At 44.5% G+C, this 144,179-nt stretch overlaps 2 protein-coding genes across 2 annotated transcripts; both read left to right on the forward strand.

Annotated features, from left to right (window-relative positions):
- Window positions 1-18,666: 18,666 nt before the first annotated feature.
- On the forward strand, window positions 18,667-60,188 carry LOC142775960 (uncharacterized). The gene is made up of 4 exons (XM_075878577.1): window positions 18,667-18,801; window positions 28,165-28,392; window positions 31,600-31,807; window positions 60,053-60,188. Exons 2-4 carry the CDS (start codon window positions 28,225-28,227, stop codon window positions 60,178-60,180), a joined length of 504 nt encoding a protein of 167 aa, XP_075734692.1. The 5' UTR covers window positions 18,667-18,801; window positions 28,165-28,224; the 3' UTR covers window positions 60,181-60,188.
- Window positions 60,189-62,625: 2,437 nt separating this feature from the next.
- On the forward strand, window positions 62,626-100,781 carry LOC119187897 (luciferin 4-monooxygenase-like). The gene is made up of 7 exons (XM_037436003.2): window positions 62,626-62,756; window positions 66,032-66,203; window positions 67,981-68,152; window positions 69,762-69,862; window positions 73,086-73,230; window positions 99,360-99,623; window positions 100,625-100,781. Exons 1-7 carry the CDS (start codon window positions 62,665-62,667, stop codon window positions 100,747-100,749), a joined length of 1,071 nt encoding a protein of 356 aa, XP_037291900.2. The 5' UTR covers window positions 62,626-62,664; the 3' UTR covers window positions 100,750-100,781.
- Window positions 100,782-144,179: the final 43,398 nt, after the last annotated feature.

Genomic DNA, 144,179 nt, shown 5'->3' on the forward strand with positions numbered 1-144,179 from the left:
ACCACCACCACCACCACCACCACCACCACCACCATCATCATCATCATCATCATCATCATCATCATCACGGTGTCAGGCTGCGGTTTATTTGTTGAAAATAAATCTATTTTTCTACGCAACGGGAGGCTTGGTTTTCTTCAGACAGGTACCGCATATATCTATGCCTCGGCAGCACTCCCAATCACCACAGATACTATCAGCACATGGAGGAAGGCGACGGCGCGCATTTATGAAGCGCCGGAATCGATGCTTCAGTTCAGGAAGTTCGAATACCAGCAGGCTGCGGTCAAAAACTCGCAGCGTTTCTTATGCGTTCAAGACGACGCGAAGGTGAATGCCAGCTTTATTAGGAGCTTACTCCTAAAACTCGCGCCATGTCAGGCGGCCACTGGCGTGTACAGTTAGTGCTGCTGTCTGCATTTCTCGGGTGGCCGCTCAAAGTCGCCGCTTCTGTCGCCTGACTCACCTCCATAGCCTTCGAGATGGTGGGCGTGCTGTCGCACCCACCCTCTCGGACGTCATGTCGCCTCTCCGGTGATTCGAACAATGCTCACTAGATAGCTTGCCACCACCCAAGGCTTCTAGAGTGTCTTGAAGCCCGCATCGAGGCACCTTACAAGGAGTATGCTTTCGATGGCCAGCGAGCTCGCCTCCTCGCGGCTATATATCCGTCCACTTCTTTCTCATGGCTTCGTAGACACGGTAGCACGTGGCAAGTTCCATATGATGAGTGTTACGCAAGGGTACCGATATCCTGCAAAGCCCCCTCAGCCTGCTCTCAACGCCGTTGAAAAATGCCTGATAGCTCCACGTCTGCCATTTATGAACGTTAGGCGTTTGACTCACGGCAGCGGCCAGTATGGCATAAAGGAGCAGGTGGTTCTTGTGCCGGCTTGTTAACAAGGCTTCCTACTGAAATGGTCTCGCCAAGAAACACCCCGTGTACTTTCGAGCAAGCTCCTATAACATGATTCCCTTTGAGGACAAGGCGGTGATATTTTTTTGTTTTCTTCTCAGTCGATGTATTTGAAGTTACTGTATATGTTACCTTTAGCAGTGTTTCGCCTCTGATAAAACTCACCTCTCGCCCCCCCCCCCCCCCCCTCCTTTCGCCAAGCGCGCTCACATGCGCAAAAAAGGATCCTTTTGAAAGAAAGCCAACTTCACGGCCGCGCTGGTGCTGGCAACCTCCTAGCCACCACCCCTGCTCAACCACGGTGCCGCCGCTGTCCCTAGCAGTACGGCGTGGCGATCCGGCTGAGTGCTGAATGTTTTTCGTTAGTGTTATGGTGGTCGTTGTATCGTCCGTTTCAAGTGTAGGTGATGTTTTGATCGTGGTCAGTATGTATATTCATGAGTAGTGTGGACTGGAACACTAGAGTTACAATGATGAGTCCTTGCGGCTAAACTTAATTGGTAAAATAAAGAAATGTTCATAACGCTAAATGTTCAAGCGTAAAAGTATTTGTTGAAATTATGTACGCCAAATTCATATCAGTACATCGCAAGTGATTATAATCCAATAGACGTGGATTCGGCATGTGAGCTCATGTATTGCTCGCGCAAGTACATTACTCAGACATCCAAATCATTCGTCACCGCAGGTAGAATGTGCCTGCAGTTCAGTACGATTCGTGATTTATTCCAGAGTAATAGTACGTTCCACAATGCACATCCTCACACATGTCGATCTCAAAATATCCGTCTCTCAGTATACAGGGTGTTTCAAAAAATGTGTCCAATATTGTTTAAAATTCACCATATGATGCTATTAGTTCGCTGTCTTCACAGTTGGTTTTTCTGTGGCGGCAGGTTGAAGACATCATTTGTAACGGTAATTCGGAAAGTTAGATTATTTACTTTTAAATTAGTAAAGTTTGGTAGAGACGTCAAACGGGAGAATTGAAGTCTTTGGTGCAAAAAGCCCATTACTACTATGAGATTTCAGAGAAGCGGCCTTTAGTAATAACTACGAATTAATGAAGTTCTCCTAAATTCTACGGTGAAACCGAAACTGACGGACCGAAGAGTGCAACAAGCAAACGACTACAAAGGCGTCACTGTTCAAAACAGTGGTTGCAGGGGTGCATTTTTTCCCCGTTCGATAACGTATGTGCATCATGTGTGCTGTAATTGTCAGAGCCGCCCACTCACCCACACAACGAAGTCGGTTGATGGTTGATACAACACGGCTCCCTCGTTTCAGTTGCGCTCTTTCGCATTTTGGTTTTGGTTTCGCCTCAGACTTGAGAAATTTATTAATTCATAGTTATTACTATAGGTTGCTTTTCCAAAATCTCAAAGTGGCAATGGGTTTTTCGCGTGGTGGACTTGAATTCTCCCATTGGCTTAACTAACTCTACTAATTAAAAAGGTATTTATCTTAACTTTCCTAATTACTATTCCAAATGTTGTCTGGAACCATATTTAACATACCAGCCGCTGCAGAAAAACGATTTGTGAGAACAGCGAGCAAATAGCGCCTTTCCCTGATTTGTAAAGATTATTGGACATATCTCTTGAAACACCCTGTTTAGTGTAGTTCACGGCAATATATTTTTGCTACTCCCAAGGCGGTGGTATAGTGGCTAAGGTACTCTGCTGCTGACCCGATGATCTTGGGATCGAAACCAGGCTTTGGCAGCTGTATTTTCAATGGAGGCGAAAATGCTGTAGGCCCATGTGTTCAGATTTGGGCACACCTTAAAGAACAATAGGTGGCCGAAATTTCCGGAACCCTCCACTACGGTGCCTCTCATAATCATATGGTGGTTTTGGGACGTTAAACCCAACCTATCATCTATATAACTTTGCGACTAGAGTATGCGACAACAAACAGTTTGTGTATTAATCTCGCCCAGTCGTCAGCGGCTAGTTACAGGCTGTGACAAAAATTGAACTGGACAGAACGATTAATAAGGGCGTGAGTGAATGGGCTAGTATTAAACTTACAGGTTTATCAAAACAACGTAATTCAGTCCAACTACTGGGTGGCATAAAGCTTGAAGTCTTACCGAGTCTACCCAGATATGCGTAAGAGCTACGGTAGCTTGGGTTATTTGTGAACCAAAGAGTGATAATTTTAGCACTTGTTTTCTTGAGCCCCACACTAAATTTGTAAAGCTTTGTGTCTAAAACTATGTGAAACGTGCAACTTGCGTAACTTGATTTGTTCGGTATGGTGTTCAAGCTTTCCTGTTTTTTTTCTTCGAAGCAAACGTCATTGCGCAAACGACTCATTTTGAACGAGAGAGGAAGCACACGAAGTCACCGGGCCACGTCGACTTCTACATTCGAAAGCTGTGGCTTTCCTGCTTAACGCGGATGCCACGGCAGGCAAGACGGTAGGTGTATGCACGACTATGCCCCCACAGGGAGCATATACAGTGACTCTAGATGTACTTATCCTGCCCTGCCTTCAGCCGAAAGCTTTCAGTAGCTAAGGACATTTTACACAGCATCCAGGATCGGAGCCCCTGCAAGCTTGCTGCACTTCACCTGGTCTTTCGCAGCCTCCGTGATCGGCCAACATTTGACCGAGCGACAAGTCTATGGGACTACGTCATCATGCGACGTTACATTATTTGACGTCACGAATATTTGGAAATTTGTGACATCACGATGACGTCATATAGTGACATGTAAAGATAATAATTTGCATATTTGTGTTGACGCCTACACCGACGGTGACGTTTCGCGTTTTGTGAGGCATCTAAGGCTTCTTTCTGCCTTAATAAGTCGTATTTTCTCACTGTGCATAGCATGGAAATACGCAATGGGTGCATTTCTCATACGAATGACGACGCCATCAGTTCGAAGTGCATGGTAAGTTCTGGATAGCTTGGAGCTAGTCCTGAAGCACTCATTAACATTATGAGTTATCTACAATTGCATCAACACTTTCTTTGGTTAGAGCCGAGAATCCATTCTGAAGCGAGACTCTTAATACCCATACTTTTTATTTCCGCTCTAGCTAAAACTAGCTTCTTGCGTATCAGCTGCTGTTGCCCTTTCCTCAAGTCTAGGTGAACTCGAGGCTTTACCATCTTATAATCACTGCATTGGATCTTACCGACCACTTCCACATCCTGTACAATGTATGCCCTGATGTGCACACTCTATGAAGTCCATTTCATTCTATAGTTTCTCTACTTTAGGGTTATTCTATTTCCACGTATGGTTTCTCCCATTTTGAGTAGAAGGTATTCAAGGACCGTAACTTGTTGCGTTCTGCGAACTCTAATGTTAACTCCCCTTTGGCATTTATAGAACCGATGTCATACTCCCCGGCTGGATGGTCTCGAGCCTGCTTTTTGCTTGGCATCAAAGTCACCCATCAATACAATATACTGTATCTTTACGCTAGTCATTGCTGATTCTGCGTCATCCTGGAAGGGTTGAACAGGCATGAAGTAGACGACATGAGAAGGTACAGCATAGAAAAAATTGAATATACTTTGAAGAACGGACGAAGCGTCAAAGTTGTGAAGAGTAAACTAGGCATAGACAAAAACCAGATGTATGCACTAAGGGCCATGAAAAGCAATATCGCTATCAACATGAATAGGATAGTCGAAGTTGCGGAGGATATCTACAGAAATCTTTACACTAGCAGGGGCAACCAGCACGACAATATAAGAAGTAGTTGTAGCCCGTAGGAAGTGGACATCTCACCAGTAACGATAGGGGAAGTAAGAAAAGCCTTGGAGGGAGAGCAAAAAGGCAAAAAAAAAACACTGGTGACGATCGGGTCACATCAGATCTGTTTGAAAGACGGTGAACAAATTGTGTTATAAACACTGGCCATCCTGTATCAAAGTATCTCTTGACGGTGAGGGCACCAGAATCTCGAAAGAAGGCTAACATCATCGAAATCTATAAAAAGGGGGTGGTAACGGAGCAGCTTACTGTTCGTTGTCGACAGGTTATTTACAAATAGGTTCCGCAGAGTCTACGTACCGGGAAAATCAATGAAATGTGAAGCATACATCAAGAAGTTTGCAATGGGGCACTTTTATTATGAGCATAACGTTACGAGGTAAATGAAGGTAATACACAGAAAACATATGTAGAAATTTGAAATGAGTTCACGTATTTGGAAAACCTGAAAAAATGAGAACTGGTTTTTTTATAGTTGCGTAATGACGCCACCACTAACGTGTGAAGATGCACCAGCAGTGAGGCTGAAACGTCGTTCTTGTATTAGTCCGTGACATTGGTAACGTGGTGCGTAATGCTGCCAATGTTGCCATGTTGCCAATGTGTGTCCATGTTGCCAATGTGTTGCCATGTTGCCAATGTTGCCACGTTACCAATGTGTGTTGCCAATGTTGCGTAATGCTGCCATGTTGCCAATGTGTGTCCTCGTAGTTTTAGATGAATATTAACTATCACTCAACCTTGGCGCATACCCTTCTACCACGGCCCGTGCATGATACACGGGTATGTGCCACACGTGTATGCAAAAAAGGATTTCACGACGTACGCAACAGGATTTTCACGTTATTCATGTCGTGACCAGGTTGTTATATTTCTGATACCCTCTTAGCTTCCTATACATAGTTCGGCCTACACCAAGTAAAAGGGTGATGTCGAGTGCCCAGACGTAGGTGGATAGATAGATAGATAGATAGATAGATAGATAGATAGATAAATAGATAGATAGATAGATAGATAGATAGATAAATAGATAGGTAGATAGATAGATAGATAGAAATGCTCAAAGTACTTGTTATTTTTAGGAAGAGCTTCGCATTTCATAATAGTCTATAGAATTATGACAAGTTATAGTTACACCAACCAAAGGACGAGACAGGAGTTCGTCCAGGGTACTCTACAATAGACCATATTAGTACTATTAATCAGGTCACAGAGAAATGCGCGGAATGCAACCAACCCCTGCACGATGTCGTTAGAAAAGTATCCGATCTTTGGTGGAAGAAAAAAAAACTGGCATAATTGGAGCGTTGGAAACCTTATCCCCCTCAAAGTAGTCCTCTTGGGAATTCACAGGCTCCTTCCAGCGGTGCTGTCATTGTTGGAAACATTCTGAGAATGCCTCTTTTAGAATGAAGTTTAGCTCAGCTGTCGTTGCTGCCATATTGTCCTCCCTTGTCTGAAATCACTCTTTTTTCAATGTCCTGTTTAGTTTGGCAAACAGCCTAAAGTCGCAGGGGGCCATATCAGGAGGGTAAGAAGCCTGTTGAACTACAGGAGTCTGACTTTTTGTCAAAAGAAGTCTGAGCTAAATGTCAGGAATGTGCGGGAAGGAGCATTGTCGTGATAGATGCGGCAGTTTCCCGTGGACCACAACTCAAACCTGTTGCGCCCCACAGCATCACGTAGCTGACGGAGGACATTCCTGTAGTAATCTTTGGTGATTGTTTGAACCTTTGATGTGTTCTTGTGGTGTACCACACTGCGGCAGTCAAAGAAATGACTCAGCAACACTTTGACGTTGCCGCGCACTTGGCGGGCCTTTTTTTGGTCTTAGTGGCGTAGAATGCTTCCACTGTGGCATCTGGGATTCAGCTTTCGGTTCGTATTCGTACACCCAAGACTCGTCACCAGTGATAATATTGGTGTTCATTAAGTTAGGGTCACTGCTTGTGAAGTCCAGCCTGTCCTGCGAGACTTCAACACGAAGTTGCTTTTGCTCCACTGTGAGCAGTTTCGGCACAAATTTTGCCGCAACTACCTGCATTGCTAAATCTTCGGTCGTTCAGCGTTCACTTCGGCGATGACCTGGTCATTTCGTCGTGTTGATGGCCGACCAAAGCGTGGCTCGCTCTCCATCGAAGTGTAGCCATCTTCAAACCCGTTGTACCACTCCTTAATCTGTGTGCGACTCATAGCGTTACCCCCAAAAGTCGTCTTGATCTCCCCAATAAATTTCACTTGATTGCCACCCAGTTACTGGCAAAACTTGATGCGGTAGCAAGGCTCTAGTCGCTCCGTCATTTTTCTTAAAATGAAAAACTGTCACACATGCCCCGTTTATTAGGGAGGCGATCGCCGGGCTAATTCCAAGAGCCGAAGTATCGGCCCCCCGAACCGCACCACGAAAGCGTGGACAATTTAGAAGTGGTCCTTATTGGTGCGCCAGCGGACGCCGGCTGTGGCCCAAAGAACAAGACAGAGCCGAGAGTTGATAAACAAACAAATTATATTCTCAATAATGGCAGATCGAAAATAATACACAAAAATACACACTCCACACTAGTTACATACAATATGTCACCAATCAAACCAATCAATCAACGTACTACACAATACAATCAGCCACACTTGAAACAACGGACACGGACAACAATACGCACTACAATGCAGTCGCATGCATTGAACAACCAAGACACCTAAAGACTAAAGAGATAGAAAACCTATTCAGTCCAAAGTTCTTGGAACCAAAGTCGAGATGATACTCTTCCGAGAATCACTCACTCAAAGTCCAGCGTTGTTGTCGTTCCGCAGCCCTCGAAGTTTCTCTTCCAGGAAACCTCCCGTCTTCAATTGGCCACTCTTCAAACTTCAACTTCTTCGCCGGAACACGTCGGCTTCACACACGCAGCTGTTGCCCCGCGTCTTCGCTCGATAGCGGTAAACACACACTCTTGCCGGTAGCTCGAGTCGTCACCCCTCAGGTGTAAATCCTCTTCATCTCCGGCCTCGTCCCTACGGACCAAAAACCTTCGCCGACTACACGGCGGAATCCCTACGCGCTCTGGCGCTCACTTCCGTCTCCTCCTGCTTTCTCGTCTCGGCTGCTCGATTAAATACGTTCCGCGCCACCTTCCAGAACGTTCTCCTCATTTCGTCGGCGCGACGCGCAGCGAAGGCTGGGGAGAGGCACGAGACGGTTCGACTGCCCTCTCCGGAGGATGATTCACTCGGTCTGACCCCGCCTCCTTCGTTCTAGAAAACTCGCGGCCTTGCTGGGCCGCCGATGTGGGGTGAGGAGGATCGTCTGCGAAGCCGTGCTTCTGCGGGGAGTGCGCGCGCCCGGGAGCCTTGGATGTTTGCTTTCTTTTTTTTTCTTTTTACCTCGCGGCGTCTCTGCCGCCCGTTGTCGCAAGGATTTGGCGGCGCGCTCTTTTTTAGCGCTCGTTCTGTGACAAAAACCAACGACACCACTGCGCACTACCTCACTCAGATGTGGCTTCCCAGCAACTAGCGCTACTGACAGGCGGAAAAAAGTTCATGCATTCGCATGAAAGTTCAAGGTCAGCTGATGCAAACGTGCTTGTTTGAAATCCATCAGGTGCCCCCCAAAAATAAGGTTGAATACTTTTCTAACAGACCTTGTACACAACCTTCATAAATTACGAGAAGGCATTTGATTTGGTCGAGATATCAGCAGTCATGCAGGCACTGCGGAATCGGGGCATCCATTAAGCCTATATCAACATACTGCAATAAATTGACAGCGGATCCAGAGCCACCACAGTCCTCCACAAAGAAAGCAACATAATACCAATAAAAAAGGGTGTAAGGCTAGGAGACACCATCTCTCGAATGCTAATAACGTCGTGTTTACAGGAGTTTTTCATGGCCCTTGTTTGGAAGAGTAAGGAATGAGGATTAATGAAGAGTATCTTAGTAAACTGTGATTCGCTGATGACGTTGTCTTGATGATTGATTTAAGGGACAAGTTACCACTCATGATTACTGAGCTAGACTCGGAAAGCAGGAGAGAAAGTCTGATAATGAATATGCCTAACACTAAAGCAGTGTGTACCAGTCTCGGCAGAAAACAGCGCTTTGCAATAGGGGGCGAGACAATGGAAGTTGTAAAGGAATATATCTATTTAGGACAGGCAGTAACCATGGAGCCGAATTATCAGAGTGAAGCAACTAGAATAATAAGGATATGGCGGAGCACATGGGCAAGCATTCTGAAATAATGAATGGCACTTTACCACTATCTCAAGAGGAAGGTATATATAAAAGCTGCATCTTAACTATATTTACCTGCGGAGCAGAAACCTGAAAGCTTACAAAGGAGGGTAAACGCAAATTGAGAATGATGCAGCGAGAATTATAAGAAAAATTATGGGCATAACCTTAAGAGAGGGGTGGAGAGCAGAATGAATAGGGGCACAACTGGGTGCTAAGGATAATACAGTTGAAATCAAGAAGAAATGGACATAGACAGGACACGCAGCGCGTAGGGAGGATAACCGCAGGGCAGTACAGAACAGGACAGTTACTCCTAATGATGGTGATTAGGAGTAACTGAGTGGATTTGAAGGCGCGAGCTGAAGACAGGAAATTAGGTGGGTAGATGAGATTAAAAAGTTTGCGGGAATACCACGGCAGCCGAAAGTACAGAACTGGGTTGATTGGCGGAACATGACAAATACATTTGCCTTGCAGTGGGCGTAGTGAAGCTGATGATGAACATCATGGATTGCAGTCTACTTTACGTAAGACAGTTGAAGTCGAGCTGTAATCTGTGGCTGTTCGCAGTTTGAAACCTCCTAGGTATGTGCGAGTAACGCTGCTACGCATGCAAGTGTATTAGTTGTCATCGCTTTTCTCCTGCTCTTCTATCTATTCTTCTCATTTCATCCTCTCCCGTGTAGTGTAACAAACTGGTGCACTCTGGTTAACTTCATTTCCTTTCCTTTACCCTCCTTCCATCTCCCTGCGTGTACAGTTGCGTGTCTCTTTTCTTCTCCATTAGAGTTTGAAAATACTACATTAATCACCCGATGCCGATTGGAGAATCACAGAAGCTTCGTGCTTTTTTACAACAACAACAACAACAACAACAACAACAACAACAACAACAACAACAACAACAACAACAACAACAACAACAACAACAACAACAACAACAACAACAACTATTACTATTACTACTACTACTACTACTACTACTAACACTACTACTACTACTAACACTACTACTACTACTACTAATACTACTACTACTACTACTACTACTAAAACTGCTCCTACTACTGCTGCTGCTATTGCTACTAGATTTACTTTCGGATAGTAGCAGTAGTATTATTATCTTTACTAGCATGGGCATCTGGAATAGTGGAGACGAATGGTGGTGGTGATGGTGGTGGTGGCAGTAGTAGTAGTAGTAGTAGTAGTAGTAGTAGTAGTAGTAGTAGTAGTAGTAGTAGTAGTAGTAGTAGTAGTAGTAGTAGCACTATTAACTTTGACCCATTAAAAGGGGTTGCGTAACGTCTTCACGTGAACCTGGGCGGCAAGTGCCCTCGACATGTTTTTTTTTCCTTCGAAGGAGGCTTTTTTGTTATGTTGCATACAATAAGGCAAAGCACGCTTTAAAGGCACAAATCTGCACGGGGACGAATAGACCCTTTCAATGTTTACAAACACAGACCCTGGATGACATCAAGTTTCATCGACCGATGTGCCTTAATAGCACCGGTGAGGAAGAAGAGCTTCAGAAAGTAGTCCGCTCATTTTCTACGCTTTCCTTCTCTTATATTGCAAAATACATTGAAATAAGTGTTCTTTTGAGCTACATAAAAACTATAGAGCCCTAACCACATGCACGCGATTTCCTCGCGACAGCGACAAACGATAGCGACGAGCTACAAGATTTGCCGTCATGGAAGCCCACCCGTTGCCGCCGCTTTTCAAGTCGCGTGTTTCTGGAAAAACTAGAAAAAATTGCTTGTCTCCTGGAAGCCAGCGTGGCGATTTCCGGCAACATGGCTGCCTGCGCCTTTGGTCTTCGCTTCGTTTGCAATTAGCTCTCCATGTTGTTACCCGGGGATACTTAGAGGAATGCAAGATATCGGCTACCTTTTTTACATTTCCATCTCATGCGGAGAGTCAGAGAGTGGCCATATTTTTCTCTTAAATTTTGTTATCGAAGGTTTGTTTTGGTGTCTCGATGCTTTGTAGCAAGCGGCAATTTGGTCGCCTGCTACAATGTGAAATCATCTGAAGAACAGCGTCGTAGCCGTTATTGCGTATGCTTCTGGGCAGCATGTCGTGGTTAAACCAAGGATTGCGAAAAAAGAGGGTCGTGAAAAGCTTTTGTGGCTTCCTGATGTCACACAACACAATAATAAATTTGGCATGTTGTCATCGATCAACTTTTAAATGTCTATTCGCAATTTATAGGTGCGCACACGATAGTTTTCGTTCAAGCAACAATGACACTGCGGCTCCGACACACGGTTGCAGCCTTTGCGACGCGACGGCGCGAAGGAGTAAGTCTGTCGCTGCCGCTTGTCTCTGTCGTGAGGAAATCCCGCGCATGCGGTTAGGGCTTCAGAGATTCCCTTCAACTGTGTGTACGTTCCTTTTATCTGAAAAACTAAAGACAGACTTTCCTTGCCATAAAAACACTTTAAAACGTGCTTTCAGTTTCGACGTTAGGAGCTGGAAAGTGAGGTGACCGGAAGTTTTGGAGTACAAAGTTTGTAACTTTGAAACCGTCTATATTGATCGATTCCGCGAACCATCGCAATAATTCGCAGAAATGGAATAACAAATCTGTCGAGAAAATGTCTATTGATTTATAAGCACGGTGTCCTCGTGCGATTGAGGTAGAGCAAAGGTCTCGGGTACTTACGTCAAAACACGAGGCTATGGACAGTACCATAATGGGGTAGAGAGGTGGGTTCTTCTGAATGTACAGAACGCATACAACCTGGGTGAAAGGACAAGGCCAGAAAATAATACAAACATAAAAGAAAATAAAAAGAAAGAAAGGAGAAATTTACTGTGCGAGCAGACCATTTATTTATTATTCCCGGTTAGTGTACTTGTGATGAATGCACGTGTTTATTTATGGCGGTATTGTGGTCAATCACTCGCGCCACGCAATGTGGTTCCGTTAGGTAGTTCAATAAAATCAATTTATTATACAAATCTACTCCATGTATTTTCTTGTTTATTTGTATCAGTACTGTAGTGGCATGGAACCACACCGTGACAGCTTAGCTTGACCCAGGCGAGCCTTGCTGGTTGAAAGGCCTAGCAGGTACAGCAATATGAAGCGTCTTTTATGCTACCACTCCGGTAAAGTGAGTTGCCTATGCTTGCGCTGTGTCTATAGCTGCAAAACGTGGCTCTGATGTTTAGGGCACTTCATAAGATTCATTCATGGGATAAATGACAGATGTATGCCTCCCTAGCTTATGCTCGCCATTAGTAATAAAAAAACAATATCTGTTTCTTACGTGGACGAAGTGTTGATATAAGGGTCACTTATTGTTGTAGCATTATTGTGAAAGTAACGTAAATAACATGGCAAAAGTAAGCATTCGATCTCATCCCATTGTCACTTATATAATTTCTGCAATTTTTACACATGCAAAAAAGCTACAAAGGAAAATAAGTTTGCCGGCTGGCTAACTCGAAACACGCAGGTTCGATCCCAGCCATGGTGGTTGCATTTCAATGGAGCTGATATGCTGGTGACCCCTGTGCTTAGAATAAGGCCCCGTTAAAGAACCGCATATAGTCGAAATTATCCAGAACCCTCCACAATGGCGTCTCCAATAGCCTCAGGCACTTGTAAATCAACCTACATCAACGTGATTTGGTTTGAGTTATGTGGCACGGACATCGTGTATTATTCCTGTGATAAGTTGCCAAACTCTCGTCACAGTATCGAGCTATAGCGAGTTGTGTTGCTTATCTGGCACATCGCTGCTGTCTCGTATCATTTCTGCCATTTTTGTCCGGGTGTACCTGAAACGTAACCAAGGTCGGATAATGTCTGAGTGCGTTTTGCAATAGGGCGCATGCACTATTTGTGCACACATTTTTTCGCATCCGTTATTTTACGTGTCTTTTGATCACGAAGTCATGATTTATTTTCACAGGCCTTATAGCCCTGTCGAAATAAACCACGGTAAATCATGCCAATCGACCTCGACCTCGTGATGGTAGTCGTGCTAAGCATTGCCACCGCGTACTCATACAAGGGGCCTAATAAATCACCTGCTATTTGCGACCATCCGCTTCCAAGCACAACCATGTTTGAGCGCTGCGTACTTACAATCACAGCTATCAATCAGGGACAATAAAAATAGTTGCGTTTAGATAAAAATAACAGTCGATATTCACCAATGAGAGCGCTGTGGATGGTGTGAATGGTGACTACGAAGTCATGAGTACTTCTTTCATTTATGAAAGTAAAATGCGCTATAGTGTAGGTGCATTGCTTGCTTTCTTGAGCATACTGCTGTATCCTTGCATCCCTGAACAGCCTCTGTTGACTAGGCTTGCTGTTGGGGGATTTGAAAAGGAGCTAGAACTAAAGCTAAATGTAGCCAAAGTAGCCATGCCATTTAATTTTATCACCAGAATTGTGACCAAAAGTCACGGAGTTATACGTAGAGTTCAATTATTTAACAACAAATAGTACAAATTTGAATAAGTACGAATATAAAAACTTTTTTTCCTTTAATCTTCAAGGCCCAAATAAGTTTCAAATATATAAATTACGATAAATTCGAAACACCTGCATATAGCTTGTGTATATTACAGTTATTATTATATGCAGATTAATTTTCGAACATTCCAGCCAACAAGTCCATTGGAACATTAAACTCTGGTGTAGTTTTTTCGTCATGCCACAGACCATGTTTGATTAGTAGGGCTTACATTAAATGTAAGCTCAGCGAGAGATTGTGAAAGCTGGTAAAAGATGAACAGCGCAGCTTCATTTTGTTGCGCATCTTCTTTCTTTTAAAAAAAACGTAACAGAAAATCAGTGTGTATCTTCAGAACGGCGATTCATTTTATATTTTTTAAAACAATATCTGTTTCTTACATGGACGAAGTGTTGATATAAAGGTGGCTTATTGTTGTAGCGTTATTGTGAAAGTAACGTAAATAGTGTGGCAAAAGTAAGCATGCTAGCCATGCGTTTGACACGTTCACGTGATTTCGTCATTCCGTCTTCGTAGCGGCGCAGCGCCTCGTTTTAGTGCCTCGGTGCACGACAGCCTGCTTGTTGGGTGAAGACGCGCGTGGGCAACGGCTGACACGACAGTAAAGCTTGGTAACGGTGCATTTTTCACTGCAAATAATATAAAGATGACCTACATAATGCGTTCAAGCAGGAGTTCAAAAGCAGCCAGAAAACAGCTATGAGGTCTACCCGAAATTTTTGTCGCCAGACTGAGCCGTAAAATAGTGAATATTGCACAGAGTAGCCACAGACAGCATCATGCTGCTGACCAGCAATGTTCGCTAAACCATGTCACACACGCCAGTGCTTGAACAAATATAACATGTGAGGTTTTACGTCCCAAAACCCAGATGTGATTATTAGATACGCCGTTGTGGAGGTTTCAGTAAGTTTCGACCATCTGGTTGGTGTTCTTGAACGTGCACTGACATCGCAGAGTACCCGGGCGTTTACCATTTAGCTTCCATCTAAAGGCGACCGCCAGGACTGGGATCACATTCGCGGCCTTCGGGTCTACAGCCGAGCACCGTAGCAAAGCACTCAGTAATGTAGTCGTTACGCAAAGTTTTCTGTGCTCTAGTTCAACTCGGCTTCTTGACGTTGCTCGGGCTGCATCACTGCTTGATGTCACGCGCCAGCTTTGCACGTGTTATGTTTTTTATCTGACACGTCACACAATGGAACGGCGTGGCGTGGCTTTGCTTACGCACGCAATCTTGTTAAGGGCAACGGCAGTACTGGGGGAGCAAATTTGAAAACAAATTTAAAAAATCTCACAGTTCGTGACGCATTTCACCAGGCATGCGGGGCCTCTTACTTACTGTTCCTGTGTACAAACTGCGCAGTTTTCAAACTGCACCGCTAGACAAACAGCGGTACGACGACAAAACAGTCGCAGCATACGAAGGAGAATTGCTTGATATGTTCATGAATTTCCGCAAACGAAATGTAGGCCAGCTGCCACCTGGTTCTGTCAGCAGTGTAAAAGTATCACCCCGCCGAAGTGGTCTAGTGGCTAAGGTACTCGGCTGCTGAGGTTGCGGATCACAGGATCGAATCCCGGCTGCGTCGGCTGCATTTCCGATGGAGGCGGAAATGTTGTAGGCCCGTGTGCTCAGATTTTGGTGGACGTTAAAGAAGCCCAGGTGGTCGAAATTTCCGGATGCCTCCACTACGGCGTCTCTCATAATCAAATGGTGGTTTTGGGACGTTAAACCCCACATATCAATCAATCGCAGGATCGAATACCGGCTGCGGCTGCGGCGTTTTCAGTTGAGGCGAAAAAGTTGTAGGCCCTTGTGCTCAGATTTGGGTGCACGTTAAAGAACCCCAGCTGGTTGAAATTTCCGGAGCCCTTCACTACGGCGTCTCTCATAATCATATGGTGGTTTTACGTGAAACCCCACATAATAATGAATGAATCAATAAATCAATAAATCAATCAGTATTTTCTTCATAGACGTGCCCTGGGTCACTTGCTTTACGTAGCGTTAGGTAATCTAGTGTTTCCGCTGGTTTCTGAAGCATTGTCACGACGGAAAACTGAGAAATAAACTTTGTTCTAGGTGGTTAGTTTTTTAGTTATTGACACAATTTACGACGCAGCAATTCATACGTGGCATTAGGAATCACCATGACCTGACACGACTACTGCCATGGGTGGGCTCCTGCCCGGAACATGACAGTCGCTTTCGTTCCGCCCCGCGGCGCCACTTCAACTTTTTTAATGCCTGTTTATTTTGTCGTGTGTACACGTGCATATTTACCTGAATGTGTAAGACTATTTAAATCACAACCGTCGCTCGACCGGATTCAGGGAAGACTGAACCAACCACTGCAATTACCGGAGCTGGGAAGAACTACTTGCTTGTCTTACAGTGAAACTGCGTATCTCTCGGTGATCTGACACCTTCGTGGCGGAAACAAAAAAACGCAAGCTTAACTGTTGGAGGCAAATGGCTTATTTCCACGAGAAGCGCTGGCTAGCAACTTATTCAGTTCATTCTAAGACTGCCATGGGTAAACCAGGGAAATCAGACACCAGAAGAACAGCCTGAAAAAAAAAATGCTCGACGAAAGGAACGAATTCGGCATTGCTAAACAGCCTTATAGGCAAAACCTAGAAGCGCCGCGCAAGTGACAAGGATTAATGAATGATTGATATGTGGGGCTGAACGTCCCAAAACCACCATATGATTATGAGAGATGCAGTAGTGAAGGACTCTGGAAATTTCCACTACCTGGGGTTCTTTAACGTGCACCCAAATCTGAGCACACGGGCCTACAGAATTTTCGCCGCCATTGAAAATGCGGCAGCCGCAGCCGGGATTCAATCCCGCGACCTGCGGGTCAGCAGCCGAGTACCTCAGCCACTAGACCACCGGGGCGAGGCCAGCGCCAAGGCCGCCGAGTCGATAAGAAGTGCCGTGAAGGATAAATTGCTGCGAAAAGACGCACGTATCACGCTGATTAGTTGGGGAGGTTTCAAAAGCGCTAATTGAGAATTTAAACGGAAGTTTTTTGATGATGAATTTGGCGTATCGTGCAATCTGTGTGATTGCCTATAGTATGGCATTGACTTATCAAAAAATGAGAAATGAGTGTGTGAAGAAATTTCAGAAAAAAAAAACAACTTGGTTTTTTCGTGCTAAGCGATGCTTTTTCCCAGACGAGAACATTACAAACTTCAGTGTGTGCAGTGCTAGAAAAGCACTGTTATCCTGCAACATGATGTAATGTACCTCAACTTAATGCAGTTCAAGAGCGGCTCATTGTGCCGCGACTCCCTTTCATAAGCATGGTGTTGGAAAGTTTGGTGCTTTTATTTATTTATTTATTTATTTATTTATTTATTTATTTATTTATTTGCCCATTTATTTACAGGTTCTACAGGCCTTTACTTAGGCCCAAGCAGGCGGGGCAACCAAAAACTGAAATGTGTAAAATGTCACAACATTTATTCACACAAGTTATGAAACACTTCAAGTGTTGTTTTATGGCACACAAACAGTGAGAAAAGCACTCATACGCAGCATAAGTTTACAAATTATTCACTCAGGCACTGCCAACACACGCCATATTAATACATCATCCAGAACTAAGCTAAGAGAAAAAATTCAAGCTGTTTTTCAATAACTTCGAACTGAAAAGCAATTCTTGCCAATAAGGTCCAGTCAGCAATCGTCCTGTGGGAAAAAAAGTATGTTTGAAGCCAGTGGTACGACCAAAACCAGGCGCCAATAAATATTTGTACTTATGTCTTCTTCTTCTAGAAGATACAGGTTTTACACAGTTGGGCAGACTTGTAACTTTACCAGAAATAACTTTGTGTAGGAAAGTTAACCGATTAATTTTCCTTCCAGGTTCTAACGTTAGGGTGCCTTTAAGTTGCATAAGCCGTGTTTGTGAATCGTCTCTTTTATGCTGGCTGAAAATAAATATGGCAGCCTGCCATTGAACTTTGTCGAACAAGGCAATATTTTTTTTTACATTGAGGATTTCAAACAACCGAGGCATACTGTGGTTTTGTTATAATACAGACGTTGTATGCCAGTAACCTGGTCTCATTCATAGATGAATAAAGTTTCCTCTTAAGAAACCACAGTTTCCTAAGTCCAGCCGTGCATATGCTTGTAATATAGTCTGACCACGTGTTTTTTGTCAAAATGTCTGCTACATATTTGTACATTTTTATGTATTAAAGTAAGAGTCGTTAATGTACCAAAAAATGTCGAAATCATGGTAATGAGTCTACCTAGACATATCAATGATGATACCGCCTTTAACGTACACATCAAGCGTCGTCGTATGGCTAAACCCACATACATGCATGGGTTAAAAAAGCAAATGTGAAAGCCTGCTGGGACGTTTACTTTCACAGAGACCGCTGTACAAGTACCATAGGATCACAGTGAACCCATTGAAACCTAGTACATTGGCAAGTATCTCCGAAGATGCCGAACGCCCACGGCACTTCTCAGATTCTCGGCAACGAAACTCTACCGGGATCGCTTGATCACACTACTTGAACTATTAAGGGTGCAGTGCAACGCAGAGTTGCAAAGATCGCTAGAAGACTTTCGGTGCTTCGATAGGGCGGAGCTCGTGAACGATGACCCTGTGGTGTGTGCCATGTACGCCTAACTTGGTCTTGGCCAAAAATGCAGCGAAAATGGTTGCAGAAACGATCACGGTTTACCACATTGCCAACAATTTGATTCTCACAACCATTACTACTTTAAAGCAACAATTAAACATATCCCCCCTTCTTCCCCATCCGCATGTAATGTTTGATACTTTTTTTCTCTGAATACAGCTTCTTTGGAGATCCACGATGGCATGGCGACCTATTTTTAAACTTTTATTTCGAAGCATTATTTTAATTTTTGTATATTTAAATGATAAAACCTACATTTATATAAATAAAATGGCTACCATGCAAAAATGGGGGTCTCCCTTGTGATTTTTCTGGATTTACGCCTCCGCATGAGAGCTACAACACGTGGCTGGCGGAATGTCGTTGCACGACCTGCCCATGGACGCTGGTGACATGAAGCGAGCGTCTGCCTGGACGTTGGCCGCGATGTCCAAGCGGCCCTCCCTCCTCTCCCCGCCCCTGCCTGTCTGATGAACAGGCGAAACGATTAATCGAGTTTCCAAATAGCAGCTGCGGTCGATAGCCTTTCGGTCGGCGGGAGGACTTAAAATGGGCTTCACTGCCGCTCCGCGGTCAGTGGGCCAGAAACCAGGCAGTGACAAGCTTCGGCATGTTCGATAATGCTTCCGGAGCGCGTCGCTTTGCCCGTCGCTGTCGTCGTCAGGCAAGGCACTAGCTTCCGAAGCTCCAGGCGCTTCTCTCTTGACGCTCGTCCTTTGTTTCCGGCGAGGTACGTGCTTTGGGTGAATACCGTAGGAATGGGAAGCCCCGTTCGATGACTCATCATAGAGCACGCATGCAGCAATATAGCGAGCACATGCCTCCTCTCCGTTTAGGTGCATGATTCGCCACCTTTCAAGCGGTTTCCCACCTCCTTGCTGGCGCACGATTTCTGGTGCCACAGAGGTTTTCTTACTGTACACTCCGTATTCTCGTGCAGAAAAAAACGGCCTTGAAATTCAGAGATCGGTAGTAAAAAAATACCGCCACGTACTCAATATGACAGCAATAATAATAATAACAAAAATAATAATAAAAATACTAAGAATACTACTACTACTACTACTACTACTACTACTACTACTACTACTACTACTACTAATAATAATAATAATAATAATAATAATAATAATAATAATAATAATAATAATAATAATAATAATAATAATAATAATAATAAAGTTTCATCGACTATATTTTAGCATAAAGTGTGCAGTGTGTGCTGTAAGGCATCTTGTGCGTATTCTTGGGTATATATTTGGCCTGCATGGAATGTGAGATACCGTTGATGCAGGAGTTATAACTTGCCCGCAGTCCTAGTATGTAGCCACATATTTCATATAACAATAAAAAATACGTTTACAGATGGGCCGCGATTGAGGGGTGGGTGCCAATGTAACGTGCCTACCCCCACCTCTGATTTCATTGGCGTTTGCGTAACTGTCTGTCTTTATAGGCTACACCATCATGTGTCTAAGCTATTGCGCGAATGATCTACTGTTGGCCCACCGGAGTCGGCGGAAGTCATTACATGCCTGTTGTACAGTCTTTATTCGTTCTAAAAGTGACAGAGCCTGCAAACACAGACCCAAAAAGAAAGTCAGGACACCACAAGCGCCGACCAGCAGCTTTGTGGTGTTCCGACTTCCTTGTGGCCGTGTTTGCAGGACCTGTTTTTTAAAATGAATAGTTCCACTCCCTGTTATTCTAAGAATACTTATAAAAAACTTCAAGTAGATACTCAGTCGTAAGGTCCACAAAAAAATAAGTAAATAAATAAGTAAATAAAAAAATAAATAAATATGATTATCAGGTATTACGTGGCGGAAACACGACATGGTTTAGGCAGGCCATGTTGCGGGCCTCATAATTAATATTGACCACCCGTGTCTCTTTAGCGTGCCCGTAAATCCAAGCGCACGGCTGTTCTTGCGTTGCGCGCGCCCATGGAAATGCGGCAGCCGTGGCCGGAAATAGAGCCCGTGCACTCACGCAGTGCAACGCGTCTTCTGTTCATCCACTACGACGGGTGGGATGTGCATACAGTCGAGACTGGGGAAGTGCAAGTAATATGTGTAAAGGATGCACTGGAGCAACACTAATACAGAGTACACAAAACTTCGAGTGTTTGGGAATATATCCCTGCCACACAACTATAATCATTTACCTTGCCTTACTTTCCTTGCGTTGTTACCGCAGACCCCGAACTTTCCGGTCATGAATGGCGTGCGCGCTGTGAGCGCGACTATAGCCATATTGATAGCAAAAATGCGAGAGCTGAGTTTTCGAGAAAGGAAGCGCGAGCAAGTCAGACGACGAATATAGTTTTGCGACACATATGCTCCCTATAATACTCGACATTTTCTTAGTCTACACAACTCGTCCTTTTACAGCGAAACCTGTTATGAGACCACGACACGGGTCACGTGCACACCATAGCTGTCTGCCGCCGACGCCGGTATCTATACCCACTATCGCACGAAACAAAAAAAAGTCAGTAAATAAAAACACTAAGGACGCAATAGCATTCGAATTTTGGTCCCCAGAGAGCCAGCCCAGCATTCTACCACTGAGCAAGTTGGTGCTTGGAACACACTTTCAAATTGGCCCTAGCCAGGCTTGATGTCGGGAAAGGAATCGCGTTAATATGAGTAATAAAGCATTAAAAAGCAGCAAAGGAACAACCAGGTGTCAGATAATGCGAATTGCGCAACGAGTGGGTCATCGAATGCTCCAATCCTTTACAAAAGCTTGATCTTGTGCACCTGTTAACTGTGGCGCATACTCACTGGGGGATGGGGGGATGGTGGGAATTACAAAAGTTTCTGGCATAATTATTCATTGTCGTCAGTCACATCACACAAACATTGCACAAAGTCTTTTGCAAGTGTGCAGCAGGTGCACGCTTCTCCGAAGAATGACGAAGGATGGCATAGTGAATGCCTGTCTACTACACAATATCAATGGCATAGTGGGTACCCTGCATTTTTTGCTTGCAGCAGCTACCCAAAGGGTGTTGAGAAAAACAGAATAAACATCTTTATTTCGTTACTCTTTAAGTGTCGAGTTCGAGGTGGCCTCCCTCTTCCAGGACACCATAGGTTTCCGCCGCGTCGACAGCCCTGTCCACCAGCTGACGCTGATCGTCTAAGTTTCACTCCCAAATCTCAGGTGTGTGGTATGGGTTGAATGCCCTAAGAGGTGACTGTGTACAATCCCCTACTATGTGGTAAAGCATGCCCTGTGCTCTACAAAAGTGGCACTGTGGGGAGGGAGTAAAGTGGTAATATCTAGATGGATGGGGAAAGCTGCTCCATAAAGGCTCCTAAAGGCCACTCTTTTAGCGTTTCGTGTGTCATTTTTTCTCACAGATAATGCAAATACTTTAGAATGTGAAAATACGTGATGATTTGAGAAGCTATCGCATGTAATAATGACTTGGTGATATGTTATACATAGATCTCAACACGTTCGAATATTTCATATGATTTTTTAGTAAAATGGAACCATTTCATGTACAATCACTGGGGAACCATACTCCGTTTCATACATCTGGAGAAAGGTCATAGAAGCTAGTGGTACTTCTACCTGTAAATGCGTTCGCACCAAAAAATAGTTCGATGATTTTACTACCCGTAATGCGATTTTTTTGCTTTTTATATTTGGTATTAAAAGAATATGCCTGGTGCATAAGACATAAACCAACCCAGTCATTTACACGGATATCAACTGTTCTATTTTTCGTTTTGATCGCTTAGCCTCTTTTTTGTTTTTGTGTCGTGACCTCCGTGATGAGCACCGGTAGTGCGCATCTAGTGCCGATCGTGGAGGCCACGTTTACAACGGTGAAATTTAACCACGAGACATGCGGACTTACACATTTTGCTACCCGAACTTCTTGCATAGCTTCCACGGCGTTGCACCTGATGCATGAAACGGAGGAAAGTTCGTGTGTGCAGATGAGTATGTATCTTTAGTAATTAGAGGCCCACGAAACAAAGACAATGTTACTTTCTCCTAGAGGCACGGAGCGCATGTATTTTAGATAAGAAAGCTTGGCAGGTTATATTGCGCGTACATTTATTATTGCGAAGCTGTATATGACTGGAATCCTGGGATTCTCTGACATGCGTGGACATCGACAAAAAACTATTCCACACGCTTAAAACAGGTAGTAACCGCAGCATTTATTACCCCCTTCGTACGTTCGCTATTTTTGCTGACGTTTTGTCCTTTAGAGGTAGCAAAAAATATTGTTAATGCTTAGCGTGTAAAGAGTAGTACAGGTTAATACTTCCATACGTGACGGGTTAGTAAACGTTACTACCTCTATCGGCTACAGTATGTCGCAAAAGAAACTCGTAATGTGATTGCGAAGGTTTTATGAAATATTTACCCAGACTATGATTTTACAAATTTTACTGGAATAACAGTTTTGTGCGACGTCATGACCGTAGGTCGGAAAACCTTGTGGACTCATGAAATTGCGCCTGCAGGGCTCACTCTCACCAAACATTTTCTCACCCGGACAAACTCGGACTCAAACTCAGGGCTCGATTGGAGACTGAGCAAGTCCGAGTAAGTCGACTCATGAGTCCGTTAGCCTAGAAGCAGCAGCTTTTACGTCTTTAGTGTTAATGTTGTTTAAAACCAAAATGTTGTTTAATGTTCTTTAACACCAAAATGTACCAAGCCTATATTGCGGCTGAAATATATCTGAACAACTACCGTCTGTATACAGCAATCAAATTTAAATTTGGCTCTCATAGAGTTAGACATTCCGTTTGGGCATGAATTTGTTACGAAAAGGCAGTGTAAACAGCAGCCAATGAACGATGTGGCAATTTTTCCGACAAAATCGACATCATCCTTTTCACAGTGCAACAATATTCTGCGACAAAATCGACATAATTCTTGTGATTTCGTCGGTGCCGTTCTTTGTTGCATGGTCGTGATGGCGACGGCTGTATACGTGGAGCGAGGAGTCCTTTCAGGCACCAGACACATCATTCGGGACTGTGGGCAGTGTCTGCTAGTTCTTGGCATCCATAAAAGGCCTTCAATTCATTATTATTATTATTATTATTATTATTATTATTATTATTTGTAACTAGCAAGGACGACGATACAGCATGATGGCCAGAACAAGAAGTGGTATCGGTTTATTCAGTCACTGATTATATAGGCGCACGATAGCGCACCGTGAGTATCTGCGCATGTCCGATGCGCAGTCGGGATTCAATAGCCTTGCCGGATACATTATTATTATTATTATTATTGCCTATTTGCATGGCTCACACCCACTCTTGGGAATGGCCAAGAAATGAATTAGTAGATAGAAAGAATCATGTAATATTGTATATCAATTATATCTAATGTGTTATAAAATGGTTAGAAGAAATCTCGGGCCAAACAACGAAGCGTTCCTTTTCTTTGACGCCGGTACTTGGCTGTAAGATGGCCTCACTTACAGCCAAGTACCGATGGAGGAAACAAGCGTACTCTGAAATCTCCCTTCACCCATCCTTGCGGGAGGAATGGTGGCCGCGCTCCTCCGTTCGAGATTATCGAATATAAACTATGCTCACAAGCGTTTACTCCGTAAAAGAGTTGGCTCAACACATCACTTTCAAATCAAAGTGTTAATATAGAGATGCGTGTACGCTTTCTTCCAAATGCGATTACTACATGTGAAAAGCCACCGTAGTCGAGCACAAAATGTAGTGTGGTCTAGCAACACTGAAACGCCGGCCTCTTAGGGCGGCCAAACAGCGAAACGTTGCTATTTTTCAACCGCGTCCTCACCTTACGTGAGGCTAGCTCATGATGTGGGCTAGCGGTGAGTTGAAGTGCTCATTCAGGGCTAGGAGTGGACCTAAGGGCGTGCGAAAGTATCCCAAAAGCAACCGTATACGCTGAGGAAGCACCAAGGATGCCTTCAGTGAGAACTATTCAAGGAGGAAGCTTTCAGAATGACATAAGGCGGCCTCACCAAAATGGAGGCATTCTTGCTAAACAAGAATTATTTCGTCGTTTGGCCCAATTTTAAGTGTTTCAGCTTGTCTTCTTCTTAGCTTGTTAGCTAGTTCTATGCCACACCGTTCAGTTTTCCTTCTTCTTCAAAAATAAATTGGTGCCAAATGTATTGATTTCAGCTGTTTTTAATTTCATATATGCTTTACTGCATTGAAAGGAGGACGACTTGGTACCGTAGCGAAAAACTCGAACATAAACAGACAGAAAGGGGGAAAGTCGGCCTCTTACTTTTTACGGCCGTGTTTCACCCTATAGTCTCATGTCTTTTAGCCTGTACGAAGTGACCCCCCTCCCGCCCTAAAAAGCAATTGTGGAAGGAAAGCACCACATTGGAGCAACTAGGATACAAATGAGACACATTGGATGTGGCCATGTTGGCTTTTTTGGCCATGACTGTTGCTGCACTGTTGGTTTAATGGATATGGCTCAGTTGAATTGAAACAGGTGGATGATTTGGTCCATTTTTGATTCAGAACTGCTTTCTTAAGTTCACTTTACAGTCAAGGATTTTCCCAGTTTGAGTATAGATGTTTTAAAAGTGTAAGATACTTAGGCGTGCTCTATGATTCCCGTGAAGTGTAGCCCAGTTTCGGTTTCTAGGTTTGGCTTTTTTTGAAGCAAACAAACAAACAAACAAACATGCCACATAAGCATCCATGTTCTCTTTTATGGTTCGTTTATGCCTCTACAATTTAAATGGTATCTGAGCACGTCATTTTGCTGCGTATTTACCAAGTTACACGAATAGGCAACACCATGCTGTCTTAGTTTTTTACTTTGTACTTGGCAGGATTGTCAAATCAATAACATTGTATTGCTTCTTTGTAGGTAGTGACTGTAAATAGTAAGCGTCATAGTATTCGATTATGAACTTGACAGTTAATACCTCCAGTTACTGCGTGAGTAGTAAATATTGTGATAAACGCTTATTACCCAGTGAGAAGCATGCTAATTTAAGAGTGCATAGAATAAGGCTTTATTGAAATTAGGCATGCAAGATTCAATAATTTTGCTCAGTACGTTTACAACAATGGCTAGTTTCAAAATAAAAACTACATATTTGCGACTAAAAGTTGGTTTAGTGTTTCTGACGTCATCTCCACGAGCGTCTCTTGTATTTCTTCAATGCCAGCCGGATGCGCTTGATCCAGCCGTTCACAATTCTTCAGCCCGTTCCTACTCTGTCCCATCAGCTACCCTTCGAGTCTCCTTTGCATTCATGGGGAAGTGTACTGTTTAGGTGGTGCCTCACGACGGAGGTCAGATGAGCTATTTCTTTGTTCACTTGAGCTCAGATCCGTGAGGCGGCGTCTTGCACGCCTCATGAACACAATTTTGGCTATCAAGCTGGCTCTCTATGAGAGGTATGGTGTTTTAAAATGGCGCGTTTCTATTCGTGACGCTATGGGGGATACCAGCGTGGATGTGTCACTTCAAAGCTTCTCCATGCACTGCCTTTAAGATGCGCCTCACGAGCTTTCTAAAGCGGTGGTGGCATTGGTTTTGGCCACAAAGGAAGGAACCTGAAGCAGAAAATCTGACAGAGGAACAGCGAGTGTATCGCATCTACTAGGGAACGCGTTTAGACGCAAGTGTGATGTAGGCAGTCGCACCTTAGCGTCGCACAACGACCACTCCCTGAACTAAGGTGGGCCAACGGTTCTCATTGAGAAGATAGTGTTTGCACTGGCATCGAAAAAAAGAATATAGGAGGCGTTGTCCCCCGAGAAATAAGCCATGACATGACACGCAAGGTTTCAGACAAAAACAAGGAGCACAAATAAGTGCATCTAACAGTACCTCTGTGCTCAATGTACCCAACGTATGCTGCGAAGGACGCGTGCTTTTTCTATGCGGACATGAATTCGCCCACTATCTGATTTTATTTGTGTTGTGATAGTGCTATGAAAAGTCCATGCATAGTTAAGAAGCGAAGCGTGAACACGATGACATATTGAGTTGAAATGTCTCACTGTCAGCTATAAAATAGGAAGCTTTTTTTTTTGCGTATTGCCGACAAATTGAGTGTTTATATCTATCTATCTATCTATCTATCTATCTATCTATCTATCTATCTATCTATCTATCTATCTATCTATCTATCTATCTATCTATCTATCTATCTATCTATCTATCTATCTATCTATCTATCTATCTATCTATCTATCTATCTATCTATCTATCTATCTATCTATCTATCTATCTATCTATCTATCTATCTATCTATCTATCTATCTATCTATCTATCTATCTATCTATCTATCTATCTATCTATCTATCTATCTATCTATCTATCTATCTATCTATCTATCTATCTATCTATCTATCTGCCTACGTCTGCGTGTTCTCTTGGTCACCTCCCTATCGGCGTAGACCAAAATTAGTATGGGAGGGTAATATATAGGGTTTGGCGATTATGACTCTCTGGTCATGATACGAATAATGTGAAAATCTCGTCGCGTACGACGCCAAATTCTTTACTCCGAACACGTGCGGCACATACCCGTATACCACAAGCCACGGCATGCGGGTATGCGCCACAGGTGTTGGATAGTTTATATATACCAAGGAACGGGGATAAGAGACGCTGGTAATCTAAATGTGAGAGCGATAAGAAAATCCGACATGAGCAGCATTGACCCAACGGATGCAAAGAATAAATGTTATGGTCTCAGCGGGAATCCAATCTAAGTCTTCTGCGTGGCCATAAAATATTTTACCACAGAGACACGCCAAGTCTCAGAACTGCGCTGAGAAAAGACCCAATGCAGGCGCAATGTTGGCGAAACGTCAGTTGTGGTTGCATGTACTGCCCCATATTTAATAAACATTACATACGTGCCCCAATAATATGGGCATCACGTAGGGTCAGCGTAAAGTGTAGTTAAGTGTCATCCATTCAAGTTAGTCTACTTAGCACTATCCAGAGTTACTTTCCTTGCAAGCTCAAGTGCTACTTTTTAGCTAACCGCTCCTGGTGTTGGTATTACCCACGTTGCTCTCGGAATCATTACGCCACTGTAAACAGCCGGTTATACGCATAAAACATGTGCGCCATGGCAACATATACGTCTGTGTGTATAACACTTGTACACATGTTTTGCGTCATTCCGTAGCGGTTCGACCAACAAATAAATTACATCACAGTCACTGTGCATTAACCTCCGCATGCTTCGCATGACATCTATGCCCATGGAACGTGGGATCCGCCGAATTTTTCATATAACGCATTGCTTATTCGTTAGAGGCTATACGTAAGACCACATGGTTTATCGGATCAGTTGACGCAACACCTACGCTGGCTAACCAGTTTTGGAGCATGTCTTAGACTCCATTTTTAAAGAAAGTATCATCCATAAAGAGTTCTAATGCATGTCAAGGCATGACCACTTGCGCTGTTGCTTAGTACTGTTAGTACGCCTTTTCTTGCCTCTCGCTGGTTGTGGTTTGGAATACAAGTGGATGTTGTTTACGTATTGATAGAAGGAAACTTATAAGAGAACCCGATATCAATTTAAGTGCTCAGTTATCACATGCCAGATCAGATGAAACGAAATATGATAGCAAAGGCTGAGTAAAAAGCACCCGGTTTTCATGTCTATGTGATTTGTGTCTACGTGTGGTAAACACTTCGCAAAAGAGTTTCTCGCACAATATCGGCACGTGAACTCAAACATGTTGGCCGTGGTGGTGTAGTGGTTAGGGTGCTCTGCTGTACCCGAAGGTTGCAGGTTCGATCCCTGCAACCTTCGGGTACAGCATATAATAATAATATTAATAATAATAATAATAATAATAATAATAATAATAATTTTATTATTATTATTATTATTATTATTATTATTATTATTATTATTATTATTATTATTATTATTATTATTATTATTATTATTATTATTATTATTATTATTATTATTATTATTATTATTATTATTATTATTATTATTATTATTATTATTCAACTCAAACATCCCGATATTCTTGAATCACCACTCATGTTTCCGGCAGATGCAGTAAGATCTGAACGAAGTCATCGTCTTGTTCTTGTTATTTGCAGTGCTGCTTCACTTCAGTACACGCACTTGCGTATTTCTTTCCTGTTCTTGAGCGGTGAACGATGCCGTGGGGCTGCTGCACTGTTCGAGATGTGGGCCCCCCGCCGAAGGTCATCTTTGGTGACGACTTAGTGGTGCGTTCGAGCAACGTGGATCTCAAGGTGCCGCTTGTACTGTTGACGGAATACCTCGAGCCCATCTTCCGCCACTACGGACCCAAAGCAGCCTTTGTACGCATTATATCCTTTTCTATCACCCCTTTGTTGACGCAATGAACGCAAACAAGAGCTTGTGACCAGCTAGTTAATCCACATGCAGACATACGAGACGCTGGGCGTGGTCAGTCTTTACATATTCGAAGAGCCGCTTTACAGTATACTCTGGCAGTGAAACAAATGTCACGTAAAAATACAAGTAGGTGTTGCACTAGTATGAAGCGACCAAAGTGATAATGTTGGCAGATTATCCATACCATAGCTGGGTCGAGTAATAAAACCTTAATGCTGTTGTGTTTTTATCATCGTATAATACTGCCACAGTACTCTGAAGTGACCACTCGACAAAAGGAGCACAGCGCGAAAGACGAGACAAATACTCACAAGGCGCTGATGTTTACCTTAGGACCAATATTGTTGCCGCCATGTGTGTACTTTACCTGGGTCTCTGTATTCTGAGCTGCGCTCATTTTGCCATGTATAGATACTATAAACGTTTCTGCCTGTGTTGACAATCCGAATATGCCATAATATGTATCCTATGCAGCCCAGCTCTGTTCATTGTCTTGCTTGAGTTGGGCTCTTTTATGTCTATTCACGAGCTGTTCCATAGCGGGGAATCAACTTAAACGATTTGCGTTTCATTAGCGTGTATTTAAATACAAGCACACCCCCCACATATTACTCTTCATTGAATCAAAGTTTTTTTACCTACCTACCTACCTACCTACCTACCTACCTACCTACCTACCTACCTACCTACCTACCTACCTACCTACCTACCTACCTACCTACCTACCTACGTACATAAATACTAGTACAGTACTCGCAAATTGAAACGTTACATCATTTTATTATAATTAACAATTGTATATGATAACCACGTCATGTCGCGTCAAATATGGGCGATAAAAGAAGTGTAGGTTGCGATGTAAGTGTTCGAGTGAAAATTACGCCGATATGACTCGAACTGTAAACGCTGGAAACAAAAGTACGTGCACTATTTTCAATGATTTTTCATGCTTCAATCCGTGATTAGAGAGCACAAAGGTGTGTTTGCATTTCACCCTTGTCGTGATGCAGCCACCATGGCCTGGGATTGAATCAGTGCCGTTATGCTTAGCAACACAGTGCTGTAACTCTAAAGTTTCCATATTCAAAAGCTTGCGAAAACACTGCGACACTGCCTTTGCAGTCGATTCCGAAAACTGCGCACGACTCCTGAATTGGCGCAGAAATTTGAAAAGTCGTTGGCGAAGCTCACACGCTGTCTGACACGGCTCTCCGAGTTTCATTGAAAAACGATCATCGACCAGTGAGTGACTGGTACTATGAATCCCCATCGCTTAAGAGGACTGCTTTGAGCATGCTTACTATCAAATATCTTGGCACTCATCTCGCACCAAAAGACAACCCAGACGCTGATAAATCGAACAGAGACCATGCGCCAGATTTGCGTGCAGCTGGGTTTTCCCTTCCATGCGAATGACAGTGTCGCTTTCCATCTCTATTGTGATCAAGAGACCTGTGTGATGAAATATCTGTACTGCGCCGAAGAGACCAGACAAGAAGAGTGCCGTGTTTCAAACTTAGCGAGCATAATTCGACTCAAGGAGCACCGTAGGTCAATAAAGGCCACCGAAAATTCTCTATTTTCACTATTTTGCAATGATTCTGGCTGTGAAAGTGTAATTTCAGACGCCCTGATTTTCAGGCAAGTTAACAAACTAACACGGGAGGTTACAGAAGTTAATAAACAAAAACGGCACGCCATGTATCAGCCAACCTTCGCCGAGTCAGCGAAGACAGCGAGCATAATGTGTTGCAGAAACCTCGTGTCACACCCAAGAGAATTTCAAGTGTCTATGCAAGTTCACGCAAATCTGTGATAAAGTAACGGTGGTTTTCATTTTACAGCACAGCTGTATGCCAAAGCGAAAGCTAATTAGTCCGACCTATAGGAGGGTGAAGCGTGCGTATGTATCCACAAAAATACGCCCCACGGATCACTGCTGGCCATTTTAAAGTGAATAAGTGATCAGGGGCTATAAAAAATAAATAAATAAATAAATAAATAAATAACATGTGTTACATAAATTGGGCAAATCTTATATACTACTCACTACTGGTCCACAAAGAATGAAGAGAATACCAATCACTCAAGATTTCTGGGCCAACGTAACCAATATTTGGGAAACACTTTACTGAACCACCGGGAGTAACCAGTGATAAGAAGCGGCGCGGGACATTCCAGCTTCGCAGGTTAATTGGGTTAATCATCTGTACACAGTGCAAAGGTGATAAGTTTTCGCTCATTCGAACAATAAATTTTTAGCTTCTTTTTTTCATCTGCCCTCGTTAATTCTTGGGCGAATTAAAGTTACTCCATCTTGTTATACGCTCTCATCAAAGCTTCCGTACATTAAAATACCAAATGGGAATATTTTTTAAAGCAAAGCTTCATGGAAAACTTTTCTGCAGTTTATGACTGCATCTGCTGCTAGCTCGCTGAATCGCTCACTCGCTGAATATCCCTCGTACAATGAATATTCTTATTATAGGCCCGTTCATACTGCCCTTAGAGGCATGCTGCTGCTGGCTCTGACGTTTTCGAAGTTACGTTGATTACCTATCATTTGTGCGACTTAGATGCACCGTCAAAGGGGATACATAGCACTTCACTATAGCAAAGCGTATATGCTGTCGGCTTGTCACGGAAGGGTCGCCTGTCCTGAAGACTAAGCAGAAGTAAAATGGGATCACCTTGGATATGAGTAAAAATCAGAAGAGCCAAGTAGCCCTGTGCGACCAAACCCAGAAAGCCACGAGGCCAGTGGAGCCTTGGATAGCAGACCAACCCAATGTCCTATTACCCTATATATAATAACATGAAATTTTACTTGACTACTGGAAATGGTGTGGTAAAAACTTGAACGCTCCTGGATACTGCACAACACGTGGTCGCGAAGTAGGGGTTCTCGGTCCTTGCAGATTTACCGAACAAGGCTCGATAACACTTGCTGCGAAAGACACTGAAGATGGTGCTTAGACTTAAGCGCTTCAAAAAGCTTGCACGCTTCACATAAGCATGCACGTTGTATCTCCGTAATCTCCCTCTCTTTAATGTCGGAGATTGTACGTTATATTTCATATAAGGCAGGAGAAGAGATTTCATTGAAACTATGGGAGATTTGATTCCGAATGGTGCACCATGCGACACAGATCGACGCCGTGACAGGATCGTCGATGAGCTATCAAGAGCTGTGGGAGCAAGCGACCGCGATGGCATCGGCGTTCCGGCAACGAGGGCTGAGGCCCGGCGGCAAGGTCTGCTTCCACTGCTCCAACCACGTCATGATGTGGCCGGCCTTCTTGGGAATCACGAGCATCCACGGAGTGCTCGTCATGGCCAAGGCTTCACTCACAGTTCGTAAGTTTCTCACTGTTCCCACCATGCTTTCAATAGCACTGCACATAAGAAGTTATAACCTTAGAGCTCGCGCTAGAGTTTCGGTGTAAAGTCCAGTCATGGTCGTTACAATATTGCTAGCTCGGTTAGTATAGAAGTGATATGTCGTTTTTTGGCGTTATCGAATCTCTTCAATGAACAGTAACGCAGCGTGCGCTCTGTGGGGCTTTGTGGGCCCATTTATACAACTTCCTACGTATATCCCATGATCCGACACAGTCTCTACTTCGCAAAAAAAAAAAAAAAACGCTTCAATAAACAACATAAGAACTGCAGGTGACATTGCTCCCTCTACACCCTGGGATGCTCATCGGTAGGAATCCGCTTTTTAAACTGCAAGCACTTTTTACGTTTTTAAAAGATGTGCAAAGCTTTCACCCGATATTTCGAGGTCATCCGTAGCACGACCCCTATAAAGTGGTCGTGGCTGCGGTGACTACATCTTCATCATGGTTTTATTATCATGACATTTTGCCATCCACTATCACTACACCTATGTCACGCCACTGTCATGATTTTATTACTTTCATGTTTTAACCCGCGTTAGAGCGAGGAATTTCAAGACCCCTTTACAGCCACGCACCATACCATTGTTCATATCTGTAGTCAATTGAAATGGCGCTCTTTGACCATCAATTGGCCCTTGCGCCACTAAAAACTACTCATCATCATCATCATCAGGTGACATTGTGACCAAATAATAAATAAATTAGAAAAATCGTTGGACGTTCTGATTCTCAGCAAGTAAACTTGCGATTCTTTGCTCAGTATTCAACCCTGTGTATATGTAAAATACTTATTTGCTAGAAATACGGTCAGACGATCGCGCTACTATGCACCGCACGAAATTTTCTGCTACCTAGAAATAGTGATAAGTGGAACTTTTTCAATAAAAATTAAGTTTCAGGCATTCAAATCTGTGACGATTGATGACAAAGAGAGCTGCCCAACGCATTCCCACCTCTGGTCTCGCCGGCGTACTTGATACTCTCCTCGGGCGTTCTCCCGTTGAGTGCTTCTCACAATGAGCCCATAACCAGGATTTTTTTTTTGTTTTCAGAGGAGGAGGGGGAAAGGAGTTGCTGAACGCCTTGAAAAACACCTATTTTTATTATATGTTCTCGGTAAAACAAGCCTCTCCATCCCAATTTCTGGAGAAGGGGGGTAGGGCAAGCTTATAGGGCACTACCGCGCCCATTTTGAACACAGGCCTGCTTTCCACACGCCACGTACGTCGTGATGATGTCACAATAATTGACCATCTGTGACGTCATACCTTTCTTGAAGGAGGTCACTTGGTTCTCTCTGTTCGTGAAAGGACGCAAAAAAAAAAAAACGCCACGAATCAAGAAAATTTTCTATTTACAGCTCCGCCGTAATAAGTGGTATGACAGCGATGATACAAATATCAATTTTTCGGAAGCACAAGAGTGCTTCTGTTGGCTCCTTTCGTCTATAGCAATTATTGGCTAGAATGATGTCGTAAAGACAGTCACTACAACAATGGTCCCGTCTCTGCTCACTTGTGTTTGCCTTCTTCCCGCAACATGAATTTTCCTAATTGTTTAGGCATGCATAGCGGCGAAATCTTTCTTAAGAGGTCATCTTTTACGAACAATGGAGAGGAACCAACGCTCGTTAATGGCGAAACGTAAATTGCAGAAATAGTGCCCAAAGCAGGGAATTCCTTGTATTAAGCATTTAGAAGAGCTGTTGCCATGTTTTACTTCGTTCTCCTAAAGAACAAAAACAAATGAACAAAAAAATTAAAAGAAGAAAGCTACAGATTTGACAATTCTTGTAGAATGTGGTGACGTGGCTACAAGTGACGGAAAATGGGTTGCCTCGTGGATAATATTTAGACTTTCAGATTTGAAAAGCCCGCAACTTCTACAGGACAGTGGAATGCATGCAAAACTAGAGCTATCTCGCAATCTAATTGTCCTGTCGAAGTTATAGGCTTGTAAACCTGAAATTATGATCGAATTAGTCCAGCATCCCGTTACATATAAAAGTGAAGTTTATAACTCCTCTTTGAACACATAAGCGTGTTGTATTGTTTCATATTGTCGTTTTTTTCACAAATATTCTGAAAATTGTTATCTCCAAGTCAACTTAGCTTTTGCTCTGTGCGCCTCCCCTGTCTAGACAGACGTCTGCTCATCGGCTGTGGTGCCTGCCCTCTGAACGCGAAGTGGTTTGAGTCACTATCATTCGTGACCAACATTGCGCTCAACGTTTAGTACGGGATGATTTCAGCTCAGCACATTGTTGTGTCTTCTGGTTGTTTCTGACTGGATTTTCTGCTGCTGCAGCGGCAGGAAATCCAGTCAGTTTCTTTCTTTCATTATTTTTTTATTTTACCTTGCTCATGTCTGTTGTGAAACACTACATGAAGTAGTTGCGCGACTTAATGGTACAGTTTTTGTAGACTCCAGCAAATCAATATGTACACGGGAATGTTGTGTAGCTCTCGCACTCGTGTAAAATAATATGTTTCAATTATGTCATGAATGATTTTTCCATCAAGTGACTGTTAGTTGACCTTCTACTTTTAAAACGAAAGCTTTACGGGCTAGTCGAACGGGTCTCACTGCGCGTGTATGGATGGCCTCGAAGCGAAGAACAGATAACCTGTAACAAGCCGTGCTAAATTTAGTTGTGGCGGTCATTTCTGCCTGCGTCTACAGTGAGTGCTTTCATCGGCTCATCCTGAAAACTCGAGGAGCGCGGGCCTCTGCTAGCGGAGGACACGCGAGCGCCAGAATCTCCTGATGGTTAAGGAAGGGGCCTGGCATTTCGTTTTAGAACTTTCGCTTGCATAACCGGTTCTAGACGAGCTATGCCACACCCATTTATTTAGCGCTGCATTTTTATCCGTTCGCTATGAACCGAGCTACCGGATTTAAAGTTCTTAAACACCTATCGTGCAGAATATTAACTTTACACTTTATTTTATTTATTTATACTGCTAGCCCCCGGCGGGGCTGTTAACGGGGTGTATCGCAACTTCATTCACTTTCAGATGCGAAGAAGTCACTATCAATATAACTTACACGAAAGATGTCTTAAGATGTGCTCATAATAGTGCGCTAACACCGGCGTGATCAATGAGGAGAAGGGGATAGAATTTCAAAGTGCTCCTTTCGTAAGTGCTGTTTGGCTGGCCAGCTTCACAAATAATATGTCCGGATTGGCTGACTGAAAACTTTTTATGCGAAAAATGATTGAATGATATGTGGGGTTTAACGTCCCAAAATCACCAACTTATTATGAGAGATGACTTAGTGGAGAGGTCCAAAACTTTCGACCACCGGGCGTTCTTCCAACGTGTAGTTCATTGTGTTCGCGAGTACAGTGTATATAAAAAACGAATAGTAGAATATATAAAATAAGAATAGTAGTAAATAACGAATAGTAACGATTGCGCGAACGACGGGGCGATCAGTGACAGCAAAACTTCGTGCAACGCGTGCTCGATCGCCGTCAGCGGTGGCAAATTGGATACATCGTGTTTTCAGGGCAACAGAGAGATCACTTAACGGACGTCTCACCAAAAGCGAGGATGACTGTGAAGTGGTATTGCTTGAATGAGACCTGCGATACAAACGATGCTTATCTGAGCTGTACCAAATGCTTACGCAAGCTGTAACGTTGCGAGCTGCCCGTGTACACAGCTGCACGCCATGCAGTGCACAGCGAAAACTCGGCCGTGCCAACATCGCAGCCAACGACGCCGCCGGAATGCGCCATTATCTTCAAAATGTCATATCATGAACACGACGCGTAAATCGGCAATTGTAGTATCAAAGCTCAGCTCCTTATATGAGTGTGGGCGCACTGCATGCACTGCATGCAAGCGGTAGGCCCATCGGCGCTGAGCCATCCATCCGCTAGGCCTTTGCCGGAAGCCGGAGTGGACTCATCCGGCGTGTGGTGTGTGTCACCGTAGCCTCTTTTACAGACTCATCCATTCTTTGCGCAGAAGGAAAAGTTTTGCCGTTCACAAGATTTCGGTGACGATAAACTTTTGTAATGGCATGCGGCCAGTCGCCATCCGTCCCATGGACGCGCTTCTGTAGCCTGTTTCACGGTAACCATTTCATAATCATTCACGTTTACCGCATCCCTGTATTATCGAACACCTGCGTTGACAACACAGGGTACATGAATAGTGTTGCTTGAACAAAAAAGATATGCTAAGGGCTTTTTTTTGTCTAATTTGTTTTGATTTTTCTCCGTTCTTGAATCGCGAAGTCTGGGGAACTTATTTTCCGCATACTATAACCTGTATCTATTATATAATTTCGAATTTGTTGACATAAAACATTCGTCACAATAAAGGGTATTTATAAAAAACAGCCTATTTAAAATTAATTTGCTTCCATAAATGCGGCAAATGAGTTTTCGCTGAATGTATTGAATTAAACGAACGCCGTCGAATTCGCTTCAGTGGCTGACTATAAAGCGATTGTTTTAGTATCCATTTATTGTAATACGAGGGAAACCAAGCCAAATCTTCCTGTTTAGAGGTCAAGGCGTGAGACAATAATTGACCTGACCCTGCGGGTTCTCGATAACTCGCCACACAATTTATACGTCAATAATTTAGAAACAGCACAAAATTCGACATAATACTCTTTTAATTTAAAGCGATCGAGAACAAGTGTATAGCCAGTAGATGTCCTTGGTGATGCGCGTGCAAGCGACTACCCACTCTACCAAGCTGGCCTTGTCTTTGTCCTATTGACGCTAGGCAGCGTACCGTGATTGAGAAAGCGAGAAACCGCGTCAACTCTTCTTCCCGAGTCAGCTCGATGTATCGACCACATATCGGCGATATTGGCCCGTTGTTACGACGCCCTCCTCCTCTGCCGTCGCGCACGGGCAACCCTCGGGCCCTCGAAACGAGCCCGCGTGGACGACACGCGTCGCGATAAGGGGAACAGGCACGGCCCGCCGGAGCAGCGACGGGCAAAAAATAGTTTTCGCGCAAACGCGCTCCACCGCTGACCGGCCGCGAGGGATGTCCGCCGTGGTTTATGCTAATGGTCCACACCGGCTTGGTCTATATCTCAGCGCCAGTTTGGAGCCGAACCGCCGCCTAGGGCCACTTGTCCAGGCTAATGGCGAGCGGCCGCTTTCAGGAGGGGGTGGGGGTGGGGGCTGTGATAAGCGCCGATAGTTTAGTGTTTGACTTTGCCCGCCTCCATCTTGCTTCTTCCCTTCGCTGTCAACTCTCAGTTTTGCAAGAACACACTGGAGACCCGTCGTACACGTACCATATGGCTCTCGTTTGCCGAAAAGTAAACGCAGAAAACAAGTGACGTAAAAGGCTGCGACGAGCACGTTGGGGACCGCTTTTTCGCAGTGCTCCGTCGATGGAAACACGTCTGCCTGTTTGAGGGGCGCCCCTGTTTGGGCGAGCAAACTCAGGGGAGCAAACGACGCAGCTTCAGTGCTATATGAGAGAGATTCTATCCTGAAAACGATTTTTTCTGAATTAAATTAAAGCACTCCGAAGAACTGATAAATATCTGCGACTTGTGTATGAATTATATTGGGGCAGCGGTATCACACAATATTCATAGTTCAAGTTGAATCGATAATACAATTTAATGTATGTTCTTACAAATGTAACGTTTTGGCCTAGTCAAAGTCGATAAACGAGCGCCGATCTATTTTTTTACTTCGTCCCCCTTTTTTCTTATGTTCACGCGCTGTGTCCTACGCCGTCATGAAATAAAACTAATTCACCCAAGCTTGTACTCGTCTACCCTACATTTATGGTACATCGGGCGCCTTCATCTGCCCTTCTACAAAGTAGACGTAAGGATACTTTTACTGTACACTTAAAAATTGTGAAGAGGTTTATTGTGAAGAGGTTTATTGGTTACCAAGGACGTTATAGTCATCGGCGGCGAGGCAGTGCGGAGAATCGCCCAGAGGCACAGCAGCGATCAGAAGCACGACTCGAGCGAGCCGAGCGTTGCCGATGCTGCTGGATGAAAACGCATCTTCTTCGCAATCAACCCCACTGAAAAAGAGCCATCCTGGCGACCTAAGATGTTCCAGGCAAAAGCTCATGATAAGGCTTAAGATGGGAAACATGCATGGACGATGTCACGTCCACACCGGCGCATGTCATCCGATGAAGAAACTGGCTCGATAATAAAATTCACCGGAGAGGTTTGCTTCATGACTCGGTCGGAACTTCGTGTTTTGGAACGAGCTTCGAGCATAGTCCCGGAGTTTGGTGTGAGACAGATAGCCATACGAGAGACCCTGGGTCGTAACTACATATGCTCTGGAAGTAGTGTGGCACGGTTTTATTTTTGACGTTGCTGCTCTTGCGATGTGAAAGCGCGAGTGAGCTGGTGGCTTTCGGCTTGTCGAGCAACGTCAGACATAGGTTGACACTAGGACGCATCGGGGTCGTAGAGCAGTAGTGTCGACAGTATGTGAACGGTTGTGTCCGTAAAGAAGAAAGAAAGGCGAAAATGCCGTAGTTGCTTGTATCGCGGTGTTGTATGGTAATGTTACATATGGAAGCACATGGTCCCAGTTACCATGATGAGATGTCACGTACATTTAAAGCGCATCACCTAGCATGCGGTTAATGATGTAATGTTCACGCACCGGGCTTCGGGAAACGTGGACGATGTCACGTCCACGCCGGCGCATGTCATCCTTGAGCCCATTAGTCGTCAAGTGGTATGTCGTGGTCGTTCCCTGAATGATGTTGCATTCAGAAAGCACAGCATCGACGACCTCAGAAAGGAAAGCGCGCCCTCTGTCACCATAAGGAGCTCTCGAGGTGCGTCACGTCGAAGTATAATGCACTGTAGGACGAAAGCGGTGACATCCCAAGCGGTAGCACTCAGCGAATTGACTGTTTCGGCGTAGCGGGTGAAATGGTCGCTAGCAACGATAATCCTGAGATTTACATCTGGTGTCATTGCAAATTAAGGGATCGTAGAGGCCAACGCCGACGCGATTGAATGACTTGATCGGGCATGAAAATGGCTGCAATGCATCAGTGGCCCGTAAGAGTGGCGATTCGCGTCGTTGACAGTCAGGACAGCCCTGTGAAAATTTCCGTACGGAGTTGTACATGCGGCGCCAGTATTACTGATGGTGAAGTCGTTCGTATGTTTTGGACACTCCGGTGTGGCCACATTGCGGATAGTTAGGAAAAGAGGCGCAAATTTGTGACCGCAAGCTGCTTGGAATGACCAGTATAGTCACCGGCGGCCCACAGCAAAGTAGTTGCGGCTGTGAAGCAGTTGGTCACGAACGGAGTTATAGAAAGCTTGGCATCGTATTGATCGAGATACAGAAAGGGCGGATGTGCCATAGATATAATCAAGAAAAGATGCGATCCATGGGTCACGGCGAGGGTCGTTGGCTATCGAGTCGAGACAAAGAGAGGACAAGGGGTTGACGCAAGTGGATACGCACGCTGGATCGGGAGAGAAAGGTAAACGGGACAAGGCATCTGTGTCAGGGTGCTTGCGTCCACAACAGTATACGACGCGAATATCGTACTCCTAGATGCAGAGCGTCCATCACGCTCGGCGGCTAGAAGGGTCTTTCAACCTGGTGAGCCAACAAAGTACGTAATGGCCGGTTACAGGATCAAACGGGCGGCCATATAAGTATAGCCGGAACATTACAAGCACCCACACCAGTGCCAAGCAAGTTTTACCGCGAAACCTGTTATGAGATCACAACTCGGCTCACGCGCAGTTGTCCACCGCTGCCGCCACCGCCGCCGGTGTCCGTAACCACATCGCGCGAAATCACCAATGACACAGTGGGCCTCAAAACCAGGTCAGCTTGGTGACAGCCCAATATTCTACCACTGCGCTACGCTGGTGTTTGTGTGTCGATGGCAAACTTTCCTTAGGCAAGCTTGACGGCGGGAAAGCAATCACATTACTATACTTATAAAGCGTTTTAAAACAGCGAAAGAACGACCAGTCACCACACAATGCGAATAGCGTAACGAGTGGGCCGTCCAATGCTCGAACCCATTACAAAAGCTTGTTCTCTTTCCCCAATGAACTGTGGCGCATACGCACTTCAGTCACAATTCCTCATCATCGCCAGCCACTGCAAGAACAATTGGCAGGAAATTCCACGCAAGTGTTTAGCGGATACCATGCTTGCTGGTTCTGTGCTTACTCGGTGAGCTTCCTTGCCGGTTTGGTTGGCTAAGTACCAGGTAGTCTTCTTGTCTTAAAGGATCCTCAGCGCCTTATCTGTCATTCAAACCTGGACCAGCTTCATTTTCTTGTTTGGCTTATTTGAAGGCGTACTGATGTTCCGGAATTCTCCTGGTCAGGACCGTTCCCCGTGAACGGCCTTTTTGCGGTATGATGACCTTCCTCTTGACATGTTTTTTCGGAGTGGTGTGAGCAGCATTCCGGTCGTTATGGTGCCTTTGAGTGATCCCTTCATTAAGTTGAATAACTCCAAGGCATTTCAAGAAAACCCGCATGCAGTAACCCCAAACTACCAGAGCATAACTGACGTGCGGCAGTTTGGTCCCGGTGGGATAATATGCAGATCACCAGACAAGGAATGTGTAAGAGACCTTCTTAAATTTCGTCCTTCGTGTCAATTCCGGTGAGTGCGTTTGTTCCACCTCATGTGGCTTGCACAAAAAGAATCATAGGAGGTGTAGACGTGCAGCTGAGCCCTGCTGGAACTCAAGGAAAACTCTCTGGGGCAGGTGTGTTGACAGTTTATTGATACAATCGAACTGTGGACAACAAGCGCGTCTCAACAGAGTCCATGATTGCGGCTTTTGCTGGCAACTCATGTCAGTTTCTGAGATGAAAGCGTGCCCTCTGGTGTTTCGCATTGATCAATCAGCATCTCGTTCGTTACAATGCTGGAACTGCTAGAGGTTCGTTCATAGTGCCGGTGGCTGTAAGTCAGAGGGGTGGCGCAGCAAATGTGGCGTAGTCCAGGCAAATCGAGAATGTACGGCACAAGAGGACATGTGTTGTTTGTGTGGTGGACAACATGCTGCTGACTACTCAGATTGTAGAATTAGACAACAAGAAATGCAAGTTCTTGAGGTCATTGATACAAGGAGATGCTTTAGAAGGTAGGCAATGGCAATTGTTAAGAAAATAGAGTATGGTTATGCTGGCGTTACTGCCCGTCCAACGTTCACGGAGACAAGCATTGCGCAAGCTGTCGAGGTTGCTGTTGGAAAAGATATGACTAGTGTGATGGATCAACTAGTCATCAGCATCTCCGAATGCATTGCTGAAGTTGTAAGCTATCAAATTGTTAAGCCTATATTCCCGCAACCAGCCGGTCCTCTCGAGTCGTATATACACCCTACCATCAATGAGGTAAATTCGATAGGTGATAAGGTGCATGCATCCGATAGCTGCCATGACTACGATGCATGCTCATCGGCTATAGTGGTCAGGAACCAGTGCTAGACTCTAACGTATCTGCTGATGGGGAAATTGATGCCCGTGCTTTGAAACGTAGCCAATCCTCGCTGAACCATCGAAACCCTACGTCCACACAAGCGAAATAAAAAAAAAAATCTGGCCAGTAAATTTTTGAAGAAGAGTATTATGAAGAAAGTTGTCTCCGCAAGGAATGCTTTAACAAAATAGCATTTTTAAACGTTTTACAGTGAAATTGTCATTCGATATTTGCTTCAATTACAGATTTACACTGTCTTAGTTATCAGCTAAATCCTGATTGAGTTTCGTTACAAGAAACTAGGCCTAATCCAGACAACTGCTTTTATGTAAGAATCACCGTTCATTTAGGCTAGACTGCCCTTCGAGAGCTGGTGGAATAATGAGATTGTTATCAAACAGTCTTTGACGTAAAGCTAAGGTAACGTTGAAGCTGCTGTCTCCGGAATTTGAAATTTTAGCTATAAAGGCAACTCTGCTTTCTCGTCAGACATTTACAATAGCCAATATTTATTTTCCGTCAGGCGCACATGATACCAGGCCATTGGACACACTAATTGGCACGTGTGGAAGAAATATTTTATTGGAAGCAGATTTTAACGCCTATCATGACACAAAGAGTGCAAAAACTGAAGCGTGTGGTAACTGTTTGTGGGACTGGTCCCAAGATAACACTCTCACCTGTGTAAATTCAGGAAGCCAAAAGTATATACTTGAGAGGTAACACATCCTCTTCATTGGATCTTACTTTTGCAAGCGTCCACCTTAATGTTTCGGGTTGGTCTGTATAGTTAACTGCGCAACAAACAGCGATCATATACCGATTACTTATGAAATAAGAGTCCGGTAGCATCAGTAGCTTCCAATTTACGTACGTTTATAAATTATACTAAATTTAAAGAGTGTTTGTTTTGTTCGCTAACTTCTCTATCAGATACAAGCATGAAGTCAAAAGTTATGAGAATTTGTACAGCTCTACAGAATTTCCGCAAAAAATCTGAATTTACGGTCGCACCTGTGAAGCAGAACGGTAATTCACCATGGTGGAATGATGATTGTTCCAGGGACTACAGGCATAGAAAGGCAGCCTGGAAAAAACGATTATTCAATCAATGCCCTAAAAATAGATAGAACTATCAGTTTTATACTGGAGCTTTTAAATGAACAGTTTCGCAAGCAAAAGAAAGTTACGACATTCGGACGTTCGAGTATCAATCTAAATCAAACAGCAAGCGCGCACTCTATAGATTTCTCCGTAAAAAGGAAATGATACCGCGAACTATGAGCACATAGCTAGTCTATCATTTTGTCTTCGGAGGAAATTAAATATTCGTTTGATATAATTGGTATAGGGGGTTAGAGCAGGGCTTTTCTTCTCAGTTATTCTCACCGCCAAAACAACGACTTCATTGAAATACCAGTTCTGAATTAACAGAGGCAGTAGATAGCATTACATCAGTGGCTCCGGGACCTGACGGAGTCACGTCGGCCATGTTAAAATTGTGAAATAAAGAATTTCAAGACATTTTATTAGAAGTTATCAACTACTCAATAAGAATGGCGTGGCTTCCGCTGGCTTGGAAAATAGCTAAGGTGATGCCAGTGCTTAAAAATCCAGATAAAGGGTATGAACTTGACAACATTAGGCCCATTGCGCTAACCTCTCATTTTTTTAAGTTGATTGAATGAGTTTTAACCATTCGTACGTTAAAGTTCAGAAACGGGAAAAATATTCAGAATCCGTCTCAAATGGCTTCAGATTAGGGTGCTCGATATGGCATGCGCATATATAGGTATTGTGAGTCGTATTCGGTTAGCTCGGCGTGAAAGAAAGTATGCCGCATTAGTAACGTTGGACATCGCGAAAACGCATGATAGCGTTGAGCATGTAGTTTCAGTTAATCAGTTGCACAAGATGAAGCTCCGAAATTACATTACGGCATGAATTGAGGAATTTTTGCGTAATCGGATATTCTTTTGTTCCCAAAGTGGCATTTTTTCGTCTACGTACGCGCAAACACGAGGCGTTCCGCAAGAGGCAGTCCTTTCTCCTGTTTTATTTATTATACTCTTGAGTACTATACTGCGATATCAGGATGTACACACACATGTTTATGCGGATGACATCGAAGTTTTGCTGCGATAATATTCACAATCTACATCACGTGCTACAGTCATACTTGTCAGCACTAGAAGGGTGGCTTGATGAAATACACCTGCATCTGCATGTGCGAAAATGCTCCGTACTGGCATTTGCTTTGAAAGACACCGTTCATATTTATATTTATTACCATCTAGAGTGTACTTCGCAAGTTGAGCAAATAAAATACCTTGGTGTGCTATACGATCGCTCCATGTCGTGGAAGGAACACATTGAATGCATATCAGTAAAGGGTGCTCGGGTTGTCGGTTTGTTATGTAAGATTGGTCATAGTCAATTCGGCGTGCGAAGGCAAACGCTTTTATCAGTATACTGCATGTGCGTTCGACCGGTGCTGAAATTGGGATGCGTATTATACGCTGGCGCTCCTGCTCATAAGCTTCGCCCGCTTGTAATGCTTGAGAGACAAGCCTTGCGTCTGTGTTTAGGTCTTCCTAAATTTGTAACAACTAAAGTCTGGTATGTGAAAGCTAGACTCCCATCACTTGATTCACATTTAAATTGTTGGCGGTACAATAATTTTTAAAGCTCTATAAATCCTCAGCAAGGCGTTCTGAAACAGCATTTATCTCCAGCCTGAGTTGTTTTTGATCATATTGGCCAAGATCTCACATGTATAAAGTTTTCCATATACAGAGCTTTCTTGACAACTTAAATGTGCAAATAAGTGCCGTATCTTCGATTAGTGATAGCAACATCTCTGTCGAAATACAGTTTGACGAAATTTTTTCAAAACAGGCGAAACTAATGTCAGACCGCACTTTAAATTCTATTCTGAGTGATTATCTGGTTCATTCATCAATAAGGACAGCAATTGCGACAGATGCTTCGCAAAATGAAGAAAAATGTGGAATTACAATATCCGCCTTTATTCTAGATTGGTGATTTCCTCCCCGTATTCAAGATTTTGTACCCATTTTTCTAGCAGAGTTTTTGCGTTAATTTTGGCTCTCCACAAATTAACTGCACTATCTAGTTCGGCAAAAAATTTAACTAATTTGCTGTCGGTATGTTCTTCTCCCACTGCAAATGACAACTCCCAGGTGCTGAGCACTTTTGAATCATTAGTTCCACTGTATTAGTTGGTTAAGTTGGTTTGGGTACCTGGGCATAAGGAAATTTTACTTAATGAAATTGTGGATGCATTAGCTAAGTCATCATTACATGGCCCAGTCATTCTGATACTTCCAGCATCTAATTTTCTTATAGAAGCTACATTTAGAGGGAAAATGATGTTAGAAGAATTTTCTTTGCCATACATAATAAACACATCAGAATTTTAACACCTAAATTATCGTTGGAACAGTAAAATTTGTGACACGCGGTCAGTTGCAGTCGCAATCACACGGCTGAGGTATAATACTCCTTATCTCAATTTTTTTTTACACAGAGTTGGTCTGGCTGCTTCCCCTAATTGTTAGTTTTGTGAAATACCTGAGACAACAGAACAATATCTGATATATTGTAAAAAAATACGCTTCATTGCGCAAAATCACCTTAGATGCCGCTTTCCGTCTCGTAATATTGAAGTTAAACACTCCAAATGTACTTTCTTTGGGAGCTTTGTCCCTATAGCGTCCAGTGACGGGAAAGTTGCCGATGACTTGCATGAGTTTATTAAAGCTTCAAAAAGATTCAGACTGTAGAACATATTATTACTTTTAAATTACATTTTTCAAATCGCTTTATTTGTTTATCTATTTATTGGTTTGCTGAAACCATCTGCTTCAATTTCTATATCCGTTATTTCTAATTCTCCATTTCTCATAGTTATTTATGCCCTTTTATAATTGGTTTCAAAAAACTTGAGCTAACAAATTAACAATAATTTGTCAGAACTACCCAGTTATTTTTCTAATTCTCCATTTCTCATAGTTATTTTTGCCCTTTTCTTATTAGTTAAAAAAACGTGAGCTAACAATCTAACAATATTTAGTCGGATCTACCAGGTTATTGGCCAATCCCCCAGCGTGTGTGTGTGAGCTACAGTTTCCCTGCCCTTCCTTTCTTACTTCCTACTACCCCCCCCCCCAAAGTTATTTTTAATGTCTTAGTTAGCATAAATCAAGCGTGCTTTATGTAGTTACCCAATGAGTGTTTTGAAAATGCTCTGAAAGCCCGCTCTTCTAGCTTTCACTGTGACTGTGCAGCGCCTTCCGCGCAGACTTGGCGTTTTTTTTTCGGTCATGCTGTAATTACTGTCAGCTTTCGTCAGCGTGCGACTGGCGTAAGCGACGACGTATTGAGTTGCCGGGCTTTCGGTGAGCAAGGACAGCGCCGAGCCTTACGCTGCTGGCGTCTGTGTGTACTTCAGTAGGAGCTGTCGGATCGAAGTGGCAAAGATTGGGTGGGGAAGTGAGCAGGTGGCACAACATGACGAAGGCGGTGTCGCAAAGAGGGGGCCGGGTGGAGATGTCCACGTCACCGCGAAGAAATTGGGTCAATGGTGATATGATAGATGTAAAATTGCGAACAAAGCTTCAGAAATACGAACATAGGCCTTCGAAACTGCGAAGTTCCCTCATTGTCATCGGCTTAGAAATTTCCGCGACTGCACGAAGTTTAGCAGGGTCCAGTGAGACACCGTGCTTGCAGAAAATGTGACATAATATGATGAGCCCCGTGCATTGAAGCAGCATTTCTTGAGGATCACTTGAAGGCCAACGTTGGTTAGACAAGACAAAACGTGCCTTAGGCGAAGTAGATCCATGTGTATAAAAAATGGGTAAAAAAACGACGACCTCGCCGAGGTAACAAAGACACATCGACCACTTTGGGCCACGTAGTGTGTTGTCTATAAGCCGTTCAAACGTGGCAGGATCGGCTTCCGCCATTGGGACTTTGCACTAGCCAGACCTCAAATCAAGCGTAGAAAATAATTCTGCTCCTTGAAGCGTGTCAAAGGTGCCATCGATGTGTGCCAAAGGATAAGCGTCCTTGCGCATTATCTTATTTAAACGACAGTAGTCCACGCAAAAGCATATAGATCCGTCATTTTTATAAATATTGATGACAGGAGATGCCCAGAGACTGTGAGATGGTGGAATGACACCCTATACGAAGCATGTATTCGACTTGTTAGTTAATGCGGCGCTCTTCCACGGAGACGCGGTGTGATCTTTGATGCAGTGGCTGGTGCACACCTGCAGTGTGTCAAAGTAATTTGCTGCACTTGAGACGTGTGGCCCGGTTGAAGCTGCGACACATCAAAGAAATCACGAAATTCGTGCAGGAGAAGGAGAAGGTTGGCATGCTCGGCAGGCGTGAGGGTATCGGCGATGGCGATGGTAATATGTCTTTTGACCACTCCTCGACAGCTCAAAGGGCACGTGGTTTGTCACAGTAGCCATCTAAGTCGCCAACCAGAAATGATAAGTCGACGTCTTCCACGCGGCGAGAACATTCGCAACGTCACTTGCTCAGAGAGCAGATTGTGCACGAATATGTTGCTGCTACCGGCGGCGAGCTCAAGCGTTATGAAAGGTAGCGGCAGAAATTTACGACTCATGAAGAGGTCATACGACGTGAAGAAGACTGCACCATAGGAGAGAGTATCGCAGGAAATTGGGACAAGCGCGAAAGTGCCAGGCGATATGTCGATGTCCTCCTGAACGAGCAACTTAGGCGGCTTATGAAGAGCGTCGTGAAATGGGGCGTGACATAGTGGCGAAAACACAACTTCGGCACATGCGCAGTCGATGATGGCATTATGATGAAATAGGAAGTCCAAGTCGAGGATGACGTCATGTGAAAAGGCAGAAAGTACAATGAACTCAATGATCTACAAATGGCCTTCTATAAACACTCTTGCAGTGTGGGCTGTGAGAGGCGTCACATGCCGCGTGCTTGCGGTGTGGAGTGACAGCGCGGAAAGCGGCGTTGCGACCTTGCGTAGTGAAGGGCATGGATTAGCGGCTATATATAAAAGAAACGGCTGTCCCAGTGTCTAAAAGAGCGAAAGTACAAACACCGTTAATAGTTATTTTGAAGCGAGGGCTTCGGCTAGTCGAAAACGACGGAGATCTTGCCTTATGTATTTAGGCGCTTATTTTTACTGGTTGGAAGGTCCGGGCCGGCGACGCATAGAGAAAGGCAATTGCCGACGTGGAGAGGGTGATCGTTGTGGCTGGAAGTCAGGCTGGTTAGCGTGGTTAGGTGCGGAGCATGGCGTGGTGGGCACAAGGAACGTATTGGGGGAAGGGCTCACTGCTGCGACCACCGATGATGGTACCCGGTGGTGCGACCACCGGGGACCATCACTAAAGTTTAGGAATGACGGCGTTAATGGCGGGTGGCGTGTTCGAGAGTGTAGCAGGCATAACAAATGGAACTATTATCAGGCGTCCGCCAAGGATGGTTGACGTGAGGTGCTGCTCAATGTGCAGTATAGATGGGTGGCTGCACAGGCTGTGATTGCGTGGTGTACGGAGGCGGCGGAAGTATGCACACGGCCTGCGCATACGTGAGGGGTGCAGGCACAGACGGCGTGGGTTGCGGACAGATGACAGGAGGGGCAACAGACTGGACGGCAGGGGCATAGTTGACATATAGGAGTGGCTAGAGGCGGCTCGTGGTGCGCAAGGGGAACAGCGTGGGTGTCCTCTTCGGAAATGACTGTGCGGAGTGTGGCGGGCAGACGGGAGGTGGGCCCGTGAGTGTAGGACAGTAAAAAAAGTTGGTGGGCTACTTCGGCACGAAATAATTCTCGAACCGACTGAAGTTACATAGGATTGTCATGCGCGGTGTCAAGACTGGGCAACGGCTCGCCATCCCGTGGAGGCTGCCGAGTCAGGGCGTGTCGCTTCTTGAGCTCGTCGTAGCTCTGACACAAGCTGACGACTCCTGAAACGGCGCTCAGATTCCTAGCCAATAGCATATGGAATGCGCCATCGTCAATGCCGTTGCGGATGTGCTTGACCTTGTTAGTTTCGGGCGTGGTATCATAAGCACGTGTACAAAGGTCGACGACGTCCTCAATGTAGCTGGTGAATCTTTCTCCTGTCTGCTGTGAGCGGAAACACAAGCGCTGTTATAAGCGCCCCATGCGGACAGCCAACCAACCAAACACTTCAGAGGCGGACGTCTTGAAGACCCTCCAAGTGGGGATGTTGTGTTTGTAGTTATTGTACCACAATTTGGCGACGCCAGTGAGATAGAAGATGACGTAGCTAAGCTTGTCAGGGTCATCCGAATCATTATTCGCCCTGACCAGTTCTAAGTGGTCGAGCCAGTTCTCCACATCGTTGTCATCTGCACCGCCGAAGACCTTTGCGATCCGCAGTCGAGCATGCCTGGGGAGTTATAGTCGTCAGCGGTGAAGCAGCGCGAAGAACCACTTACGGTTCTCGACATTCTCGTCCAGTGCAATGAGCTAGATGCTATAGGAAAGAAGCCATTTTTACTGCCTTACCGGCAGCAGCTCCCACTACACCCTGGGATGCTCATCGGTAGAGATACGCTTTTAGGGGCGAAGCTCCTTAGGGCGTGGGCTGTGCGTCCCCTGTAGCCTGTATGTAGCCACCTCTAGTTTAGTTCTTGCAGTGTTCACTAGATGGCGGTACCGTCCCCTGTATGTAGCCACCTCTAGTTTAGTTCTTGCAGTGTTCACTAGATGGCGGTACCGTCTCCTGTATGTAGCCACCTCTCGTTTAGTTCTTGTAGTGTTTACTAGATGGTGGTACTTGTAGCTGATGATGAAAGGTGCAAGATGTTATAAACTAGAAAGCGGTACTTGTAGTTGATGAAAGACGCGAGATCTTATAAAATAGGAATGATGTCACATATGGCGCGTGTCATTGGTTGAAGGCAATCGTTCGATTTAGAGCGGCGACGTACGCTAGGGGGAGCGATGTAATAAAATCGAGTGGGCAAAATGTACAGAGGATTCATGATTTACCAGGTTTACCTCCGGAGCTTCGCCCACTCATCATCATTCACTTCGTGGATATGGCGGAATTTTTTAAACTGCAACCACTTTTCACGTTTTTAAAAGATGTTCACAGCTTTCACCCCATATTTCGAGGTGATTCATTGCATGCGATGACTGCATCTCTTCCATGATTTTATTATCACGACATTTTTCCGTCCACTTTCACTGCACATATTTAACGCCACTGCCATGATTTTATTACCTCTATGTTTTTATCTGCGTTAACGCAAGAAATTTTAAGGCCTCTTTACAGCCACATATGATATCATTGTTCATATCTATAGCCTACTGAAATGGCGCTCTTTGGCCATCAATTGGCCCTTGCGCCATAAAATACCACTCATCATTAAAAACCATCCAGAGGCACAGCAATGATCAGAAGGACGAGCCGAGCATTGGCGCTATACTGCTGGATGGAGGCGCATAATGAATAACCACACTACCCCCCCCTCCCCATGGAAACAGCCAACCTGGCCGTAGCAAGTCAATGTGACAGAGAACGGCGCCTGAAAGGGTTCATGCGAGAAACGTGCACGATCTCCGTGGTGCGGTGACGGCGCTCTATTGGGAGTGCAAGTGGGGTCACACGATAATTAATGGGCAAAGTCTGTTCAATAACTATGTTAGGCCCAATGAAGTGTGGCTGAAACTCGTCACATAGACCAGGTGTACGAATGGATGTGAACAGGAGAACCTCGTCACCAGGTCAGAAGAATACAAGGCGATGGGATGCGTCATAAGTGGCTTTCTGATCTGTCACGCTTCCGTGTTGATGTGAGCACAATCGCGACACCGGGCTAGTCTTGAAATGTATTCCTCGCAGAAAGACGGACACGAGTTGGCGTCGGTGTTGAAAAAAGAAACGTCGAGGAAGAAAGTATGGGAACGACCGTAAACGAGGTACAGCGGCGAATATCAGATGGTGCGCTGAACTGCCGCTTTGTAGGCAAAGGTGAGGAATGGGAGAAGGGTATTCCGCTTTTTGTGGTCTGGACTAATGTAGACGTATATCATATCAGCAAGAGTATACGATGAAATCTCTTCGGTAAGACTGTTGGTCTGAAGGTGGTAGCTTGAAGATGTCTTGTGTTTTATTCCAGAGGCGCGCAATACTTCATTTAGCACTTGTGACAGGAACACCCTTTCCACTGTCACTCAGTAATATATGAGGAGCGCCATGGCGTAGAATGATAGCGTAAAGGACGAAGTCAGCAACTTCCGAAGCAGAGGCAGTTGATACAGACGTGCCTTCGCGTAGTGTGTCAGGTGGTCTACGGTGGTCACTATTCATTGTTTGCCAGTAGATGTGACGGGAAGAGGGCCGTAAAGGTCGATACATACAACCTCAAATGGTGTTGTAGGGCATGGAATTGGCTGCAGAGGCCCGGCCGGTGCAAATGTCTGGATTTTACGATGCTGGCATGATGCACAGTAACCGAAGTAGCGTGTGATGCTAGTAGATATACCAGTAGAAGCGACTTCGAATGCGGTCGTGAGTTTTTTGAAAACCAAGATGGTTGGCAGTCAAGTCGTCGTGGAAGCAGGCTTTAAGCACGTCAAGTCTATAAGAGCGTGGTAGCACGGCGACCCATCGTTGACCATCAGGGTGGTAGATATGACGGTACAGAACACGATTCTTCAGCTTAAATCACACGAGTTGACGATGAAGCCGCGCATTAGGTGGATGGGAAGCTCCTGAGAGCTGGTCCATAGCACGCCTACAGTACGGATCAGACAACTGGCAGGAGTGAAATGTGCGCTTGTCGTCCGAGAATAGCTGATCTATTGAGGCGTCGAGGGTGTTGCTGTAGAAGTGACGGCCGAACTTTGACCGATACTGAGCTCTATATGTTAAAGCAGGCAACGTGAAAGGGTGTCAGAGTCTTGGTGTTTTCTACCAGACTTGTAAATGATGTCGAAGTCATACGCCTGTAGACGTAGAATCCACCGACCGAAGCGTCCAGACAAGTTCTTCTGCGTGGAAAGCCAGCATAAGGCCTGATGGACGCTAACGATCATGGAATGACGGCCGTGGAGATAGGGACGGAACTTTTCCACTGACCAGACCACAGCCACACACTCCTGCTCAGTTATCGTATAGTTATTCTCGGTCACTGTTAGTACTGGACTGGCATATGCAACTACTCTCTTTCGTGAAGAGGTGTCGTGTTGGAGCAGAACAGCACCTACGCCACGGGCGCTAGTGGCCGTATGTATATAGATAGTCAGTGCGACCCCATGAAAGTGGCAGAGTACAGGTTCGGACACGAGGGCACACTTTAACAGGTTGAATCAACAGATATATATATATATATATATATATATATATATATATATATATATATATATATATATATATATATATATATATATATATATATATATATATATATATACGGGGAGAAGTGGATACCTAAGGGCTCTTTTTTCGTGTTATCTAACAGACAATAATACCAAGGAATGTACAGGGGAAGTTATTACAACAAATTTAAGGTAAATAAAAAGAAAGAAAAGTGGGTGGGAAAATAACTTGCCGTGAGCAGGAATCAAACTTAGCGCCGTCGAATAACGTGTTCGATGCTATCTCTCTATCTCTCTTTATATATATATATATATACACTGCTACATTCATATATACTGAGATTCTAGGGGGCGACGTGTGTATGTCCCTGACGAGAAGACGAAGGGTGGTCTCCGCTCTATCGCTGGTGAACTGGTCACGCCATTACCGCTGGTTTCAAATACATCTAATCCACAGCCTCGACGATACGGCGTCTCATCTTTTCCGTAACATATTTGGTAGAGGTGCGGGACTGGAGCCCATTTTCCTCTACTCGACCATACGAGGACTCCCGTCGGTATTCACCCAGTCGTGTGCACCCTTCTTCCGACGTCCCTAACAGCCGCTCCACCGCTTGTTCGCCGTCACCTCAATGCCGCCGTTCCCCATCGCCCCAACCACGCCGCTATCCGTCGCCGGTCAACTATGGATCCTCTCAGACGAAAAACTAGATCATGCAGCTCCGGGAGGTAGTGCTGCACCAATTGCGACTGATCCAAATTCTCCTTTGACGCTCCCCACTGATACAAACTTGATTGAGGTGTATGTGGACGGTATTTTTTTTTGACGGCGTTAGTCGATATCGAAGCTCAAGTGTGTATGAGTGCTCATCTGTGTCGCCTGCTCAAAAAAGTCCTCACGCCTGAAGCAACTAAAGCCGTCTGTGTCGCTGATGGTGGAACTGTGGCCATCACTAGAATGCGTACCGCTCGCCTTAGTATTGCCGGCCGCCATGTCCCCGTTTTATTTACGCTGCTTGAAAATAGCCCTCACGACCTAATCTTCGGCATTGACTTCCTATCGACGCATTCTGCCCTCATCGATTGTGCCACCGGTACTCTCTGCCTAGAACTTCCTCTTCTCCCGGATTGTCACCCTGAACTCCCGAACAGCCTGTGCACCGCTGACTTCTTCCGGATACCACCTAAAGCTCTCACATTCGTTGAATTGGCAACACCCTCTCCCGTGCTTGACGGTGATTATATCGTGACGCCAATTCCTGATGTTCACCAGGCGCGCGACATTACTGTCCCACACTGCGTCGTAACCATGGCCTCTAACCGAACATTCTTATCTGTTATCAATTCTGGTTTCTTAAAACAGGTGCTACCTCAAGAAATATCGGTCACCATGCTAAGACCCTTAATTGACGACCACGTCACCTGTTTTGCGGCAGACGTATGTCCCGATCACCCACGTCACTCGCAGGATGCCACGTGCCTCGATGCTACCTTACGCTCCATGATCGCCCCGGACCTCAAACCTGAGAAGTCAGCCACGCTATGCCGCCTTCAGGCTTCATACCACGACATATTCGAAATAGACAGCCATCCACTCGGCCAGACGTCACTCGTCAAGCACCGCATTAACACAGGCGATTCTCATCTCATTCATCGGCGACCATACCGGGTGTCTACCACCGAGCGTAAAGTACCACCGAGCGTAAGTCAGCAAGATGCAAGCCAAAGAAATTGTTGAACCCTCTTTGAGTCCCTGGGCCTCCCCGTTGTGCTCGTTAAAAAGAAAAATGGCACGTAGAGCTTCTGCGTGGATTACCGCCATCTGAATAGAATCACGAAAAAGGACGTTTACCCTTTACCCCGCATTGACGACGCTCTCGATTGCCTCCACGGCGCCCAATACTTTTCTTCAATAGACCTACGTTACGGCTACTGGCAGATTGCTGTCGACGAAAAAGACCAACATAAGACTGCGTTTGTAACTCAAGACGGCCTATATCAGTTCAAGGTTATGCCGTTTGGGCTATGCAACGCCCCAGTCACGTTCGAGCGCATGATGGACTCTCTGCTACAAGGGTTCAAATGGTCAACATGTCTTTGTTATCTTGGCGATGTTGTTGTATATTCTCTAACATATGAGACCCACCTTCAGCGTTTGTCAGCTATTCTCGACATATTCCGCACTGCAGGCCTTCAATTAAACTCGTCGAAGTGCCACTATGGACTCCGGCAAATCACGGTGTTGGGCCACCTTGTCGATGCATCTGGTGTGCAGATGGACCCGGAGAAAATTCGTGCAGTCACCAGTTTTCCTGTACCCCGATCAGTCAAAGACGTCCGGAGTTTTGTCGGACACTGTTCCTAATTTAGAAGGTTTGTGAAAGCTTTCGCAACCATCGCTCGACCCCTCACTGAGCTTCTGAAGAAAGACGTCAAGTTTACGTGGGGTACCGACCAAGCTGCTGCTTTTTCTCATCTAATCACGCTTCTGACGACTCCACCTATATTGGCTCACTTTGACCCATTCGCTCCGACAGAAGTCCGAACCGATGCTAGTGGTCACGGGATCGGAGCCGTCCTAGCCCAACGCCAACGGGGACACGACCGAGTTGTCGCCTACGCTAGCCGCCTCCTCACAGCTGCTGAGCGCAACTATTCCATTACAGAGCGTGAGTGTCTTGCTCTTGTTTGGGCAGTCTCAAAGTTCTGCCCATATTTATATGGCACCAATTTCTCTGTAATAACTGACCATCATGCGCTATGTTGGCTTACGTCACTGAAGGGTCCTACTGGCCGGCTCGGGCGCTGGGCTCTGCGACTGCAAGAGTATACCTACACGGTGGCGTACAAGTCCCGACGCCTACATCAGGACGCAGACTGCCTGTCCCGCTACCCGGTGGCTGAGTCGAGCACTATGCCAGACACCGACACCGAGCCTTGCGTCTTTTTTTTCGCAAATGACATCCATCGGTGACGAGCAGCGCCGTGATGCGTCCTTGCGGGCTATTATTGAGCGCCTCGAAGCACAATCTTCCAATCAGTCCCATCTCTCATTCGTGCTCCACGATAGTGTATTATACCGCTAAAGTTTTGAGCCGGATGGACCTACCCTGCTGCTTGTCATTCCGAAACACCTTCGCTCGGAAGTTCTAAATGAACTTCATGACCTTCCGACTGCCGGTCACATTGGTGTGTCACGCAATTACGACCGAATACGCCGACACCTCTTCTGGCCAGGGCTTGCATGCTCAGTCAGAAGATACGTTGCGGCTTGTGAGAAATGTCAGCGCCGCAAAACACCATCGACACTTTCTGCCGGACGCCTTCAACTTCTTGACATTCCGTCAGAACCGTTCTTCCGTGTTGGCTTGGACCTACTTGGCCTTTTCCCCTTGTCTTCCTCGGGTAACAAGCGGATAGCTGTGGCCACAGACTACGCCACGCGTTAAGCCATCACACGAGCTATTCCAACAAGCTGCGCCACAGATGTCACCGTCTACCTCCTCAAGGACGTGATTTTGCAACACGGAGCCCCACGGCAGCTGCTTACAGACCGTGGCCGCACCTTTTGTCGAAGGTCATAGCCGACATCTTGCAGTCCTGTCAAACGAGACACAAGCTAACCACTTCATACCATCCGCAAACCAACAGACTCACGGAGCGTCTAAATCTAACGCTTACAGACATGCTCGCTAAGTATGTTTCTACTAACCACACCAACTTGAAACTTTCGTTGCCGTACGTCACATTTGCCTATAATTCTTCCCGCCATGACACTGCCGGTCACTGTCTATTTTTTCTGCTGTTTGGCCGAGTACCAACATTGCCTCTAGACACCGTCATACCGTCCCCTGCAGTACCGACCAGTGAATATGCCATGGACGCTATCGCTCGGGCCGCTCACGCACGCGAAATCACCCGTACACGCCTTCTGACCTCTCAAGAGACGCAACGGCGTTTGTGTGACCAACGACACCGCGACCTACACTTTCCGCCCACTTCTTTGGTCCTGCCCTGGTCTCCGACCCGTCAAGTTCGCTTGACAGAAAAACTGCTTACTCGCTACACAGGTCCATACCGAGTCCTTCGTATGGATACTCCTGTGGCATATGAAATAGGTCCCGTCGCCCCGTCGCCTCCATGCACCCAACAGGCTACCGATATTGTACATGTTGCGCGCTTGAAGCCCTACTACTCTCCTAGTGACGTTGACATTTACATGCGCTGAGACGGCGCTTCTGCTGCCGGGGATTATGCTACATTCATGCATACTAAGATTCTAGGGGCGACGCGCGTGTGTGCCTGACGAGGAAGACGAAGGGTGGTCTCCGCTCGATCGCTGGTGAACTGGTCACGCCATTACCGCTGGTTTCAAATACATCTAATCCACAGCCTCGTCCATACGGCGTCTCTTCTTTTCTTTAACAAGATATATATATATATATATATATATATATATATATATATATATATATATATATATATATATATATATATATATATATATATATATATATATAAAAGGAAATAAGTGTATACCTAAGGGCTCGTTTTTTTCGTGTTTTTAAACAATAATAATGAGATCTAACAGACAATAATGACAAGGAAAGTATAGGGGAAGATATTAGACGAAATTGTTATGTAAATGTAAAGAAAAGTGTGTAAAAAGATAACCTGCCGTGGGCAGGATCCGAACCTGCGACCTTCGAATGACGCGTTCGATGCTCTACCACCGAGCTACCACGACAGCTATCACACCAGCCACTTTATAGGGTTTATATGTGAATTAAACGTGGGAGTGTCAGTCAGCGCCACCAGTAGCCATGGCAGCGAGTGTGGCACACTCTTTTGAGCCTGTTTGGCGTCACGTAGTACGTGAACTTGTTACGAGTGGGCAGGTGACCAATAGTCCCTCGTATACAACCTTAAGGCACTAAGTCTGCCAGTACGAGACTCTCGTTAATGAATATGGAAATAAGTGTATACCTAAGGGCTCGTTTTTTCATGTTTTTACACAATATTAATGAGATCTAACAGACAATAATGCCAAGGAAAGTATAGGGGAAGATATTAGACCAAATTGTTATGTAAATGTAAAGAAAAGTGGGTGAAAAGATAACTTGCCGTGGGCAGGATCCGAACCTGTGACCTTCGAATGACGCGTTGGATGCTCTACCACCGAGCTACCACGACAGCTATCACGCCAGTCACTTTATAGGGTTTATATGTGAATTAAACGTGGGAGTGTCAGTCAGCGCCACCAGTAGCCATGGCGGCGAGTATGGCACACTCTTTTGAGCCTGTTTGGCGTCGCGTAGCACGTGAACATGTCACGAGTGGGCGGCTGACCAATAGTCCCTCGTATACAACCTAAAGGCACTAAGTCTGCCAGTACGAGGCCCTCTTTAATGAATAAGAAAAGAAGTGTATACCTAAGGGCTCGTTTTGTCATGTCACGCAAGGAGCTATGATTGTCAAACGTCCCAGCGGCGGCATGAATTTGGGGGCTGCTGCACAAGCGGCCATATTGTCGGCAGCGTTGGTGAAGTGCCCGCTCGATAGCCGATGCTTCTTTGATGAAGTTCTGTGCAGTGCTTGGCGGGTTGTGCAAAAGTCTGGCGAACAGCTGCTTTTTCACGCCACGCAGGAGGTAGCGCAGCTTCCTATCTTCGGTCATCTGCGGGTCAGCCCTCCGAAATAAACATGTCATGTCTTCGACGAACATGGCGACCGTTTCATTGGGTTTTTGGACCCTTAGCTCTACTAGTTGGTGGCCGCGGTCACGTCTGTCGACATTGGCAAAAGTTTCAACAATCTGCTGGTGAAGGTCAGTCCATGTGGACAGGCTGCCTTCCCTGTTCTCGTACCAAGTACGAGCGCTGTCATCAAGATAGAAGTAGGCCTGGCCGAGCTTTTCCTGAGCAGACCACTGGTTGATCTTCGCAACACGGTCATAGTGATCTAACCAGTCTTCTACATCTTCGTGTGTGCCACCACCAAAGTGTTCAGGCTCCAGCGATTGAAAAAACGTTACCTGAGATGGAGCAGGAAGACTGGTGCCGAGAAGTACAGGCGAGGGGCTGGTGTTAGCAATTTCTAGATGTCTTGTAGAGGGCTTCTGCGAGGGGTTGAACTCTGGAGGAAGACCTCGTAGCCAACGACTGAATCGATGGACAGGGGTTGTAATAGACACGTCCGGGCTGGATGAACGGCTCTCACTAGCGGTGTGAAGCATCGGGCAGCGTCGCGGCCCAGCTCCTCCACTAGTGTCGCAGTGCAACGCGAACAAAAGATGACAGCAGCTTACGGCAGCGAAAAGAGCGTCTTCAGGATAAGCTGTACAGCAAGACGCCTGCTTCGTTGTCGTCCCGAAAACCGCCTGTCTGAATAGCTGGAATCTAGATAACGTTCATATCGTCGTTTTTTTCATATACAAACGTGTCAATATAAATATATATATATATATATATATTTATAGTGTGACATTTACATTAGTAACTAACTGATATTCGCAAATTAACTTCACAATTAGTTTTACTGCAGTACATATGCGTTGTAGAGACTTTTGAGAGCGACACAAATTTTGAGAGATTCGCGGAGTTGGCGAGGCAATGCACAGGCTTTCCGGTTAGTTCTGTGCTTTGACGCACAAAACCGTGTGTTGTTACGCGAATAGGAATAACAGTACATTTTTACTCGGATGCTTAGGCATTCAATTCACACGCATACCTATTTATTGATCAATAGGCCTCGCAAACTCACCTGCTACAATTAGTCAATTGTAATATTTACCATAAAGTAATTGTTAACCTAGTGGTGTATATTTCTTTATACCATTAGGTTGACGTAGTTTTATCATTCATGGACATCCGCCGAAACTGTTTCTTCTGTTTCTTCGAGTGCTTAGTGCTGTAGCCTGTAAATTATTATGATCCTCTACTAGCAAATGCACGCGCCTGTTGAGTTTTTGCCTCAGACGCCGAAGAAAGACATTTCTAGATGTCAATTGGCGAGCTGACAAATGCATTCGATGTAGACTTATGGACAACTTAAACGCCGCAACTAAATTTAGACATGTGGGTGGCTTAGAAGTCGTTAAAAAATTGCAGGCAAACGGGACATATTTCTTTGTAATCCGCCATACAGCAGACATGTAGCTCTAAATTTCTTTTGCTAAAACCACAAAAGTAGCCTCAGAAGTTCATGCTGTGGCGCCAATTAACATTCAGAACAGCCTCTAAACGTTCCGGTAAAGATTAGGTTTTGGTTGTTTTCTGCTTCACTCGAGAGCTTCGAATGTCGTCAAACTGCCCTTTCTTCTGCCTGTGTGTGTTTCCCACTTTCATGTATAAAAGAGAGAGCCGTCTACCAACTCATTACAATAATTGCCATGGGTAGACCACGAAAATCAAACACACCACAAGAACAGCGGGAATAAAATGCTCGACAGATGGAACAAATTCGTCTTGCTTAAAATGGTCGCGGAAACGATCACGGCTTACCACAGCGACGACAAAGCAATTATCACTACCATTACTCTAAAGTAATTGTAAAACAGCCCCCCCCCCCCCCAAAAAAAAAAATGTGTGAATTTGATACAGCTTCGCTGGACATTTACGTTCACAGGGCAGAATAGTGGGTAATAGTTTTCTATCTTAATTCATGAAATTGCTCTATCGGGTCACATTAGATGAATGTCATCACGAAATCATATCTTTTATTCATTGTGAAAATTATACCAGAAAATCCGTGTTAATTTCGGGACTCGTGGCGATCAAGCAGATGAGCGTCATCGAGACGTGGGTCGAGAAGGGTTGTTTTAAAGTTGCGCATTAGACACGCAACAGAAAACTTCCGCTCTCATTTGAAACGAGGTGCATGAATTCTCTTACGGAAGAACGCAGTGACAACTATAGCTAATGAATAATTGAAGTTACCATTTGAAAACAACGATATGATTACAAGAGACGCAGTACTGTAGGGCTCCGGAAATTTCAACCACCTGCGGTTCTTTAACGTGCATTCATACCTAAGTACACGGGCCTTGAGTATTTTCGCCTCTGTAGAAAATGTGGTCGGCGTGGCAGGAATTTGATCCCGCGATCTGCGGGCCAGCTGTCAAGCAGTATAACCGCTAGACCACCGTGTTGGATGCAAAGTTACAATTGTTGAACGGTGCTTCAGTATGCTTCCGTAAACCCTCGTTCGTTCGTATCTCTGGATTTTGTATGCCATGAGATAATCGGAACATGGAATTGGATTTGCCTAGTATAGCCATTGGCTCTCGAATGTGCAGTCTTTGTTGTGTCTCTTTATTGTGCTTGGTAAACTACTAGACTGTTGCGCATACATCCCTGCAGGAGAGCTGCTCTACCAACTGGATGACTCGCGACCTCAGTTTGTAGTCACCGAGCAAGAGCTTGTGCCCAAGGTTGAGGAGTGCAAGGAATCCGTGCCCAGCATTCAGGCAAGTTGTCCGTTGATGTGAGCAGCTTACTATATATATACAAACAGCGAATTTTAACGAGATAGCGTTAAAGAGCTCTTAGCAGAAATTCCGGTGTTGGTGTCGGCGGTTGTGAGCGAAAAATCATCACCTTATGCGTTACCGAAAACTCGATAACGATGCAAACAAAATAAATATCATATAAAAAACCTGTAGCAGAGGAGGGGGGGGGTGATCCAGGGTTGTTTAGGTTTGAGTGGGGAACAAACCTGGGTCGTTCGAGTGGCAAGCGAATGTTCTACCACATGGCCATGCTTCTGCTTGTGGAATCAGTGAAAATAACTTCTTCTGCTTTAAAATAACTTCCTCTGCTTTTAAACAGACGCGTCCTGTATACATGATCTGCATTGCAACACAAAATATTGCAGTAAAATTGCGTGTTACAAGCGTGCATTGCCAAAGGGCGTCAGAATGTGAGTTAATTATAATGACTCCGTGGTTGAAAGCCGGTCACCTACTATAAAAGGCACACATGCTACTGCGCCTATTCTCTTAAGGCCACGTAATAGCAAATGCATAGCAAATTTCATAGCAAATTTGAAAAAGTTTCATGCACTGAGTGTTCGAAGTACGCACTAAAAAAAGGATGTCGCTATCGCGTTCAACTCCTAAAGGCAAAATGTTCGGGTACCCAAAATTTCTCTACCTATATAATAAAAGACCCTAGCTTTTGTATTCGTTAGTATGCATAACAGTTATTTTAGGACTCTCATCCATAAAACTTGCAAAAATAACGCTTGATATGTCTCGTAACTTCCCATAAACTGATTCTCACAATTCTCGATGCATTTCGAAAGCACAAAATTTTCAAATGTTCCATTTGCTACGGCTATAGAAGAAAAAAAAATAATTTAGAGCTACAACTTGCGCCACTTGGAGGTGCCAAAATACAATCTAAATTTGTCTACCAAAAGATGGAACAGGTGGCTTGTAGGTCTGGTCAACACTACCTGTAATTTATGAAAAATGTTCCTAGCCATTAACGTACGAATTGTGTTGCCTCTCTATTGCAGCTTACGATGAAGGTACAGTAAAGACATATCGCGCAAGCTAACGCTTCCTAACTAAATTTAAATGCGATAACCATTTAGGTTGTATTCAGCGTGGTGTCATTGCTTATGGGTCATGACGTTTGTATTTCGATATTCATTATCAAAAATTTCCGTTCGCCAGGCAAACGCTTGCAGTCTCCAAGCATGGTTCTAGTGCATAACTCTCATATTACAGCAGTGTGGTTTTACTACTGCGCCACGGCACTCCTGTTGTAGGTACCGAGCAGAACGGGCATGTTACGGATGCTCGATTCATTTGCGGCGAAAGAATCACAGATGCGCCTTTTCGGGCTGCGATCGCGAGAAGGCACCTCACGCACTGCACCTTTGCAAGCACGAGACTAAAATTAGTACGCGGCAGTGAAAAGACATATATTCACGTGTTTGTTCAGATTGCTTGGCTGATCAATAATTATGCCAAATACTTGTTACAGGAAATGTCAAGAGAAGCCCCCCCCCCTCCCCCACATTGCTATATACATATGGTACCAACACGTTGTTCGTGTTGGGAGACACGTTGTGAAGAGCTTGCGTCAACACCTTTGTCAAACTACTTGAAACTTCTTGTCTAAACGTTGCATGACGGACTATGTATAGGGTCCGTTAAAAAAATCTAAAGTTCTCAGGTTACTATCCAACGTATTCCTATATCAGCGTGGCTTGGGAACCTTTGACAAACCTTGTACGTAATTACGAATAATGTTAGGACTACTACACGTGAACTCCATCAGTTCTTACAGAAGATGCAGTGAAAAATAAAAAGAACACTTCGTCTTTATGGTCTTCGCAACTTTACAGGTGCATGTTTCCCCACATAATTGAGAACCTAGACATTTGTGTCATTTCGTCTTTCACAGAAAATTGATGCTATGTATAAAGGTCTTAGATTTGTTTTTGCTTGCACTGAACGTCATGGCAGTGCTACCCCTTCGTTCCGTCATGGCCAGCAGCATGTTTATGTATTCGTAGAAACCATTCCAAAAGAAATAAAATTATAGCAGATTCCACTTAATGTGGGAATCAACGTCATCAGTCAGCGAGGAGCTGACTATGCCGCACCTGGTGGTTTCCACAGTGATATCCTAAGTAACCAAATATAAAATAGTGTATTTTAGCTTTAGCTATGGTACCGTGAGAGTAGCATTACAGGATATGCGTCGAACGCGTGATCTTGTACACTGCTCTAACCCTTCCTTGAGGCACTGGAAACATTGCGCTTTGCATCACGGTTATTCAAATCCAAAGGATTGATCTCACATCTCGCGTCCTGTCCACGCCTGGTGCCTAGGACGTTTTCCTTTTCGGTGAAAGCGCCGACTATACTACCCTGAGAGAGCTGCTAGAAGAGGGACGCGTTGCCGGGACGGACGAGGGCGGCGGTCGACCACCGCGAACGGACCCTCGAGACACACCAATGAGCGTACTCTACTCGAGCGGCACAACAGGCCTTCCCAAGGGGGTCGTCTCCTCGCACTTCAACTTCGTCAGCCAGATCGTCCAGAGTGGGTAAGCGATGCCTTCCACTCCAAACACTGGCTCCTTCTAGCTGTCTAAACGCTTCCACATTTCCTAGCATGTGGAAGAACTGCACGTATTTTTGCAGTATTTCAGTCGGGCTGCAAAACTGATTTTTCTAATTATCGCCCGATTTCTCTACTGTGTGCCATATCGAAGATCTTTTAGCTGGCTCTTCATAACATATTGTATGTTAGTGTGAATAATTTGTTAATTCTCAACAAACACGGGTTTCTTCCTCGCCGCTCAACTACCACAAACCTTGATAGTTTCATGACGCGAATATCTTCACTATTTCTCAGAGAGGACCAGTTGACGTAGTCTACTGTGACCTGAGCAAGGCTTTCGACGTACTCAGCTACTCACTGATTTTAATTAAACTTGCAAACTTTTGTGTTGACTCATCTGTTGTGAATCTCCTGCACAGTTATCTGCTTAATAGATCATGTTGTGTTGCTATAAATGTCCGAATGTCCTCCTTTCGTAAAGTGACTAGCGGAGCCCCTCAAAGGTTGGTATGAGGCCAACTCTCATCTTTAATTTACGTTCACCATGTATATTTTGCAATTTGTTATTCTTCTTTTCTCTTGTATGCTGATGACATCAAGATATTTGAAATATTCATTCAGTTAATGACGATCGCTCGCTGCAGTCAGATTTGTGTTCTTGCTCTGAACGGTGTGACAATAATATTATTTCCCTGAATACCTCAAAGACCAAGTACATGAGTATGTCTCGCAAAACATACAACGTGTCATTTCCATACTCTGTCAATACCGTGTCGTTATGTAAGATTTATGAGCTCACTGATCTTGGTGTTCTTTTTGGTAGTATGTTCAATTTTTCTGCTCCCATTAAACGTGCTGCCACGCGAGGCCTTCGTTCTCTCGGTTGTGTTGGCAGAATCTCTCGAGGATTCAGTTCTCCTACAGCCTTCCAGAAACTGTACCCCGCCATATGTCTTCTTCAACTGGAGTATAGACGAGAGCACGCCTATCTCACACCAAGGCGCCTTCGGCGGTATACCCTCGCTCCCAGAGACGCCATAATTTGTTTGCAACTGCCAAGGCGCGCCTCGCAATAGCATGGAATGCAGTGGCTCTGGGACTAGTTTAAAATGCGAAAAAGCGCCTGTTCACGCTGCGTCCGCTTATAAAATGTCATCCGGGTACCACTGCACTGTCATCTGATGCAACAACAACCAGCGCAAGAGGAAGAGATTGCTGAGCACTGCCTGTGAAGTTCACAGCGCATCGCGGGAATCGTGCCTGCGGTGTTTCGCGATTGCACAGATTTCCGTCCACAACGAAAAACGCCGAGCTCCGCCGCCTTCTGATATAATCGCAACAGCAGGAAAGACTACCAGCCCAGTGAAGTGTACGAATAAGTATACCATATCATTGTGTTTATTCAAGCACGCCTTCAGCTGTTCCACTTTACAGCAGCGATTTGCGTGCAGTATGCCTGTAGTATGCGGAAAAAAACTATTGCCGTACTCTTTCGCAGGCTGCATGTGAATAATAGGATATGCGTATTACGACTCACACGAGGATGCACGCACCACGCATGTTTAGTACAACTGCAACGGCCTACTATCGCGATGCGTGAACGGCACGGAAAGCATGACTTGTTGAACTGCGACATGCCGTGACAGTCACTAGGCAAATCGACACGTGCTTTTGGCCGGCGTCACCGTAGCATTTTAATATATTGTTCTGGCTGGCACTTATGCAGCGCGTGTGTGTTCTGAGTGCCCGGCAGGACTGGCAATTGATACACATGCGGTGCATGAGCGTAAGTTGGAACCAGATTCTAGCGCTACGTTGACGCCAGCTTACAGCACAAATTCTGCCTTGTCACAGCCAAGGCACGCCGCAGTTCGACTGAGTCGAAAGCAACGCTTTCTGCTGTTCGCGTATCTTTCAATCGCAATAGTACGTACCGGATGAAGCTGCTTCCGTAGTCTGCAATGCACGTGCTGCAGACATTTCGGACTGTCGAGGAAGGTCTCCTCGACGTTTCGCGCAAAATCAGCATAAAATTCGAGCACAGGAACAGCGCGAAACATGCTTACGGCCGGGCTCGAGTTGTGAAGTTTCTCGTTTGATTTGAAGAGCGTCTGCTCGCCTGGCAGCTGAGAGTGTTGCTTCGCCGCGCTTGCAACAGACGGCGCCACGCCCTTTTCAACATGGCAGCAAGCACTGAGCTCACTGTGTTCTGGTGTATACATCTGTGACCTGGAATGGCATCGCAGTGACGCCATTGAGCGAGTACATAAAAAAATCATAAGCATTTACAACCATCATTTTGCTAGACGTGACTTTAGGTCTCGTTATCATTGCCTTCACTTCACTGCCGACGAAATCGCACTGACATTTCATTTCTTTACAACCTAGTTCACGGTATTATATCCTGGCCTTTGCTTCTCAGTTGCGTAAATTTTTGGATTCCGCGTAATTTAACCAGAGAGAATCGAGCTTTTCATGTACCTGACAACTTTCTTTAACACTCCACTGTATACACAGAATACAAAGTTCATATAACGTTATTTTCAGGATCTGGATGTTTTTCACAGTCCACTATCATTATTTTCATCTCAACTTTCCACTGTCTCAAGATAATTTTTCATAACGTGCATATTCTTCCCTTTTCCGTTTTTCAGGAAGCCTTACACATAGTTGTGCATATTCCCCTTTATTTTTCATGCTCTTCCATGATTGTCGTCGTGTTATTTATTTTTCCCACTTTGCGCAGATTTTTTTGTCTGAGTGTTTACGCTCTTTTTATTTTATTTTTCTGTAGAGTGTATTGTATTGTTTATTTTTATTGTGTTATTTTTGCGTGTGCCTAAGAAAAGACTTTATGTTTTTTTTGGGCACAATAACTACTACTACTACTACTACTACAAATTATTATTATTATTATTATTATTATTATTATTATTATTATTATTATTATTATTATTATTATTATTATTATTATTATTATTATTATTATTATTATTATTATTATTATTATTATAACAGTTTGGTCTTTTTTTAACGGCCAATCCTTCATAGTGGGTGTGAGCCATACATATAGGCCATCACCACCACCACCACGACATCCGATCTGTCAACCCTCGTACATTTGGCGCATGCATCTCTCTAACTGCTTTTATTTCTTTGTATATAAAACACCACTTGCTCAAGTATGCGGCTTTGTTACCTTTAATGATGCCCGTGTGGAACCAAAATCAAACAGTGGTGGTGCTTGTATTGACCCAGGACCAACGGCGAGCAGATTCTACACTACACAGACGTGCTCGCCCAATGGATGCCCTGCACGCACCTGTCGGGTGTGTTTTTCACGCTGGTAGCTCTGGCGGAAGGTGCCACTGTCGTGCTTCTCCCAGGATTCCGTATCGAGTTGCTTCTCGGCTCCATCCAAAGATATCAGGTGAGTGATGTGTGCCCCACTCGAGTACGCTGGTGTCTTCGTGAGAGAGCTGCTCAAGTCAAAACCATGAGTGACATCCGTATCCTTTCACAATGCACTCGTCAGATTTCTGTCAGGGTGCACTGATGTATCTTCGCACCAGACAAGACATTTTCATTCGGAGCTATCGGATGCCAGTGGAGACAATATTGGATGAGGTTTCTCGTCGATAGAGAACCCGTGACGACATGATGATTGTTAAACTGAGGACTAGGACAAGGCGGCACACGAGGGCGAGCGATAGTTACCTACTAAGTTTATTGTGTAGAACAATAAAGTATATGTGACGAAAACCTGGAATGTCTCCATTTCCTAGTCCTCAGTACGCGCTATACATAGCAATAATCATGACATACTAACTATATACAGCCCCAGCCGTCACCCTTCTATGAAGACAACATTTCTCGGATGAATTTAGCGTCTTTTATATGCTGATTTGCTCCCGAATGACATTGACCGTGATGTTTTATGACATGTACAAGGTGCATTCTGGAGAAAACTTGATTACGATGGGCGTTCTATTGGACAGTGAATGCCATATACAATACGTGCAGTAGTACATTACACAGCACAACGTGCTCTTTGCGTGATATCGGCTCGGACATACTGCAATGTTAGCCGTTTGGTATCGATCTCTTTCTGTGTGACCTTAGTTTTCTTTGGACCATTGAATGAGTTCGGGGAAGTCAAGGCTGCAGGAGTGACGATCAGCTTAAAGATGATGTGTGTTCCTTGTTGCGTGCCTGTAGAAATCCCTCTGTGCTGCTGGATTTTATAGGCACTACCGAAATTTGTGAAAAGTATGTCGTATTAAAAGAAACTATTTTGAATAATTAAAATATTACTACCGGGAGCATAAACATTCTTAGAAATACAAAATATTAAACACCCAGTTTCGATTTGAGCTTCGTTCGTATGACGAAGGGCACGACGCAACTTGTGTGTAAGAATAAAAGCGAAAATACTGCAACTGTTTCAACTCCTATCTGCTATGCCCGTATCCACAAGTTATCTCTGATATAAGTGGTGTTTGCGATTGGCCATATCCAAAATAATTACCTTTTTATATCCGTAGCCACTTGTTTTCCTGGAGGCTAATGAACGCCATATGGAAAAGCTTTTATAAAAGAAGTTTGTGATTATGAAAATGGAATCGAACCACTTTTCTCCCTGCCTTTGACCAGCTACCTCTGTGAATACGGGTCCTAGGCCCGTATTTTTTGAAGCCTCTAACGCTAAATATGTTCGGGAGGCAAATATGTAGCCAATCCTGGCAGTGGACGAGTTGTTAGTGCGGACACTCTGCTAATAGCAAATGTCACTTATCAACGAGAATATTTGAGAATTACCCCTGGTATTCATCCATGGTATAAGCTTCGTACCACTGGTTCTAATAAGCAGCTACCACTGGTCTTCGTCTCAGCTACATGAGACGGTGAAATCTAGATGTTGTGAGATAGGCCATCCTACAACTGTTAAGCTTGTTTGTGCACTTTAGCGTATTTCGGGAAAGCTTTATGGTGGGATCGACATACCGATTTCAAGTCGTGAACGTGTTAAAGATTCACTTCGGGTAATGTATTTGTGTTCCTTTCGCCATAATTCTGCATATGTATTATTCGCAACGTCATCGCATAAACTTAGGTTTGTTCAATGTACATAAAGGAAAGGAGGTGTCGGAAATTTCAAGACAAGGTGAAAACGCTAAAGCCACCTTGCGTACCGGGTGCTTGCGCAGGCTACATTCCTTCCATTGTTGCCGACATTTGCGGTGATCGTGACTCAGTCGCCTCTTGTGGAGCGTACAAACGTGTCAAGCGTACGAACCCTGGGCATCGGTGGCAGTGTCACGCCGGATGTGGTCATCCAGGACCTACTACGCATATTCAACCTTGAGACCCTCTTCCACGGTGAGGCCTGTTTATTTGGCATTGTAGGCATGCTTATCCTGTTGCCTGCACTGATTGGTCATTTGGAAAGTCTGTGATGTAGCCTCAAAACCAATGTTGCAATCTTTGTTGCAACCGGTGTTGCAACGCTTCAACGTCAGCGCGCTTGTGTGACAGCTATAAATAAATAAACACGAAGGCACTTTTTGTCTTTGCTAAGGCATTGTTTTCGAATTGTGACCATAAGTGGGTTGCCTACAACGGCAAGGCCATGCATTCCTTATTCGTTGTTTGCAAATCTACTTGTAAACATGACTTGGATATCATGAGAATTAGCTTGGTGCGGCTGTAATGTTCATTGATGAATTTATGTCCTTTATGGTGGAAGTGATTGTACTAAAGGCTTCAAAAGAATGCAACACATGAAACGAGCACATTAGGGTGTTCATTCTGTGAATTATGAGTAAATTTAGTAAAATTGCAGCCTATTACTATTGCTTCTAAGAGTTACTGACCAACTGACATGCATGAGCGTACGGACTAGCGCCTATTAAGCACACAGCTGGAAGCCATACTGGTAACAAGATGATTATTGATTGCTACTTCAAAGGTACTTCAATTAAAACGCCCATAATGTTGCTTTGTACAGTGATAAACCCAATCTGGAAAAGTTGCTTTCGGTTCAATGAAGATCTACGCACAGAGCACCAGCCCGTAATTTCTGTTGTAACAGATACTTCTGCATGAAAAAAATAGAATTGATATTTCGCATATTTATTATTGCTCGAACAGTGGAATTCTTCCTTATTCCAAAGAGGGAGGTAAATAATGTTAGTCTAAATACGTTGGAATTTTACTGGCTTCTCACGCTGCGCGGTAGCTTATTTTCTTCACCATATTCCACACTTCATTAACGACATTACCAGACCAATTGTTAGTTATGAAACTCTACTGAAAAACAGCTAAAATTGACAAATATCAGTTAGTGATGCAGCAATTTCCATAAAAAAGTTAGAAATCATCATGTAACTTGTTTTCCTCAAGCACTGCGATTAGTAGAGCTATATATGTAAATATGGATACCCTATACCATTTAGATAAAAAATTACGTTGACACAATGGTGACGCGCTTACAAACGATTCACAACTTTATGATTCGGGAATCGTTATAAAGAAAGAAAGAAATTTGCGCGCATTAACACAGATACATAGAAAGGAAAGGGCAGATCAAGTAGACAGTGAATAAAACAGCTTCTCTGAACGTGAAAATTAACAAACACGGCAAATAAAATGCATTCTGACAAGCACATTGCCTGCAATATGCGCGGAAATTCTATATACACAAAAGGTTATAACACGGCATCTAGATGAAAGAGTGTTTATTCATCCAGTGGCCATGGTTATACAACGCTTATTTGGACAATCCGTGAGAAGTAGCGCAGAACAACTACCAAAGTCCCCGGCATAACGTTTATACTGTGAGTTTCAGCGGCGCTCGAAAGGCGCAGGGCATGGAAAGCAGAATTCTTCCTTTCTAGGCTCTATTGTGCATGATTATTGGACGATTTATAGTAGTTGCACGTTTTAGGGTTAGCGTGAGCGCATATTTTTGATGGCCGTGCTCGTGCAGTGTACGGAATGACGGAGATGAGCGGCATGGTCAGCGGAACACCTTTGCACCAGGTCTCGTCGGAGACCGTCGGATATCCGATGCCGCTTACTGAAATCAAGGTGCGTTGAAAAAAAATCTAATATTTGACACTTTCGTTGTAGTGGGGTAATAAGTCGTGTCAAGCATTAAAAACATACATGTTCTGTGATTGAATCGTCCCCAACACAATTGCAAGTACGCAATTGTCTAATTAGAAAGGTATATTTATAGCACATCACACATCGTACTTACAGGGCAGTAATGTTATTAACTATCATCACGTACATAAAAGTTCTGAGCCAATTTCATGATGTAGAAATTTGTAAGGATGTATATTTTATTTAACCGTTAAAAAACAAGTGAAGCGCACAGAGCTCTCCTAAATACTATTAAAAATTGCAGGGTATATGAGCAACAGCAAGAGTAAGGTATTTGTCAAAGGATTAGGAAGCGTAATCATAGACTGCCTGCCTAAGTTTGCGTACATTAAAGTTATAATGGTGTTGTTAGTACATCATGAAAATAAAGTCTTTGGTTGTATGGTTTATAAGAACTAACGTCTCAATACCAACTCAGGCTGTGAGAAACACTGAAGTGGACAACCCGGGGTTCTTTAACGCGCACTGGTATCGCGCAGTACTTGGACTTCTGGTATTTTGCCTCCATTTATATGCGATCGCAGCGACCGGGATCAAAGCCGTGCCTTTCGCATCAGAAGCCAAGCACCATAATAACCACTGAGTCATGGCGGCCATGCAGATAAGCGTTGGCGTCCATGCTTAACAATGCCTGTAATACGAAAGTTAACCATAGCTCTAACTAAAAGAAATAAATGGGTAAACTCAGCCGCAGAAGTACTGAGCAGCGTCGTAAACAGTTACTTTTACAACGGACGATCAAGTCAATGTCGGTATTTACAAAAGCTAATTAGTGTAAGAGGATTTTCACATTGCTTATTATTGGGTGGCTCTGACTTACCCTTAAGGGCGATATTGTGGAGGGTGATCACTGCCGCCATGACCAATGGTTGACAGCACTATGCTAGAGGGAAGCTTTGTGGATATCGGACCTGCTTTACACAGCATTTTGAACAGTCGCGAACACAATGCCACTGAATTCACATGCAACGGATTATAGGTTAACAGTATATATTATTAGAAAGTTGCATGACAAATAATTCACGGGCATTTTAAACCCACAGGGGCGTGTTGGGACGTCCCAGCACATACGCACTTGCAACTCAAGTGAAAAGGAAACACAAATGCAGTAACAGACGCCATACTAGGCTGCTGATTCATTCTGTGCGTGTTTCTTTTCGATTACTGCGATTGGCATAAGAATTCGTAAGGATGTATAAGCTATATCATATTGAAAAAAAAAATGTGCCACTCAGGAATGCCTAAAAACACTCACATATTCGCACTCACTTTCATTCAAGAAACATCACACACAGTGGAAGCGAGTATGAATGTGTGAGTGTTGGTAGGGATTAGCAAGTGGCGCGAAGTTTACTTTTAATATGACGAGTTGCCAAATAACCCAACAACAAGCTTTAAGTACCCTAAATTGTTTAGATGAAAAATGACATTCAGCTTGTTACGTTCAACTTATAAATTTTATTCGACTTCAAATTTGTGTTGTGTGTGTCAAATATCAAAAGCCCGTTTTGACTATTCGCACCCCAACGCGAAATTCAACAATAAATATTATAATATTCATAATTGTTGGGGTTTGACGTGTAAAATCATTAAAGGCGGCGTGATGGAGGGTTCCGGAAATTGCGACCACCTGGGTTTTTTTAACGTGGCCCTAAAACTAAGTATCGAAATCTAGCAGTCACAGGGACAGCCACACGGGACAGCAGCACCTGAAATCGTCCGCTCATGCTCTCATAGGCTTGCGTTTAGGCAACGCCCCGTTTGGTCTGTCATGTCATGTATTATTTGGAAACTCTTGCAGACCATGCGAAAGTGTGCTTAACCAGCAGAAAACCGCTATCAAATATAGATATGTTGATCAGCGCACGTGCGATACAGCCGAGACCTTTTTTTTATTAGATCCAACAACAAGTGCATAAGTCATCCTTTAATCGCTCTTCTCGATGAAGAGTACAACTATTTCCTAAACACGAAATGAATCACGTTGTCTTGCAACACTTGTGTGTATGCGCACACTTCTGATGAGTCAATCATTTGTATATGTGTTCCTTCTTTTTCAACAATGAGTTTAGTTGGGAGTTAAGCACTGTGTCCTTTTCTTTTGTTCGTATCTAACCCATTGTGCTGTCATTAATTCCATAATGGACATCCACCAGCTTGCCCAATTTATGATTATGAAAGAGGGAATCATACAGAGAGAAAGAGAGAGAAAAATAAAGAAAGAGGGAGCTATCATAATGAGAGAGATCGTGCGACAAAGATAGAAAAGAACTAGAAATAAAAAGAAAAAAAGAAAGAGGGAAAATAGAAATGAAAATAAACAGAGACAAAAAAATACCGTGAAAGCAGAGAGATAAAAATAATAAAAGAAACAGATGAAAGGAAGAGGAGAATTGTGAGAAACCCAGTTCCATTGCTTCAGCAGTGTGAATCTGCCTTAATTTGTTTTTTTTTTGCTTCCCATCATGACTAGTATTCACAAAACTTTTTGTTGAAATCATTGGTAAGAGAAAATGCCTGTCGACATTTGGCCCATAACTCTACTTTCGTAAGTGCTTTTTCCTGTTGGTCAGCCAGTTTCGCTAATACGTCCCACATCGTGGTAGGCAGGAATATTCTCTTACGAAAATGTTTCAGTGTCAGACGTTGCAGATATGGGCTATTGAAGCTCGATATTCCTTAACGAAGTCAACTGTTCTGTGGCAAATAACTCTCAAGATTTGAAAACATGGCGAAGCCTGTCCAAGTTTACTTGCGATAAATTTATCCCATTAGTCAGACGACCACCGCAATGATGCCTTGAATGTGAAGAATATTGCAATTAACGGGTACACTTAGTGCACGAAGTGATACCTTATTAATGATATCACTATGTATAACCTAATACTTGACGTTTTAATCTTTTGGTGGTGACGTTACTTGTCTGCAGGTATTTATGGTGGCATGCGAATGCAGAAGAAGCTAGAGTCTTGCATTAATTTATCACTTTTAAACAATTTTAAGGGACGCTGCTTTGAGGTCTACACTATGGCCAACATTTGATATAACCACTTTTTTTTTTGCTTCCATGCTGAGAAGCAAACAGCTGTCGTTCTCTCGTACGTGCCAGTGTGAAAGGATGCATACGCGAACGTGCCTTCCGCAGATATTGGACCTCGATACCGGAAAGCCGCTCGCTGCTGACAAGGACGGCGAGATCTTGGTTCGTGGGCCCCAGATGATGCTGGGATACCTGAACAAACCGGAGGCCACCGAGAACGCTATCGACGCGGACGGCTGGTATCACACGGGTGCGCATACGCCATTTTTTTCCTTTCAGGCGTATTGCTTCTCGCAGAGAATGAAGAAATAGATATCAAACCTTTCAATCCAAAGAGGTCACCAAAGCCCTAATATCTTCAGCGTTTTAAGCGCGAAGCTGTGAATGTTGATCGCGGCGGCTTTCTTGTTGAACTATTACAAATTTAAACATTCATCATGCTTCCAGTCGACATTCTCGCGTCGCATTTGTGGACTGCTTATGTGGATAAGCACAAGGTCGACTACATACATTGGCCCGGATGCATTGTTCATTGCAGGTTGGCTGAGAATTGTTGTCTGACCTATATTTGAGCTGTCTGAATTGCGTTTAACCTCTAAGCAAGAAAGGTTATAGACGAACGACAATTTTCAGTGTAGTTTCTGTGACGACCGTTACCGTTTTAACCGCAACCGTCTTACCTAGACGAAAAACTACCCAAAAAGTATGTGAAAACCTTAACAAGTTAATTTACTCCGTACGAAAATGCTCTAGAAAAACAGAACTCATGTTTTCGACTTGTTAGAAAAAAAAACTTTCTCGCAGAAAAGCATCCATGCTTTATACTAAGAGAGCTATTTCTTGGGCGAGTTGAAAGGTTATAACTTATGAAAAAGTTATAACTTTCTTCTTCACACTTACTACATCATTTGGGGCGCAACTCCGACAAGGAAATAAAAAGGCAAGAAAAAGCCCACCGTCGTTAGTGTTATCAAAAGAAAGAAATGCTGTTTTTGAAGTCGTCAATGCATTGAAATTGTCATGTGGCCAAGCAGGCATATATGAAAGGTGGATCTTCAATAAAACACTAATTGCTAGACTGGCATCCTTTCCTGTCTCCTCAATTTTCTTTCCTTGTCTGAGTTGCACCACAAATATTATAATAAGCTATTCTTTACACTTTTCAGCAGACACGTCATTACGACCTAAATAAATGGAGAACAAGGTGCAAAATGTTACAGGCAATTCACCTCCTTTCTACCGTTTTTCACCTTTTGGAAAGCTCATGATTAATTTTCTTGAAAAAAAAAAGGACATTCTCATTACAATGTAAAACATTACTACTTTAGCCATCACGTTCTGTTCATGAGCGATATAACTAATAAGATGCAGTGACAACCACTCCAACTTTTTGAGCACAGCCCAAGTCAAGAATACGAGTTTTTTGTCAAATGCCTCTAAACAGCTTTCTCAAATGCCTTTAATGCAGAAAGAAGGCCGCGCGAAGGCTGATGTAAGCAGCCTTCTTGAAAACACCTCGTTGGAGTGAGTGCCCTTTTGTGTGGTCTGGGTTTGGCTGCTCCGTGCTTTTTGTGAGGGATGCTTCTTGTGAGGGATGCTAGGCGCTCCTTTGCACTTTGTCACTTATTTCATTTTTCTGCAATTGTACAAACAGACATGGTACATTCCCGATGTGTTGTTTCCTGATGCTTTACGCTGCACCGGGAAGCAGTGACAGCGACATGTGCAACACCCCCCTTATCTGCTCTTAAGATGAAGAAATGGGAACGTTGTGATTGAGGAAAATATCTACTGCTGTAACATGAAGGAAATGTAACAAAATTTGCTCACTCGTAAAACTTGGCCGATTGTGTTGGTTCAGTAAATAATAAAGCAAAAAAAATCTACTCTTTTCAAGGCACCGCGACAGTTGACAATTGATCGAATGTACAATAGTGGAAGCTTGGGCTAGTTGGTTTGTAGTCATGCGGGCTAGGTTGGCTGAAAAAACGGCCAGTATTATCGAATGCGGCTGAGATGCAACTATGAGTGAAACTTTTGCTGCTACATGTGGGGTAGAAATGCTGGAAGCAAGAGCAGAAAAATACTCAGCGCCGGCTGCCACTTTCCGCGTGAGATAAAAACCTTTTGTGCAGCAAAACATGACGGTAGTGCTTCATGATGTCGTCATTCTCAGAGTGAACGCCGCAAACTTTATATTTACTAGTGAGATTTCTATTATTGCGATGCAAAGTTTGCTCCCATTTTTTGAATTACGTCGGCATTCTTTCACGGTTCGTCATGGTTAAGATAGGCTTATACCTCAATGAAGAATTAAATATGGCACGCAATTTATTGACTTCACCATACCGGATTTGAAACCTTGATTATAGTAACATGTTATTGACTTGTTTAGCCCGTCCAGTCACTCTCCTGGGTTATTTTTTTGGGAGGTTACAACTACCTTTTAGTGTGTGCCTTTATCATGCCCTCAAACTACATTATCAGACAAACGACTGTTTCTTCACCTGCATTTACATTTAAGCACAGCATATCGCATTCAAATTATATAGAGTGCCTATTATTGCTTTGCAAAAATTGTGCTGTTTGTGTCAGCTTCTTCGGTTGTGAGCTAAAAACACCAACTTTTACGTGACCAAAAAATGGCGAAAGCTGCCAATAAAATAAGCAATAAAAACTTCAGTACGAGTGAGAATCGAACCCAGACTGTCTATGTATTAATCAGATGTTCTACCACAGGGGCACACCAATGGTCGAAACTGATTTAAAAAATATATATGAGTGTCATGTAGTAGAAGATACCATTATTATTGTGTCTAACTAAAAAAGTGAGCCCATGTGTTTAAACTTATTTCCTTCACGCCGTAAAAGGAATCTCTTTAACGCACGCAATGCTATAGCATTGCGTGCGTTAAAGAATCTCGCCACGCTTCAAAACATGTGAAATGCTCAACGAGTGGGTGTTTTGAAGGCCCACCCAATACAGAGCACTCAAACATGTGTTTGCATGTTGCATTACGCAAGCATAGTGGGCCCTTCGCTGATTCGCAAAATAACCACTTATGGCGTAGTTGGCACTTCAAAACAACTGTACTTGTAGCAGACATTCTATGATCGCTTCAAACAACCAGTGTTGCACGCAAAGTCATTCGTTCCCTTAAGGCCAGACCACACGCACCCATTGCAGTGCGTCAGCGCGTGGCTTTATTGACGTGGTGCCGCGCCCTCTCCCTATAGAGAGAGAGGGCGCGCAGCATCACGTGGCCACACACCCTTTCTTTACCTAGAGAGAGGGCGCGGCGCCGCGTCAATAAAGCCACGCGCTGACGCGCTGCAACGGGTGCGTGGGGTCAGGCCTTTACGGCACCGTTGAGGCTTGCACCGAGGCCCAAGCTGGACTAGTAATCGAGAAGGTGATTCGAACAGGAACCAATTACGATTAAACAAGGCCTCTAGGTGCGCCATCACGTTCCACTCCTGAAGGCGAAGTTCAAGCGTCCTCCAAGTTTTGGTATTGTGTTTGTAACTGTTGTGTAATTGTTGTCACACAATATATTGTTAATGCGACGGGCTTGTGCACAAAAAGAACTATGCTACGATCGGCTTATACGATATCTTCTCGTAGTTCCGAAGAGTCTTCACGTTCCCGTCTTGCAGGCGATGCATGATGGCTCAACGTTCGGCCATCTAGGCACAGCGAAACTCTGCCGGCTTCAAGAAAGATTTTACTGGCCAAAAATGCACCAGACGACGGAACAGCACGTCTCTAGTAGAGCACGAGTGCCAATGCCGTAAGCGCCCTACCAGTGTTCCTCCAGGGCGACTACATCCTATTCCACCTCCCAGAACTCGATTCGAGCAAGTTGGGATTGACCTTCTAGGTCCCTTTCCTATAGGTCTTAATTATAATGGCAATCGCTGGATAGTTGTATGTACCGATCTCTTAACACGGTACTGCGAGACCGCTGCTATACCATCGGCAACTGCAGCTGACGTGTGTTTATTCATGCTGCGTTTTGTGGTTCTACGACATGGACCTCCTAAAATTGTTATCAGTGATCCTCGGCGACAATTCACTGCAGACGTGGTGGAAGAGATGCTTCGTCTATGCGCTTCAAGCTTTCGGCACTCTACGTCATATCATTCCTGAACAAATGGCCTGACAGAACGCACTAGGGGACTCTCACTAACATGCTATTTATGTATGTCACAGCAGATCACAAGAACTAGAACGGCGTGCTACTTTTCATCACTTACGCATTTAACACCACACAGCATGAAACTACCAGGTACAGTCCGTTCTTTCTTCTGTATGCTCGGCCGCCTCGTCATACCCTGGATACTGTCTTCCTGTTCTTAGACCTTCATAATTTCGGTATATCCAAGATGGTCTGCCGTGCAGAAGAAGCCCGACTTCTTGCTTACCTGCACACCCCCGCTTCGCAAGATCGCTTGAAGACACGTTTTGACCGTCAACGCTGACACGTGACGTATAATCGCGGAGACCTCGTGTGGCTGTGGGCGCCAAATAGGAAACGTGGTTTCTGTGAAACATTGCTGGTGCACTATGCGGGACCTTATGTTGTTCTAGACCGTATAAGCGATTTAACTTACCGCGTAGCACGTCTTCATTCAAATGGCTGATGACATGCAAAGACTGAACTTGTCCATATAGTACACTTGAAGCTCTATATTCCCAGAGAGACTCTTTAACTCGCCCGGTGGGCTTCGTCTGCGCGGAGGGAAATGCTACTGCATATTTGATTTGGGTATGAACGTCTGGGTAGCGGGGAACAGGCAGATTAGAGAAGAGGACGTTAGGCTGGCGAGATAGGCCTCCGGTGCACGACACTTTCAAATCTACTGGTATGCCACAGCGGAATAAACACATATCTAAACGTAACAATATATATTACTCTTAGGCGCCAGCCGCACCATATCCGCCAATCCAACTACTATTAGATGTAATATGATAAGAATAATAGAATGAAATAAAATGAAAGGATAATTTTTATTTGCTCGAATATAAACTCCTGAGTAACGTCCTCGGCTAGACAGGAAATTCCCTTAAGATTGTTCGTCTGCTAGCCCGTTACCGCAGGGCGAAAGAGACCGGGGGCTCTATATAGTAACTTCTCAAGCTGCCTATAGCAGCTTATATCGAGGCCACTGCCATTGTGCAACTGTGTTTACAAATGAAATAAACAAAATAAATAAATAAATAAATAAATAAATAAATAGTTGCGTGAAACGGAGTTGTCATTGCGATCACCGCTCTTGGAGGCCAGCGCAAAGGAAGTCGGCTTACCGAACTGTAGATAAACCTGCTCCTCCTAGCTACGTTTAATACATGAAAAAGGCGTTGTTGTGCAAGAAAATATGCAGCCTCAAAAATATTCCCAGAAGTGACGCGTGAACACAATGCACGTTCGTGGTGACCGCTTGAACATCGCCACCGCCGACTTGATTGATTGATTGATTTGTGGGGTTTAACGTCCCAAAACCACCATATGATTATGAGAGACGCCGTAGTGGAGGGCTCCGGAAATTTTGACAACCTGGGGTTCTTTAACGTGCACCCATATCTGAGTACACGGGCCTACATTTCCGCCTCCATCGGAAATGCAGCCGCCACAGCCGGGATTCGAACCCGCGACCTGCGGGTCAGCAGCCGAGTACCTTAGCCACTAGACCACCGTGGCGGGGCTCGCCACCGCCGACTAACAACACACGCCAGCCGCGGGAGCAAAATCTGAATACAGCACCACAAGTTCTCGCGACCGCCACGTAGCCGGCTTCGCCAGCAGAGCTTTCAAACTGAGTTTATTCCAGTAACGTTGACTACTACTACTACCACGCACGTAGCCAGGATTTTTATCGAGGGGGGGGGGGGGGGGGGCAAGGCCTAGTTTTTCGAAAAAAAGTCTTTTCATGGGAAATACAAAAAGTTGCCCAGAAATATAGAAGGGGCCATTAGAAGAAAAGGAGCCCAAAGTGGAATGCAGCAAAAGAGGCGAGTTAATCAGCGATGCAAATCAAATTTTGACACTGCAGTGAATCTATAGTGCGTGTGCACCAGAAAGAATGCGTCCCTACCGAAAAATTTCAACCAACAAGTCACATACACTGTCAGTAACGGGAAAAGGAGTCATAAAAAGAAACAAAGAAGTGTGAGGGGGGGGGGGAGGTATGCAACGGAACCGGTCGTCCACTTACGCATGTGCGGCAAAAGAAAAATATTGGACTTTTTCTCTGCCGAACTTTTCACATTGTATAATTTGCGAAAGGGTATAGGAGATTTCAATTTTCGAGATATTTTGCAAACAGAGTGTGAGCAGCAAGAAAGTGTAATGTACTTCCAACGAGAATGAGCGAGAGTGAAAATGGCACGCTAGAAGTTTCGCAAGAGCAACTCATCCAGTATTCAGAGAGAAATTATTGCTCTTGCACTATTCAGACAAAGAAGAAATGCTGAGGCAATTCTGCACCGGCCATTGTCGGCAAGTCGACAACAACAACAACAACAGCAACAACAACTACAACATTGTTATTATTATTATTATTATTATTATTATTATTATTATTATTATTATTATTATTATTATTATTATTATTATTATTATTATTATTATTATTATTATTATTATTATTATTATTATTATTATTAATGCCTCGGTCTCACAGCATATTGCTTATATAAACAATCAGCTAGGTACTCGCTTGTATACGTACGCATTCAAGCGACGAACATGCGATGAATTATTTGTGTGTAAAAGAACGTCATCATCATCAGCCTGACTACGTCCACTGCAGGACAAAGGCCTCTCCCTTGTTCCGCCAGTTAACCCGGTCCTGTGCTTGCTGCTGCCAATATATACCCGCAAACTTCTTAATCTCATCTGCCCATCTAACCTTCTGTCTCCCCCTAACCCACTTGCCTTCTCTGGGAATCCAGTTAGTCATGACCAGCGGTTATCCTGTCTACGCGCTACATGCCCAGCCCATGTCCATTTCTTCTTCTTGATTTCAGCTATGATATCCTTAACCCCCGTTTGTTCCCTAATCCACTCTGCTCTCTTCTTGTCTCTTAAGTTTACACCTACCATTTTTCTTTCCATTGCTCGCTGCGTCGTCCTCAATTTAAGCTGAACCCTCTTTGTTAGTCCCCAGGTTTCTGCTCCGTAGCTAAGTACCGGCAAGATACAGCTGTTATATACCTTTCTCTTGAAGGATAGCGGCAATTTACCTGTCATAATTTGAGAGTGCTTGCCAAATGTGCTCCACCCCATTCTTATTCTTCTAGTTACTTCAATCTCGTGGTTCGGCTCCGCGGTTATGACCTGCCCTAAGTAGACATAGTCTTTTACAACTTGAAGTGCACTATTACCTATCTCGAAACGCTGCTCTTTTCCGAGGTTGTTGTACATTACTTTCGTTTTCTGCAGATTCATTTTAAGACCCACCTTTCTGGTCTCCTTGTCTAACTCCGTAATCATGAGTTGTAATTCGTCCCCTGAGTTACTCAGCAATGCAATGTCATCGGCGAAGCGCAGGTTACTAAGGTACTCTCCATTAACTCTTATCCCTAGCTGTTCCCATCCTAGGCTTCTGAAAACCTCCTGCAAGCACGCGGTGAAAAGCATTGGGGAGATTGTGTCCCCCTGCCTTACACCCTTCTTGATTGGTATTTTGTTGCTTTCTTCATGAAGCACTATGGTAGCAGTTGATCCCCTGTAGATTTCTTCCAGGATGTTTATATATACTTCATCTACGCCCTGATTCCGCAGTGTCTGTATGACGGCTGATATTTCTACTGAATCAAACGCCTTCTCGTAATCTATGAAGGATATGTATAGTGGTTGGTTATATTCTGAGCATTTATCTATTACCTAATTGATAGTATGAATGGGGTCGATTGTTGAAAAGCCTGTTCAAAATACTGCTTGCTCCTTTGGTTGATTGAATTGTAATGTTTTCTTTACTCTGTTAGCAATTACCTTTGTAAATAGCTTGTATACTACAGAGAGCAAGCTAATCGGCCTGTAATTCCTCAAGTCCTTGTCATCTCCTTTCTTATGTATTAAGATGATGTTAGCGTTCTTTCAAGACTCTGGTACTCTTCCCGTCAGGAGACACCTCGTAAACAGGGTGGCTAGTTTTTCTAACACAATCTGTCCTCCATCTTTCAGCAGATCTGATGTTACCTGATCCTCACCAGCAGCTTTCCCTCTTTGCATGCTCTCCAAAGCTTTTCTGACTTCTTCTATCATTACTGGTGGGGTGTCATCTGGCTTACGGCTAGTTCTTATAGTATTAAAGTCGTGGTTGTCCCTGCTACTGTTCAGATCTCTGTAAAACTCCTCCGCTATTTCAACTATCCTATCCATATTGGTAGTTATTTTGCCCTCTTTGTCCCTTAGTGCATACATCCGATTTTTGCTATCCCAAGTTTCCTCTTCACTGCTTTGACGCTTCCTCCGTTTTTCCCAGCGTGTTCAATTCTCTCCATGTTATACCTTCTTACATCGGATACCTTACGCCTAATAATCAACTTCGAAAGCTCTGCCAGTTCTATCTTGTCTGTTGTACTTGAGACTTTCATGATTTGGCGCTTCTTAATGAGATTCTTCGTTTCCTGGGAAAGCTTGCCAGTGTCCTGTCCAACTACCCTGCCTCCAACTTCCACTGCACACTCCGTGATGATACTCGTTAGATTATTATTCATCGTATCTATGCTAAGGTTGGTTTCCTCACTAAGAGCCGAGTACCTGTTCTGAAGCGAGACTCTGAATTCCTGTACTTTCCCTCTCAGTGCTGGCTCATTGATTGGCTTCTTGCGTAATAGTTTCTGTCGTTCCTTTCTCAAGTCTAGGTGAATTCGAGACCGTACCATTCTATGGTCACTGCATCGTACCTTGCCAACCACTTCCACAATCTGCACGATTCCTGGGTGTGCACTCATTATAAAGTCTATTTCGTTCTTATTTTCGCCATTAGGGCTACTCCATGTCCATTTGCGGTTTCCTCGTTTTCGGTAGAAGGTATTTAAAATCTGTAAATTATAGCGTTCTGCGAATTCTACTAGTAGCTCTCCTCTGGCGTTTCTAGTACCGATGCCATAATCTCCTACTGCCTGGTCTCCAGCCTGCTTTTTCCCAACCTTTGCAATAAAGTCTCCCATCAGTATTGTTTACTGTGTTTTTACCTTACTCATTGCCGATTCCACATCTTCATAGAAGCTTTCAACTGAAGCGTCATCATGGCTGGATGTAGGCGCGTAGGCCTATACCACCTTCATCTTTTATCTCTTATTCAGATAATTACAATACCTACCACCCTTTCATTAATGCTATAGTATTCCTCTATGTTGCCAGCTATGTTTCTGTGAATTAGGAACCCCACTCCCAGTTCTCTTCTGTCAGCCAAGCCCCGATAGCAAAGGACGTGCCCATTCTGTAGCACCGTATAGGCCTCATCTGTCCTCCTAACCTCACTGAGCCCTTTTATATCCCATTTAACACCCTCTAGCTCCTCGAATAGTACAGCTAGACTTCCCTCACTAGATAAGGTTCTAGCGTTAAACGTTGCCAAGTTCAGGTTCCAATGGCGGCCTGTCCGGATCCAGAGATTCTTAGCACCCTCTGCTGCGTTGCAGATCTGGCTGCCGCCGTGGTCAGTTGTTTCGCAGCTGCTGGGGACTGAGGGCCGTGAGTTATTTGACGTTTGCATGTGGGAGGTAGCGGCCAGATACTGCACCAGGGTGGTCAATCCTTCTCTGGTGAGGGAGTGCGTTCCCGGCGGTGGTTACCGGCCAGGCCACACCCCAGGCCTCGTAATGCAGTTCCATCACCATGCGGATTTTTTTTATCCTGTTGGGAACTGCGCGGCACCGGGATTTGAACTTTTGCATGCGAGGCGCATGCTCTAATCACTACGCCATCGCTGCTGGTTTAGCACTACCATTGCATAGTGCTAAAACAGACGACGTTTTTTTAATGTACACAGGTGCTTGTTACAATAGTTGTTTACAAAAATAATTAGCTAATAACCGAAAATAAGCAGCTCACTCATATATATTACTACACTATATATTAGGTACACATATATTCACTTTGTGCTGTGGGCGAGAGCTATTCGAAAACATACAGTGTGCTTCAGTGAGCCATGGCACAGCCTAGAATGGACACTTGCTTAATTTTTACATGACAGTAAATAGTAAATAGTCTGCAATAAGAATTTGGTAGTTGTGGTATTTCTCACTTCATTTTCGATTTTCAGTGAAAATGCTGTCATCCCTCATTAGAGTGCATAAGTTTTTGGCATGTACAGAATTAGTTGTGTGCTTCTCGGATAACACACACTTTCATCCTAGAGGTAGGATCCCTGCTTTAGCTGTCTTGTCCATAAATCCTGGTCCAATTTTTATATTTGGTCACCGAATCACAACCTGTCGTTATTTTAACACATGACTGCCTCAGCAGTAAACACAGTCTTGCATATGTTGCCTAATTGATCTAGTTATTTCTGGTTTTAAAAGGTCTTCAAACATATCTGCTGAAACACTCTACATGTTGGACACGGTACAAGCAACGAAAAGTTCTTGGTGTGTTGCTGAAGCCAACATTTGAATAAGTTTGCTTTTCAAAATCTTGGCTCCAGCACCAGCTCATGTTCCAAGGATCCTCCCATGAACTTCTACCTTATTTAAATTCAGAAGTAACGGTCATGAGACAGTCTTAAGCTGAATTTTCCGAACGTGTTAGTGTGTGTCAGTAGACGCGGCACATCCCTCACGAGAGATGCATTTCTAGACTTGTTCATTCGCAAGTGCGCAAAATTAAGCAATTCTGTTTATTAGTGTATTAAGCGGAGAAAATTTAAATTCGTTTGTGAGGTGACGTTTCCAAATTAATCTTTTAGTGATTAGGCTTAATTTTGATCACGATATAGCTCCGGAACTATTACACCTGTCCTGATGAAACCTGAGTGGCCACAGGTCTACTACTAGGGCTTTTCACTGTATGAGTTAGGAGTTTCCCAGTAGATTATTACCAAAGTTAAAAGCGATCGTACGGAAAAAAGAAAAAAAAAGTAGTCCGAGGCTTTGATTGGACGGGCGTACCTTTTGCCCGAGCAGTGAGCCACCCTCCTCCTCTGAGCGAGGGCGAGGGAAGACGCGGGCGCCACACGTTTATTAGCGGTTCTCGTTAAATTCTTTCTAATTCTGTATCTTCCAGTTACCTTAAGCTATCAAAAATATTTTTACACGGAAAAAACCGGACTGTTGTGTTCTAAAAGAAGACATTAGCTATTTTTCGATGGCGTTTGTAGCTCCTTTTGAAAAATTGTTTTAATGAAATCAGCTTTTTGCTGATTACCACCTTAATTAAGGGCCTAGAGTGTACGAAATCGGGCCTCCTGGTAGCCTATGGGGTGCTGTTTATATTATAATAAGCGGACAAAGTTTAAATGCGTTTGCGAGGTGATATTACCAATTTAATCTTTTTAGTGACTAGGCTTAATTTTGATTGCAAAATAACTCTGGAACTATTAAACCTAGCCTGATCAAACTTCATCAGCGTCAGGTTTACCCTAAGGACTTTCAACTTTATAAGTAAGAAGTTTCCCGGCAGAATATTAACGAAGCTACAAGCGATCGTAAAAAAAACACGTGGTTCGAATATTGTTGTTTTCACAGATTCACACTGTTTTCCGCTCCTAAAATTTAAAATTTTCGTTTGGAATAGCAGTATTTGTAGCGGTTGAACTCTTTGTATCTTCACGAACAAATAGACACCACTCTGACCCTCCTAGAACCAAAATTGCTAAAGTTATAGGTAGATATGTGCAGAGCTCACTTACCCTTTGATACAACAGCCCAAAGGTACAGTTTATATAGTTAAAGAGCAAGATGGAGGTAGTAATGGATTCTTGCAAGCATAAGGCAATAACCAAAAGTTGATCTAATGAAGAATGAAATGCCACTTGTGGCCACAGCCAAAAAAAATGAGGCACAGAGAGGTGAGCCATCATTAAAATTACAGTGTGGAATTCAAGACAGTCATATAATTGCAACCATTATGTCAATATGCATTGTTCGGTGTCAGATTCCTGAAAATGAAAGTTGTAGCTGAAAAAAAGACAGAAATGTGTCGTCTGAGAAATAAAGGATTCCACCAAGCCATCATCAATAAACTTGCTGACATTGATATTGAAACTGGCATACAGCCATTGTAGATCAGCTGCGACATATCAGCTAAGGGCTATTGCCAAGGGGCTCATCAATTGGCTTGGCAACATTGAATGTGATGAACAACTAAAAGTGGTACAACTTGCCCTTACTGAATTTTTCAACACCTTGAAAGAATCTGCAGAGCTGATTTGACAATTCAGCATTCCTGCAATTTATTTGCCATTGAGAACCTTCTGAAAGCTATATACCCCCCATGGTAGCTTGGTTTGCCAGATGGCTGCCATGGAAAGAAAACACATGGCTTGATGCGTAAATGAAAAAATGATTTTACATATGTGAGTCTTTTATTCCGAGGAAGATTGAACAGCTTCCGTCAGGGCTATGTCTTCACACTGCGTTCACTAAAATAATAACACTGTCATTTACATTACTAATAATATAATGGGAGTTTAAGGTCCCAGAATCACCAATAATTATTAGAGATGCCGTAATGGAGAGCTCTGAAAATTTTAACTCCTTGAGGTTCCTGCAGTTTGCAGTTAAAAACTTTCTTCTGTAATTATTTTTTTATTTTGAACATATTGTTAACCCTCTGGAGGGTTTTTACAGGAGAGGGAGCCAAAAAAAAGCACTAAAAGCAGCCACATCAAAAGTAACAATACAATACAATTTGGTCGGAGTAGCTATGATGAGCAAGTACAAGTTAAGCAGAAGGAAATTACATGCATACATACGGTGACAGCGGATGCATTAGTAATTTTATACAATCCCAAATATGGGTAGAGAAGAGTTTACACACTTGTAACAGTTGGTGTAAATACATGTATTGGCAATCGACCCAATACAAGAGGGCAATAATAAAATTTGTGTTCTTGTTTAGTGTTATCTGCCTTTTTTTGCGAGAAGTAAGGCAGGCTAACAACACTGACACAGAGAGAAGGAGATGTAGAAATACCCAGGACAAGTAAAACATAAATATCACTCACCTGATCAGATCAGTGGGAACGACAGAATCCCGTCTTCGAAGCATGCAACGCTTAATATACAATTCGAGAAAACACAGCGTAACACTCATGCTGCCTGTATAGGCTATCTTCTCGCACTGAACGCGTTGCCACAACAAGTGCATAACTTGTGCAGTTCGTAAATAATATTACTTAAGTAATAAATCAATTTATGTGAATTATTACACGCAACGCTTAATATACAATTCGAGAAAACACAGCGTAACACTCATGCTGCCTGTATAGGCTTTCTTCTCGCACTGAACGCGTTGCCACAACAAGTGCATAACTTGTGCAGTTCGTAAATAATATTACTTAAGTAATAAATCAATTTATGTGAATTATTACATAAGCATAATGACGAACAGAATGCTGCGGAACGCTGAAGCATTTTCGTAACACTCATTGTTGGCAAGTCGATTCACAGATGTATCTTTTTATGTCTAGCTTTTCCAACGTTTGGGCATCTTAATGTGCTATAACGCGAATCGTTAACGTGACCATGGACAAGAGCCTATCAAAGCATGCAGGGTGATGCAGACACAATAACTTGTTTGTTTTTCTTGGTGACTCTTATTAGTATTATTCGTCCAGCAGCAAATGTTGAGATGCCGTAACATGGTCAAGAATTCCACAAAGGCCAATCTGCACTGGCGCATTTGGCTAGGAGGAGAGGAGGGTTGCAGAAGAGTTTTGTGGGCTAACACCCTCCCTGTTTCCTCGAGGTTGTTCATTCTGGCGTGAGTGTATATACACGCGCACATAAAAACGCTCACATGACCAGGCTTAAACGGTATAGTCGACCCCCCAAAAAACCATTTCCGGCTACGCCCCTGTTCGTCTGCTCGGGTAGCATGTTGCAAATAAGTTTAAGACTACTGTCGATGAACGAGCCGGAAAGGATTACTTGGTTGGCGTATCGGAAGCCGTACGGCTTGGCTGTCCACAATGGAGCGCACATAGTGGAGTTTTGAGAGCGTAAAACAGCGGCACTACTGTGAGCATGAATTCTGTGCATTGTCAGCATGAAACGTAAATGTTCCGAAACGTCGACGAATGGTTTTGATTGGGTCAGTTACCATAACTGTTATTTGCAAGTAGTTTTTAAAACAGTGGAACGGCATTTGCGCTGGGTTTACTAAAATGAGCACTGTGGACATCTACAGCGCGTCTGCATGTAGTGAAATCATGTAAACGACAGACTGAGCGCTCTTCCGAAGTATACAGGTTGTTAATTAGCATGTAAGGGGCCCGCCGCGGTGGTCTAGTGGCTAAGGTACACGGCTGCTGACCCACAGGTCGCGTGTTCGAATCCCAGCTGCGGCGGCTGCATTTCTGATGGAGGCGGAAATGTCGCAGGCCCGTGTGCTCAGATTTGGGTGCACGTTAAAGAACCCCAGGTGGTCGAAATTTCCGAAGCCCTCCACTACGGCGTCTCTCATAATCATATGGTGGTTTTGGGACGTTATACCCCACAAATCAATCAAATCAATCAATTAGCATGTAAGGCCTCTTAAGGATTCCTGTATGTAGGAATAAGTGTGTTAAGCTAATTTTATTGGCCAACTGGTGTGCATATACGTACCCCATCGTTTAGGCGACATGAGGGACTAGTACAGAATAGTACCTACACAACTGTGAAGGATATTGAGGCAATAATAATACTTAATTCCAGATCACATTTGATTAGAAGCTTTTACTATAGGTATTTCAAAAGTTAGTGGATTTGTATAAACGCCTAAAAATGATTTCAGTTTTTATGCGTCGTTGAATTAAGATCAGCCAATTTAGTCTATCATATCAGGGGCGTAGCCAGATATTTTTTTCTGGGGTGGGGAGTTTACATGGACCCGACGTTAAGGGGGGGGGGGGGGGGGAGTACAGGCTTCAAATTTCTTCAGTGACATGACTATCAGTGATAGTTTGAGCAGATTATGAAGATGTATATCATGTCATGAGGTTCCCCTCCCTCCTCTACATGCATATGCTTGTGAATAGAGTAGATGTAAAGTGATTCCAGTAAAATACAGTAATCGACAGGTACAGTGGTCATTTGGAGGGACGGCCTCTCGTCGCACCATTTACTGGACTCATCATTGCGAAAAGTTCGAAACCTCATCATTGCGACAACTTGCCCGATTGGGAAAGACATCGCGTATCGTTAATGTTAAGCGTATAGATGGCGCATACTCGTCATGGCGAAGCGCGTTTCACAAGTCAAGGACGGCTCCGCTTACAACGTGAATGAGAGGTATAGAGAGCATGTTTTTGTACGTTCATAATTGCGTTTCGGTTTTGCTTACTTTGCTGAGCGAATTTCTTGCTGTCGATGTTTGTGACTGCACGCCTATGGGAATAATTTTTAAGTTAATATGTCAAGCAGCCCTGACGCGGCGATAGCTTTAGTGAACATTTTTTTTTAGTTTACTACGCGCATCCAAGCATACTTGCGATGCACATTAAGTAATTTTTGTAAGCTGTGCTGCACGTTCGCATTATGAATTCACACGCGTTATTTTTTCAGCAGACTTTCTCGCAACCTTGGTTGACATCAGAGTTGTACTGCGGCTTTTGATATCAATGAAGTACTCCAATCGTAGATGTTTCATCGTGCAATCTGTGAGAGCAAGGTAATTATTGTTGAGATATGTTCACTCGGTCTCAATCTGAAGATCACCTGAGACCAGTCTATACGTACTCACATATAAATAGCTTCTTGCTGCGTATATGCACTGGAAAACATAAATACGCGCAAAAACGAGTAATTATTTTGTTGTTTTTTTCTTCTTGTCATACCTTTCGTCGCTCTGCTTCCGTAAACGATAGCGTTGCGTCAAGGTGTCGTCTGTTGTTTGCAAGGGTGCAGCCGTAATTTCTTTTTACGTAAACAGATTCAGAACTGCCCAAAATATTTCACTGCGCAGCATAGATATTCCATGCATACACTGTTCTACAACCAGTCCGTGCATTCATGTTTGCAGCTCTTACTCAGGCGCGAACAGGAGCAGCCTCGTTCCACACAAAATCTCGAGTGATCGGTTGACTATAGCGATGACGGAATGAACGCCAGTCTCGTTCAAGGCGTAGCGCTCCAAAATCGATTTCTCAGAACGTGTGCTTTGACGAGAACTGCCAGCGCATGCAACACAGGTTCACTTACGCTGTACTGTGCATCCATGTCTGTCGGTTGTCTGTTTCGGGCATTCTGATGTGAGTCGCTGGAATTTCATTGCTGCATGGCACCAACCTTTTTACGTTCATTCACGTTTGTGGCATGGGATCACAACGCAACAGAAACTACAAGTCTTCCGTAGGGGCGCAATCACAAACGCGAGGCGTTTCGTGCGCAGAGTAAGATACTGGGCAAGCGCGACCTTACCGGCACCTGAAGAGCAGCAGACAAAATGTATACCCGCGAATATTTCTGTCAGGGGAGAAACGAGCGCTAGTATTTAAGGCAAAACTTTACTAGCCGACATGTATCGTCGCTAAAGATTTCGTTTCTCGCATTCAGCGTCCCTGCCGAACGTTGCTGGGTGCATTGCTTTTTGCATTACGAAGTCACCTCATTAATATACGCTGCCTACCCGTATTGCTGGGTTGTTCGTGTTCTGTGTCAATCAGCGCCCTTTTATGAGACACGATGACCGCGCCGAAACGCCGTAAGGCAACGCTTGATGATTATTTCTTGAAAGGTGACGATGCTCTTAGCGTACATTCGACAACTGGCGAAAAGGCTACAGCAGCCGAAGAAAGGGTCCCCAGCTTTAGTTCTCGCGGCCTGAATATGACCCGTGCGCCGAAAGAACACCTGAAAACCGATTGGAGCATGATGCATGCACGGAAACGAAGATTCCTGATAACGACATTGGTTATTACGTGTTTAACGAGCCAAGACGCCAAAAGTTGCAGAACGAGGAGACTAGACGACGTTCGCTAGTGACGCCATAGAAACGAGGCGCTAACTACACGTTTTCCTCAGCTCGTAAGCGCTAACTGAAGTTTTAACCCCTCTGACTAGAAATGTTCTTCTGGTTGGTATATTCCAAATTTCAAGAGGGAGCTCCACGCAACACATTTGTGCTTTTTGGAGAAGAAAGTTCAGGCAAGTGGACCCACCAAGTTCTCGGTGCTTTGGTTCTTTCTACGTTCACATGCTGAAAAACGCACTCGAAAATTTCAGAAGCCATAGCGAGTGTGACTACAAGATGACTGTTCTATACGCAACGAATTTTCTAGAAGCATTGAAAGGCGAGTCAATTACTGAAAATATGGAATCATCAGCGAAAACAGAAAAGGAATCAAACAAAAAAATGATCTCCACCATATTTATGATCTTCTGTGGGCAAAAAGATGATTATTAAAGACGCCGTAGTGAGGCGCTCCGGAAGTTTTACCACTTTGGGTCTTTAACGGGCGCGTAAATCAAAGTGAAGTGCACGGGCCTTGAGTGTTTTCGCCGACATAAAAAATATGACCGGGATTTGATTCCACGACAAGCGGGTCAGCATTAGAGCACCGTAACAAGACCACTATGGCGGGTAGTAAAAACCGTCCAGACGGTTTTGGTAAAATTACTATGCGCTACTTTTCGTCTAGCTGTAGAAGCGCAAGTTAAATATATATATTGTAGGCATCTATTATGCGCTTCATCCTCATCTGAACCGCAGTCAATCATCATCATATGTTCTGGCTGACAATCATCATCTGCTTGGCACGAGCGCTTCTTTGTCGGGTCCGTTGCGCTTGTTCGTTCCCGAGTTCACGGCCAATAAACCTCGCTACAACCGAGTCGTCATACGTGGTGGAGGTGGATTGACGTTCCCAGTACCTCTACTTACAACGCCTACTCGCTGGAGCTCCGTTCAGGCCGCCGCTTGGACCCTCAGTCCGCCAACATGTCTCACAGTGAGTGGGTGGATGCCCTTTCGGCTCCCGTCTCTGCGCCGCAAGCCGTCACTGCGCCGCAAGCCCCTCCTCTTTACATCGTAAACCACCAGCGTGACCCTCCGATCTTCGCTGGTCTCCGCGGCGAAGATGTGGAGGACTGGCTCGATAACTACGAGCGGGTAAGCGCAACTAATCACTGGGATGACTCTAACAAGCTCCGCCGAGTATCGCTTTATCTCACGGGCGTTGCCAAGACATGGTTCTTGAACCATGAGATCGACCTCACCGACTGGCCTGCCTTCAAGCAGCAGCTTCGCCAAGTATTCGGCACGCCAGCCGTTCGATCCGCTCTAGCGAGGAGGGCCCTAGATACTCGCCAACAACGTCCCGGCGAGTCATACACATCTTATATCGAGGATGTCCTTGCGCTTTGCCGGCGCGTCAATTCTTCGATGTCCGAGTCGGACAAACTGCGTCACATCCTGAAGGGCATCGGAAGCATTGCCTACAATGCCCTTGTTGCCCAGAATCCTTCTACTGTCACGGACGTCGTCTCTACGTGTCAGCGTCTCGACGAACTTGATTCTGTTCGCCTTCAGTCGGGCAATAGTGAACACCGTACCGCAGACCGGGACCTGCGTGACATGATACGGGAGATCATACGAGAAGAACTTCAATCAATGGGCATCTCACAACCTTCTCCATCTGTCACACAGCCTTCAAGCATGGCCCTCCGTGACATCGTAAGGGAGGAACTAACATCATTCACCGGTCCAGCCTACGTCCAGCCACCTCCGTCTAGCCCTCCAACGTACGCGCAAGTTGCGGCCGCGCCTCCTCGCAACGTAAACTCTACTTCACCGCTGCCATCATTCACGCTGGTTGCTGCTGCACCACCGGTCCACTTCCGGCCAATCCCACCCGACCCTCCGTCAGTCCACTTGAGTGCGCTATCTCCCGGTGTGCCGAACGCCCTCTACTACCCGCCTTGGCGCCCGTCTCGCCCAACATGCTTTTACTGTGGATATCGTGGCCATATATCGCGCTTCTGCCGCAAGCGCCAGCAGGACGCACGTCGCGGGTACGACATGCGCGAACGGGACTTTTCCAGAGGGGACTCTTACGCTCGGAGTTATTCATCTGGACAGCAGCGGTCTCCATCTCCGCCCGCGTCGACTGAGACGCGGAACACTTACCGTTCAAGCCGACGCCGATCACCTTCGCCCTTCCGTCGCTCCTCCTCTCCTCTTCGGCCAGCCTCGTTTACTACTGATAACCGGTCGGAAAACTAAATGATGCAGTTTTCGGAGGAGAAACTGCATGTAACAGTAGGACTCATATTCCTCCAGCACGCCCGTTCAACATGGTTTCTGTTACGGTGGAAGGAGTTCTCGTGGACGCTTTGGTGGACACCGGTGCTACAGTTTCTGTGATTAGGTATGATTTGTGCAAACGCCTGAAGAAAGTAATGACACCTTATAATGGACCCAATCTAGTCGAAGCCCAGGGGAACGCTATCCGCCCTTTTGCTCTTTGTACTGCTCGTGTGTTTATTCATGACATTTTGCATTACATCGAGTTCACTGTGCTTACCCGGTGCTCTCACCAGCTAATTCTAGGGTGGGACTTCTTATCTTCTTCTTCAGCCGCTATATGTTGTGGTGAACGGATTCTGCACCTAACTAATACGGACTCCATGTTCGACGAAGGCGTCTACAAGCCTCTACGCCTGTTCGCTCGCGAAGATCTCGAACTACCGCCACACCAAGAACGAATTGTGACCCTGATCTCTAAGGACATCGACCACGGTGACGTCTTGGTGTCCCCTTCGTCGACTTGCGTCGCAAAAGGCATAGCCCTTGCATCAGGTGTCGTACGCTTTCACCATGGCTCCGCGCTCGTCATCGCTACGAATGAAACGCCAGAGAAAGTTCTCCTGCCAGAGGGCACTGCAGTAGCCTGTGTTGTGGATGCTGAGCCTGTCAGCGTCACGCCACTTAACCCTGCCTCTACCAACGACCGTTCTATGAGTAAGCCTGCCTCATCCTCTCCCTTCACAGCTCTTATCAGTGATGACTTAACAGCTATGCAGGCGCAGCAGTTGCTTGCGTTATTAACGAAACACGCCGATTCTTTCGACACCTGCTCCTCAACGTTGGGCCGAACTACCACTGCAGCGCATCGCATTCAGACGGAGGGAACATCTATTGTACATCGCCGCCCGTACCGCGTGTCTCTCGCTGAGCGAAAAATCATCGAGGAAAACGTCGCTGACATGCTCCAACGAGAAATAATTCGTCCATCAACTAGCCCTTGGTCATCCCCTGTTGTTTTGGTACGGAAAAAAGATGGCTCCGTGCGCTTTTGCGTTGATTACCGGGCACTTAACAACATCACACGCAAGGACGTATACCCCATGCCACGCATCGACGACGCCCTTGATTCACTGCAAGGCGCCGAATACTTTTCAAGCCTTGATTTGCGTTCGGGATATTGGCAAATTCCCATGCACGATGACGACAAAGAAAAAACGGCATTTGCAACCCCCGATGGCCTATACGAATTTAACGTGATGCCTTTCGGGCTCTGCAATGCGCCCGCGACGTTTGAACGCATGATCGACACCGTCCTGCGTGGTCTGAAATGGAAGACGTGTCTCTGCTACCTTGATGACATTGTCATCTTTTCATCAACGTTTGTCAGCATCTGAGCCGCTTGGATGACGTCCTAACATGCCTCGCCGGTGCGGGTCTGCAGCTCAACACTAAGAAGTGCCGTTTCGCCACCAAATCCATCAAGGTTCTCGGTCATGTCGTCAGCAAGGACGGTATTCGCCCTGACCCTGAAAAGATCGCTGCCGTCCTTCGATTTCCATGCCCCACAAGACTTAAGGATTTGCGAAGTTTTCTTGGCCTCGCATCATATTTTCGTCGCTTCATACAAAATTTCGCTTCAATAGCTGCGCCACTTCACAAACTACTTGCATCTAATGCACCCTTTGTGTGGTCCGAGGAATGTCAGTCGGCGTTTCACCTATTGAAGAAAGCTTTGACGTCAGAGCCTGTACTCTGCCATTTTGATGACACCGCCCCAACACTCCTGCATACCGACGCCAGCGGCTACGGTATAGGTGCTGTTCTCCTCCAACGCGATAACTCTGGACGAGAAAGGGTCATCGCATATGCTATCCGAGTGCTAACTTCTACCGAAAAAAACTATACCATCACTGAGCAGGAGTGCCTCGCTGTGGTTTGGTCCATACAAAAGTTCCGTCCTTATCTGTACGGCCGTCAATTCACCATCGTAACGGACCACCACGCCTTATGCTGGCTTTCTACAATGAAGAACTTGTCCGGACGCTTGGGTCGTTGGATTTTACGCCTACAGGAGTATCAGTTTGAGATTATTTATAAATCAGGCAAAAAACATCAAGACGCCGACGCTCTTTCTCGTTGCCCACTACCTACAGCGTCGTTCGACACTCCAGCTGCCACCTCCAACGACACCAATGCGGACGTGACTCCCACTTCTGTTGCCTTGCTCGCCTCGCTGTACCAACCGCCAATCGACGATGAACAACCCTTCAGTTCTCACCAGCAGGCTGACCCGTATTGTCGGCGCATTATAGACCACCTTTCAGGAGCTACGTGTCCACCCAATGCACGCCTTCGTCGACAACTCGAGCACTTCAAGTTTCAGGACGGTGTGCTGTATCGTCACATATATCATCCTGACGGCACACGCTGGGTACCTGTTCTGCCACGCGCTCTTCAACGTCATGTACTTAACGCCTTTCATGACGATTTGACTGCTGGCCACCTAGGTTTTCAAAAAACCTACGACCGCATTCGAAGCCGCTTTTATTGGCCTGGGATTTCCACCAGCGTAGCAAAGTACGTGGGTTCCTGCTCTCCATGCCAACTTCGCAAACTTCCGACATCTCCCCCAGCTGGTCAGTTACAGCCAATGACGTGCCCTGCAACACCTTTCGAGGTCGTCGGTGTCGATCTTTATGGACCCCTTCCTGTTACTGGTGCTGGAAATAGATGGATAGTCACCGCCGTAGACCATATGACACGCTACGCCGAGACAACTTCAGTAGCTACTGGTTCAGCATCGGAAGTTGCTGACTTCGTCCTTCAGGCCATAATACTACGTCATGGTGCACCTCGTGTACTTCTGAGTGACCGTGGAAAGGTGTTCTTATCACAGCTTTTAGGTGAAGTTCTTCGCGTTTCTGGTACCACACACAAGATGGCGTCTAGCTACCATCCTCAAACAAATGGTCTGACCGAGAGATTTCATCGAACCCTTGCCGACATGATCGCCGTATACATTCAACCGGATCACAGAAACTGGGATAAACTTCTACCGTTCCTCACTTTCGCCTACAACACCGCTGTCCAGCGCACAACAGGCTACTCACCGTTTTATCTCGTTTACGGACGTTCACCTACTTTCTTTATCGATGTTTCCTTCTTCACCAGCAATGGCCCGACATCACCATCTTCTTGCGAAGAATATATTTCTCGCCTTGCCCAGTGCCGCCAGCGCGCTCGTATGAACACGGAAGCTACGCAACAAGCAAGGAAGGCCGTCTACGACACCTCTCATCGTGTGGTATCATTCCGACCGGGTGACGAGGTGCTGCTATTGACACCAATTCGCACACCTGGTCTCTGCGACAAGTTCCAGCCTCGATTCATCGGCCCATATGTTGTTTTAGAGCAGACTTCACCTGTCAACTATCGTGTGACGCTTCTTATCGTGCCAACTGACCGCCGTTACCGCAGCACCGAAATTGTACACGTTTCCCGCATGAAGCTTTTCACACGACGTTCCTCGTCACCTTGACTACCCGCCCGCAGCGGCCAGGCTGGCCGCTTCCACGGGGGGGGGGGGGGGGGCGGGGGAATCAGTGTAGGCATCTATTATGCGCTTCATCCTCATCTGAATTGCAGTCAATCATCATCATATGTTCTGGCTGACAATCATCATCTGCTTGGCACGAGCGCTTCTTTGTCGGGTCCGTTGCGCTTGTTCGTTCCCGAGTTCACGGCCAATAAACCTCGCTACAACCGAGTCGTCATAATATATATATATATATATATATATATATATATATATATATATATATATATATATATATATATATATATATTCTTGTTGACAACGCTCCCGTTGTGCCATATTCCATACCTTCAAGAAGACTAACTGGCCCATTGAATTATTACTCCCACACTATATATATATATATATATATATATATATATATATATATATATATATATATATATACTGCTGAAAATCACTTTCACACCGTGGCAGAGTGATTCTGTTCTATCCCGTTGTCTCCTCCTTCCTTTTCGGTGGCACCTTTCACTTGCAGACGTGTTTCGCGGATACGAAAGATGTGAAAGGCAAGCCAACAACCCATGTTAGCGTGTAAGAATTCTTGAAAATTTGGGTAACATATGTGGCATATAGTACGACATGTCATGAACAGGATAACCTTCGCGTCAATTGAAAAAGATAATAAACAGTATTCCGCTTTGTCATGTATCTGTGTACTGCGTAAAGCATTGCTTGCACAGGGTTTACTTCATTTCTTGTAAAAATTATGGTTACTGTATATAGTGTTCTTAACTTTACATGATAAAATACCCACCCATGTTTCTTCATTTTTTCCATTTCTTGTGGTGCGTCATGTCGGTAGTTGCAGGAATAGCTTGGTGTGCCCTTTTAGTCATGTCAATGTAACGGGACGAAGAGATGAAGCGAATCTATATATTATCTTTATTTGTCGCATGCTTTCTCAGCTTTATGTTCCTTATTCTTGCGCTGTTTGCCACACTCCTGAACAATAAAACTTCTGCTCACTGCAGCTGCCCACACTGCATTTCTCATTGCGCATCTTTAGGTTTATGACTACCATCTTTTTATTTATCAGCTTAAGTTACATGATGAGTATTTTAATACGCCTTTCTAGAGCTGTGATGGGCTCGCAGGTTCGTTTGTGTTGCACCTTCGTCCCTAGAAAACACTTCGGAGAGCCTTAAGCTGTTAGGGCATAGTAAAGATGCGCTTCTATATATTGTACGCTTCTATGCAAACGAAGTTCAGTGGATGAGCTGAATATCGCGCGTGCGTTCGCGTTTGTGTTTTTGGGTGTGTGTGTTCAGATGTTAGCAGAACATGCGGAAGTTTATTAGAAATGTTAGTCTTTGGCTTGAGTATATCTTAGAACACGTTCGAAGAGTTGCACGGTAACATGCTTGAACGTAGCCTATCAGACCTTGGAACTCTGTCGGGATTTTACCATTAAAACGAGCCTCTTTCTAATGAAAACTAGTGTTGTGATCGACTCCTGTGAGATCTGTTCCAGCGGGTAAAAGTATGTCAACCGCACCGGCATTAATCTCGTAGCTGAGCCAACTTAAAGTGCTCGCGGTAGAGATTACTGCTCAAAATGTCACAGTGCGAAAGCCTTGACAAACACCAGGCATTATTAACTGTAAAGGCGCCAAGGAATGATAGTGTGATAGTATGACCGCTTAGTTTTTAAATGATGTCACCGCGAAGTGATGAAAAAAAAGTGGGTAAGGGGGGGAGTGCACGAAGAATTGGGGGAGCGGGGGGGAGTCTGAGGCTCCCCCTCTGGCTACGCCACTGCTTTATAATTTTGATTATGCTTTCTTGGAAGGCTGTAGAGTGTCACCAAAACGGTATATGCTGAGACAGAGCACCTGAAAATTAGTGCGAGATGTATAACAATATGAGTAAGCCACAGGTGGCGCAAAAATGTAGAATTACTAAAGAAGCGAAAGTGTAAGCAGAATGTACATTAATTCCGCTCCCGAAAGTTTGCGGAGCACAAAATTTTCAAAAAAGCTATATTGCCGTTTTATCTGGGAATATATATTCTCCAAAGAGATGTTCCAGCCTTGGGAGGTTGAAATGGCTTTGTTGAGAGCCTGATGTTTCGGGACCGATTCATTCACTTCCTCAGGGGCTGACTGCGTTGGTCATGAAAGCACCTTCCCGTCTCAATTTTTTCACCATGACTCAGGCTTTCACTTTCCTCCACGTTTCGGAGGCTGTGAACCTATACTGAGTGTTCTGTTTCTAAGTACGGTGATCTCTCCGGACATAGGTAAGAACGAGTGTTTTCCAGAAAGAATACGCCTACATGACGACGTCAGGATGAGGGATGTGCAGCGGAGCGTTCTTGCAGAGCTGTGCAAGAACCATGACCCCACATTCGACTTCAACGGCGCTTTTGTTTCAAAGCAGAGAGGAATCGAAAAGGGGCTCTTGTCCGATTCCTTCTACATTTACAACATACTTGCAAATGTGAACTGGTCCGTCGGAAAAATGCCGTCCGTATACGTTTACAGCCTCCAAAGCGTGAGAGAAAGGAAAAGCCGGAGTCGCGAGACGGGGAGATGTTTCCATGAAGTCACTCTCCGAGGAAGGGGCCTTATCGGTCCCGAAACGTTGCGCTCTCTACAAACTTGACTAGGCTCATTTCAACCTTTCAAATATTCTACTCAGCCAGACAGATTTCTGTAGAAATGTTTACATGTAATTTACAGCCTGTAGTAGTCAGCGTGACCTACCCAGATATCTGCTATAGTTTAGAAGCACGGTACAGTAAGACAGCAGAATTTCACATGGGCAGCCCATGCTCGGTAAACGTTTTGGTGTTGTACATAATGTTTACTTGAAGTGTAACCATGGGGATGCCACAACAGTCGCGAGGATACTTGTCATGGGTGTTTGCTGTACAATAATCTTACCAGGAAGCAGGGACAACTGTCCTTTATGTAATATTTCCTAAGAAAATAAAACTACAGAAGTTTTCTTTAGGTATTGCCACAGATTGTTTGGGAATGAAACATCTTTGTGGCCTGTCATTTCAAAAATAACTGAGCACACAACGCCTTGCACTAAATTGGTTAAGCGGAGCCCTCACCTTAAGGTCCGCGAATTGCCTTGGCTACCTGCCAGTGCTTGATATGATGTATCATACTCATATAACTGCATTTCGTTGCTTTCGCATTTCTACAGAGCAACAGGGTGTATCACAACCTGTATTCACATAAAAGATAAAAAAAACGAAATTAAAAAGAAAGCAAGAGCCCTATCGCTCAACGTGTTCCTAACACTCGACATATTATTATCTAAGGCTGACTGACCAAAGGAAAGCAAAACTTCAAAGGCAGAAGCTTTGGGAAGTCGGCCTCAGAAGCGTACACGAGCCGGGAGTGATAGCGTACGCTGTCTACGCAGGCGATGTGGGTCACTACGACGATCACGGGCAGCTGTACATCGTGGACCGCGTTAAGGATCTGATCAAATGCATGGACCAGCAGGTGGCACCCGCAGAACTCGAGGATCTGCTGATGCGCCATCCATTCGTTCTCCAGGTAGCCGTAGCAGGCGTGCCACACCGAAAGATGGGTGAGGCACCCAGAGCCTTCGTCGTGCTTACCGAAGAGGCGCGCGCCATGTCCGCGGAAGATGTTGCGAATCAACTCAGCGAAATGGTCGCTGGTACGTGCCCCCATGGGATAGTCTTTGTCCTGACGCCGCCACTCATTATGTTGCGTTACGAGAAATTAACCATCAACAAAGAGTGGAACGTTACTTTTACAACATTACTAACAAGCAAACGTAAATAGTGCTCAAGTGCAGCAACAACAGTATAGTTCTGATACAGTGTGGGCCGTGCGCGCGCTGTGTGTGTGCGCTTCCATGTTTGTGTGCGTGCGTGTGTTTAGAACACTGTCGAAAGCAAAGGCAAACATTTGGGACCAGGGCGGTTGTCAGTGTAGCCATTCCTAAATTCTGAGAGCATACTGGTGTTATGTTTAACTAAATAATTAGAAGTAATGAATAAAAAATGAACAAGTTTTAGGGCCGCAATTGCCAAGGGTTCACATTAGATGAGCTGGCATCAGCCAAAGACTCCTCTGAATGCCAGCGCAAATGGTCGCTCCTCATTGGGTAGCGTCTGTCCACCTTAGTTGAGCGAGTTGTCGTGCGTGGGATGCAGGCTTGCCTCACTTGTGATTCGGCGGCTTGAGGTCGTTGCGACGCGGAGAATGAGCATTGCAGCCATTGTATAGAAGAGCTTTCGCTCTAGTACAGCAGGTGGTGCATTGCCAATCTGATTGCATTTTTTGATATGTTCGCAACCTGAAACATCTGCGGTGCTATGGTTAAAATGATGACAATCTGAAAGGATTCAACAGTGAAACGCTCTCTTTGTATTCCTCTATTTTGACAAGGGTAACTGAGCAAGGGTTAGTGCATTCATTAGTTGTTCATGTGGCGATAGTATGTACAGGGATTCGCAGCACTCTAATAATTAGGTTTGTTCATTTCCTAATTACTGAATAATTTTGCAAATGTAGAAACTACCATGTTTGAGCATGTTATTCGACAGCTGTCTGCATCAATTCCTGGCCTTGAAAAACACTTAGAAAATAGGCATGATAAACGTGTAAATTGATACGCACTTTGCATTTGTTTGTTTCTCTCTTTTTCACCAGAATCTTCGGCGCCCCACAAGCACCTCCATGGGGGTGTGCAATTTATGGAAGAATTGCCGAAGTCTGAATCGGGAAAATATCTCCGCCGGCAGCTTAGGGATCAGTATTTGCAATCCATTTTATGAGCAAACGTCAAATAAACAATTACAACCTTGTTTCGGCTGCTCCATGGGTGCAATGTCCGCTTTCATCAACGGAGATTTTGATTCGAACTAAGTTAAAAACGCTTGGGTGTCGGAAACAGGAGTGTCATCTCGGAGCTCATGCTACGCAACTTTGATGCTCAACCATCTGCGATTTGCTTGAATAAAAAAAAAAGAAACATAAGACTATCTATCTAAACATAGAAGTCCTCATCCGAAATATTTTTGTAAAATTTTTTTCAGTACCGCAAGCCGCATGTGAATTCTTTCAGAAAGATAGAAACCATGGCTCGTAAAACGCGTTGTCAAAAATTGTCTTTCCAAAATTCGGATAGGACAAATTTTTACCTGTCCACGATGGCAGGATTCTTACTTTAAATAATCAGTTTTACAAATTTTCAAGCCTTCGTAGTTTTTTATGCTGCCTTATATGTGGATATTATGATCCAAGTTGGAGATTTTTAATATACATGTAATATTGAGCGAAACGTGATAGCTTATACTAATTGGATGTCAGAGAGTTTACTGTTGTAAAAAAAAAAGAGACGTAAATAACATGAAATATATAGTGTGTACAGTTGGTGACAAAGTTGCAAAAAAGTTAATTTTTGTCCACTCATGGTCGTAAATTTAATACTGAGGTAGTCCTAGTAAAATTATGCTAAGTAGCACAGTGACCTGTTACCATCACTGGTTACTGACCGAGACAGGTGCATGAAAATAATTTTTGCATCAAGCGAGACACATATTTTTGACCCGCTTGTGCGGAAACGAGGAACATTTAGACGGTAACATAAGCAGCTTTGTCCTCGCGTATATAAACAATTTACTACCGAGTCTACGAGAAAAACGAATGCTACTACAGTGCACTTGACAACATGGAGCTGTATACGGTGTTACGACTCGCACCGCCGCCGACACTGTTGCGTAGAGCGCCGAGGACATGGGCCGCCAAGGTTGTTCAGTAGTGCGTTTCTGAGCTCCCGGCTGCTTCTGCGCAGAGCTGATAGACGAGCGGACAAGACGACGGTGAGTGAACGCTAGGTTTATGTACAGCATAGAAATAGAGGCGCTACATATTCGGCACTGGGGCCGACAGCTTAGGGACTCGAAGAGCCGAGGTGTCTTTGGAACCTCTAACAGTGTCTTCTCTCTGACGCATACGTCGGCTGCTTGGCGACGCGCCGCTTGGCTTTTTTTACAGGCCCCGGGTGATCCTTACGTCAGCAACGTCCAATCAGAACCGCCGCTGGCCGTGATGTCAGATTCTTCCAGTAAGAAACGCCGCTCGGTTGCACCCATGAGCGAGTGATGTTGCCACGCATTGCGTAAGACTCGCCAGACGGAATGGCGCCGATTGCATTATCGGGCTGCTATCAGGCCGTGGCTTGAGGGAGCTCATCTTGCGTTGCGTAAGACAAACCAGCGCCGCCGGGTTAGGTGACGTCGTTGAGATGATGGCGTCAGGCGGGCTCGCTCACTGGCCTTGACACAGATTGCCTTTGCAGAGGCAATGACGTTCGGTCTTGACTCTCAGGCGTAACAACGCTGATGGCTCGCGCAGCACCGAGAAGTGATACCGAAGCGTGCAACGTCCAGTTACCCATATGCTAAGATCTAGAAGTCGCAAGAACACTGCCACTAAGAAAATGATCTATTGAAAAGTAAAAAAAATATACTCCATGGCGGATAAGTTGCAGTTATGAACCAACACAATCGTATATCCGTGGCCATGTTTCATCAAGGACGATGTGTTGGGTCAGACCGCGAGTACGTGCAACGAGAGAATGCTAGGAAATGGTAAGGACAATGCTGGCTTCTAGAAGAGCCTGGAGCGATAGACTGCTGACACGAACCACGGCGTGCCCGTGTAAATCTAGGAGAGGTACGAAAGCTTGCTTTAAGAGCGAGTTACTGCCTCTGGAGTTCAGAGATCCGTTTGGTGTCTATGACTGCCCGTGGTTTAACTTGAACCTTTTGTGCTCCGAAAATCAATGTAGAAACAACCGAGCGACCACTAACTGAGGCCTAGAAACAACATGGGAGTAACCAGACTAGTCTTAAGCATCGTCCAGTTTTATCGTTTCAAACCTTGCCTGGCTTAGTGCAAGCTTCGCTATTTTTTTATCGTGCCAGAAAAAAAAATGAAATTGAAAATGAAGGCTTATTTTTTAACCCTAAAATTCCAGAGCAGGTTCCTATATTTCAATAACGTTTGCAGAAAGTCATTTCAATCATACTATATATTTCACCTGAGGGAGGTCATGCGTAAATCGCACTCGAAAATATTAAATTTGAGACGCTTTCGTCCGTGGAAGCTGTGTACGTCAAGAGGAGCAGAAGTGCTATACGTTTGCGTGAGAAGCTAGCCAGGGATGAGTAACTAGCTCAACCAAATTCTGACCTCTGATAAAGCACCTGCGTTCATCACATTCACACAAACTCGATTCAGGTAAGAGGTAACACCGAGGAGCCGCGATGGATCTAGCCCGAAAAGAACAGAAGCCAGTATAACGGGCTATGCTTCAGGTTACCTGTGCTCGACTACCGGTGTACCCAGAATACAAATAATAATGAAACTGCTGGTAAGTGCGACTCGCTGCAGTGGAGAGCATTTCCTACTGAAATATTTCGATCATTGTGTTGTCAGGCACTGTTCGAAAACGACGCTCATTCGAAATCGACTGGAATTCTGGTACTGCAGAGCAGTACCAGATTCAGACATTTTCTTTCAGTGGAAGGCGGGCTAAACCACACCATAGGTGCGTTTGTACCGGTGTTTGTATCTGTGCGTGTACATATACAAACTGTCAAGGAGGCTATGGCATTGCGCTGCTGAGCACGAGGACTTGGGTTCGAGCCGTATCTCAGCGACGGCGCTACAGTGATAGCTAAGCGCGAGAGCGCTCGCGTACCAAACATTAGGTGAAATCAGTGGTGAAAATCGAAAAAGTGGAGGTGGTCAGAATTATTCCCTCTGATGTGGCCATTACACCTTATAATAGACTGCAGTGATTGCATGCAAAACACCAGAACTTGAAACAAAAGCAAGGAGCTAACTACCTTTTCTTTATCTTTCCCATTTCTTTATGGTCATAAATCAGAATATTTACTTCGGCTAGCCTTATTTCAAAATACGTTTACCCTGATAAGCGTGTAAGAGGGCATGCGGCAGCGTTTCCACAACCTACCGAGCTAACATTCAAATATTCATCACAAAAGAATCCCCCCCAAAAAGTGAAAACAACATGAATTTTCCCCTTGAAAATATTTTCTACAAATGAACAAAGGAAATGTCGCTCAAGTACGAAGGGTAGTTGAAAGTTTTCTTTTATTTGTTTTGTAAAGCGAAGACATGCGCAACTATGAAGGAAAACACATATTAAGTTTTGAACATTTTCTCCAAGGTAGTCTCCATTCGGATGAAGGCATGTTTGCCCATGCATGAATAACGCTATACTTGTTGACTCCCCCTAGGTATCTAACACTTCGACTCTCGACAACTCAAAGACATTGACAAATGCGCTATTATGTACGACCAAGGCACTATGGATGAACGTGATTAACACTGAAATAACTATTTATACTAAAGAAGGGAAAATAAGCCCAAGAAAACGTGACAAGCGACTGGAAAATTCAACAAGCGACTCTGCAAAAAGAAAAGAAGCACCGTTTTCCTCATTTTATGCAGAACTGGCAGCTCTGGCGTGTGTTTAACGCTGCGTAGCGAATGTGGAAAAACAAAAAAGAAAAATAAATTGCTGAGGTCATTTTGGATAAGACGGCAGAACATCCAACACCAACACCGCGAGACTTGTAGCGCCATCTTTCCCTTCGTTTGTGATATGGCGCCGTTTCTGCTCTCCGAATGCGAACGACAGAAAGCGCTTGTCTTTGGAGCGTTCGATGAGAAGTGGCCGTTCGAATCGACACCATGCAGGGTGGAGGTGAGGGGAGATGTCACCTGAAAAATGGAGATATTAAGGTATATTCCAAAGCACTGATGTCTAAAGCTAAGCTCTGAGGGGAAGGGATCAGGTTGCTTCTAGAATACAAAGAAACACGAGAAATAGGTAAGGTATTCATAGCAACCAACGATTAGCTGTCGGGAGTTCAAGAACGCGCGAAAGAACTCTCTCGTGCACGTAGACACATTAACATGACGCGTGTCATGTGTTGAAGGAAGTGTTGATTTAAAAGCTAGTTTTGCTTTGTTAGGCACAATATTAAGGAGAGATAAGAGTCAACGATGTCAAGTAAAGTATAAGGAACGTTAATAATAGCAAGTGAAATGTAAAAATGAAGAAAGGTTCATTGTCGCAAAATAGCCTCTCGACAAATCTACTGAAGGCAGCAGGGGAAAAAAAAGTGTTCCTTCCTTGCTGGCAGCGCTGACTGAAACTACCACGTTTATTTGCACCCATATATATCTATAAAATGGAGGGTGAGATGGCCTCCACTGTAACTCGGCTGATAAAGCTAGTTACCTTTGGTCCACTTTTCTTTCTTTACATCTGCATTACCACTGCTACTAATAACGTCCCCTCTTTGTCATCCTTGTCTGTTAGTTCTCAATATTATTGCGTCATGTACATGCCTCACGTGAGGCTCGTCAAAGAGATGGTATAATATCATTACGCGTAAGCAGCAGATAAGAGAATTTGATTTTGTTTTGCTACAGGTCCCCGGCTTCTTGTACGCTGCAGTACAGTGGCGTATATTCTTTCTCGAACGGGGGGGGGGGGGGGGGGCAAAGAACTACCTACCTCTCTCGTAAAACAGAATATATATATATATATATATATATATATATATATATATATATATATATATATATATATATATATATATATATATATATATATATATATATATATATATATATATATATATATATATACCTTTCCTTCTTCCCCTACACTTTTCTTGGCAGTGCCTTCCTTGGCAAGCACAGGTTACTCGAACACCCTGATTTCTGCTGTTGTGGAAAAGCTTTTGAAGCAAATAAAAAATCACGGAGGACAATCTCAGCCTCAAATTGCGCCAGTTGCCAAGAACTGTGTTGCAGTCCCTTATCTGCACTACGTTTCACATAAGCTGAAGAAAATTGGGAATCGTGCTGGTATCACTGTTTTATTTTTCATACCGGAAAAGCTATCAAAGCTTTGTAAGTTAGTCAATCATCCAGCTGCAAATAGAGTAAAATTCTCTGTGAAACACAGAATGCGCTTCGTGCCTTGCGTTTTTTTTTTTTTTTGGTGTCGTATTACTTATTCCGCTATCCTGCGGTATGATATACATAAAGAAAACTGGAAGGTGCTTGAATGACCGCTTAAGAGAGCACAATAATGTGCACAATGCTGTTCAAGGACGCCTCGTAATCCACTGCTGAGACTGCGGCTGCGTGCCCCTCTTTGAGCGTTGCAAGGTAATAGACAAACACCACTCACAGCCCACGCGTGAGATAATTGAAGCCTATCACACTAGTAAGTTTGATGGTACATGCGTAAGTTCCCCATCAGTTGTGCTATTACAGAAAGAGATTGCATATCTCATTAATTTTTAAGCTATGTATTTGTTCAATCAGCAAGAGACAAGATTTTTGCTGACATTGTTTCGCAATGGTTTTAAACTGAACCCTTCAACGCATGCCTATTCTCTTCTTTTTTTCCGCCTATATATGTACACCACTCCGCTATTGAATCATCGTTGAAAACCAGCGCTCTTTTCTGTCCTTGTTTCTTCGCTTCCGTAGTTACTCTGTAAGTATACTTTTAAGTTGCGCTGTTCCTGTATTCAGTTATGTCTTACCAACTTGCCCAAGTTTACACGCTTGCCCCGCCGCGGTGGTCTAGTGGCTAAGGTACTCAGCTGCTGACCCGCAGGTCAGAGGACCGAATCCATGCGGTGGCGGCTGCATTTTCGATGGAGGCGAAAATGCTGTAGGCCCGTGTGCTCAGATTTTGATGCACATTAAAGAACCCCAGGTGGTCGAAATTTCCGGAGACCTCCACTATACGGCGTCTCTCATAATCCTATGATGGTTTTAATACGTTAAACCCCGCATATCCATCAATCAATCAAGTTTCCCAGCTTCATGAATAATAATATTTCGGTGTTGTCACAGGTCTGTGAACTCATTCATGAGTCAACTCACTCTGACTCTTTCAGACCTAGATCGAGCCGTGAGTTTGAGTAATACTTTGTGAACTTTTAGTCCGAGTGAGTCCAGTTGAAGAACATTTTGATGAGTGTGAGTCCGAGTGATTCGAAAGTGCAAAATATATTTCTAGGTGAGAACGAGCGTGTTCCACTCATTTTTTTTTTGTCGAAGTAAGGCTGATATAGGTAAGTACCGTGATGCTAGGTAAGTACCGGCAAGATGCAGCTGCTATATAACTTCCTCTTGAGGGATAGTGGCAATCTACCTGTCATGATTTGAGAATGCTGGCTGAATGTGATTCACCCCATTCTTACTCTTCTAGTTACTCGAGTCTTGTGGTTAGGCTCCGCGGTTATTACCTGTCCTAAGTAGACGTAGTATTTTACAACTTCAAGTGCACTATTACCTATTCTGAAGTGTTGTTCTTTACCGAGGTTGTTGCACATTACTTTCGTTTTCATGAGATTAGTTTTAAGACCCACCTTTCGGTTCTTCTTGTCTAATTCAGTAATCATGAATTGCAATTCGTCCCCTGACTTACTCAATAATGCAATGCAATCTGCTAAACGCAGGTTACTAAGGTACTCCCCATTAACTCTTATTCCTAACTTTTCCCACTGTAGGCCTATGAAAACCTCTTGTAATGATATAGGCCAGCATTATCAGAGTTTGCGAAAAACTTTGCTGCATAAGTGTAGCAACAACAACAACAACATAAACTTAAGAGATGTTTGGTGATATACCTAAGTAACATATTTGCTAAATAATATTTTTTATAAATGTCATATTGCTGAAAGGTTAGGTTTCTTTGAGAGAGGTACTTGCACCGAACACCTGCTATGCGCTTAAGTCCGCAATATGGGACCATAATTACACTCACTCATCCAAATTTTTCAGGCTTCACACACATATTCACACTCCATGCTACCTGCTCATGGTGACAGTCACATATGATGCCACTCCAAGGTGCGCACTGATGGTCGTACTCAGGTTTCAATACTCCCGTACTTAGTCGCTCACTTTTTTAACTCCTCACTCACCTCACACTCATACTTATCAGGCCCGTAGCAAAAAAAAAATAATACAGGGCGGAAGGGGGGGGGGGTGGCATTTGCTGAGAGCCTCGCCCATTGGAGAAAAGCGCCTATTTTCATTATTGATTTTCGGTAAAACACCCCCATCACTATTTCAAGAGTGAGGAGACCAGGTGAAAAAGAAAAAAAAAACTAGTTTTTTTTTGCATTGCAGGTGACACATTTATATTTAAAATAAGGATCCACAACCTCTATGCGCGTGTAAAATCAGTGTAACCCATTAAGATAATTCCACGTAGCGTGGCTCTATGCTATATCAAATAATTTTTTAACGTTGCGCTTGTGTGCCCCTTTCTTTTGCTCACAATGTTTAGGAATCGTAGCAGCATGAGAGTTTTTTGCCTTTATTGTTATGATGTGTGATTATGTGTGATGAAGACATATTTTAAAGTTGAAATCAAATCCTGATTACTCGAAGGTCAAAATAACTGCTTGTAACTTGCTTGTAAAGCGTTTACGTCGCAAAGTGTCATGCTGTTGTGTAGAGCTGTCCACGTGTGTAAGTTCTCGTTCATTTTGCATTGCCTGCAAGGTGTTTTTCGTACGTCGAACAGCATTGTCCTTACTGGATTATAGTGTCCACATTTTGATTCAGCTCTTGTTTCTTGAACCATTTTCATAATTATTTGATGTCACAATATATGTTCAGAATGAATGTGATGTTTTGAAGTTTTACTACGCGTCATATCTTAAATTATTTTATGATAAAGGCTTTTTCCTTACTGGCTGCAAGTATAAGCGTGCATTTCCGGGGACACATGCAATTCACACCTGCAATAGTAGCTTCAGTGATTACACACTAATATCTGATAACTCAAAGTCGTGAAAACCAGAGAAAATTTTGAGATAAAATGATTTTTGATATAAGCAAACTTGCTCTAATCGCCGGGAAAGATAGGTGCTTTTCAGAAAAAGCACTATAGTATACTACTTACCAGCTCTTCAGCGGCAGTTTCTAACCTTTCTTCTCGTGCAGCTTTGAGAGAGAAAAAAACATACAATAGACCTTAACTATAGGCAGGTTTAGAATGTCCTGCCAATTTATTTAGCAGAGAAAAACTGCGTATTGTTCGTCGGCTTTGCGGTCGTTCTCGGGCCTAGGAGGGCGTCCTCCAGCTGCTTTATGCATTGCATCAGTCGATCTTTCCCGACACTGCACTCGACCTTATTTCACAACCAACGCCGCTTTAAAGTCTTGGAGCTTCCACCCTCGAACCCCCTTCCACTCGCTGGAGAAGCTCTGCTGAAATCCATCCATACCTTCTGCTTGCTTTCCAGCGCCGTCGAAAGCATAGACAGAGGAATGCCGAATTCCTGCGCGATTCTCGATTTCGTTCGGCCTCCTTTCTCCACTTTCTTAATTAGGGAACTCTTTTTTATAGCATTAGTGATTTGCACTCCTTTGACGCCATGCTTCCCACACTCACGCAAATTTGCCGCTCCTGACAGTCGGCGAAAAATCCGTACTACTCGGTTTGCGCAGATCAACGGAAATTAACCCTAAAGGAAACTCATGTACACTGTACAAAGGGAATGAGACAGACTACGCCAAGCGTGGTCAGATGTCCTCGCTGCTCAGCGCATGTCGCACATGGCATGCATAGGGTTGCTTCCCACAGGGTTGCGGGGCTGAGACTTCGCACCCTTCGCGTTCGCGGAAAGCATCGACGCACGGCAAAATGAGAAAATAAAAAGGACGGAATTTAGGCATGGCAACATCATGCGAATCTTGTGAAGTGGTCCGGCGGCAGAATTATCGTTCCCCTCCCAGTCAAGATTTCAAATTATCCGCAATCTTACCCAAAAATACTTCGAGATAAAAGAAAAAATTTACATGAGACGTGGAGAAAAATGTTTCGTGCCGCGGAAAAGTTTCATTTAGCAGATTTCTTGAGATATTCGAGTTTGAGTTAACGAGGTGTTTATGTTTTATATTTGCTGTGATTTCTTTTTGTTACGAGTTCTGCCGTGATTAATTAACTACTATGTAGTGTACTGCTCTTCATGTCATTTGGTATATGAATGCTATTCATGCATATTGTATTTTGAGAACTACACTGAAATTCACTTTTTGTACTGTCCCTCTTGTCTCAATGTCTGTCCCTGTACTATCCCTCTTGTCTCAACTATGTCTCATTGGAAGCCTGTAAAGTATCCTTAAATAAAAAAAAATTTATCGCGTTTCTTTCCCAAGAACCAATGCGCCATCTGGTCAATGTTCGGCACCTTTTTTGCATGTGTGTTTCCAACAACACAGGAAATGTGATCTTTAACTAGGTCTCAACGTGACCTGGTCGTGCGTATTTGTGCCTTTTGTTTTGTGAATGATGGTGATGAATTAGTTTTATCGTGGTGCAGAGAACACGCAGGGGAGGATTGAATTTCTTGCCCGACAATAGAAGCGCTCACAGAATCTGAAACGCAGGGCTGCACAGTGAACGGGGGGCCATGTGTGCACCTGCAAGGTGTTTCGTTTATTTTTTATCAGTAGCAGCTAGTAGAAGGCAAACGATGACGGCCGCCACTGTGCATGCATAAGGTTTAGGCATGCGTCAAGGCAACTAGAGGTGGAGGGTGGTGCCCAGAGACGCTGATATACCCGAGATGATTTGAGTTTTCCCAAGTCTGCTCTGGGAACGATATATGATCATCGTGCAACCGCCATGTGGGACCCAGCGAACATCACGTATGGAAATGGAACACCGCTATAGTCTGTGTTGAGGTAGCATTGCGCGTGGGAAGCTTAGAGGAACGATTGAGGTCGGTAGTGGCACCGGTGCGCACTGCATACTAGAGCCTCTATTGTTTTCGAATTACCTGTTTGTGCAATTATCTGACACCTATATGCATAGCTCGTCGTTCTTGTTAAAAAACATGTACAAATGAATTGTCATGTAAAGTTCACCATTTTTGTAACCATTATGTACATAAATATTTGTTCAACGCTTATTTGCAGTTGATGGTTTTCTCTTAACAATACAACTCGCATTGTTTCAACATTGCATTCATTTTGTAATTCTTTGTATAAGGCTCTAGTCTAGTTCACGCCGGTCAATGGTGCAAACCAAAGACCCCACGTCCATAACTTGTGCCGCCTTAGCAGGGGATAGCGCTTCGATGCCAAATCACGAAAATTCGATACTGCAGAAACTCAATGTCTAGTATGTGAAGGCTGTAAATAAATTTGACAGAGAAAGAGCCTCATCTCGGTGTTTTCACTCCAAATTATTGAATGCTTTCACCCCAAATTTTGCCGACTGCTCATATGCCATTAGTACAGTTTCCACTAGAAATCACATCGAAAAGGGTGGCATGTTGAAGAGCTCCACGTGCAATAGCTGTTTAGGTAAAAGCCCTAGATGTCTCATGAAACGCAAAAATTGACCGTCAGCGTCAACTGTCGTGCTTGCAAAAAAAAACATAATAAATGTTTGACGTGACGTCGCAAAACATGATGACATCTCGTGATGACGTGATCAAATGATGGCATCACTTAGTCATACGGGGCCCGATCACCGACGCAATTCAAAAATCAACTGAGAAAAAGATTACTTTTGCCCTCGAGTCGTCTGAGGCGAAAGGCCCTATGGTTAAACTTTTCCGCTCTTAGCAATACTGACGGCGCATTCTAAGGCGGCCTGGAAGTGGTCCAAAGTAGCAAAACTCACCCGAAATCCGCTTGCTTCACTGCCTAAGCGGCCACAAAACCACGTGGTGAGCCAGAAGCGAAAACAATCAGTTCAAGATCTATTTTTCACCATGCAATTAGGGAACGCCTTTCCGCTTCACGGGAAACCCTTCTTTGATGGCACCATAGCTCATAAACCATGTGGTGTAAACGTGTGGCCACAAGTTCAAAATGGCGGCCAAGGAGTTGGCAATGGTTCGCATCGACACAATCGCGAACTGCCTCTGCTGATTGACAAAGATCACAGACTCTACTATGGAACGCGATTCTCCAGAGCATGATTTCGATAAGGATTAACTATAAAAGACGGGAATACGCCGGAGATGCTGCAAAAGCAAGTTGGCGTGCCCCAACGTACCTCACTTTTGTAGTACGGCCGGGTGAATACGGCGGCACCACTGCTGGCATTCCCGCTTGTGTATTTTCTGCGGCTGTTATCTCCTGAAACAACTATTTGAAAAGGTGGAGACTATTTTTTTCTGTGGTTTGCATGCAAACGGCAATTCAGTACCAAATTAGATGCCCACAAAACAAACAAAATGTAACAAATTCTAAAAGTGCCTAAAGCTGGATCTGTGGTGGCATGCAGGGAACAAATATGAACGTTTTCAACGCGACAGAATACGATTTTCTAGTCATTCTCGCCTTCTCGCTCGCTCTTCACTTCTTAAGTGCAAATGCTCCGTGGGTGACTTCACTTGACTTCTTTGGGAATGACTTCGCCACCAAAACCGGCTATCTATCTATCTATCTATCTATCTATCTATCTATCTATCTATCTATCTATCTATCTATCTATCTATCTATCTATCTATCTATCTATCTATCTATCTATCTATCTATCTATCTATCTATCTATCTATCTATCTATCTATCTATCTATCTATCTATCTATCTATCTATCTATCTATCTATCTATCTATCTATCTATCTATCTATCTATCTATCTATCTATCTATCTATCTATCTATCTATCTATCTATCTATCTACATATCTATCTATCTGCCCACACGTCTGGGGGTCTCCTGATAACCTCCTTAACTCAGTTTGCACCAAAATTAGAATTGGAGGACGTGAATATATGACCAACAGGACTTCGCAGGTATGACATGAATAATGTGGATTCGCTTTCGCGTACGTCACGAAATCCTTAGCGCCGGTTTCGCGTGGCTCATACCCGCATATCACTGCTCGGGGTGTGTGGGTATGCGTCCCAACGACCTTAGAAATCTTAGCGCGGCAATATGACGGAGCCTGTGTCGCAAACAATGTGGTGCCGAGGTCGGCGGCGTTTTCAATTAGTGAAATGTCCCTATAGAAGCAAAGAACAAAAATCACGGTTCAAACTGGAATCGACTCAGGTCATTCTGCACGGGAGCCAAGCATTCGACCCTATTCAAGCGTCATGTCCGGACAAAGCAAACACTGTTGCAATGTTAGCCGTCCGCTTCTTTATCACTGTAATAAACTTTAGATATGCATAGGTACGAATGGTGAAGCGTTGCGTGAATACGCCTATGGCTGCTTCTTTTGATATGAACATGATCAGACCGTATGTTGTGACGATAAAAATGGCATCTCTGCTTAAGTGTTAATGTTGCGTCGAGCCATCAGTTACCCTCGCCCCATTGAGTGTACTCGGCCTGCCTAATACAACTACTCATTTTACACTTATGCATCGATCCACCTCACTACACTTGGCTCAAATGGAAAAAAAAATCTGACGTATACACTGCTACTCACCGACTGCTTCACATGAAATGGATTCCCACTGTGCGTAGGCTATTTTATTGTTTAATGTTTTCAAATAGCAAGAAAGAACTATTTACTGACAATCTGTAGTATTTATATATGTGGCGTTCGGGTAAGCATACGACTACTTTGGTGAACTTGGTGACATTTATACCTAGTTTATTGGTCCACTCACACACAAGTGCTCTCTCCCGTCTGTTAAAGCTTAGTCACGTCTACTCAAACTGATCGCTACTCTCTCATGTTCATACTCACATCCACTCACATTCATGGGTGCACCCCAGAGTTGCCAGTTCCGCCTATTACAAGCGGATTTGGGCTTGTTTTTTGTTTTTTGCTTAGACGTTTGCAAATTTTTACGATCGCTTATCGCGTTTTTCAGGCTTACTTGTGCTTTTTCGCAAAATCATGCTGCATCGCCTGGCACGCAATTGGTTATCAAAAACACGGTGAAAATATATGCTTCCCTACGCTAGTCGGCACTTCTAGCATATTGGAACTTTAACGCGCACACACACGAGAGCACATATGGAAGGAACAAACCGGGCCAGAGCACAGGACAAACTGATCTCTATTCATTAAGACACCACAAAGTATACTCTTTTTCCGGACCTCATGAACACTACACATGAGCAAATCGGCATCGTAGAATCATTCACATAAACTCATAAAACTTTTTCCGTAGGTGGTGTAATCGCACATAATGTTCAACAATTCAATTCCTTTATCATTCAGCGAAACTGAAGGATGACTGACGCACATGTCTTTATGAGACATAATGTCCTTAAGATGTGAGATTACACCACCTACGGTGCCCGTGGGCTCAAATTTGGGTGTACGTTAAAGAACCTCAGGTGGTCGAAATTTGCGGAGCCCTCAATTATACATAACAGCGTCTCTCATAATCATATGTTGGTTTTCGGACGTTAAACCACACATATCAATCAGTACACCACATACTGTAAAGGTTTTATCAGTTTACGGGAATTGTACGATGCCCATTTGCTCATGCGCAGTGTTCATGAGGCGCGGAAAAAGAGTATTCGGTCTGCCGTCATGAGGTCGTTGTTGGCCATGAGCAACGCCGATGTCGAGCATGTTTTTAACACATGAACCTCGGGAAATCGCACCTGCGAAATAAGATGAAAACTGCAACGTTGAGCGCCATCCTCCACGTTTGCTATAGCCTGAAGTTTCGTGAAGTTTGCTGCCGAGAATCAACCAACCGCACAATTGACGGAACTATTCAACGCAAAGATCATGTATGGTTCCGCTGACATGCGATGAATTATCCTGATCTTCCAGATGTGAGTGACGATTACTGTGTATAAGGCTACGAAAATTCTTGCACATATACTCATTATGCAAAATAAAGATTTGTACACCTTCCAAAGGCAGTCGTAGCATTTTTTTCCGCCCTACAGCGCAATTTTCAAGAATAGGCACATTTTTTTTCAACTTCCGCGTATTTTGGGCCTATTTGGAAAAGCACCGCTGCTTTTTTGGGGCTTGTTGTTAGATGACTGTTTGCTTGTTTGCTCGGTGGCATCTGGAAACTTTCGCCCTCACCCAAATTCATACTGACGCTTACGCCTAACGGTACTCACTCACATTCGTACTGACAGCTACTCAGACTCATGAGTGCACTCACCCTCACGCCTTGTCGCACGTATAATTGTTCACTTACGTTCCTACTCCCGCTTACACCTATCGGTGCTCAATCACGCTAATACTCGCGTCTTCTCACACTCATGAGTAATCCTTCACGTTCATACGCACGCCTACTCAACCTCATGAGTACTCACCCACGCAATGCAGGCGATCGGTGGGCCTTGCGAAATTTGCCGGCAATCACTCCGCCCGAGTGTCACCTACACGAAACGTGGCAAGATCAGAAATTCAACACAACTGGTAGCAAGCCAGTGCGCGTAATCAAAGATATACGCCTGTTCACACGCATCACCATTGACACTCAACTGAGGAACCACTGAGGGACATTAAAAGAAGCCGGTGCACCTCTCGCAAATATTCAGTGCCCTTAACTTGCGCTTGTATAAGGGGTCATCTGAACTTGTCAAATATTGTTACATATTTATGCCAAGAAAAGAGAACGAAGTGGGGGCACGAGACGAGAACTCGAGTGACGAATGAGCGCTTGCCGGATATGGGCGCGTTCGCTATGTCTCCGAGTCATGAAAGCATTTTTCTTGGTATACTCTAACGGCAAAAACACATCTCTTGTACAGTACTTTTAATCCATGCATTAAACGTTGCGCATCGAATTCGAAACGTTCCATTAGGTCACGTTTAATGCCACCATGGGCATGCAACTGCGTACGAGATGATCATGTTTTTGAACCTCAATGCTACACTATTTGCTGGCCCTGCTCAGATGCCAGAAAAAAAAAGAGTGGTTCTTTTGAGTCATTCACTGTGTAAACACAAGCTTTATGCTGTGAACAAAACCCTAATTAGAAGTGGCCTAAATACGTTTTTTTGGTTTAGCAGTCTTCGTTGGCATCTCACATTATGAGGCAATTTTTTGTAATTCGAGAAAGGCGAGAAACAAGACAAAGGCTAATGTTCACTGAAACGCGGGAAGAAGTTAACAAAACTGTGGCAATACACGCTACCAGGGAAGTATTCAAGCTTGTCAGAAGAGTAAAAATATATCCTGCAGGGACTATGGTTCGTTTTTTTTTCTAGGATACAGTCGCGCGTTCAGGTGAATGCGTACTTTAGATTTGATGGAAACGTGTTGGCACTGCGGGCTTACGATGTTTTCATTATAGGATTGTGAAGATAAGTGAAGTGTTTATAGTGACTTTCACTTTCTTGCTCACTCTGCATTCTGGCGATCAATCATTTTACGCCGTTGTCTCACTGCTAATTCTCATTTTTTAGTCAATTTACTTAAATATTTTCTCCGACGATTACAATAAAACCCAACCATGCGGAGATAAGATAACAAAAAAAACAGTATACCAAGTGCTTCTGAAGGGAGGCCGTAAAAGAGGCCATCGAAGGTGCCGTGAAATGGTACCTAACCCGACATAAGTCCTGCGTTCAGTTCAGAAGCGACATTTTTTAAGAACAGTTTCTCTTTAACAAAATATATGTACTGTATATAAGCGAAGCTACGTTGTCACAGGTACACCAGTGATTTTCTTCGGGTCCCGCTAATAAAGCCGTAAGTTTGACAGCGATGACATGCTATGACCACATATAAAATGAACACCGACTTAGTGCTTGGAGGTTAGTGCACATGGAGATGGGAAACGCAGTGCAACTTTTTTTGAATTCATAATGCATCTGTCCACGGTACGTGATTTGCTTGCCAGGTGCAATCGTTTAGGCGCACATTATTACTTTCCCGTACAATGTGCCACGTTTTGTGGCGATCACATTTGCATCGCCGGGGAATTGCGGTGGGCACGCTCCGGTAATCGACGGCACGTTGCTGCTCTAGTTGTCGCGTTGTAGAGTGTATCTTCGGACACTTCGTCATTGCAGCCGGCAGAAGTATGGGAATCCGCAGCAGTGGTATCGGGCAGGCTTTCTACGCGAGCGCAGCCGCCAATTATTGGCGCCCTCAACGGTAGGCCCGACCGGCCGCGTAGCCGTAATAACGCGAACGAGCGAGCCGCGAGTCGACCCAAATTCACCGCCGCTTTCGGCAACCTGGCCGATGGTCGCGCGGCTCGAGCACCAAGGCTGGAGTCCAATCGACCGGTGCCAAGTGGGCGTCGCGTATCGACGAGCTCTCGTTAGCAGCTCGGGCCTCATTAGGGCCGCCAGAGATCTGCCCCGCCCGCTTCCTTGCTCCCTGCCTCTCCACGGCCCTGTATGTACTGTCGGCGAAAGAGATTATGGCCATGGACAAGACCCTCTCCCGCTCCATTGCCCGAGCGCGTTCTCGGCCGTCCGGCGATAACTCAAGGCGTGACATTCGTACTCTGGCCTCTTCTTTTGCGGGTCGCTCATTTCCCAGAGAGAGAGGGAGCGAATGAAAAATGGTGGTTGTGTTTGTGCACGCGTGTGTGTGAATGGAGATTGTGTGAGTGTGCTTTGGTGTTTCGCACGCAGGTCTGTGTGTGTACGCATGGGAGCAAAGGTGCATGTGTTGGTGTGCGTGCAAAGAATCATGTTGGGAATAAAATTCATTGGGTGTTGCAGATACCAAAGCCGATGCACGCATCTCGAGATAAACATGGTCGAGGAAAGAAAATGGGATGAGTCGCCATTGCGCGCGCAAAACGCACGTGTCACAAGACTGATCAATGCCACTTTTGCTTTCTTGCATAAGCACGCCCTTTTACAAGTGCTCCATAAATGCGAAAGCTGTCTGCACTGTAGAACAAGCTGCACGCATTGCGCCGTCTCAAACTCCAAAATAATGCTCTACGTGAGCATAATTTTTTTTACATGAGTAACCACTAGAGTATCCGGCAACCGCAAGAGCCAGACGAAACCTAAAACACTGTTATTTTAGGAATAACTAAGGTTTCATGTGAAATGTTTCCCGCTCGAATACCAGATGTCCCGAACGCCACAATGAAGATTCCTTAAACAGAAGTTTTTTTACTGAACATGTAGAAAAACGAAACAGTGGCAGCCATCATGACTGATCAAATATTACATTGGAAAGCGCAGTTTTGCGAAGAAATCATTCATGAAAAGCCGTTGTGAAGTCGTCATCATACACTGCCACCCAGAACGAAGGCCTTTTCAAGATGCAAAACTTCTGTTCCCAAAACGTGGTGACAAAATGACCTGAAGCACATATGCAATGAAGGAGCTTTTTTTTGTGGAGGCGTGGTGTTTCATTCAATTTTTTAGTCGCAGACTGTTGCAGGTATACTGCGAGCTCACTGCAGGACTTCATTTAGGAGGAAACTGTGGGAGTGGAAGATGAGTACGCGAAAGAACAGACAGATCGTCCGTTTCTGTTCTGGGCATGCGTCTTCTCTTTAGCTCTTCAACTTAAGTCATTACTCACTTCGAATCTTTACTTCAAGTCGAATGCTATTAGTCTGCAACTTCTGCCGGGTGTGATGTCATCGTTTTCTTCCCCATCTGCCGTGATGCTGCCAGACGGTTGCGACAAGCAAGTGCTACTTGTACACGCTTTGACGAGATTATCTGAGCCTCAAGCAATTTACACGGTTCCCTTACACCCCCTCGTACCTCCTCAACCCTTTTGTTTTTGCCTTCGTGGTTAGCGCCAGCCGCTTTCGCTAATCGTGTCATGACATTAAGAATGGCCGGAATATTTTTTCATGAACAATTCCACCTTCGAGCTTCAAAAAAAGAAGCCCGGTCGCATAATAAAATTCATGCTTCTCTCTATACCACAAGCGTTTTTTGTGGGTACGGTCCTATAAATCATATAGGCTTGTCATATTGGAGTGCGCGTGACAACACATGAAATGTAACAAATACATTTAGTACAGTTAAACTAAATTATAAACTGACTGGTTTGATCTCTTGCGAACGATTAGATGAGAGCGGAAGGTAACGACGCACGCCAAATCGGACTCATTCTCTCTTTAAATGTGGGAGGAAGAAAAACTTTCATTAATGCAGGCCGAGAGGACCGTCCTCGTTGGGTGGAGTCCTTAGTTCAGGGCATCGTTGGCTCGCTTTACACCACGTGGCCGCTGGATCAGATGACATGAGATGTCAACGATAATGAAGATTTTACGAGTTGACAAGAATCGCTCGAGCTCTATAGTATGGAATTTTATGGGTCAAAAGGAATACGTATTTGAAAAATACTGCCTTAGCCTGACTCCAAATTAATTGTCAACGTCTGGGGTTCTTCTACGTGTACCCAGATGCATAAGTACACCAGCGTCTTTGCTTTTCAGCTCCACAGAAATGGGCCTGCCATGGCTGAGAATGTAACCCGATCTGGTTCACTAAATCAAGTCTGGTCATCATAGACGTACCAGTCAGGGGAGGGCAAGGGGGGCGCGAGCCCCCCTTCCACTAGGAAAAGTTGGAGAAGGGGCGAGCCCCCCCCCCCCCCCCCTTTTGGCAGTGGCCACTGTTGGCTGCAGGCTGAAGAACCAACAAGTAAGGCGAAGTTTTATGTCATAACAATAATAACTCAATTATGTTCTAACGGGAGAAGGGAAATGTTATGAGGCAATGTTACAACATAGTAAAATTTTGCCAACATTCCCGCTATAATGATTTTTCTGGTAGGTTCTTTGCGGCGCAGGTCACCTATGCGACGTTTTCGCGTCTTGCGCTGTAGTATTGCAGAGGAGGCAAGCGCTGCACAGGGGCCCCATAACGTCACATCACATGTTCATGCTTTTATTCCACTGTGACCTTTTGATGCAGTTATGAATTAGAACAAGGAAACTTTTTATGGACTGGAAAATAATTTTCTTCGAAAAGAGTATATCATCACTGCTGCTCTGTCGAAGCTGTTGCGAGCCGATGAGCGTGACGAATCGTTTTTTGATATTTAAGTTCTTCCGCTCTGAAACGCCTAAAATTGTTTCTTTTTAGTCTCTGACGTACCTGATCAGCCTTGCTTATAGTAACTTGGAAGTTGGAGCTATAGCGGCAGTAAAACGCGAAAGTAAAACGCTCCTTTACAAAGGTAATTGAATACTTACTGTACATTGATAAATGAGGGTTTGCCGAGTGTATGTTTTGGTGTTTGGCAGCTATAGCCCCGTTAAACGCCAACATTTGTCCTCGTTGACGCTTGGTACATCTCCACCTCGACGACTAACATCCATGATAAATTTACTAAACAAACTACTGTGGTATCTGTAGATGTTAAGCGCCAAAGCATAATTAGACAAAGAAACAGGCGTAATAGCAAGATGAGCGTCGCATATTGGACGCGAGAATTGGGCTAATGGCGCCATTTCTCGGCCTCGGTTTTTAAAGTGGGATGGAACTTCATGGTATTTACTAAGGCGCGTGGTGTCGCCTCTCTGTATGCGAATTCTTATGAAAGTGCTAGCGCGTCAATGATGTTGTATATATAAATATATATATATATATATATATATATATATATATATATATATATATATATATATATATATATATATATATATATATATATATATATATATATATATATATATATATATATATATATATATCCCGGCTGACGAGTGAGGTAGGTTTGGCCTCCCACTCACAACAGAGTTCGCATGCCACTGCTGGTCATACCAAAAAAAGCTACCAGAATTGAGCGGCATAAACTTCAAAAACTGCATACGTTTATTTTAGGCTGTTTTTATTCTCAGGAATAATCAGCGTTATTGCGCTGTATTTATAGTTACCCTACTGAAATTATATGAATTAACTCTGACTACAGCCTTTTCTAGACTTTTGACTACATATAAGAGGCGATTTTCGCTAGGCTACGCTGCAAGTTTCCAAACTCCAGGCAAATAGTTCATGGGAAAAGAAGGTGTCGAGCACGAAGCAACTTTCGCGTCATGGGCTTTTGGTTGTTTATGTACGCGCAGCTCCTAATCTTGACTAAACCAATGTAAACAGTGTCCGGTGGACTGAAAAACGAGAACAAGTTCGACGGCGTGAGCTCGAATGCGGACTTGAGGCGCAGGCTCTACGGGAGAGTTAACAGCGGTGTATATGCTGCTACGAGAAATGGTGGCTGAGTGTGCCAGAGCATAAAAGCCAAACAACTTAGAACGCACCACCCGTGTGCGTGTTGTGTGTCTTGAAGGGCAGAGTGGACGGGCAAAAGTCGATCGCCACCATGGTGTTTACAAGGGCCATCGGTGAAGTCGTCATCGCCTCTGTGAGGCAATGCTTATGTTGAAGCCAAGTGTTGACTCCGCACAGATACGCTTCCCTGTGTGTCGACTGTTTATGTCCGTGATAGATTCCAGGTGCAGGCGCAAAACACTCGGAGAAAAGCCACTTGTTTTGAAAACGGACACTACCAGAGACCCAATGGCGGTTGTCCCGCTGAGTTCTTTTTACTGTGACCACAAAAGTAGAGAGTGAATGTTGACTTACAGCGACGCACGATTGCCGCCTCGAGTGTAAGACTTCTCGCGAGTTGGGAAGCACAGAACAATTCGAGAACTGTCAGTTGATTCTATTTACTGTGATCGGGATATGCAGCTTACACAGAAAAATATGCCTATTCTGCATAATAAAAGACACATAGTTATCCACAGTCTTTCTGCAGTTTTTCGTAAATGAAGCAGCACAGCATACCAAGTATCGACTCGCAAAACAGAGAAATAAACAAACAAAAAGCAGAACACTACCAACAAGAGTCCGTGAGAATACATGAGGTTGCGTATAAACGAGCCAAATATACACATGCAATGCAATCCAGGCCCGAATAAATGTAACTCTGGCTGCACGTCATACAGACCTTACCTGTGCGCCATTTCCTACAAAAAAACGCGGAACAGCCGACCATGGACATCAAGTTTGTTGGGAAGATATGATATGGAAGGATGCGTGAGAGAATCGAGTCACGTTGGTCAATGGGTTCAACTAAATTGAAACGGAAAGACTAGGACAGTCTTCACACTTATTTACGCTACTCGAGAACAAAGACACAAGGTGATCCCAGTAGCAAAATTTACTGCCGTCATCAAAAGTTGAGTCACTAAGGTGCGCAACACACGTGCATACAAGAGCGAGTTTCACGACACTGAGACCGTTTTCGAAATAAATCAAAACTATCAGACTACACATGTCGCGGGATCGCTATCGGGTGAATTAAGTATTGTTAAAATCATGAATTTGGAAAGGCAATTTTATAAGCAGACATTTATACGTGTTCGCTCCCCGCTTCGGTGGGTACAGGAATTCCAGACACTTGTACCTAAAAAAAAAAAAACGCAATCCAGTAAAAAGTTTTTCCAAAGCTATGTTTGCTTGGTGCTCGATTACCTATAGCACTGGGTAATTTCACAGGCAGCGACTTTAAAGTTAAATTATCTGTCACTTGTGTACAGATAACTCTATCTCCAACAAATAAAACATTTACCAAGAAAGAATCGTTGATTAGGCGAGATATGATCCACATGGTTCGAAAAACAAAAAGAGGTGCCAAAAAATCACATTTTGAAAAAACAAATTAAATCACTGAAAGTAAGGAAGGAAACAGGAGAGAAGGGCAAGGTGGGGGTGTTATAAAGTTCAGCATAACCAGTACGCTACCGTATAGAATGGAGAAAAAGATGGGGCAGTTCCAAAGTTAGAGGTATAAAGGAAAAGAGTGACGGCGATGGAGCACACACACACACAGAGTCAAATTCAGTCACTTTTGCGCATTACGCATTACTCGTCGGTCGCGATAAGAACGATTAGCCTCTTGTGCGAGTCTGCATGTGTTTTAAAAAAATGCCAGATCCCACGTACCGTGCCAGTTGATGTTATGCGAAACATGCGGAGGGAAGGTGAGTGTGTTGTTATTTTTTATTGAGCGATACGTTACAAAATAACGCTAAAGATATATGCACGCACAGACGTATGTTAAACAGTCTAATGTTTAGTATTGTGTAACGATGCCAACAGCGACATGGGTATTAGCAACACAAGAAGCGGTAAATTAATACGTAGCGCTTGTGCCAGAGAGGATGGCGGCCCTGGATACTGCTAGATGAAATAGTTTCAGTGGTTGGTGCTTCACTGCAATTGTCGTTAACCCGACGAGACCACTGTATTAGGAGTACGTATATGTACTGTTTGATAGCCAGCACTGCAACCACAATTGACGTTTCACGAACATGATTGTTAGCCGAAACATGGTTCACATGGTTCCAGAAAAAAAAAGGTGCGGAAAAATTAGAATTAGAAGAACATCGTTAAAGTTGAGAGCGTGGTTGGTAGAACGCTTGATTACCTCGCAGAATGCTGGTGTTCAATTATTTCTTGGACCCTGACATTTTTTCTCTACATTCGTCGGGTCAACGCCGCCGTTGTGAGGGTTTTCCTAACGCTCACGCGTTCAGAGTACCCATGCGTGTTCTCGCCCTTCATGGGTTGATATAAACTGTGAATTTACGCTTTAGTAATCACCTGTGGCACATGCTCCCCTACCAGTGGCACAAACCCGCCCGCAGGTATGTGCCGCTGTCAGACCAAAAGTGTTTGACGACGTACGTGACGGGACTGCGACATTATTATCATGGAGTCGTGACGGGGATGCAGAGAGCAGAGCGTAGGCCCGAGATTAAACTGAACAATCTGTTTATTAGGCAGAACTTGTGGTCGTTGAACGGAATGCCAGATTACAGTGATACACACTGGCACTGATAGCGACGAAAATAGCGTCGGTCGTTGATCAACTGGCAAGCGACGAAGCGCGCCGGCATTATACATGCGCTGTCAAATATTCCAGCGCTATCTTAAGCGGCCACGTAGGTTCCAGAATAATCTGTAATGTTCGCGTTGCATGCTCATTCTAAACAAATACATCTACTACAACTCCGAAGTTTCATGAACACTGCAAGCGTGGTTCGTGCTTTTAGAATTACTTCCAGTGTAACGGGGCGACAACAAAACTTGAGGAAGGAATGTGGCATTTCTGTCCTCTGAAAAAGACATCGTCCCGATGCTTTTACAAAAGATGAAAGTAAAATAAACAATAAGCAGCCGCAAGCAATTACAGTAATCAATAAAAAGATACATCCTCATGTTTGTTAACCCGCATCATACGGCTTGAGGCGCGCGACATGGATGGCTTCAGGTCGTGCACGGCGTCGTTGAGAGTTCCTCACGCCATCGGGGACAACCTCATAGTCGAGTGGGCGGAGACGTAGAACTACTATTTACGGTTCGAAGTACCGTCTCAGAAGTTTTTCACTGAGTCCACGTCGGCGTATCGGCGTCCATACCCAAACACGGTCACCGGGCTGCTGTCTTCCCCCGTTACAATTTTCGTCAAAGTTCGTAATGGTGGCTGTCCGTCGTCTGCTGATTCGTGATGCGAAGGCGGGCGAGTTGACCAGATTCTTGAGCACGCTGAAGGTTGACGGTGACCTTAAAGTTTCCTTCGTCAGCGACGTTTGGAAGCATGGCGTCGAGCGTCATTGCCAGGTTCCTTCGGTAGACCAACTTGTATGGCGCCATCTACGCCGTCTCTTACACGGCCATGTTGTATGCAAAGGTCACGTACAGATGAATGGTGTCACACGTTTTGTGTTCGACGTCGAGGTACATGACCAGCATGTCGGTGATCATGTTATTCAGACGCTCGGTTAGGTCACTGGTTTATGAGTGGTGCGCAGTTTCACAGAGGTGGCTTGTCTGGCTGTATCTCAGGATTGCCTGGGTCAGGTCCACAGTAAACGATGTATCACTGTCGGGGATGAGAACCTCTGGGATGCAATGTTCAAGAACGATGTTCTCAGCGAAGAACTTGGCTACCTCGGCGGCACTGTCTTTGGGCAGGGCTCTTGTTTCAGCGTAGCGGGTGACGTAGTCAGTAGCTACGACGATCCACTTAATTCCGCCGTCAACTTTGGGAACGACCCGAAGAGGTTCATCCCGATCTGCTGGAACGGTCGCCGGGGAGGGTCAATTGGCTGGAGGAAGCCTGTTGGTGTTGTGGGCAATGTATTCCGTCGCTGACAGTCTCGACATGTCCTCGCGTAACAAGTGACATCGGGGGTAAGGCGTGTCTAGTAGTACATTTCTTGTATCACCGCGAGCGTTCTGGGAACACCAAGGTGTCCTGCCGTTGGATTGTGCTGTATACAATCTGGAGGAGTACTGGCCGCAGAGCTTAAGGCATCACAAGAAGGTAATTGGCTCGAAATGTCGAGAAGTTCTTCTTTTGGAGAGAACCGTTTCGCTTCAAAAACGACGCAAGTTTCCGCTTGAATACCTTCGGAACAAGCACGACCCTGCCTTCGAGGTACTCTATTAGACACCTCAGTTCCGGGTTGGCTAGCTCAGCGAAGTCGTCGGCTGTTATAATTCCCAAAAAGCAATCGCCATCCTGGTCGCCAGGCGGCGGTGGGTCGACGGGGGCACGAGACAAGCAGTCGGCGTTGGAGTGTTTTCTGCCTGACTTGTAAACGACGGTAATGTCATTTAGATACGAAGCAGCTCTTCGACTCACGTGTGTGACGCCGTACGTAAGTGCGTCCGCACGAACGCACTGCAACACATTCCCCTCACCGCAGGTGTAAGAGTGGTGCCAAGTAGGTGACGCCGCAGCTGCGCGTTGACGTCACGCTTCCCTTGCATGTTTTCCTCGCAGGTGCGCGCTGACGTCCTCTTCTCCCTCACCCACGGCACGCTCGCCGCAGCGCCCGAGGCTGCTGCACAGAAACGTATACGGTTAAATCTTTCTTTACTAACCCCAAGGGGGACGCCCGCAGACTCTTGGACGGCTGGATGATGTCGTCGCGTAGCATTTGGTCGACTTGCCTCTTTACGTCCTCACGTTCTCGCGTCTGAACTCTGTACGAGCTCTGGTGTAGTGGTCTGGCATTTTTATCTGTTATGATGCGATGTTTCGTGACTGTGGTATGCCGAATTTTCAACGACATGCAAAAACAGACTGCATTGCAGGAGCAGGACCTTGAGCTGTTCTTGCTTATGCTTCGGAAGGCACGGATTCACGTCGAAAGCTTAGGAAGGGGCTTGGTTCCTCGGAGCCGGTTCCGCAAAATCAGTAAGGTTGCGAAAGCACTGGTGGCTTTCAAAATTTCTTTGTATGCTACTGCCGTGCCTTTATTCACGTATTTGTACTCGTTGTTGAAATTGGTGAGCATAATTGTTGCTTTGCCTTCCCGCAGCTCGGCGATTCATATCTTGACGAGAAAATCGCTGGTGACCAACTGACGCTGACTGCCCTCAACGGTGACTTCCAGGTCTGCTTATTTCGGAATGCCGACTAAAATAATGACGCTGGAGCGAAGTGAAATGGTGACTTCCTCCAACACATTCAAGGCGTGGTTCTCAGGCGGCGTGTGTGGCGGTAGTGCTTCGTGTGGATAGTGTTGTCAACTGTGTTCTCAGGTCAATGACTGCACCATGGAGACATTTGAAGTCTATACCAAGGACGACATCTCTCGAGCAATGCTTTTAGACTACGAAGCTTGCGTGGATAAATCTGGCTATTAATGGTGACTCTGGCTGTGGAGACTTCTGCCTGGCGTTACTAGGTGACCACCGGCTGCTCGTATTTCGAGGTGTTCCTAAGCAGTCCTAAATTTCTTCAAATTTATGGCAAGCGACCCTTATTGACCGAATAGTCTGCTCCAGTATCGACGGGACTAGTGGCATTGTGGCCGTCGATGAGAACGTCGAGGTCGCTAGATCGTCACCTGGCGTGGCCGTTAGGGCACGGCATCGGATCACGGCTACGTCGGCTGACTGAGCTGTTACCATGTGGCGTCGTCTGGTCTTCCGGCCGCAAAGCTTCGACTTCAGGTCTCCGTCCTGCTTGCGGCGTGTTCTTATTTTTTCTTGGCATCATCGTCGGCCTTGGCGGAGGATCTCAGGTAGTTCGTCGCACGGCAACCGCACCTCCATCGGTTGCTGCGCTAAGATTTTCTGGAGGGGGTTCGGAGATCGGTGTCGAACAAGAACGGTGATCTGCCTGCGGTGCAGCGACATGTAGCGGCCGGGTGAGAGTGAATGAGGTGGTCTTCGGTGTGTCCACTTCATTCCGGCCAGATAGTTGGCGATGTCGCGTGGCCTTTCGCCTCGCTGTGGAGCCAGCGTGTCGATATCAAAAACGCAGAGTACCATCTGGCGGCACTGATAGCGGTAGTAGGTGTGGCTAGCTTCCCGTAGTGGTAGCAGAGAGGTCGGTGGTCGGGGGCAAGTCACACGTCAGTTTGCCTCGCACCGTTACATGATAATTATGACACGCGTGTCATGTAAGAACATCACTACATGACACGCTTATTATGCGCTCTAAATCGTTTCGTTAGCTTGACATATACCAAATTTGGTAATAAATGAACCGAACGGACGACAAAGCTAAATGACCTATCCAATTATAGTAATCTTTACATGTGTGTCATGTAAAACATGACTACATGCTACGCTTATAGTGCACAAGAAGCCTCTTTCCTAGCTTCACATATACCAAATTTGGTGTTACGTGTCGTGTGAGTGGATGACGAAGATATATGACTGGTCCAAACATGAGTGATAATCAAGATATGTGTGTCATGTAAGAACATGACTAAATACCCCGCTCATGATGCGTTCGCGGCCGTTTCGCTTGCTTCACATATACCAAACTTGGTATTACACGCGAGAATAGACGAAAAAGATAAATGACACGTCCAAACATGATGATGACTTGCGCGTGTCAAGTAAAATATGACTAAATGTTACATAGCGCGCTCGCGGCCGTTTCGCTAGCTATACTTATACCTAATGTGGTATACGTGACATGAATGGACGACTGAACACAAATGCCAGGTGCAAACATGATAATCATGACATGGGATTCATGTACGGCATAATTTACGTCCACCTCGTAACCTTGTGCTGATTTTAATGGGACAGTTTAACTAACCTTCCTCATTCGTGTTTCGCATACCATCGATTGTCATTTTACATAGGATCTGCCTTTTTTTTGGTTTCTCAGTACATGCAGTGCTCAATTTTAAAGAAGCGATTTCAAAAGCACACTGAATGCGACTTTCTAATCATAATCATCCCCTGAGGTCCACTGATGTAACAATTTCTAAGTGTTAATATAATTGTTCCTAATATTCACAAGATTATATTACTTTTAAACAATCGTATTTTTCTGTTGATGTGTTGCTGTTAGTACCTGCCAATAAAAACACCTATATATTATTTTCATTCATAATTAATCTCAGTCGATGGTGGTGATACAATGGTTTGTACAACTCTTTTTGTGAAAAAAATGGCAAGAACCAAGCAATATGAAGAGTATGTGTAGCTCGATGATTCGATGCAATAAGTTAGATGAGAATAGAAAAGGTTAAATTATAAAACATGGAGTATGTGTATGTTAAAATAATAGCATTTTTATTATAAATCATCCAATACTTTCGTTTCTAAACAAATTGTTTATATGAAATATCAAGAGTGACGGGTATAGAGTCACGCCAAGGCAAATATATATGCGTTCAACTTGTCAGTGCGAGTTTCCCCAACGTACAGACCCAATGTTTTAGGTGTCCCGTTTCACTTAGAGGCGAAAACAACATACTTGATTTTTTTGTATTTAGCGTGTTTTGTATTTTTTGATGTTTAAACCTTCGAGAAGTTACATTTCTACATTGGCAAGTGATTCGGCTTCCTGAACAGAGTGACGTGCGCTAAGTAAAGCAGTGTGATTTTCATACAGAGCTGCTTGAATATGAATGGAAGATAGAGGGTGATCATTAACCCTTTATTTCCAACGTGCCACGTATGTGGCACTTTTGAATAATTTTTTTTTCTCCCTTAAAATTTTTCTGAGCATCCACTGACTTCTAGCTACAACAAATGTGGAATTTCAATCTTGCACTTACACAATTGAGGCACCATTATCACTGGATATTGATACCACACTTGAGTGCTTCATTATTTGAAAAAAAAAATGGACACAATATGTTCCCCGCAAAAGCGGCAGGTACATGGCTTTTTTTATAACCCGCTTGGCTTAACTTTTATATGCTTCGTTACAAAACTCTGCATTTGTTTTCACAAAGCCTAGTTAAGAAGGCTAGTCATTAGCATTTTAGTCATTGACCACTTTATGTGCAGTTTCATGTGCAGTCAAGACCAGACAGTCATGTTTTCCGTATATTCCAAGAAAGCGCACCGCGGTTTTCAGAGCATCGCCATTCTGTTAATTTCTTTATCAATTTACTGCGACAGAACTTTCAAAGCACCCCTAAGCTTTAAAAGAATACTTTTATGGTGGGAGCAAGAGTTGAAAGACGAGTTATTCTAAGCAATTCTCTTTCAAAATGAATATCCAAGTAAAAGCGAAGATGAAAACTAGGAATATTAAGATTGCGAAAACCAGTATATTCCTGAGAAGAAACAGCCTTGCACAGATTCTGAAAGATTGAGAGACAGTGAGTATGAATAAGTGGAACTTACATCGACTGAGATGAACATTCACAAGCAATAGTACTGGGTGAACAAGTATCTGAACAAAAAAAAAACAGAAAACAAATAAGAAAAAAACAGAACAGACTAAATCAGCAGCTCTATAACACTTCGTGCCTCATGAAAGCTTTCAAAAGTTCAATGCCTGATAACCTTTGTCAACTTGTCGTTGCTGAAAGGAACATAAGTGGCAGTATCACAAATCTTATGATATGTACAAGTTTTGGAGTAAGTTTTTTAACAAATAATAATTTGAACAAAAACATCCTATATATATCACTTTCTTTTGCGTTAGTTTTGCAGACTGTATGTTGGAAACAAAGGGTCAATGAAGAGGGAGAATAAAATCCGTCCAAGAACCTAACCTTGCGGAACATCGGTCTCGACGGGTTTCCTGTTTTATTTGTTCCCAAGCATTTGTACATAAGACTCTATTGCGACAAAACTCTGAAAGAACTCCGAAAATATTGATCTAAATTGTTAGCGTTCGAGTTTTCTCAGCATTATATTGTGCTACACTGAATCAAAAGTTCTCTTTTATATCTCGGAAGATACCTGCGACAAATTGGTTATTTTTTAACGCGTGATTTACTGGTCTGCCTTAAAGCTTACCGCAGTGGTCGTACTGTGTTCTTTGCTAAAGCCAAGTTGCTTAAGGGTTAGGATACACTGTATTTTGAAATAAAGTCAATCCTACCTTTAGCAAGAAGCTTCTAAAAGGGGTGTTCACGCTAGCAGTCATTGTTATGGGGTGGTACTTTGCTATGTGGTCAGGGCATTCGCCTGTGTGGATTGGTGTCCCCATTCCTATGATAAGGCTGCTCGGGGTACACGCCTGTTTTGAAGGAGTGGTTAAAAATAACCGCTGGAGGTATGCTTGAAGTTTTAATCGTATCCTGCAATTTTTTATCTGGTATTATTTCACGTCGCATGACCTGCTATTATGACTGCATTAGTTTCAGCTGTAGCAATTTCACGAAAAACAAAGTATCTTTGAGAACAGGAGGGAATGTTAAGTTATACTTTTCATTTGCACAGGTTGCAGGCTGATTTTATACACAGGGTTACGAAATGATCCTTATATGGTTGTGCTAGTTCCATTTAAAACTTAACCTAAAATACTTAAATTTGGTGAGACAGGTTGTTGGGGCTCCAGATGGACAACTGCATTTGTTATACACCTAATTTGCTTCGCGTTAATGCGAGCTTTTATGATAAGGCTGCTGTAATACTCGTTTTTTTAGTTTTCTCATGAACGACTATTACAGATTGCGCGTGTTTCTAAGCAATTCTTAGAAATTTTGTGGAGTCTAACGCACTGGAGCTGTTTTGCCATGGGCAAAACAGCTCCAGTGCGTTAGACTTCACAAAAGCGCTAGTGACATTCTTACAGGCGACAAGCTTAAACGAAACATCGTAAATAGTGCAGTGCGTGTGAGTGATTGTATGTGTTATGTGACTGGTATGCATGTCTGTAACAGTAGGTGTTGTGTGTTTATCATTGCATAGATCATAGGCATCACCCGCCACCTGGAGTAGCCAGTCAGGGGAAAAATCAGGCAAAACTCTCCAGCTCTCCAATAAAAAACTTCTCCCTCTCTCCCATAAAATAATTATCTCTATTTTACCTTATTTTGGTCAGCCAATTTTATTTTAATTTATTAACCTTGAGCAGTTTTTTTTTTCATTAAACCAAGAGCAAGTTGGTGTAGTCTTGTATACAATATTCTGCGAGATTTGCACTCCGTTTTTATGCTTCGTGACTGCGAAAGCGATAAGAAGTTCGCGTAGGGTGTGTTCGCATCTGTATCGTGTGAACATAAAAAAACTGTTTCTTAGATTGCTCGCTTACCCTTTTCGTGATTTTTCTTGAACGGTTTCATGGTAGTTTGTTTCGCTGAGTGTAGATAAGTGTCAGAAACATAAATAAAAGTCTGGAAATAGTCTGACACATCTTCTGACATCATACTAGCAGTGATAGCTTCGCTATTATTGTTTTAATAACGTGAATGTCGTTGGAGCAACCATTGTCTGTGCTGAAATATACTTCTAAAACCATAACCTAAGGCTAAATGTTGTTATTCTGTATTTTTTCGTTTGCTGGTGCCTATACATTGAAATGACCACATAGGAATACTTTTGTTTGTTTATCCTTCAGTCGTAAACTGCTGTTAAGTATGTTTTATCTGTGAAGAAATGGCTGAATCTTTGCATCTGGTGGCCTGTACAAGACGCCCACAATGACGTTGCTCTGCATCTCAAAAACCTCATCTCTAGCTCTTCTAAATTTGTTTCCCGAAATTTTTCTAGTTTTTAAAGGTTATACGGGATGATACGTACAGCATCAAGCCACCTCCTCGTGAATTCGACTGTCTTGAACAAAAAAAATATAACCAGTAATGCTTATAAATTCACAATCTTACAACTTAGTCTTTTATAGTGCTATAACGTCGCATTTCACACTTTGTCGACTGATGAGAGCTATTCTTTTGTCAGAAGTTTCATTCAGACTTCCTACAAGGCAGTGCAAGAAGCGCAGGGAGGTGAGGCAGCCATATTCATTGACATTTAATGTGAGCGTGCCCATAAGCATGCAGTTATTTACAGTGAAACTATTCAGTCAGAGTGGACGATATTAGACAGGTCCATACTAGAAGCTATGTAAATTATGGTAGCATTTTCTGCTTTCATAGCCAGTACTGTAGACTCGGTAATCCACACAAACTTCCGGTAATTTTTTTTAAATACGAAGGCGTATTATGATGGTGTCCACTAAAACTTAAGCGACGTAATTCCGTCATGGATATGACCTTGATAAAAATGATGCCACCAAATGATAAAGAAAAATACTTTCAGAAAAATGTTCCTCGTCTGGAATAAAGCCACCGACTTCTCTGCCCGTGAGGGGGTTCAAAGCCTCGCCATAGAAGTTTTCAAGTTTTTTGTTTTTTCGCGCACCTTAACCTCCCCCCCCCCCTGCCACTTTCCACATTTTCTTCGTGTCTTAACGCTGACACAATTTAGAAATTAAGCGGTGCTACTCTCACAACATCATTTCTCGCCACTTTTATAGAGACTGATATTGTTACGTTGTCATACAGAGGTTTTGCCGCAGAGATTGAGACAGCAGAAAGCAGGTCGGTCTTTTTAATCGAATGCGCAAGCGAGTTCTTCTTTTTCATCCATTTCATAGTCCTTCATGGCACATGCACAAATGCCATCGTCTTTCTTGATCAAGCACGTGACATTTGCCTCCCTCCGAAAGAGGCATCGTCCCGATGCGCAACTTAGGCACCCTACCAGGCGTATGAAGTGGTCGCACCAACACGGTAACCGGGAGGTAATTAACTCGATAAATACGGTTTCATACACACGACGTGCACGACTTCGGGTTAATGCTTTTGGCGCTCAGAACTACAGTCAGTGTCGGGAACTACTTCGTAATTCACGTCGTTCAAGCGTCGCGGGACGCTGTATGGGCCAAAGTACCGTCTTAGCAGTTTTTCAGATAATCCACGTCAACGTTTCGGAATCGAGATCCAGACCGTGTCGCCTGGTGTGTAGCTATTAAACTTGTGTTGGGGGTCATACCGTTGTGCATCTTGATGCTGTTGATGACAGATGCGCACGCGCACGAGCTCTCTGGCTTCCTCGGCGCGCTGAGTAAATTTTTCGGCGTCTACATGGGTGTCATCACACTCCTACGGCAGCATTGCGTCCAACGCTGTCGTGACTTCGCGACCATAGATCAGACTGAACGGCGTCATTCCAGTGCTTTCTTGTCGAGCGGTATTATAGGCAAAGGTCACGTACGGCAATATCTCATCCCAGTTTTTATGTTCCGTGTCAACGTACATGCTGATCATGTCTGTGAGGGTCCTATTGAGGCGCTCCGTCAGTCCGTTTGTCTGCGGATGGTATGCAGTTGTTCTGCGGTGAGCTGTACCGCTGAGTCTGAAAACGGACTCCAAAAGCTCTGCGGTGAAGGCAGATCCTCTGTCTTTCATCACTGCTGTTGGAGCACCATGCCGAAGGACGATGTTTTCGACGAAAAAGTGAGCGGCTTCTCCTGCTGTGCCGCGCAGCATAGCTTTAGTCTCCGCATAACGGGGTAGGTAATCGGTGGCCACAATTATCCATCTGTTCACTGTTGGGGAAGTTGGAAAGGGACCCAGGAAATCCATTCCAATTTGGGTGAACGGCTTCGCTGGTGCTTCGACTGGATGTAAAAGACCGGTTGGCTTGCTGGGCGGCGCTTTGCGTCTTTGGCAGTCGGTGCAAGTTCACACGTGATGGTTAACAGCAGCAGGCTACTTTGGCCAGTAGTACTTGCATCGCAGTCGGCATAATGTTCGGGTGTAGCCTAGATGACCAGAAGTTGCTTCATCATGGCACGCTTCCATAATTTCTATTAGAAGAGAGGCAGGCACGACGAGCAAGTGCGGGTTGCTGGGTGGTGAGTAGTTTTTCTTATAGAGAACATCGTTTGGCAAGTGAAAAGATGGCAGTCCTCTGGCAAATAACCGCGGCACGTCTTTACGTCTTCCTTCTAAATATTCAATGAGTGGAAACAGCTCGTGGTCACTGCGCTGCTCTCGTGCAAGAGTGGCCATGTCGACAACTCCCAAGAAAGCCGCGTCGACGTTTTCGTCATCAGGAGCGAGTCTCCACTGGTGACCGTGAGAGACAGTCAGCGTCGGTGTGCATTTTCCCAGATTTAAAGATGATGGTCATATCAAACTCTTGAAGCTTTAGGCTCCAGCGCCCCAGACGGCCAGATGGATGTTTAAAGTTGGTGAGCCAGCACAATGAGTGATGGTCGCTAACAACCTTGAAGGAGCGGCCGTACAAATATGGACGAAGTTTGATGACCGCCCACACCACGGCGATACACTCTTTCTCGGTAGTCGAGTAGTTCTCCTCCGTGCGAGAGAGAGTTCTGCTGGCGTAGGCTATTACTCTCTCACAGCCGTCTTGCCACTGCACCAGAACGGCACCCAGACCAACATTTCTGGCGTCAGTGTGAAGTACTGCAGGGGCGTCTTGGTCGAAGTGCGCAAGGACTGGAGATGTTTGCAGGCGTTGTCGTAGTTCATTGAATGCCATTTGCTCTTGTTCACCCCAAAAGAAGGGGACGTCCTCACGTGTAAGTCGTGTCAATGGCGCCGCAATAGACGAAAAGTCCTTGATAAATCGCCGATAATAGGCGCACAACCCCAAGGAGCCTCTCATGGCTTTTTTGTCACGTGGTGCAGGAAATTGCGCTACAGCGTCTGTTTTGGCCGGGTAAGGTCGAACACCCTCGTGACTGACGACGTGGCCTAGGAATCTGAGTTGTATGAAACCGAAAGGACATTTTGCCGGTTTTAAAGTAAGGCCGGCCGAACATATGGCTTGGAGGACAGTGAATAAACGGCTGAGATGTTCCTCGAATGTTGTTGAGAATACAATAACATCGTCCAGATAGACCAAGCATGTTTGCCACTTCAGGCCTGATAGTACGGTGTCCTTGAGACGCTGGAAAGTGGCTGGCGCCTAGCACATCCCAAAAGGAAGCACCTTAATTTCGTAAAGGCAATCGGACGTCACAAAGGCCGTTTTTTCACGATCTCTCTCGTCGACTTCTATCTGCCAGTAGCCACTTCGGAGGTCCATTGAATAGAAATAGCGCGCATGACGCAGCCGATCGAGTGAATCGTCTATGCGGGGTAATAGATGGACGTCTTTCTTCGTTACTTGGTTCAACTTGTGATAATCAATACAGAAGCGCAAGCTGCCGTCTTTTTTCTTGACCAAAACCACGGGGGACGCCCAAGTACTTTTCCAATGTTGTATGACGTCATCCGCGAGCATCTTCTGTACTTGCTTCTGAATCTCCTCGCGTTCTTTCAGAGCCACACGGTAGGGGTTCTGCCGAATCGGTCGCGTGTTGTCTTCAGTAATGATACGCTGCTTGGTCAATGGTGTTTGCTGGACCTTTGACGTACGCGAAAAGCAGTCTTCGAATTGGTGTATAAGTTCAAGCAGGCGCTTCCTATCAGAGGGCGGTAGTGTGGAGCAGATGTCCACCGACGAAGTTGTCGAGGCAGGGAAAGTCGCGTCATCTGGTTGCAAAGCAAAACAGTCCCCGGCTTGGTCTACATCGTCGTAGTAGGGAATTGCGGTACCCTTCTGGATTTACTGACATAATTTGGCCGCAAATATTACACACACTAAGTAAAGAAACACTCAACGACAAGCACAAACGGCACTTCCAACTTCTGGATTTGACGGCGCTCGTTGCTGAAGTTTGGGAGGAGCACTTCTGCCTGTCCACCAGTAAGCGCCAGGACGCCCCTCGCGATGGAAACGCCTTGCGTGAACAAAAGAGAGACTATGTGCTCCGCTATCACTTCTTTATAGCAAGGCCACCCACTGGACACGGACAGAAGGCAGCAGGATCTAGGTGAGAGCGTCACATCGTCGGCTATACGCAAACGGCCGCGTGGTTCGTCGCTGCTGTTGTCGGCATACGAATGCTCGCAAAACGTCACAATACGTTGAGGGATGTTGATAACAGCACCATGATCTTGAAGAAAATCCATGCCCGAAATGATCTCTACAGCAGCCTGGCAACAGGACGAAAGTGGCTACGAAGCTAGAATCTCCGATGCGAAGTCGAGTGGTGCATTTACCCGTGGGAGTCATCAGCTGACCAACAGTACTTCTTATGGGCGGCGCTGTCCACGGTGTCTTGACCTTTCTAAGGCGGTCGGCGACCTCTTGTCGCATGATTGAGAAGTCGGCGCCAGTGTCGACCAGTGCTGTAACGTGTTGTCCGTCAATAAAAACGCTAAGATCGGCACGTACAACTTCATCGGCATTAGTACTCATCGTCGTATTCGTCGTCGTTGTCGTCGTACCTTCTTGCGGTGATGGGGGGAACTTTTCAGTGCCTCGACGATTGGAAACCTTGCTCGCCGAGGTCGCAGCAGTTAGTTTCCCCGGCGCGGGCTAGGCGAACAACCTCTGGTGACGTCCGCGTAGCTCTGAGGGAAGTCACGGTGACGCGCAGGTGATGGAGATCGCCAGCGACGCGGTGGAGTTGCTTGGCCAGGCGACAGTTGATCGGCATCGTGGGTACGACGGTCTTCAGAACGTAAAGAAGCTGGACGAGGAAAGTTCCTGAACCTGAAATCGCCATGACGGCAATAGCGAGCAATGTGACCGGGTTCTCCACAACGGAAGCAAATAGGTCGGCGGTCGGCCATGCACCATAAATATGTTTGGCGAACTGGTGGTCGTCTCATGGAATTTCGTTGCCCCCAAGGTACGGCATTGGGTCGTGGCTGGAAGGGCGTCGCCACAAATGATGGTGGAGGACTACGGACCGCATCAGCGTAGCTCGCTGGATGTGGCTCAGGACTTGGCGTGGGTGGTGCAATGGCTTGCCTCAACTCCTGGCGGACGATTTCGGCAACAGAAGCGACATGTTGCTGGGAAGGGGGAACGCAGAGGGCCCGAAGTTCCTCACGCAGTATTTCCCTAATTATTTGTCGCAGGGAACTTTCGCATATGGCAGTGTTTTGAACTGCAGCACTTACTGCCGTGTGGTTCGGCAGGCGTTCAAAGTGTTGGCATCGTTGCTGCAGTGACCGCTCTCGCCTCTCTTAGGAATTCATCTACTGTTGTAGGTGTATTTCGTACGAGGCCCGCTAACACTGGTTCTTTAACGCCCTGCATTAGGTGACGCACCTTCTTCACCTTGGGCATGTCAGGGTCAGCTCGTCGAAACAAACGGATAATGCCCTCTGCGTACATGGCAACTGTTTCATTGGGTTTTTGCACGCGGGCCTCAATCGGTTGCTGTGCACGATCCCGTTGGTTGGAGTTAAAAAATGTAGCGAGGAGATTTTTGCGGAAATCTTCCCAAGATTGGAATGTAGCTTCGCGGTCCCCATAATACGTGCGAGCGCCATCTTCGAGTGCGAAATATGCACGGCCAAGTTTGTGGTGTTCGCTCCAGTGGTTGGACATAGTGACCCGTTCGAACTGTTCGAGCCAGTCTTCGATATCCTCGTACTCTTCCCCACGGAAAACTTCAGGAACGTGAGGATGTTCAAGAGTAACCTGCGAGAGAAGAGTGGTTTGCGATGGCAAGATAACGGTGGATGTACTAGGAGCTGCCATGCAGGAAAGAGGCGGAACAGGTGCGGACTCTGGACTTAGTCCTAGTAGGCGCCGACTGAATCGGTGCAACAGAGTCGTGACGAGGGGCTGAGTCTGGACTAGAGGTACGGATCCGAGCAAGACTGTCCTGCATCAGGTTGTAGGCTCCAGCACCTCCACCGGTGTCACGACGTCAAAGCAGAGGTCTTGCCGCAGAGATTGAGACAGCAGAAGCAGGTCGGTCTCTTTAGTCGAAAGCGCAAGCGAGTTCTTCTTTTTCCTCCATTTCATAGTCCTTCATGGCACATACACGAATGCCATCGTCTTTCTTGATGAAGCACGTGACAATATCTGCATACAGAAAACTGTGTTGCGGTGTTTGTCGAGGCTCTGGTACCCTGTGAAATTTTCGGCAAGAATCTCGGCCACAAGCGTTTCAAGTTGGCTTGACGACGGGATTAATGCTGCAGTGGTGGTCATACTTGTTACCACCAGAAAAGATCTCGCCGGAGTCGATCGCTACAATAATTTTTACTAGGCAGAGATAAGGTTAAGTAGTAAAAAAACGGAGCATTTTCCGAGGTCTGATAGGCGACATTCAAGCTTGATAAAGTGTGACTCATCGAACGTGTGCTAAAATATGCTCAAGCCAGACTAACATTTCTGGTGAACCTCCGCGCGTTCTGCTAACATCTAAGCACAAACACACACACACACACACACACACACACACACACACACACACACACACACACACACACACACACACACACACACACACACACACACACACACACACACACACACACACACACACACACACACACACACACACACACACACACACACACACACACACACACACATACACACACACACACACATGCGCGCTCGACAAAATATTCGACTAATCCACGGAAATTCACTAGTATGCTGCTGTACAATATATTGATACATATGTTTAGAATGCCCTAATGCCTAAAATCCCTTTGAAGTGTGGTCTAGTGATGGAGGGGCAACCAGGCAAGCGTGCAAGCTGACAACATTAGAAAGGCCTACTAAAATACTCATAGTATAACTCTAGCTGATAAATAAAACTATGGTGGTCATGTTCACATGGGTGGACACGTGATTGTGTAAACTTAAGAATAATATGCATAAAAACCATTATTTTTATGAGAAATTAAACAAGCTCTGCGTAAGCAAGTTTTCACGCAGCAAACAGACACATGACCTAGCAGACTACTGTTGATTATCATTTTTATTGACTTGTAGATTGTGCTGTGCATTACATACCATAATATATGCCACAAATGTTACCCGAAATTCGCGACAATCGTTACATGCAAACATGGGTGGTTGCATGGCCGTTCACACCTTTCGTATTCGCGAAACACGTCTGCAAGTGAAAGGTGCCACAGAAAAGAAAATAGTAGGCACCGGGATAAAACGGAATCACTCTGTGCCACGATGTGAAAGGGATTTTCAACGATATATCTCAATCAGTTTAACTTGCACTCTATAGCTGGACGAAAAGTAGTGGATAGTGAATTTACCAAAACTGTCTTTTTTACTACCCACCATAGAAGTACAGTGGTTAGGGCGCTCCATTGCTGACCCGCCAGTGGCGAAATTGAATCCCTTTGTATTTTAGATGTTGGCGAAAATGCTCGAAGCCCATACACTTTGATTTACGAGCACGTTAAAGGCCCAAAATGATAATATTTCCGGTGCGCCACACTACGGCGTCTCTCATAATTATAAACGGTATCTCATAATCGTCTCTTATAATCACCTTGTCGCCCAGAGATCACGGTGTGTGATGGAGATCAGATTTTTAGGGGCGAAGCTCTATATAGCGGCACCCTTTCGTCCCTCGTAGCCGTTGTAGTAGTGTGTATCAAGTATAACAGTTTGACTTCCAAGGTGGTGCCGGCGAGAGATTTCTTCTGTGCGTTTTTGAACAATAAAAGATCGTGCTCAATGTACATGCTAATGGCCGCTAAGGGGAAATGAGAGACAGCAGAATTCTGCTTTTAGTTAACGCGCACTCTGCATGCAGATTTTTATTGTTAACATATGAACAAAAGGCAAGAAAGGGTTCCTACGTCATACTAGCTGGGCGTAACCTTCTACGTTTTAGAAAAGCTTAGAATGCATTGGGCCGCAGTGCCATGAATACAGTGAACTAGTATATACCATGAACTCGAGGTGGTTAAAGGTGGGAAGTAGACACGAAACGCAAGCCGTCAGAAAGTGTGCGTGTGCCTCCTCTCGTTCAGTCCTTGGAATATCCGCTGAATAGCGGTGCTTCTATATGAGGAATATATAATGAAAAGATGCGAGATGATGGTACTTGGAGTGTTGAACAGATGGATGAACGAACACACAGACAGATGCATGGATGGATGCATGAACGGACGCAGGGGCGGATGCATGGACGAAAGCAGGGACGGGCGCACAGATGAACGTGCGTACGCACGAACAGACGCACGCAAGGATGGGCGGATGGACGCACGGGCGGCCCCACAGACGCACGCATGGATGGACGGAAGCAAGAACGAATGGACGGACGGATGCTTCGCCCCACTATCCATCTCTCACTCGGTGGATATGCTGCCATTTTTTCTCCTTAAAATCAATTTTGTGTTTGCGATGAAGACTGCATCTTTTCATTGATAGACTCGCCTTTGAGTGCTTCTTAAAAATTCGTTACGTATAGAACAGCGGTCTCTTCGTAGTCACGCTCGTTGTGTCTTCTGAAAATTTCGAGTGCGTTCTTCAACGCGTGGACTAAGACATCAAAAACTTGGCGAGTCCCCTAGACGCAACTTATTTTTCTGAAAAGCGCACGTCTCGCAGATAACTCCCTCCTGATATTTCGATTGGACCAGCCAGGAAACCATTTCTTGCCAGAGAAGTTGGAACTTCAGTTTGTGCGCACTAACTAAGGGAAGGCTGTAGTTAGCACATCACGACTTTGTGACGAGCATAAGGGGCTAGTCATAACATGACATGCATGTCATGATTTACATGTTAAGGTCTTGCTGCTTCTGCGATGGTTTCGTTCCCATGACGCATCGCAAACCTGGTAAGGTATATATAACATGACTGAATGACGAACATACGTGACGGACCCTCACGTGAAAATCATGACATGTGTGTCATGTAAGGATATGACTACATGCCATGCTCATGAAGCGCTTGCGGTCGTTTCGCTAACTTCACATACACCAAATTCGGTATCACATAACGTGAATGGAGGATGAAGGCGTTTTAATGGTGCAAATATGATAAGCGTGATATGCATGTCATGTAAGAACATGAATACATGATACACTCATAGTGCGCTCGCGGTGGTTTCGCTAGCTTCATATAGACCAAATTTAGTATTACATGAGGGCAATAGATGACGAATATGACTTGTGCAAACATAATCATCATGACATGCGTGTCATGTAGGAACATGACTACAAGCCAGGCTCATTGTGCGCTCGCGGCCATTTCGTTAGCTTTACATATACGAAACTTCGTTTTACGTGATGCGAATGGATGATGAAGGTATGCGACTGGTGCAAACATATTATTCATGACATGCGGGTAATGTTAAACATGACTTCATGCTACGCTCATAGTGCGCTCGCGGCCATTTCGCTAGCTTTACATGTGGCGTTACGTAACGTGAGTGGATGACGAAAGTATATGAGAGGTGCAAATATGATAGTCATAATATGCGTGTAACGTAAGAACATGACTGCATAACATGCTCATCATGCTCTTGTGGCTGTTTTGCTGGCTTCACATATACAAATTTTGGTTAAACGTGACATGAATGGACGACGAAGGTAAATGACACGTCCAGACATGATAATTATGACATGCGTGTCATGTAAAACATGACTACAAGCCACGCTCATGATGCGCTCGTGGCCGTTTTGCTAACTTTCCATATGTCAAATTTGTTATTACGGGACGCGAAAGGACGACTGGTACAAATGCAAGGCGCAAACATGATAATCATGACATGTAAGTCGTGTAAGGCCAAATATACGTCCGCCTCGCAACGATTTTATTGTGACAATTCAAGCTTCCGGAATCGTTGTTCGCATACCATCGATTGACATTGTATGTGGGATCTACCATTTTTTTATATGTTTCAGTCCATGATAAATTTTACCCAAGACGTACATTTAAAGTATATTTTTTGGCTAGAATATAAATATGGACATTCTTAATACTGATATCACTATAAAAATGTTTGATTCCCTGCTGAAATACAAAGATTGTGTGGCGCATACAAAGACAAAATGTATTACTGAAAACATCACATTGACAAATGCGCAAGACTGTTTCCGTAAACGCCTTTCAACAGAATATTTGCTTTTAAAATAGGAAAATATTTCTTAAAATAATTGAATGAAATCAAATATATATGGTATTTTCGTTGGCCTCTGCATAATCATTCGACCTACTTGATCACACTGTAATAATTAAAAACTTAACTGTGATGGTGTTTGTGGGCATGTTAAATATCCAGTGGAATATTCAATGAAATCGTACTTCAACAATCGAAGGCAGGCAGAACATTAAAGGCTTCACATTAGAGATCTAGAAAGTTAAAAGCGGGGTCCCTCAAGCAAGTATATTGCGATGGGGGCCGAGCCAGATAGAAGAAAAAAAAGTGCTGCCATATCCACAAAGTGAATAACAATGAGTGGGCGAAGCTCCGATGGGAAACCTGGTAAACCATGAATCTTTCGTACAATTTACCCACTCGATTTTATTACAACGCTCCCCTAGCGTACGTCACTGCACTGAATCGAACGATTGCCTTTCACCAATGACACTCGCCATATGTGACATCATTCCTATTTTATAACATCTCGCATCTTTCATCATCAACTACTAGTAACGTTTCTAGTATATAACATCTTGCATCTTTTCATCATCAGCAACAAGTACCGCCATCTAGTGAACACTGCAAGAACTAAATGATGGGTGGCTACATACAGGGGACGCACAGCCCACGCCTTCAGGAGCTTCGCCCCTAAAGAAAGGCGAGAAGTGTGAAAAGGAAGACCTCTTAGCCACTTGGTCGGGCAGCGCACACCATCCTAGACTTCTACAAATAAACTGTGGACGTAACGTTGTGGTAACAATAATAGCCAACTTTCTCTTTGATCTACGCTTTTTCCTTCTTTGTTATCAATATTTCAGACTTGTAATGTCTCAAAAATTCATATAATCATTTTTCGGGCGATTTCCCTATGTTGATATGAGCCAGGGTAGAGGTATAATCTTTATCATCATCATGTTACACAACAGATTCATCTACGCCTCACTTCTTTTTCACCTGCAGGCGGTTTAACACATTACGAAAAACCCTTTTAGAAATACCTTTACGGTGCATTGGTGTGGACACATCTGTGCCTGTCATTTTGTCTTTTGGAGCTTCCATTTCTGGGTTCTCTAATGCGACAGTAAGCGCGGCCGTCCGGGACTATATTGGTGAAACTAATAGGTTGACTAAATAACGTGTTGCATTATCCTAACATGTCCACAAGATATATACGTATAAGAATTTGATTATTGCTCTAATCTAAGAATAAATTCGTTTAAGTAAATAATTGTATGCATTACATTAGGCATCACACCTTCCTAGATAATGGAAATATTTTTATTATACCTCTATAACTTCCAATCTGATCAGTTATACTTAAAACCACTCAATTCTTTGCCAATCCCCCATAGTGGGTATGCGCCACAATGAATAGGTGAACAACAACAACAACAACAATGACTTGGCCAATTCCCTGCATTTGGTACTAGCCATGCGATGAGGAGAAGAAGAGGAAGAAGAAGAAGTAGACACAGGCGACCGATGCTCTGCCTGAGTGGGTACGAGCCATGTCTGTGGATTCATCATCATCATCATCATCATGCTCTGCCTCCGGTAAGCTCGCTTCAGCGTCTTTAACCCACGTCCTTTCGCTGCAGCACAGCGTCACGTATAAAATCCTAGATCGGCGCCATAGACCGCCAGCGAGGCGACGTCGGAGATTCCTTTGGCAGCTCCGTCCTAAAGTTTCCGAAATCGATGCCACCGGAACCGAAATTTCTGGACGATGCTTCGGAGGTCGCTAATCGCATGCCCACCTCGATGCCTCAGCGAAGGCGCCTCTCCCCGGCTGCCGCTCAGGAAGAGTCCGACCTGACGCGCGTAATGGCTTCATGGTGCTGGGAGCAGTGCAACCGCGCTAAACTTTGGAGCGTCTTCAAGGACCCCAGAAAAGTGTCGCCTACATTGTTGTTCAAGGAGTTCGCCAACTATCTACTTTCGAACCTGGACGCTTTTCGCTGCAACTACTCCACCTTGCCTTTCAAGTCACTGACGACTGGACGCTGGTGCTGGCAAATTGTGGTGGTGTTGCTGGTCTGTGGCACGTTCAAGCTTCACAATAAACGCTCGGCGGCAAGAACTGCAAGCTGCTGGTG

The sequence above is a fragment of the Rhipicephalus microplus genome, chromosome X, assembly GCF_043290135.1.
Source record: "Rhipicephalus microplus isolate Deutch F79 chromosome X, USDA_Rmic, whole genome shotgun sequence".
Lineage (NCBI taxonomy): Eukaryota > Metazoa > Arthropoda > Arachnida > Ixodida > Ixodidae > Rhipicephalus > Rhipicephalus microplus.

What these genes read in the sequence shown, in the direction of transcription:
- LOC142775960 (XM_075878577.1), top strand. Translation starts at nt 28,225, where the DNA reads ATGCCGTGGGGCTGCTGCACTGTTCGAGATGTGGGCCCCCCGCCGAAG. An exon ending in ACGGACCCAAAGCAGCCTTT is followed by an intron (nt 28,393 to 31,599) that starts GTACGCATTATA and finishes CATGCGACACAG; the next exon opens with ATCGACGCCGTGACAGGATC. An exon ending in CAAGGCTTCACTCACAGTTC is followed by an intron (nt 31,808 to 60,052) that starts GTAAGTTTCTCA and finishes ACATCCCTGCAG; the next exon opens with GAGAGCTGCTCTACCAACTG.
- LOC119187897 (XM_037436003.2), top strand. Translation starts at nt 62,665, where the DNA reads ATGAGCGTACTCTACTCGAGCGGCACAACAGGCCTTCCCAAGGGGGTC. An exon ending in TGCCGCTTACTGAAATCAAG is followed by an intron (nt 69,863 to 73,085) that starts GTGCGTTGAAAA and finishes TGCCTTCCGCAG; the next exon opens with ATATTGGACCTCGATACCGG. An exon ending in ACTCAGCGAAATGGTCGCTG is followed by an intron (nt 99,624 to 100,624) that starts GTACGTGCCCCC and finishes CTTTTTCACCAG; the next exon opens with AATCTTCGGCGCCCCACAAG.